Here is a 144,179-nt window from a genome sequence, read left to right on the forward strand (position 1 = left end):
ATACCTGCTTACAAAACATGCTGGATTGCAAATTCACTTTCCCTATACATAGTGAGTTCTTCATCCCAGTGGCGTAACAGGCCCCCTTAGCCCCCGGGTGCGGGGGTCCTAAAGCTCCGAGGGGCATCCTCAGCACAGTACTCTGGCCGGAAATCTCCTGATTGAGTCCGGAGGGGGGTTTCGTTACGCCAGTGCTCCCCCCCCCCCCCCCCTTAAAATAAATTCCCCTTACTCTCTTAATCACATTTCCAAACTTTTCCAGTGTTGAAAGGTGTTGGAGTAATACCCTTTAACATGTAATTTCATGTGTGTATTTGGTGGAAATTTTAACTGTGGAACTACTTCCTCCAGACCCTGATGAAGTGTATTTTTGTGATAGCATTATGACAAAAATTTGAGCTAGGCTTAATCCCAATCTGAACATGACTGACCGTGTATTTGACGCTAACTAAATATTCCAGAATTTGGATGGACTTCTAAATGGCAAGAAATAGTGACCTTTAGTTGGCGGGGAAAAAATTTAAAGCACGTAACACTGCACTATTTTTTTTTTTTAAAGTCAAAACTTTGTCCTTTTTAAACTTCATGGCCTTCAGAATAACCTACAGCTGTTAGCTTTTTGAAAAAAATTGTATTTTGGGTACCTTTAACACAGTGCTATTAAGAATTTAAGTTGTTTATTCAAGTTTCTTCAGACTGATCTGTGTTATTTTTATTATTGAAATAGGGCTGGCGTGAGGTATTTCTGTAGTGATTTCTTTTTGCTAAACAGCAACACAGTTTACAGATAAATATGTACTTATGCTGTTCTTGGCTAAAGGGTGAACTTAAGGCAGACTCCTAAAAGATTTTAATTTTATATTTGAAAAGGATTTTCCATTTTACTATAGCCCAAAAATATTTCCGCCAGAAAAATAAAATTTTCATTTGTGTGAATTAGAAGGGAGATGACATATAATCTAATTTTGCTGCATCTCAATATTCATTTTGGTCTAGTAAGTTTAGAGAAAACAAACTGTAATCCAGGATTTCTATTTGCAATTTTTATCTCCATTAAACTTTGCCATGCTTGCAAACCATTCTTTTTATTTTTGTTTTGGACAGATTTCATACGAGGTGTTGTGGACTCGGAGGATCTTCCTCTTAATATTTCTCGTGAGATGTTGCAGCAGAGCAAAATTCTTAAAGTTATTAGAAAGAACATAGTCAAAAAGTGCTTGGAACTTTTCACTGAATTGACAGAGGATAAAGATAACTATAAAAAGTTCTATGAACAGTTTTCCAAAAACCTTAAGGTAAGACATTTTGCCAGTTTCAAACCAGTTAGATGTAGTAGATTTCATGTTAAAACTTAATTATTTTGGGATTGACTCGGGGGCAGCTAACTTATCAGTTGACTGTTGGTTGATGCAGACTGGCAAGGGACTATCCTACCCTTTTAAAAGCATGTGGTCTACTTGAGTTTTCACTAATTAAAAAGGTGCACACACTAAGGATGGCTTATTACCTTATGGCATCCCTTTTCCATGCATGCTTGTTTTGAAATGGTATATTTCAACGTGATGGGAATTCATCAAAACAGAAATGTTGACAACACATTTAGAAACTGACTTAAGTCCAGACAAAGGGCTTTCGAATTTATTTTCTTGAACTTTTTTGTTGATTTTTGTAAGTACTGAATCTTCATTTGGGGTGCAGGGCGTGGGTGGGTGAAATATCTAGCACTATTTTCCCGTTGTCTCACACAAATTGCATCTTGCAATTGACTTAAGTTGACGTTGCGATTGCTAATCTTGTTGGCATATGTAAATGCATATTTCTTTATTTTTTAGTTAACCTCACCTGGCCTCCAAAGTACAGGGGTTGAGATAGGTGTTAAATATTATTGGAATTAAAATGTGAACATCGGCCATGATTCTATCCCCGCACAGTGCAGCCAGTCTGACCATCCATTTTTCTTTTGTCATGCCTGGCAAATATAAGGTGTCCTTCCCATATGCTTCCTCTATTAACATTAAAATTCGTCCTTATTTCTTTGAGATGCGAGAATCGCATAATATGCATCCATGGGGATCCATTTTATCTCACCTTTTCGTACCACTGCATTATGGTCCTGGTTTTCTTACATCTGTCTTTAGCTCTATCCCCTCACTTTTCATCCTTAAAAGCATTTTCATTGCACGTCCTGATTCAGAAAGCCATATGCATGATAAAAAATGTACAAGTTTGAGTATCTGCTGCTGTGTTTGAGTCTAGGGAGACAGCTTCAGTTCACAAGTAAACAGGGCACTCTTTTTTCTTTTGGTCCCCTCTAGAGCATTTAAAGTTGTGCATTAATTGCATCATAAGAATGTTGTGACTACCACTCTAGCTAAAGTGGGGATCACCTTGCCAACGTCTCTTTAATGGACTATGAAAGACTTGTGTGAGTGTTGCATGGACCCTGGAATACTATTGAGTTCCTGATTGCCTTACAGAGCAAGCTTACTCAATGGTGTCATTAAGTCTGCATCATGCTGTTCTTTAATTTACATTGCAGCTTGGCATTCATGAAGATTCACAGAATCGTAAAAAACTTTCAGAGTTGCTCAGGTTTCATACCTCAGCCTCTGGTGATGAAATGGTGTCTCTTGCAGATTATGCGTCACGTGTGAAAGAAAACCAGAAGCACATTTACTACATCACTGGTAAGAGACAATTGTGCATGGTGTTTTGACAAGTTAATTAGTTTCCAAATTCCTGTATGGAAAATGTTATTTTCTTACTCTACAGGTGAAACCCGTGATCAGGTATCGCACTCTGCTTTTGTGGAGAGACTACGCAAGCATGGTTTGGAGGTTATTTACATGACTGAACCCATTGATGAATACTGTGTTCAGCAGCTTAAGGAGTTTGAAGGGAAGACATTGGTCTCTGTGACTAAAGAGGGTTTGGAACTTCCTGAAGACGAAGAAGAAAAGAAAAAGCAAGAGGAGAAAAAAGCAAAATATGAAAGTCTCTGTAAAGTAATGAAGGATATTCTTGAAAAGAAAGTTGAAAAGGTATGTGTACTTGCTAAAGACATTTAAGGCTGCATCCAAGTGTTACCTTCAAACAATGATTAGCATGAAGAAACCTATGTCAGATTCTACTTGCTCGTTACATGGGGAGTCAATTAAACCATGTCAATTAAATGTAATGTTAAGTTAATGTTATTACAATATTCATCTTTAAATTGTTAATGCATTTCTTTTATTTATGTAAATTTAACAGCCCTTCCTGCCCAACAAAATTTCCTTACTACCACTATACATTACTGATCCCTGCTTCCTAGAAGCTCAGTGCTACCAACCCATACACTACCCTTCCCTGAACTCTTAAAAATTCTTACTATCCTTAACCCCTTCGGTGCCCGCCCCTTTCCCCGCCCTGTGCCGGCCGTTACATTAGCGGGCGGGGTTTGTGACGAGCTGGACTCGTCATGGGCACAGCGCCACCGCGGCCCATGACGAGTCCAGCTCGTCACGGGCACCGAAGAGGTTAAGACTACGTGCTCTGAAAGCTTTACTTCCATCTTGGAGCCCTAAATACTTAACTACCATCACTGAACCTTAAAATCCGATTGGCAACCCATACCTTAAACCCCAACAAAATTAATCTTAATATTTATTAATCCCTTTTCCATTTATATTCCAATCACATTTTAATATTAAATAACTATTTAAAATATTGTTTTAAACTAAAGTTCTTCTACAAATTAAAAACATTTGATATGTATGTATTGGGGCATGTTGGAAAACCACACTCCCACTCTGACAGGGTGGTGGTGGTCTCCCGGACACACTGTGGTAGCTTGGCTCGAGTGGTCAGGAATCAGGCTCCGTGCTAAGCATACAACATACCCAAACAATAACCATGCGTGCATCCGTTCCAAAAACGACTCTACACCGTAAAAATTATGAAAATATCTTTCTTTATCTGCTTTTTCTCTTAGTTGCTGATTGGATGAATAAATAACAATCACAATATACAAACTTTTTAGATAGTGCAGGTCAAATAAATACTGGCTTAATGATTCAATAAATAGGGGTGATCATAAATAAAGAAGGCATAAATATAAGTGCAATACATACAGGCAATTAAATATTCTGAGGCAATAAATACTGTAACCCAATAAATATTGTGCATCAATAAATACTGTGGACCAATAAATACAGTGGAACAATAAATAGGTTAAATACAATAAATACAGTGCCCCCAATAAATACTTGAAAGCTGACAGTGACACTCATGGAATCAGATCACTTTTGAATTCCTAAGGGCTGATTTGGCCCAGGCACAGCTTGTGGGGATGTGGAAGGCTTGGGGGTGTCTACTCCCTGGCTTGGACAAGGCTGAGGCCTAAACTGAGGTAGATCAAGGGGGGAATACCAGAGACCTGGCTCTCTCTCTCCACACAACCTCTCTAGATTAGTCCCAGCTCACCCCTGGCACAGTCAGGTTGGTTCCAGCACCTCCCTAGCCCCTTAGAGCAGTCTCTCAGGTCTCCACAGGGCCTTAGGCGCCCTCTACTCCACTTACTGCCCTTTTTCTGATGCTCCGACGCCGCTGGAGTCGTGTCGATGCCGTGAGGCGGTTCCGGTTCGATGTCGGCGGCCTCGGCACAATGTCAGTTCTTGACGACGCCGGTAGGCGGCTCCGGTTCGGTGTCGGCGGCCTCGGCTCGATCTCGACCTCCGATTCGATGGCGTCGGGCAGTCTTTACTCGATGTCGACTTCGGGCGGCTCCGGTCCGATGGCGACCTCGGATTCGATGACGTCGGCCGGTCTGGCCTCGCTGTCGATTTCCGGCGGCTCCGGAGTGCGATCCTCACTCCCGACCTCCGGTGCTCCTCTCCTTAGGTTTCCGGCGACTCCGGAGTGCGACCTCCACTCCCGACCTCCGGCACGATTCTCTCAGGTTCCGGCGACTCCGGAGTGCGATCCTCACTCCTGACCTCTGGTACACTTCACCTCGGTCTCCGACGACTCCGGAGGGCGGACTTCACTCCTCCGATGACGCCGCTCACTCGACCTCGGGTGACTTCCTCCTCGACCTCTGGTATTCCTCACGACCTCTGACGGCGCCCTCTCTCGACCTCTGGCAGCTCCGGGTACGACGTCCGCTTTCCAGTCGGCGCCGCTTCTCCACCTCGGGCTCCGGGTCTCAGGCTACTCGACGTCGGACTCCAGGGAAACCAGTTTCCAGGTCAGGATCTTGCTGTTCTCTTGTTTCTAAGGCCTGTTCCTGCTGTCCAGGTCCTTAGGATGGTTTTTCTAACTTCTTCCCACACAGGGCTCCAGGCTGGGCTCAGTCAGTAGGGACTAGTATCAAGGGTGGGTTTATGGACCCCACTCCAGGCACAAGTTTCCACCCCTGCTGCTTCACTCCTTCCTCCTTCAAGTTTCTGCTGCTCACTCTTCACCAGTCAGGTGCCAACTGCCAGCTCCAACTGCCAACTCTCTCTCTTAGCTTCCCAACATTCTAAACCGCCTCCAACTGTCACAGGGTTCTGGAATGTTCTGGAAGGTGCTAGCAGGTTCCAGTGGATGCTGGTGATGTCACAGGTGGCCACCATTTTGTGCTCCAGGCCCTCAGACAGAAGTTTCAGGGGTAGGTAAAATGGCTCCCTGAATCTGCAGCAACACTAAAAAGTCTGGTGGTTCCCAAAAAGGAAAAATTCAAACAGGGTTTGAGGTAAAAGTGGGACAAAATAAATAATGATGAGGAGGGACCACCCAAAGGGCTGACAGGTCTAACAGGGCAAATATGTACATAACTAAATAAACAAGTGTGTATACCCACGAAGTCAAACATAGAAAACCTACCTGCAATATATGCGCTGCAATCCCAGTGTACTTACTAATGTAATATTAATGCAACTAAAGAACTGATTTCTCCAGTGTCGATGATATTGGCATGCAACATGGTTTCCTTTGTGGCACATTATATAAACCTTTGGGCTAATTTCGAGAGTTTTAGTAACTGGACATGCAGTCATGTATGTTATTGGTGCATTTTAGTGGTGGAACAGCTTCGGTTATTTTGGAGTGGGGCTTCCAATGCTCTTTAATCCTGCCCAAGGCCACTATCCATCCCTGACAGGAACAAAAAAGACCCCACCCCAGTTGTGTCAACAGTAGGTGGTCGACACTAGGCATTTTTCAGTGGTCCGTGGTAGTGAAACATCTCTGCCGACCTATCATTTAATTAAAGGCAATGCTTCTTTTAGTCCAACAGTTATATCCTACAAAAACCTCTTGGTTTATGAATTTGGTAAGAATTTCGAAGATAGGTGCCCTATTTTTCATATTTTCCAAATCGCTTAAATTGGTTGCTTACAAGATGTCCCAATAAAAAAAAGTAATAGTTTCTACCTTTTGGTGTAGTTTAAACCTTTTTTCATTAACGAGAATCTCACAAGCACTGTTATGAATTGGGGGGGGGGGGGTGTACTCCTGATTATTTCCTATTGCATAAATTGAACTTGTCCTCCATTATCATGCTATTCTTCAATAATGTACCCGAGGAAAGTCTTGCATAGCCCATTAAAATGGGTTTAACATGATTCCTTTTGTGGCCTGTTTCTAGGTAGTTGTATCAAACCGTTTGGTTGAATCCCCATGTTGCATCGTGACGAGCACTTACGGATGGACAGCTAACATGGAAAGAATCATGAAGGCACAGGCGCTGAGAGACAACTCTACAATGGGTTATATGGCAGCAAAAAAACACCTGGAGATCAACCCTGAGCATTCGATCATTGAGACTCTACGACAGAAAGCAGAGGCAGATAAAAATGATAAATCAGTCAAGGATCTTGTTATTCTGCTGTATGAGACTGCACTGTTGTCTTCTGGATTTTCACTTGAAGATCCACAAACGCATGCTAACCGAATCTACAGGATGATTAAACTTGGTTTAGGTAAAGTACCATTCATAAAGAATGTACCATCTTTATTGTATTTGAGGACGTTGATAAGTACTCCCTGAGCACCTCTGTTGCAGATACATATGTAGTTAAAAGTGGTTGACCTGTATCTGGCCTTGGAAGTAGGATCAATTAAATTGTTCATCACTCCCAAACCTTGTTTGCCTTTAATAAAGCTAGTAAATTATTTTTGGTCTGCGTATCAACTCAAATAGGAAAAATAACCAATACAGCTGGTGCTGGAAATTTAAGGGTTTAGAAGGTGATTCTGGAACCCACTTCATTATTTACAGTTGAGTAAAAAACCATTGTAGTTAGAAAAAAAGGTTTTGGTAGTTTCACTCGTTATTAACCTGATCATTACATCTCTGCAGGTATTGATGAAGAGGATGTTCCTATGGATGACACCACACAAGTAACGGAGGACATGCCTCCTCTAGAAGGTGATGATGAGGACTCTTCTCGAATGGAAGAAGTGGACTAAAACTTAATATAAATTTAGTTTATTGTTAAAACTAAATTCAAAGACATTTTTTATTTCAGATGTCGTTTTTTAAGTTTCTCCTTCAATATTCAGTGCCATTGATGGAAAATGCCACTTCTATGAAGGATGGACTGTTTCAAAGGTCATAAAAATTGTTTCTCAGTTTAAAGGCTGAAAAGTTTAAAGTTCACAGGAATTCTGTTAATGGGGTGTGGAGCGAATGTACAGCGTTGTTGTAATATCTTCTTACTATATTTGCACCCAAGACTCTTATGTTTATTGTACAGAGGTGTGTTTAATTGAAGTTAAAAATAAATTTGAGTGATTTTTGTGTGATCTTGTTTTCCATTTTCATATAACCATATTGCGTAAAATTTCAGACCCACTTCATTCTAGGTGTCATGCCTTTTGATTTAATAACAACTTGATGATTTCCTTATTCGTGCTTTAGAATTCCTGAATTGCAAAAAATACTTGAGTTCTGCAGTTACCCAAAGAGGTTAATTGTGGGTAGGGACAAGTAGCTCACAGTCCTTGACAGTCTTCTAGTAGTTGAAGACCTCATTGTCAAACGCTATGATGTGGTGCAAAGGAGCATCCCCATGGTGGTAAGTTCTTTTCCAAATATAGGCAAGCAATATAGATATGCTTTAGGTCTGCTTAACAAATATATGTGTTCTGGTGAAATATATATATATATATATATATATATATATATATATATATATATATATATATATATATATATATATATATATATAGATTATACTTGTGTATATAGGTCACTGAATAACTTTCATATGATTAGAGATATGGGTCTGTTTTATCAATCGTAATATGTACGTCATCGTAATTGCATCCATAGGCACTTCACTATTGAGAGATTAGAAAAGATAAAGCTAAAATAAATTCAAAAAAATATAAAAATACACAAATGAGCTTCATATACAGTATTGAAAGTCTGAGTTTCTAACTATCCGCAAATGCAGGACTTGATACAAATTTAGATGTCAATATATTTTCATTATACATGTGGACCTTTTCTATGTATCTGTATATTACTTTATTCCTAATGTAAGGGTGGGGGAAAACCAACTCTCAAGTACACTGTCTCATCCTATACCTTTCTCAATACATCATTTACCTCCACTCTCAGACTCACCCCAAACCTCCTTTTACTACCATGATCTCCCTAATAACCCTTTCTAGACTTTTCCCTCTTCTGTCCTTCTTTGGCTCTTCACCCCCCACCTCATGTTACTACTATAATCTTGTCAGAGTATCTATGGACTCAGATGCACAGGAACACAACGACGTCATATTCCCAATGCCCCACTACAGCTTCCCAGCAGCATGTTCACAAGCACGTGACTTGCCAAGAAATCCACAGGGGGGAAAGGGGATGGGGATAGAGAAGAGACTGCCACACTTTGAATTCTGGTTCCTTTCTTGGGTTTGCTCTTCGCCTGCTATCTTCTAGTTTTTGCCCGGCGTTGTATTTAATTTGAACTGCAAACTTTTAGTTAATGCCCAACACCTTTTTTCTCATTACATTGTTAAACAAATGTCTCATTACATATTTTAGTTGCACCAACCCAATTCTCTGGTGACATGTGCCCCCCTTCTTTCTTCTTGGATTTGTATTGAAGGCCTTGGCTGTAACTATTAATGAAAGTGTTGTTAACAATAGTTCTGCCCTTACCCTTGTTAAATTCTACGCTCTCCTTCCAGACTCTTACCTACGATATGTACAGAAGGCTCCTATAGATTTTCAACTATCGATAGCAGGTAAGTACTTGTTCCTATTTCTTATTAGGATTCTTTCGTTTTGAGTTAACAATAGTTTATTAGCTACTCACTAAATACGGACTGCGCAAGCTAGCTCCTTGTGGACCCCATAGCTAGTATTCTTATGAGAAACTAAGTGTAATATACCTCTCCCTAACTTCCTATTGGGGCTAAAGAGGGTGTAGTGTCTGGGTATACTGCAAAGTATAATTCTAGCATGTGGAAACAAAATCCTTGCCACTAAGGTTACTCAAAACCAACTAAAAAGAAACTCCACTACAATGTTTCTTCCTTGCAAACACTGAGCGGTATGACAAAGTGTCTCCTAAATGAACCCAATGCGAACTTGCAACAAAATTACACTTGTCTAATATTCTCGTACTCTAAATTCAGAGAAAAACCAGACTGTGCGCAAACCGCGCCTGACAAATACTCAGAAACTATTCTCTCCCAATTTTACTTGGCTTACTGACTTGCGCTCCTCTAGCGCAACTATGCGGGTCTGGAAACAGCTTCCTGAACCGGAGACTCGTCGAGTGGTAGCGCGACGGAAGGTCCCTGACTGTCTTTCGCACCGCTAAGAACTGACAATCCTCCTTCCGCGATGTCTTCAGGTGAAGTGCGCACTTCAGCGGGCGCTTCACCTGGACATTCCCGATTGCCCTCAAGCTCTGGCACACTAGACTGCTGGCTCAATGGTTGCTCCAGGGCGGCCATCTTAGATCTCCTCCGCTTTAGCAATCTCGATAGGTAATGACCACGCACTCTACTTCGTTTACCCTTCACAACCATTGAACAGATGGAAAGGGCCTGGACAGGAGGATTCTGAATGGTTCTGACAAATCTCCCCAAAAACATTTTCTAGACTCTTCCCTCAAGTAGTCCTCCTTTGACTCATTCCTAACTTCATTTTTCTACTATGATCTCCATAATCACTTGCCTCATCTTACTCAGCCCAAACCTCCTCCTCCTACTATCTTCCAAATAACACTTTATAGACCGTTTCTCCTTTATCCCATTCAATCAAAAAGACTTGCATGTCCACCACTCAAATTAACAATGTATATTTATACTAATCCACCATGAAGTGGCACAGGCAAGACTATGCTCATATTTTTCCTACTTCAGGAATAAGATCCCAAGAAGAGTGTTATACCATCGAAATGCTTGGGAGACCATCACAACAGCCTGTTAAGTCTGTAAATCAGCAGAATGGTTAATGCACTTCAAACTAACCCCCCTGTGTGTTCTGCCCAGTCAGAAGAGCACATTTGCATTCTTCACTAAGAAGTCTTGGTAAGAGACAAAAGGTAAATATACAAAAAAAAAGTGGGCCATTGGAAATATTCCTAGAGCGTTGGATTGGGAAGACATTTTACTCCTTTGACTCCCTTGGGACTTAAATACTCTACTCGGCAACAAGAAATTCAAGCAGGTTTTACTTGCAACTTTTCCACTGGCTCTAGAATTAGGATTCTAGCTAGTCTCTACATTTGCAGGTAGCGCACCTTTTAATGTGCTTATCTGTAGTTGCAAAGGTACCTGCACTTTGTAGTAGTTTCCACCCACTACAAATTTGTGGCCTCCACTTCAGATTGAAATCGGCACCTTGGGTTTTCACTAAGGTGATCCCAGTAGTTATGGCACACCTGTATAAGACTGGGACCTCTCTATTCTCCTATCTAGAGGATTTGGCTGCTCAAGGTGGGCTAGCTACAGTCGGTGTAGAACCAACTAAACTTCACGGCAACTGTGGATTTTGCCCCTAATCTGTTCAAGTCTCACTTGGATCCCTTACAGCGCTGCCCGGTTTATAGGGGTGTGCTGGACACTTTTCTTAGAGCATGTCCTTCCTCTCAGGATTCGGGATACAACTTTGATGTTTTTTGGGGGAGTTCTGATTCCAGTCTTTACAGTGCTTCACTTGCTTGGTATTCCGGCATCCTGCTGATCAATCGGCACACTAGCTCAGGCGGGGCCTGCAGTGCGGTCTCCAACTGCAATAACAGAAACGATCTAAAAGCCTTCCTGCCCTAAAAGAAGCACAACCGTGTCATATGTGAACTACTTGAGTTGGGAAGCACTGACACTCAAACTTTGTGGGCACTGGAGGTAGTGGTGGGGCCTGCACAAATGGCTATTTTCAGTTGTGCAGGTTGGTGGATCAATTCAGATGAAACTCTATTTTCACGGGCGTCCTGGTGTGTTTGTGATTAACAGGACGCCCGTGAAATTTTCGAACTAGTAGGAACATCTTCCTTTCCACAACATAAGAACACACCAAGTCCTGACGAAAACCCCTGACTGCTGACAGAGTTGGAAACGCGTTGACAACAGCGTCTGGGAAAAGCAAACCCTATTGGCTCAGGAGAAGGCTTAATTAATTCCCTCCATAAGCCACTGTCAACCAAATTCATGGGATACCCAGAGCTCTGCATATAGGCAGGAGTATGAATAGTGGTAGTAAGCTGCGACTAGTTACTCCGCCTTGATGCTGTTTTTCATTTATGGACTGGTGCTTTATTTACCCCTTTGTGTTTGGTAATTGTCCTTTTGATTATACACAACTTATATTATACACATTTGCAAATACTGTTTCCTATTTAATTGTGTTTCCTATGTTGAAAAATGTCATCAGTTTGTGTTGTCCATAATGTTTGACATGAATTGAATGTTGTCGCATTTACGGAATAACCCAAAAATTGTGAAATAAATCACAAAAACCTATGAATTTATTCCATTGGCTCTTCTCTTGATTAAACTTTAAATAGTAGCTACTGGATACATCCAGAGATGGCAGAGTCCATTCTCGTCCTCTGGGCCTTTTTTTGACACTTATTGAGTATTGTCCGCCATTCTGTCCTCCAGTAATGCGGGAAGTATTCCCCCCCCCGTTCAGTTCCCACTGCAGGTACCATTGGGGCAGGTGTTTAGTCTGACCTGTGACATTCCCCTGCACTACGCATTACCTCCTGCACCCCAGATTCCTTGAGTCATGAAATTGCCTCAGGACCAGGCACTGGTGATGTTGATTGCCCCAGACTAACCGAATTTGTACGCAGACCTGCATTGCTTGTCTTTTCGTACTTCCTTTCTCTTCTGCCCAGGATGGACTTCCTCGTGCTGTTCAGAGCTTCCACATTCAATCTTTGAGATTGAGCAGGGACATCTAAGATCTTTAGCTTTCTACCAGTAGAGGTAGGTGTTATTCTGTCAACCAGCTGCCTCTCCCCAAAGGCAGCCTATGTGGGGCAGTTCATCTGTTTTGTTTCTTAGTATGTAGGGAAAGCAGTGATCCTCTGACGATGCCTCTTTCTGACGGTTGCACGTTTGTTAGACCAGCAAGGGTGTAAAGTGCGCACAGTTAAAGGTTATATTTCAGCTTTCATTTGTTTACTGGACTAGCCTTCTTTATCATGAATTATCTGAAGAGGCTGTTCTACAGGACCAACCACCTTGTTAACTCTTCTTCAGTGTGACCTGAGTTCTCATGATTCTCCGGTTTCTGATGTCAGTCAAATATCTTTATTCGGCTGACTTCCAGCCATAAAAGAATACATCATACAAATATTTAAAAACAAATAAAAATGTGATACAGACAATGTACAGTACACTTCAAGACAGTGGTAATTCATGAACAAAGTGTAATAGAGATAATTAAATTCATGTTTCTACGAAATAGCAACATGATCTAGAAACAGCATATAATAAACTTTGTGATAAACGCCCTGTCCCATGGACCATAAAATCCAGAAATAATTCATTAAAAAACGAACAAAAGAAATCATTTCACAACAATATTATGTAGACAGACAGCTGTAGCTATAGTAGACCTATATCTGTAGACCATTAATTAAATAAATTCATCATTTAAAAGCTGGAGATGATATAAAGCTGGCCAACACTTCCTGATTTTTGAATTTTTTAAAAAGGGGAATAATAAAATCGTGCCTTGGCTTGATATAAAGTTAACAGAAAAACAGGAAGTGAAGCGTGCTCTTAGTAGATTTGGAGTCACAAGGGCAAAGATCCAGTTTAGCATCACAATATGCTTTACGGGAATGAGATGCCAAACCTGAAACTAGTAAGATACAAACATTTAGTGAGACAGAAATAAAAGGAGAGATAAGGCTCGACAATCTAAGATCATTGCGTGATTAAGGCCTGGCTCCTCTTTTACAAAAATAGAATGCCACAGTAAAACGGGTGCAGTTTGGATATGAAAAGACAAAGGAGTCAAACCAAGTTTACTATGACAGGTGGTGGCAGGAAGACTACTGGGGACTGTTAGCAAACGTCTCATAAAGTTGTTCTCGGGTGCTTGAAGACCAGCCGGGTTACAGAAGCCCCGTACAAGGTGACAGAACACAAGTGGGCCTTATAAATATTAAGAATTGAATTGATCGGTCTTGAGCCTAGCTTCTTCGTGAACCTGAATACCGTCTCCAGGTTTTGATTAAAACTACTGACACTTGTTTCAACAAGATGGTGCCAAGTGCTTTTCTGGTCAAACGGGATTCCCAAGTACAAAAAAGTTAGGACATAGTACAGCCTTTCATTGTCAATAAAACATGATTTTAAAATGGGGGGAGATTTACCTGCCACCATAGTGTAGAACTTTGCTATGTTAGTCCTTAAACGAAATTCATTCATAAAGTTGTTAAACCTAGTCACAAGCTTCTGTAGGCCCACACTGGTTCTAGACATTAGAACACAGTCATCAGCATAAAGTAATGCCGGAAGATTTCTGGTACCTCTCATAGGGACATCCACATTTACTTGATTAATATATCTTTGTAGGTCATTTATGTAAAAACAAAATAAAAAAGGGACAAGGACACAGACTTGACGAATCCAACGGTTCATTTCAATGGGAGTTGTTAGTTCCCCACCCACTCCGTACCTGACCCTCCCAGTCACACCCTGATGCATCTGGGCTAAAAAATGGACTAAAGATGGGTCAATGCTCAAATCCAGCATTTTTTCCCCATAATTTCCCTCTCTGCACCCAGTCAAAAGCTGATGTCGGATCCATGAACCCGAGATAGAGAGATACGGCCTTGGCTATTATGTACTTGCTTATGACCAGGTGCAGATTTCGACAGTTCCCAGGCCCCTCCTAAACCCATATTGTACATCCGAAAACTTCCCACTTTCGGCTACCCAGGTCTCCAAACGTTCTAGTATGACCCTGCCCATCAGTTTACAAGTGCAAGCAATTAATGAGATATGCCGATAGCATTTTGGATCCGACCTGTTCCCTTCTTTAAAAATGGGGACTATAATCTCCGAGCCCCATGATTTGGGTGGGCCTTGGGGAGTTATATAGCTTAAAATGTTGGTCAACAGGGGGAGCCATAGGACTGGAGTGACCAATAACAAATCGGCAGGGACACCATTAGGGCCAGATGCCTTTCAAGATAAAGATACTTGTTCTCATAAATGAAGCTGGAGTGGTGTCTCTTTATTGTGAGTGCTTTACTGTGTCAGTGTGAGAGAGTGCTGCTCAACTACTTCACACATAGCCTCGGGCGTGCCTACCTGCCTCGCGCCAAGCTCCCCTGGAACTACTACCGGTCGTTAGTACACCCTTTGAGCGGGGAGGCATCAACATTGTCGGGGCCTATGGATCCGCCGACCTCTTCTGGACACCGGTTCATCCTCATTCTGGTGGACCACGCCACCTGGTACCCAGAGGCTATCCCTCTGAGGACCATCACTGCACCTGCGGTGGCGCAGGCCCTGATGGGGATTTTTACCTGAGTGGGTTTCCCCAAGGTCGTGGTGTCGGACAGGGGCACCAACTTTATGTCCGCCTATATGCAGGCCATGTGGAAGGAGTGTGGGGTGACTTACAAGTTCTCCACCCCTTACCATCCGCAGACCAACGGGCTTGTCGTGCGTTTTAATAAGACCCTGAAAGGAATGATCACAAGTCTGCCTGAAGACGTAAGGAAGAAGTGGGGCGTCCTCTTGCCCTGCCTGTTGTTTTCTTACCGAGAGGTGCCACAGAAGGGGGGTGGGCTTCAGCCCCTTCGACCTGCTGTACGGGCACCCGGTCAGAGGACCTCTCAGCCTGGTGAAGGAGGGGTGGGAGAAGTCTCCTAGGAGGCTTCCCCAAAATGTGGTGAGCTACATGTTGGCATTCCGCAACCAGACGGCGAAGCTGTGGAAGGAGGCATCTGACAACTTGGAGACCAGCGAGGCGGTCATGAAAGAGTGGTATGACCAGAATGCCCATCCGGTGGAACTGGATACTGGACAGAAGGTGTGAGTCATGGAGCCCAGAGAGCTTAGCGCCCTCCATGACCGGTGGACTGGCCCGTACGAGATACTGGAAAAGAAGGGCCAGACCACTTACTTGGTGGATCTTAGGACCCCAAGGCAACCCCACCGGGTGTTGTATGTCAACCGCCTCAAGCCGCACCATGAGAGGTCTGAGCTTACCCTCCTGATGGTGACTGATGGAAGCGAGGAGGAGGAGAGCGAGCCTCTTCCGGCATCCCAAGAGAACGATGGATCGGTGGAGGGAGTGGTTCTCTCCCAGTCCTTGACCCTATAGCAACAGAGGGACTGCCGCCAGGTATTGGAGCAGTACTCTTCCTTGTTCTCCCTCATTCCTGGGATCATCCACCTGTGTACCCATGACGTGGACACAGGAGACAGCCCCCCTGTCAAGACCAAGTCGTATAGGCTGTCAGATAAGGTGAAGACCAGCCTCCAGTGCGAGGTCACGAAGATGCTGGAGCTGGGAGTGATCGAACCGTCCAGCAGCCCCATGGCCAGTCCGGTGGTTTTGGTACCGAAAGCGACCCCACCGGGCACCACACCTGAACTTCGGTTCTGTGTGGACTATCGAGGACTTGACTCCGTGACCAAGACGGATGCTAATCCCATCCCCAGGGCAGATGAGTTCATTGACCTGCTGGAGGCCGCCCGATACTTAAGTACCTTTGACCTCACGTCAGGATACTGGCAGATCGCCCTGACGGAGGGAGCCAAGGAGAAGACTGCGTTCTCCACCCCCGAGGGCCACTTCCAATTTAGAGTGATGCCCTTTAGATTGAAAAACGCTCCTTTCAGCGGTTGGTAAACCAGGTGCTCTCTGGCCTAGAGACCTCCTCCGCTGCCTACCTGGATGACATAGCTGTCTTCAGCAGCAGCTGGGAGGACCATCTGGAGCATCTCCAGCCTGGGATCCCCCCAAAACCCAGACGGAGGTCAGGGCTTTCCTGGGCCTCACGGGTTACTACTGCCGATTTGTCAAGGGCTATGGCACCATTGTGGGCCCCTTGACGGAACTAACTTCCAAGAAACAACCAAGGAAAGTGATTTGGACTGAAGCTTGCCAGAAAGCTTTCGATTCCCTCAAGCAAGCTGTGTGCACTGTCCGGTGCTTAAGGCTCCAGACTTCAGTAAGGAATTTATTGTTCAAACGGACGCCTCCGAACATGATATTGGGGCAGTACTCTCGCAACTCAACGAGGAGGGCCTAGACCAGCCTGTGGCCTTCATATCTAGGAAGCTACTTCCCTGGGAATAACGGTGGAGTACTATCGAAAGAGAAGCTTCTGCGGTGATCTGGGCGGTCTGGGCCTTGAAGAAGCTGAGGCCATACCTCCTTGGCTCTCACTTCTGATTCAGACCGACCACCGGCCCCTTCGTTGGCTCATGCAAATGAGGGGCGAAAACCCTAAATTGTTGAGGTGGTCCATTTCCTCCAGGGTATGGACTTCAGGGTGGAATACCGACCTGGAGTAGACCACGCCAATGCTGACGGTCTCTCTAGGTTCTTCCGCCTTAGTGACGAGAACTCTCTAGAGGTTGGGTAGCTCTCCCCACTTTTGGCTGGGGGGGGACGCGTGTTAGACCTGTCAGTCCTAGGGTGGTCTTCCCCTACATTGTTTTCCTTTTTTGCCTCGCTATTGACTGTCATTTTTTGCTGGACATAGAACTCTGGGCTCCTTACCGCTGCTAATCAGCGCTGAGGTGCAGGTGCTCTCTCCTAACATGGTTGCCTTAGGCCCCTGCTACGGCGGTCAGGCCACTGTCCTATCTGCGCACTAGTAGTTGGAATAAGGCTGGGACTTAATGCTACTGTAACCTTGACCGTCCCGCCTCTTGTCACCATAGACAGCCACCCCAGAGTCCCCAGATTCTTCTAGAACCTTCCAAACCCCCCAACTTGCTGCCTTTTTGAAGGGTCACCTGACCTAGGGGTATAAAAGTAAAGGAGGCAACCTGATAAGTCAGTTACACCACTGGACCCGGGGATTCTCCGCTGGAGTGAAGGCTGCTGGGCTAGGGAGAGAGCTACACTTCTGAGGCTGACTGATCCCAGGAGCTGCTGCCCCAAGTTAACTGAGTTACCCTACCACCTACCTGCCTGATGACCTTGCCATGCGCGAGGGGAACCAGGGTCCCCATCTCCAGTGAAGTCTCTACACTAATTTGCACTCCTGTGACCAGACCCCTGCCTCGGGAGTTGCAAATATCCTTCAGGACTGTCATCACCTATGCCACTGTCATCTGACCTGGCAAGCGCCGTGTGGAAGAAGCGCTGTGAGGCTGGAAGCATAGCTGCTGCTGGGGGACCCCCCTGAGGTACTGTAAGGCGCTGTACAGGGGTGGGCGCGCTCTGTCCACGGAGCGCTAGGTGCCCCTGTTCGGCGCACTGCGGAAGGAAGGCACATGACGCCCAGATCGCCATCGCGGCCCCGCGCTGAGATCCCGAAGCGCTGCTGTGCCCAGAACCTCACCTTGAGCTTAGGCGCAGTGCTTAGGATCACAGACTCGGCCCCCTGAAGGGGAGAAGAGAAGCGCTGTGGCCGAAATCACCGCCGTGGCCCCAGCGGAGCTGGAGGAAGACGCGCTGTGGCCAAAATCACCGCCGCGGCCCCAGCGCTACTTGGAGAAGAACCATGGAGGCTGAGATCACCGCCGCGGCCCCCTGCATTGGAGCGAGGGCCACGGTTGCCGCCGAGGCTGCGCTGGAGCGCACGAAGGAGGGCGTCGCCTAGCAACCCCAGGAAGCCACGCCCAGATTGGCTGCCGAACGAGAAACCAACCCGGAGGCCCTGGTTCGCTTTAGGCACTCGCAAGAGGGGCTCCGAGGAGTGAGGGAGCCCCGGGATTCCTCCGACCAACTTCCTGGAGACAGAGAAGCAATCCGCCATCCCCCCGTCGTATGCCCGAGTGAAGGCAGAAGCGGGCTGACTGGGGTAGGGGCATCCTGTGCCTGCCAGAGCCGGCGCTGCTGCAGAGACTGAGTACCCCCCCCCGCAGTGACAGAGCGGTGAGTCGGGGAGCTTGGGGGCCTACGCCAACTCGGAGGCCCCGCCCTGGTTGCTGCAGGGATAGCCTCGGGGGCTCTTGGGGCCTGAATGCCTGGTAAAAGACACTCCGACACCAGTAATATCTGTCTAGGACATGCCCCCCTGCTGAAATGCCCTCTCTGAACCTGCATTGAATCTTTGCCTAGGAATAATCACTGGTATTGAGTATCCGCATAAGAAATGTTACCTGAATTTTATACCTGAATGAGCATTGTTACCTGTATTGCCTATCTAAATGAGCCTGATTACCTGTAGTGAATAGATGCTTAAGAATGTTCACCCGTGTTACATAGATGTGGAAGGGTGATCACCTGCATTGAGTCGTTGCTTAGGAATGGTGACCTGTATTGAATATTTGCAACAGAATTGTGCCTGCATTGACCTGAGGTTACCACAAGAAGAAGATAAAGATACTTGTTCTCATAAATGAAGCTGGAGTGGTGTCTCCTTATTGTGAGTGCTTTACTGTGTCAGTGTCGGAGTGTGCTGCACAAATAATTCACACATAGCCTCGGGCGTGCCTACCTGCCTCGCGCCAAGCTACCGTGTCGGAGTCAGTGGTCCCTGGGACCCCGGTTCTAACTATGTCCTTTCAACTTTATCTAGCGTAGGATAGGCTGGCTCTGAATTCCAATAATTTATAATGGGACAGCACTCACCATTGGCACTATATAATCTGGAGAAGTGTTGTACCCACGCATCAGGCTTAATTGTGGCGTAAATACTACTATTGTAGGAACTATGGAAAAAATTAGAGTTAACAGTTTTCCAGAAGGGGTCTTTATTTTGACATGCTTCATGCAGTTGTTCCCAGGCCTCTTATCTTATGTCCAGTTTACATTTCTCCACAGCCGTTAATATTTGTTTCGGAGATATTTTACCACTAAGTTATCCTGCGTTTTCCTTTCTCAGTGCCTTCACAAGGTTATTATGAGATTGTTAACAGTCACTGTTTAACCATTTACATTGCTTCCGGGGTCTTGGTCTGTTATTACTTCGTAAAGCAGCATTAATGGTCTGTTATCGCGGCAAAAACCTTTAACATGGCTGGTGGATTTATACTACACTCCAGACACATGAGAAGTTGTCTCGTATTGGTAGTCAGAATCCGTTGTAAAACAGAGTCTGAATCAACAGTAGCCCATTTGTGCAATAGGCCTTTATTTTTATTATGAGGCTGTAGATTGGTTTTCCCTGAAAAAGAGCCAGTTTGGGTCTCTAATAAGTGTTCAGTGGAAAGTGGTCACTAAAGCAAACCTTGAAGATAGAAAGAGCCACAGATTGGGGTTTAAAGTATTCGGAAACGGCAATGAAGTCGATAAGGGTACCTTGACCTCTGCCCGTAAAGGAAACATGATCTGGGCCTAGTGGTTAAATGAAATCTATTGTAAGAAAAAGAGAAAAGCTTGAGAGCAGCAAATTAAATATATTCTCACATGAGTTATGATAAAAGTGGCAGCCACCATCCTTGATCCCATCTAGTAAACTATATATAGACTGCTTTGATAGGGGACATAATTGACTATTTCTCTAAATCTTCAGCAATGGCGGTATTGTTGGGAACAACGTTATTATGATACAAATTGACAATGACCAACGTTAGATTAGATTCGGTTTAAAAAGAATATTAATAATTTGGAAATTGGTGAGTGAAGCTGGGTCTTTCCTATTCTGTCTGATAATGTTGTCGCTACCAAAGTTAAAAGGCCACCCTTAATATGGCCACGCAGAGCTGCACTAGCCAGAGTGTGTATGGAAGCATAACCGTTATATAAACTGTCTCTATCGTCCAGGTTTCTTGGAGACATATGAAGCTATAATCTTTAATGAAATCATGCTATGATTCAGACTTCAACTTGTTTGACAAGCATGCAATATAACAGAACAAGCCTCCATGAACTATTGTAAACAAGAGGAGCTCCCTCGTTACTTGTGTGAGCAGTTATCTTGCAATCATCCTGGGTCTTCTGGGCTATGTTTAGAGACCACATATATTGGGCCTTCTCATCTGGTAAGATATTATTAGATTCCACCAATGACTGATTTACCAAATCGGAGAGGACAGGGCTGCCTACATGTGCCGGACTATTAGTCACTGACAGGACAGCTCCGCCGGTGCCACCCTCCGCGTCTATCATGCCTAAGTCACAATCCACAATCGTTACAGTTCCCCAAGCCCTATAATGCAGTCAGTCCACGTAATCCGAAGGAGGAAAACAATTAACAGTTGGTATAACAAAATTATGCGGAGCATTGCAAGTTATATGATGTGACCTCAGCTCTACAAGTGAAATTGTTAAAAAAAATATCCAAGGGGAACTGCCACAATAGGGCCACTGGCATTTCTGATCCAAGAGAGCTTATCCATAATGTAGTGAACCAATGACATGTTTTTAAAGTTAACAACACAATCACCTAGATCCGTTTTAGCTTATGTGCCCACCCATGATACTCGTTCAACATTATTTATGTTCCTGAATAAATCTTCACTGTTTGACCAGCCCTTGGCTTTTGCTAGCCAGTGTTCAGTTTTATTTCTTAACTGAAGCAAGTCTTCCACCTTATTAGGTGACAGAGGTGGAACATTCTTAAGGGCTATTACTAGCAGAGTTGCTTCCGGGGGAAGGTGAAGGATTTTATCATGATTTTTCATTGATGTAACATGGCGATTGACAACTGATTCAGAGGCTCCGTCATCGTTTACCTCAGTTAGAGTTGTTGATTGGCCTCCACCAGCCACTGGTACAGCATGTGCTTGAGTTTGAGAAGAGCAATGTAAAGTATTTGTGTTAGTGGATAAAGTGTTAGTACGGTGGCCAGGTGCCGGGTCCAAATCAGGGAAAACTGACCTCCGGGGGGACAAAGCGGTGCGACGCATGGGCAAAGAGTCAAAGTCTGTTGCATTGTTGGTCCCAGTGGTTAAATTAGAGAGACTAGAACCGATCAATTTTTCCAATGAGGTGTCAATACTATTAAGGATACTTAAAAAAGGGTCAAGAAGGGATTTCACCTCTGTTTCTAGAGAACTAATAAACTGTGCATGCGACTGCGTCCCCATTGTCCTTAGAACCCGAGACAGCGTCCAAATTAGAATCCCTTGCAAAGTTTTTTCCGTGTTACAGATGGCAATATCTCTCACTTTGACTTGCTGCATGCCTTTGCCTTTTTGGGAGGGGGGGGGGGGGGGCATAAGATGTCCAGAGAGCAACCTTGATGAGTAGTGTTAGAAACTTTAGGGCCATTAGGTTTTATGGCAGCCGTGGGTGAGTTAGAGCCCCTGGGATGCTGACTGTGATGGGCTAACTGATTCTGCCAGTGAACTTGTATGTAGAGCCCGCTTTGTAGCCCCCAGTCTCTCCTCCACACATTCGATCTTACTATTAATAGCCCCCATGGCAGAAGGGAGAAAGCTAGTGATGGTGGAAGTTAGTGGATGGTCCTTAGCAGGTGGCAGAGTTAATTTTCGTTTCCCCATCCTCTTACCTGTAGTAGCAAGTATCCCACCAGGGGACGAGGCTTTATCACCAAGCCAAGAGACAGGACCCAGCCTCGGATGGGCCGCGCACGACCCCGAGCTGCCTTAAATGCGCCTCCTGGTGCAGTGACAGTGGCGGCTCCGGCCCCTGGGAATTGTGGGGAATGGAGTCCCAGGGTGTCTCCAACAGTAAAGAGCCTCTGTGCGGTGCATTATTATTATTATTAAAGAATGAGGGGCTCCTTATCACAGATATTACTGTACTGACTAAATCCTAAATGATATTGCAATTAAACACATGTAAAACAACAACAGATAAAGCAGCCGGTGCGTAACACGGTTCAGCCAAACCGAGTTTTATTTAACCAAATAAAAGGCAATTAGCAAAACTTTTACAACACTGTGTTGAGTGAATATAGTAGCAGAAGACCCCAGATGTGTAAACAAACCAAAAGATGAGAAACCGTGACATAAATCAGAAGCAAAAACAGGTAGTTGGTTGACACAATTATGAGACAGCAGTTTCTCTTGGGGACAACTCGTGGATACAAAAAAACATTAATTGTATCTGCAAATAGTGTAAACGTTGTCTGTATATATTCTCTCATATTCTAATATTTCTCATTCTAGTGGCTTCAGACTGGCATGGAGAGTTTGGTATTCGAGCTTCTGCAGCTGAGAATCCATCCTCCGATCAGGCTGCCCCTTCGGGAGGATCTTGTGTTGCAGTGAGTTGGGGAGGGCCCTACACCTGAACCCGTCAACCCTCTGCTTTCTTGGGTGGAGATTGAGCGGCGGTAGTTGATAGCATTTGACCTTCTTCCCAAAGTATGTGTAGTTATTCTGGCAGTCAGGTGTCTCTACTAAGTCGATATACGCCTGCTTATGGCAAACATTTTGTAAATATTGTACAGAATGGTCTATTGACCCTCTGCCTCCCTTTTAGACATCCTCCTTTTCACCCTAACTGTTGCCCAGCAGGGCTCTGCTCTGGGCACTCTAATGGGTTACCTTATGGCCCTTTCTGCAATTCTACAGTTACCAGACCAACCGTCACTAACCAAGTCTCCTATTGTAAATACATTTCTGAAGGGGCTTACACATTTGTTTACCCTCTCACCTTTTGCATTTCCCCACTTGGAACCATAACGTGGTCCTCACTTATCTAATGTGTGTACCTTTTGAGCTACTGCACACTTGCCCCCCTCTGGCTATTCACCATCAAGACATCCTTTTTAGTGGCAATAACTTCTGCCAGGAGGGTGAGACAGTGGCAGGCATTGTCGTCTAAGCCTCCTTACCTGACCATCTTCCCATACAACGTAGGCCTCAGACTTCACACTACCAGAGGTAAGGCAGCCATCACGGCTCTCCAGCATGGTGTCCCAGTCCTTGATGTCTGCAAAGAGCTAAGTGGGCACCCCTGCACACGTTTGCCAAGCATTATTGCCTGGACAGTCGGGTTCATAGGTCAGGCCTTTTTGGCCGTTTGGTCCTACAAGACTTTCTAGTTTAAACTTTTCCGCAGTCTCTCCTCCGGAGATGGTATTACATGGGTATCTGTTCACAGGTAAGGAATCTGTACCTTGATGTCTCTATCAGATGGACAAGTTAGTTACCTTTAGTAATGCCTTATCTGGTAAAGACATTATCTAGCCGCAGATTCCTTAGCGGCCTACCCATCCTCCCGGCACTGCGGATCAGTTCTTCATGTCAGGGTTTCCCCCTCAGGGCCCTAGATGTCTAAACACACAATTTTCAGTCAACTTCATGGCTCCATGCTTCTGGCGTGAAACATTGTGAAAAGTACTGACGTCAGCGCGCTGAGGTGGCGCCTAAATAGACAATAATGACGTCACGACGACTGAGATGATGACATCACGCGGAATTGACCGACACCACCAGGGGTACTGCTAAAGAAAAATCTTCCGGATCCAGTCTGACACCTAGGAAGTTCACAGGTAAAGAATCTGCATCTAGATCACGTCTCTATCAGATAAGGCATTACCGAAGGTAAGTAACTTGTCCAGTAACACCCCTGGTAGCTTAACAAGCAGATCTACAAGATGGCAAAAGAACCTACATTGGCATTTATGGTTGATGAAATCTATTGTAGCAGTACTCTCAAAGTTGGAGGAGCATCCAAACACCAGCAGTAATTCCTATTTAGAAGAAAGCCAAGTTTTATACTTTCTTAAGAAAATCCAGAATAAGACAGTTCTCTTCCAGCGGATCCTCATCAATAGCGCCAAGTCCCGCACATGCTTGGGGATCCAATAGCACTTCTTAAAAAGATGTGTGTATACATATATGTATATATAACCTAGTGGTTGACACCACTAGGTAGTTATTGTTAGGCCTGCTCTTCCATAGACAGAGCGTTTTTTTGGTTTCCTAATAACTTTGGCCCGTTTTGATGAATCTTCATGAAACTTTCCAAAATAAAAGTTCATGCAACTCAGCTCCTTACTGGAAAGTTTCAGGGTGACATGTCAAGCAGGGGCGGAGTAAAAAAAAGTTGGAGGGGGTTGTAGGAAAGTGCCTCTTTTTGCATGGTTACCCACCACTTTTTGCCTAACATCAGATGCAACCTGACTTGATGTGCCCTGGGTCCCTGCCAATCGGGCACCCAGGGTATGTGTTTGTTCCCCCAAAACTGTACCTTTGTACCCACAATTGGCACATCCCTGGCCACAGGTAAGCCCCTTGTAAAAGGCACCATGGCTACAAAGGGCACTGTGACCAGGGAAGGCCTCAGTGAGCTGCAGCTTCTATTGTGCCACCCATAGAGGCTCTGTACCACAACACCCACACACTGCCCTTGCAGGCTAAGAAAGTGAAGAGTTGACTTGGCACACATTCCTGTGTGCCATGCCTGCAATCCACTGCCTGTGGCCTAGGTAAGTCACCCTTTTGGCAGGGTGCACTAAACCACAGGTGAGGGTGCAGTTGCACAAACCCTGTATTCCTATACTGTCTTAAGTCCATTCTTAGACATTGTAAGTTTAGTAAAGCCATAAAGAGTATATGGTCTGGGAGTTGGTCATTACAAACTCCACAGCTCCATAATGGCTTTACTAAAACTTGAGAAGTTTGGTAGCGAACTTCTCAGCACATTAAACGCACACTGATGCCACTGTGGGATTTAATGTAAAATGCACTGCTATGTTGTGGTTCCTGAAAGGCTGCCCACCATTTGCCACAACCAGACAGGTTTTCAGACCCCTGGGAAAAGAGCCTCCGCTCTCTGGGTCCAGAAAGAAAGCCCATCCTGGACAGAGGTGTCATGCCTGCTCTCCCAGGACAGGCTGGGTATACGAGAGGGGATGCTTCACAGACCTGCCGCCTTTTAGAGCTGTCCCTGCCTTTTGCTGTCCTAAGCAACTGGCTCCCACCGGTTCTGCCTCCTACTTTGGGTGAGAGAATTGGCGGGAAACCCAAGCTAGGAGGAGAGGTGTGGCCACCTTAGCCAACCCCACCCCTCAGGCGAGATGAAGCACACATCTCAGTCCCCTCCATCTTGAAGATGAGGAGACCCAACCAATCGGGAAGCGGCTCATGCCCACCTCCCACTGGAGGGTGGCAATATAGGCTCTGTACCCATCCCAAGGAAGGGACCCATTGGTCCCGACCTGAACACCCTTTCTAATGCTCCTAAATCTAGCGTTTAGGGGCCACCCTGAACCTTGCCTCCTCAGATTCGAAGAAGAAAGACCGAAAAGCTGTGCTGACCCAGGAAGAAGAGGACACCTGCTTTGGCCCCAGCCCTACCGGCCTGTGCCGCCTCCAACCTGCCAACAGTAAATAACCCAGCGTGTCCAGCAGCCCCCCAGAGCCTGGAGGACCTGCCCTGCACTGACCTTACAGACTCTGTCTCCTGTGAGCAGCGGATGTGCTCAACAAAGACTCCAAGACCAGATTCCGGCGACTTCCCTCAAGACGACACCTGCATCCTCAACTTGAATGGTCCCCGCAATATGAGCTGGTAAGAAAGCCAGAAGACACCCCTGCACCCAACACCCCATGGGCTTGGGTGGCCCAACTGACAGTGTCCAGGCATCCCCCAAGAGTTCAACTTACCTCTCAGCACTCCTCCCTGCTCCAGCCTGCAGCAACTTTACCAAATCAAAGGTCTCCATTGAGAATCACAGGGTCCCCGATGACTCCTTGGCACCTTGCTGCCCCTATGCTGTTGGTGGTGAAGTTACTGTGCTGATTGTTGACCCCTGCAGTGCTGACCTTAACCCCAGGAGTTTTGCTCCCACACCTGAGTGGCCTGTTCTTGAGCAGTCTCCAATCGAAGGCCCCCTTAGCCCCATTGGCTAACATTGGGCCCCTGCACTCTGTTGCCACAGTGCCGCTGTTGGTGCAACTCAAGTGCCTATCTAGACATTGGGAAACCTTGGTCTTCACCCCCAAAACTCCCACTTGTAAGATAACCTTTTTACTCCAATAAGAACTCATGTTATAAGGTTGAACTGTTGTTTTGTATGGGAAAAACAGTAAATATAACTCAAGCAAAGAAAAGCCGTACCTTATATTGTGAGATCCTTATGTGTGGTATCTAGGTATACCACCCCCGTACTCAAAGTAATCTAAAAGTAACTGAAATATTTTCCAAAAGTAATTATTGTGTAATTTAACCTGCTTTTTGAATCAATACAAACCTGTAACTTGCAAATTCAACCACAACTGCATTTCCTTGTAAATTTCTGCATTTGAGAGTATATCTTACTTAACCTGTGCCAAGTCCTGCTTGGTTGGACAAGTAAAACATACCTTTTTTTTATACTTACCCGATTGGTATGGATTCAGTGTGTGCCATCAGTCTTGATTGCGTGAATACAATAAATGCTTAACACCCCCTCTGGATAAGCCTAACTGCTCACTCACACTACCACAAAGAGAGCTGTTAGTACTTACCTAATTTAGCCTCTGTTATACAGCTGGGGACTCCCTGTACTCTGTGCACACTACACCTTACTTTGGTATAGTATCCTGCTTCCTACAAGGGGTCTTAAAACCATTTTTCATAAACTTTTTTAAAACAGGTTGGAGCAAAAAACGCAGAGCGAAATTACACCAAACTTGGCAGAAAGCTACACCTTGGTCTGCAGACTGCTTATTGTGTGATTTGGTGTAAATCCGTTCAGTAGTTTGAGATATTAAGGGTAAAAAATAATCATATTTTTTAGCAGTTGGCTCGCGATAGTCCCACTGGCATCCTCCTGTGAGAGCGTAAAATCAAAAATGGATGCCTGTGATTGGTCTAGAGGCCAAATTTTCCCCACAAGTGCTCTCATTGGCCGTTGGAATGCTAAAAAAAATGAAACGGCTGCCATTACTGTTTACTCTGAAAAATTTGAGGTGTTGTTGAAATATGGTACAAAAGCTATAAGGGGCAAGCAGAAAGGCATGTTGTCCCCCTAGATTTAGAGAGAAGGTGTCTAAGGGATAACTACTGTGAAGATAATAAATGTATATTGCTTTTGAACTAATTTTTACGATCTCTCAGGACTCACAGGATCATGAATAGTAAAAAGGAGTAGATAAGCTTTCAATACACTCCATTAGCAATGTATAATGTGCTCCTTTTTTAGAGGAAATGTGTAAGAGAAGTACTGTGATGATTAGAAGGTTAAATGTTACGATCTCACTGTATTGCGAAAAGTATGAAACCGTAGGTGATGTTTGAATATACTCTGCTATGTATACTTGTTACTGTATGAAGCAATCATACTGGAGATGTTTATCAGACTCTACTATTTAAGCTCATTGGTTGGAGTTGGAGAAGACTTGAGTAGAGGTAAGGCTCAACCACAAACCCTACTATAAACACCTGTCATCAGAGCGAGGTCTGAAAGGAGAGGCCAGTCTCTCTATACAACCCGCTATGCATGCCCATTAGGGCGTGGCCAAGCAACCAAGATGGCAGACACGTTTTGATCTGGCTCCGCGCCCGATCCCCCCATTATCGTGCCCATCATCACGCCAAATCCATTGGGGCAGACCTGCAGGCGCAGATGGCGCAGCTGAATATCTGCTGAGCCCAGCGGTGAACTCTCGAGATTGTGGGCCCTTCTGACAGCCGAGATTGCAGAGATTCGGTGTTCCCCACATGAGGACCTGAGACCAGGCCAGCACCTTTTACATGCTCCGGCCCGCTTGGCAGGCATTGAGACCAGATCGTGTCCCTGGGTGAGCCATCTGCAGGAGCAGAGACGGAGGTTTGCGCCCTGTCTGAGAAACGGGGGTGCCTGAGAGACGGTGGGCACCCCCTACACCCAAGCGCATTTGAGGACATGCTACGAACCTCGGTGAACCGCCCTGCGCTGAGGAGCGGATCTAGAGTGGACACGAGAAGACAGTCGAAGAGTGACGTGGTTTCAGGCTTAAGTCTTGTCCCACGATGAATCTGAGGACACACCCACAGGTAAGCCCTTTTATATCCTAAGAAAGGGGTTAGGACGACTCAGGGTTCCCTCCCAGAGGAGGGGCTGGACAGAGGGGAAAATAGAATCCCAAGTCCTTTGTCCAGTTTGGTTCCCAGGACTGGTTCTAACTGGAGTATGCAAGGAGGGCACCAAATGTGCCCTGCAAAGCAGTCTGGTGGTGCTAGCAAGCGCCCCCACCCCAGACCAATCTACTACGTTCTGTCTGGGAGGTGGTCACAGCTCCCTATGACAGGAAACCTATTGTTCTACTTCCCCTACTCAAGCTCAGCTCAGCAGCAGGAGGGCAGAATCGTGTCTGTGGTTTGTAGCAGAACTAGCTAGCTGTTAGACCCTGGAAGGCTGGTACCAGGAATACAGGGGAGCCGCAGGACATGTGATCCTACATCCAACACTGGAATCTGTTGGGGTATGATTTCAACATATTTGATAGGCTGGTACCAGGAATGCAGGGTGGTCCCAAGACATGTGATCCTACATCCAACACTGGAATCTTTTGGGGTATGATTTCAACATATTTGATACCAAACATGACTGGGTTTGCTGCAGTCACTATGTAGTTAGACATCTTGTAATGACTGATATCCACTATATGTATTAAAATAGCTGACTACACTTACAAAGCCTGGAGAAATGACTCCAGGGTTGTTTGTAGGGGTGTCTTGCTCATGCAGGGGCACCCTCACACTTATAACCAAGCACCCTGCCCTCAGGACTGAAGATTCTGCCATAGGGGTAAATGATAGGTTTTAAGTATAGTTACCCTAGATATAAGGAAACATATCTGTCATGAGAGGTGCAAGCACTAACACACACAGGGCGTAATGATAGGCCTGTAGTCACAGTTTAAGTGGACTCCTGTGGGTGGCACAATACATGCTGCAGCTCACAAGAGACCCCTTGTGGACCTATGCCCTGGGTACCTTAGCACCATATACTAGGGACTTACAAGGGTACACCAGTAGCCAATAACGTATGTACACAAGTACTTACCACAGTCAATTTAGTGAGAAAGCAGTGACCGGGGTCCGGAAAAACAGGATCCCAATCAAACTAGTAAAAAACATACTGACACCAAGCAAAAGGTGGGGGTAACCATGAAAGCAGATCCTACTTTGCTACATGGTGTATGCACAGTTAGAGTTGCAAAATGTTGTAGTTCTATGTTTTTGTCATGGGTGAAAAGCATTTCTAGAAACTGTAAGAATAAAGATTTTTGAGTTTGTATTAATCATTTTAACACCCTGTTGCTTATTTACATCCTTGTTAAATTCGCTATTGCATCCTTATCAAAACATACTAGGTGCAAGGGTATGCCCCAACTCCCCCATTGAAATATTAGGCGATGATGTTAATAAATATGAAGATTGGAAACCTAGCTATGGTACTCTAGAAGTACATGAAAATGTATGGACCAGGAAGTGAATAGTTTGATGAGCATTGAAATGTCTTAGGTTGTGTTAATAAAATAAAGGACTCGTGAGGGATGGACTGTGGATGGAAAATGTATATCTGAATTAGTGTAACTGCAATGGCTGCAATCCTGTTTTCTCCCACGCACTAACTGTCAATGATGTTTTGAGCCTTTCTTTCACTTCTTGGCTCCGAAGACAAGAAAGTACTGATTAACTTGTTCAGCCGAAAGACTTTAAATTCTGATTACATTTAGGAAGGTTGTCTTCTTCCTTTATCATGATCTCAAACCCCGGCACCTGGGTAATCCCTTTGGTTTAGGATTCCTCCAAAAAGTCTGTACTTGAAATCTTATATTTGTGTCTAGCCTCTGTCTACGGAGTTTGCTTATTCTGTTATTAATAAACCTTTTCAGACCTTTATTGGTATGTGTGCAGCCTTTCTTTAACAGCTTTTTTGTTATTTTCATTCTTTAGAAAAGTGTCCTTTCTCATCCAGGGGATACTCATCATTAGTCATAATCTATGAATAATCCCGGCCCATGTGCGAGATCCCGGAGCATATAGAAAATACATATATATACAATGAACTTTTTCAAACAGAGTAAAAAACAAATGGACTACATTAAATATAAAATGTGTTATAAATATATCTTTTTCTCAATGTTAGTACAGATCGAGAAATAATGTGAAGTCTCTTTACTCTGTTTATGATTAAGTGAACCGGAACTAGAATTCATGAACCGGATATAGTACTGCTCGAACAAGCTGCACTTTGTAACTCAGTCGAAAAAGGAGCCAACGCCGAAACGCGTCCTGGTGTTACTGCTGTTTTTCTCGAATTATGGAATAAATTAATTGCATCGAGAAACCTTGCTGTGTGCGATCCCCTTCATTCACAGAGTGGAGTTTTTTGGAGCTGAATATATACATATATATGCATATGTGAGAACATATACATGCAGCCTAAAACGTTTCAAACATGGCAAAAATGCTGAAATTACATAGGTTTGCATTGTAGTACCCCTAACCCATAAGGAAAAAAGGAAGCACTAAACCAATTGTCTTACAACAATGCTTTATTGCCATAAAGCAAACTTGAAATTGCAGGCATTTGCCTGTAGGCTGCAGCAGAGTACTAAAAAACAAAGAAAACTGACACCTTGCCTTTAAGGCGTTAAGAGTAGGGGGACCGTGCCTTTAAGACCTGTAGGAGACCCCCTGCTCCCATGATGCACCACAGGTGACAGTTAGGTCAGTTCTTTTTTCCGGCTCCTTCTATGAGGATCCTGGAGCTTGAGCTCTTCAGTTTTTTGACTGAAAGTGATTTTCTTCAGATTTTCTCAGAAAACTCGACATTTTCTGACTCCTTAAGGCTTATTCTGCTGGTTTTTTGGTTTACCACTAATTTTTTCCAGTCAGAATGCCTGCTTTATTCAGGAACTGCCCTTCCTGTGGCAATAAGATGGCACTGGCAGATCCACACTCTGTGTGTATTGTGTGTCTTCCAACCTCACACAATCCTGACCAGTGCCCCCACTGCCAGAAATTTTCCAGGCGGACTCTGCGTGACAGAGAGCGCATAAAGCTTCATGCACAGCTGGAGAAGGAAAGAAGCCGTCATGGAGGCGACCATGGAGTTTTCTTCAGCCAAACAACACCGAAAACGGCGACATACCACCTCTCCTGAGTCCAGGAAGAAGAAGGTTCCAGGAGATTCGCCGTCCACGTCAAAGTCGCCGTCGAAAAGACCCAGACATTCTTCGGCGTCAAGAGACGAATCACCATCTCGACGTCGAGATTCTCCGCCGCATGCAAGTAAGTCGGCGCCGAGGCACAGCACTTCGGGCTCGAAGGCTGTTGGTCCTATGAGACCTGGAAAGTCTCCGTCGAGGCTTCCGTTGACGTCGAGACACTCTCCGCCATCCTCAAGGGGGTCGGCGCAGAGAGTTACGATGGTGAACATCTCGCCACAAGTGGGCTTGTCGGCGTCGAGAGCTTCGTCGAAGTCCCGTTGATGAATACAGGCCCCAGCTAGGCCCGCAGGACACAAGGGTTCGCTCTCCTGCAATGGAATCTATAAGGAAGTTGGCACGGAAACTGCAAAGTACAAAGACAGCATTTATTAACCCTTAAGGGTGGTCCTACAATCCACACAACACTCTTCAGTATTGCATAGAGTAGCACAAAGAACTTACGTACATGGTCCCCTTTTATACACAATAGAGGGGTTCATAAGTGGGTGGATACAACATGAGGCCGAAGAACATTACCATTTATGGTCATTTTTGGTACTGAATCAATATGTGGGCGGAGCTAACACACTCCTTGAGCCCGCGAAAACATGGTCAAGCAGGGTTAAGTGATAACAGATGTGGTCAAGTCTGGGCATGTGCCAGATGGACAAAGGAGCTATTTATAGACTGTTACTAGGCAGATTACAAGAGCAACTAACACAGAGGTTGGACTCTTCTCGTGGGGAACACGTGGAAGCATGACAATACAAAATGGAGTCCGAACTCCGGTCAACATAACAGAGAAAACATGACCTAAAGTAAGGGAATTAATGTCTTTAGTAAATGCTTAATCACATCGTTGTTTCAATTTACGACAGACGACCCTTTCAGCATTTACTGAAGACATCCGGTTTGTTAGGATAATCATCATATATGTCAATTGTCATCATTTCTTCGACCTCTTTAGCTAAACGTTTCTGATGAGCCACATTGGCAATAGCTTTCTTATCGGGGATACAAAATGATACACATACAGAACAGAGAAAGGGACCACACTGAACACAGATACAGCACGAGAACAGAACTGCTACAATAATACAGAGACCAGTTAAAACCTTCCATCCCCAGGCAGTAATTAACGCCCAAAACCATCCAGAAAAGGACCAAGTGCCGTTTTCTGTATGGATTTCAGCTGCAATTTTATGCAGTTTATTGATGGCATTATAAACTGATGGCGTATGATCAGGGATAAACACACAACAGCTACTTCCAATAATTTTACATGCTCCTCCTCTGTCAGCTAGCATAACGTCTAATACCATACGATTCTGCAATGCAACAATTCTAGTAATTTGCAATTCCTCCATAAGATTCCCAAGAGCAGCAGCAGTCTGATTTGTCACAGCCTCTACCACTCTTGTTAATCTTCGGATCTTCCTACTGTTCAGGGCAGCTCCAACAAAGAAAAACAGTCCTAAATTAAAATCAATATACTGTTGCAGACTGGTATCAGTCTGATCTACATCATCAATTGATAAAGTACGTTTATACCTATTTACAGTCACATTATTCAATAATTTCAGATCCTTATGATAAGATGCGGGTGCTAGGAATACAGGAGGTAATAGGAATGATACATAGCATACCCCAGACCACCCAGCCGGCAGACGGTAATAACCTTTATTTCCACACACAAAGTACGTATTATGGGAGGCTAAAAAGGTACTATTGTTCAACCCATCAATGTTCAGAACAGTAATACAATCACTAACACCAACAGGAATAAAACCCACACTCTGGACACACAGGTCCGCTTGAGCTTGTGCTACTTGAATCACAAATTTGTCCTTTCCCACAGTGTCTCTTGTGTTCGTGAAGATGTAGGGAATGGATTCATTGTCTGGTCGGTACTCTTCCCACTCCCAAATTGTCCCATTCGCTTGCGGATACCCATTCTTATCTTGGTGACATTCTTTATTGAGTCTGAAGAGCAATCGTCCCACTGTCGGTTTCCGAGTGGCAAAAAGCAAAGTATACCATGCTCTACAAGAGCCATTATGAGAGAAAGGAAGTGGTATAAATGGCGTTCCTCCTTTCTTCTGATGGGCTGGCATCATCCCACATATCCAACAGTTCGTAGCGTTCGTAGCAACGTGGGTATGATGCAGCATCTGGATGAAAGTGTTGTTCAAGTAAGACTGTCGATGCTTTAACTCTTGATACGGTAATGTATAAAAGTAGTGCTCCTCAGGCACCGGAGTTGTCAACACAAGTATTTTCCGAGCGGGAGTTACATCCTCCACAAACCATGTGGTTATCCCAACAATGGCTACTGTCACCATGAACCCTAATGCACAAAGGATTTTCTTTTTCTCCATGTCAAAAATAAAACCCAATATCTTCCTGAAACTAAAAGTCTGTCAGAACTCTTCCCCTTGGGCAGCCGTCGATTTCTTCACCAGCGGGCCAAGACGGGTGTCGCTACACTAATGCAGGGCTGATCCCCCCCCCTTGCCTCATCGGCTCTCCGTTTCACTAACCCAAGGGCCGTTCTGACAGTATGTCCCGGTACTGGAGAACTCACTTCCTTGGCCGGAGATGATATCGCCTTCCTCCAGGAGTTGCGTGGTCCGGAAAGAGCTCCTCAGTGGCGTTTGGCTCCGCAGCACGGCCTGTCTCTGCAGCCAAGATTTCTCGTTGATCGGTCAGCACGGCAGGTTCCACCAATCCGGGCGGCACCTTCCTACAGTGCAGGGAATGGATCCAATTCTTTCTGTTGGAGACTCGCACAGCCGTCCTCGTTGCGAGGAGGACCTGCTCAGGACCCACCCATCTCGGTTCCAAGCTGTTTGTTCTGTCAAAGGTTTTCACCATCACATGGTCACCAGGTCGGAGACCATGTCCTTCACCGGTGGACCGATCAGGGAGCGCCTCTCGGACCTGTTGATGAATAGAAACCAAGTTGTCCGTTAACTGTGCCAGATAATCGTTCATCATTACACAAGGTACATCATACACAGCTTTAGGTTTTGGTGGACCCCAAATATTCATTGGGCGTCCAAAGACAATCTCATACGGTGTAAGGCCAGTTCGAGAGTGTGGTACCGATCTAATTGACAATAACGCCAGCGGTAGAGCATCTGGCCAAGTCAAAGACGTTGAAGCTTGAATTTTAGCGATCTTGAGCTTCAGTGTACCATTATACTTCTCGACTAGTCCCGCAGACTGAGGGTGGAATACCGCGTGAAACTTCTGGGTGATGCCCAGGCCCTTCAAGACATACTTTATAACATCCGCTACAAAGTGAGGCCCATTATCACTCCACAGAAGTCTACAGACGCCATATCGAGGGAAGAACTCTTTCAGCAGCAGCTTCGCAGTAGTCATTGCAGTATTGTCTTTCGTAGGGTAGGCCTCAACCCATTTGCTAAAGGCACACACCACTACTAGGACATACTTCAAATTGTTACAACGCTCGAGCTGGATGTAATCCATCTGCAAAACCTCAAAGGGTGCAGTAGGCGTTACGAATCCTCCTGCTGGGGTCCGAGTCCCCTTTCCTGGGTTGTACCGCAGGCAAATCATACAGGTCTGTACCACCCTCTTTGCCGTGCTAGCAATCTCTGGATGCTCCCAAACTTGGGTAAGCAATTTTACAATTGCGGAAGCTCCAACATGTGCTAGCCCATGTGCCATCTGAACCATAGGTTGTACAAAAGCTGTGGGTAATTTCCATCGATCCATCTGCTTATTTCTCCAGCAACCCTCATCATCCAATTCTCCCTCACTGGACCATTGCTCCCGTTCTTTGTCAGAAGCGGTCCTCTGTATTTCTCGCACTTCTTCCTTCGCATCATGCCATCTTTCTACTTGTGACTTCACTACATACATGGCAGTAGTACCGGGCTGCATCGCAGTCTCCCGCGCCACTCGGTCTGCTAACGCATTCCCTTCTCCAATTCTATCAACTACTTTCCTATGGGCGCTACATTCAACAATGGCAATTTTCTTCGGATATGTCAATGCAGTTAAAAGGTTATGAACTAACTCCCCATGCATTATTTGTACTCCATGCGACGTTAAAAACCCTCTCTCCTTCCAGAGTAGGCCGAAGTCATGCGCTACTCCGAAGGCATAGCGGCTATCTGTATAAACATTCACACATAATCCTGTACTGAGCTCACATGCTCGTGTTAATGCTATCAGTTCCGCTGCTTGAGCTGATTTCTGTGGTATGCGTGCAGTCTCCACTATCGTTTGCAACGTGGTAATTGCATACGCTGCTGAAGTCGTACCATCTGGTAACTTCAGACATGATCCGTCCACCCACAGTTCTCCATCTACATCTGGAAAGGGCGTATCCTGGAGATCAATACGACCCTTTGTTTGTTCCTCAGTCACGAGAATACAATCATGTGCTCTCCGCGCCTCAGGCTGGGTTTCGGGGTATGGCAACAATGTTGCCGGGTTTAACGTTACGCACCTTTTCAACGTAATATGAGGAGCCAAAAGCGTCAACTCATATCCCGTTAAGCGGGCACTGGTCAAATGCTGCGTCTTTGTTTGATTAAGCAGGGCATCGACAGCATGGGGGACTAATACCAACAACTTATGAGATAACACAATTCCCTCACTTTGGCGTATTGACACAGCTGTCGCCGCAACCGAGCGAAAACACCCTGGTAATGCTCGGGCGACAGGATCAAGTACAGCCGAAAAGTATGCACAAGGGCGCTGCTTGTCGCCGTGCATCTGCACTAAAACTGACAATGCGCATCCATCTTTCTCATGCACATACAACGAAAAGGGTTTTGCATAATCAGGGGTCCCTAACACTGGTGCTGAACAAAGGGCCTGTCGTAGTTGCTGAAAAGCAGTATCACACTCATCTGACCAAGGGATTGGGATAGGCGTGTCCTTTGTCAAGAGGGCTAACAATGGCTTAGCTATATGTGAAAACCCCAATATCCACTGTCTACAAAAAGAAACAAGACCCAAAAATGCACGCACGTCCTTCTGCGTGGACGGTCTCGGTGTGTCCAAAATTACTTGGATACGATCCGGTGTGAGTGCACGCCCCTCCTTAGACAAAAGGTGACCCAAATAAGTCACCTTTGGTCTACAGAATTGCAATTTCTTCCTAGATACCTTATGATTGTGGGATGCTAAAAAGGAAAGTAAGGATAACGTACTTTTTTCACACAACTCCAGGGTGTCAGCCGCCAGCAAGATGTCATCGACATATTGAATGAGGGCGACCCCCTCGAGCAGAACAAAGGAATCCAATTGTCTTTTCAAAGCCTGACTGTAAATGCTAGGGCTTTCTGTGTAGCCCTGGGGGATCCTACAAAAACGATAAGATCTATTATTTAATGTAAACCCAAAAAGATATCGGCTATCAGGGTGAATGGGAATGGAAAAGAAGGCATTCTTCAAATCGATCACTGAGAACATAGTCGCCGTAGGCGGGACCAAAGTAAGCAACGTCGTGATATCGGAAACCACTGGGTACTGCGGTATCACGATCTTGTTTACTTCTCTCAAATCAATTATAAACCGATAAACTCTGGCATCCGTATCCTTTTTCAGTATTGGAAGAATCGGACTGTTACAGATGTTGTAGGGAACTTCCTCCACTACCCCTACCGCAATCAAATCCTGCACTATCTGTATGAGAGCCTCCTCGCCCTCCTGGGAAATACGGTACTGTGGGAGGCGTGGTAACACCGCCCCCTCCTGGACACTAATGTGGACCGGTGGAATCACCATTTGTACCACATCAGTATCCGACGTTGCCCACAAAGCACAAGGGAGGGTAGCTAACAGCGCATCCTCTGACATCGCACACATCCGTTCAGACCGGGGGTAATTGTCATTCAATATTACCCGCACACCAGCAGGGGAGCAGCGGATCGTAGCCCTAAAATGCTTTAACATATCAAGGCCCATAATGTTGTCCGGTGTGTACGGGGCAAGCAGAAACGGACAGGGCGCAGAAAAAGAATCAACCTTAAACATGAGGGGCTGCGAAAGAGGGCTTCGGGAGAGTGTACCGTCAAACCCTACCGATGTGACCATTAAGCCGGATGGGGGAGCCCCCGGAACCAATTGCTTAGACAGCGCACTACGTGTCGCTCCTGTATCCACTAGGAACTGATCAGTAGAGCCCAAAACCTCAGCCGATACATAAGGACCCTTATGATCGACCGGCACCTCAACTGATTCTAACCCCCATCCAACGCATTCCTATGCATGCTGAGAGTCATGGTACCCCGATCGGTCAATCCCCGACACTTGATACTGATGCTGGCGATCGAAAACATTTGATCTATCTCGGTGCTGCCCAGCAGAGTCAAAACGAGCCTGTTCGTTAGAATTCCCTCTAAAGTTCGAGAAACCCCCTCTACCTCGCGGGCCACCCTGAGTATGCCCCTGACACGATGCATGCAACACCGGGCAGTCCCTAGCCCAATGACCCGATTGCTTACAATACGCACATTGGTTCCTATTCAAATCAGATCGGCCCGAGGGAGGACCGTAAGATCCTCCCCTACCTCTATTACTACCCCGTCGGGGCGGGCCATATACTTGTGCCAACATCACCTTTGTTTTTAATTCTTTCGATTTCTTTTCCTCCTGGCCCTTTGCTTCTTGCTCCTGACGCTCATAATACTGAGCGATAGTCAGGAGGGCCGTCGGTGTTGCGGAAGACCAAGAACTTTCACTCGCCTTCAAAGGGGTCGCAACTGCCGGCAGCAGATTAGCCACATATTTATCCGCAAAGAGGTGGCGACCCGTATCATCAGTAAGCGACTGGCCACTAAAATCATGAAATGTCTCCTCAAAACGCGTAAAGAAGTCCGCAACTGACTCGTCAACTTTCTGTTTACATGAAGCTAACATATTCCAATCAATCTTTTTAGGGGGGATAATTGTCTTCAGCTTAGTCAGAATAGCAGCAGGGAGGTCTAAGATACTCTGGGGTGGTTTCTGCGCGGGCTTCCGTTCCCTATCCTCATCCTCAAGGTCAGACCACCGAGCCTTAAAGGCAACGATATCATCTACCTTGCGAACAGATCGCCACATATCCGGTGGTAGAATAAGGCCAAAGAACAGGTCTATATCTGCTAAGGTCATAACGCAAGAATTCAAGGCCCCCTCGACTTCTTCGTAGAAGGCCGCTGGATTCTTGCGGGGATCAGGCAACGCATTCTTTAATGCCATGACGTCAGCCCTGTGCCAGGGAGTATAAACCCAATTATACACAAAATATCCCTTAGCATCGGCGGAGGTAATATCCGAGCTAGTCCCCGCTCCTTTAGGAGGAACATACAAAGGCGCCGCCTCGCGCATTGGTTTAGCATGCACTGGATCGCTCTTATCTGATTGCGAGGTGGATGAATGGCCGCCTCCAGTACGCGAATCCGACCGCTTTTCCTCCTCAAGATGTTGGCGCGCTTTCTCTTTAAGGTCTGCTGCCTCATCCCGCAACGCAAACAGTCGTCGAACCGCCTCAGGCGCCTTAGAGGGAGAGAAAACACCATTACGCAATGCTTTAGAATCTGATACCACATCAGCAGGTTCAAAGACACTGGAATATTTCCGAAAGGCAGTAATCACTTCATCAGAAAAGTGTCCCAAGAAATACAACCTTTCCCTATCCTGCCACGACTCTCAAGAAGCCAACAGTTCATCAAGGGATAACTTGCCCTTACATGCACGATAGGAAAACTGTCAAAGCTCACCCATTCGCTCGGCCGATAACATTTCTACCTTACTCGAACCCGATCCAGAATCTTGTGGCCTCGGGGCAGACGCGCCGACATAAGGAGGCGGAGAACGATCTAATAAATAAAAATCATCGTCATGATTATTAAGGACAGGATAGAGTGGCTGACGAACAGCATATTGACCCGAGACTTGTAACCTATGTTCTTTCTCTTGCTTCTCCGTCTGTTCTCTTTCCTCCCGACGCTTTGCTTCCTGTGCTCTCACATGATCATTCTTTCGTTGCTCTTTATCAACCAGCGCTTTCTCGCGTTTCTCTCGCTCACGCACTTCCTTCACCCATAGTCGCACACATTCAAACATATCTTGCCGCGCACGCCGTTTACACATACACTGTTCCACATACTCAATCTTACGTATATCAAACGACCCATACAAAGGCCATCGCAACTCAGGATCTTTTTTTTGTATATTTCCTCCATACTGTGCTGTACATTATGGAAGAAAGACCATGCTTCACATACATATCCCTATTAGGAGTCCCCTCTGGGGGAGCCGGAGCAGATTCCTCGAGGTTCAACCGGTTTCCAAAGCAGCAACACCACTTACGGAGTGCGCTAAAAGCAGGCATGCTCAGAAATAATGCAAAATATGCAATATTATAAAGAAAATGGCACTTAATCGTTGCGCCGTTCAAGGTTACACAGCTCCGGAGAAATCTCTCCACATTACCTGCCTATATGTGTTGCAACGCATATATTTTCACAAAGACAAATACAAAATATGACTAGTCATCACAAATCAAACTCAAATAGCCAGACCAGGCTTCAAAAACTCGGAGCAAGTACCGTACAACGGTTCTTACCAATCAAGAGTCCAGATTCCAACTGCCAAGCTCCAAAATCGCCCAAACGGCTTTCACGGCAGGACCGACAGAAAAGGTCTCAGTCGAGGACCGGCGCCACCCAGACGGTCAGCTCGGAAGGGAAGGAAGAAAAACCTCGGGATGCCAGGGCTAAGACGCCGCTGGCAGTGATCACGTCCCTGGCCAAATTCCTCACCTCCGTCGCGACCAGTCCTTTGAGCATCCGAGTCGCCGATGAGCCCCACGTGACGGGCGCCAATTGATGAATACAGGCCCCAGCTAGGCCCGCAGGACACAAGGGTTCGCTCTCCTGCAATGGAATCTATAAGGAAGTTGGCACGGAAACTGCAAAGTACAAAGACAGCATTTATTAACCCTTAAGGGTGGTCCTACAATCCACACAACACTCTTCAGTATTGCATAGAGTAGCACAAAGAACTTACGTACATGGTCCCCTTTTATACACAATAGAGGGGTTCATAAGTGGGTGGATACAACATGAGGCCGAAGAACATTACCATTTATGGTCATTTTTGGTACTGAATCAATATGTGGGCGGAGCTAACACACTCCTTGAGCCCGCGAAAACATGGTCAAGCAGGGTTAAGTGATAACAGATGTGGTCAAGTCTGGGCATGCGCCAGATGGACAAAGGAGCTATTTATAGACTGTTACTAGGCAGATTACAAGAGCAACTAACACAGAGGTTGGACTCTTCTCGTGGGGAACACGTGGAAGCATGACAATACAAAATGGAGTCCGAACTCCGGTCAACATAACAGAGAAAACATGACCTAAAGTAAGGGAATTAATGTCTTTAGTAAATGCTTAATCACATCGTTGTTTCAATTTACGACACCGTCACTCGGCGTCAAGAAGATCATCACCGACTCGACGTCATGGGAGGTCGCCGTCGAGATCACCAGCCCGACGGCGAAGGTCGACGTCGAGATCGCCAGGCCGACGGCGAAGGTCGACGTCGAGGTCTTCGCATCGCCATAGGCGATCAACGTCGAGACCACCATCGAGAGCAGAACGGCGTTCCCAGAGCAGATCCCTTCGATCGACGCGGATGGTGACGCAGACTTCATCGACGTCGAGGCATTCGACGTCGAGGGATAAAACTGCAGCGGCCACAGAGGAGACCCAGCGTAAAGTGATGTCTAGTTCCAGATCGTCATCTGGGAACCAGTCATCATCCCCAGGACTGCATATCGTGCAAATCTCTCCAGAGAAATCTTCTAAAGCTGCAGAAATGTATGGTCTCTCGCCTTGCTGGCTGGAAGATGTGGGTACAGGTGACTGCAGAAGTCCGCTCGGACTACTCTTGCACTTATTCGCGCTCTAGGATCTCCCCGCGGAGAAGCAAGTCTCCTCCCAGTAGACCAAGATCGCCTTCCACACGCCGATCACGGCCCAGAGATCGTCCGTCTCCTCCCAGAAGACCAAGATCACCTTCTAGACACCGATCAAGGTCCAGGGTTCATCACAGTTCTCATCACGACCGTCCCCACAAGAGACGACGCACAAGATCGCCCACATGGTCTTCCTCCACGAGGTCCTAGGTCCGGGACTATTCTCCGACCTTTTCCTCGACTCCTCCATCGCGAGTGTCTCCCATCGATGACATCACAACCTTCTCCGATGTCCTGGGTAAGGGTGCGCAGAAACTGAACATCACGTTGCACACCTCTGTGGTTCCCACATCGATCATCTTTGACACCTTACACCATTGCACAGCTCCCAGACCACTGCTTCCTTTGGTGCCAGGACTCTTGGAACCAGCTATGGCCACATTCCTCACCCCTGCTACAGGGGGCTCCGTACCTTCCAGGATCGCCAAAAAGTATAAGGCCCCAGCCGAGGATCCCTTATTCCTCAGAGCTGATCCACCAGTGGACTCTCATTGGGGCGGCTGCCATGAGGTCTCACTCAGCGTCTGTGTCATCTTCTGTCACCCCAGTGAAGGACAGTAAGCAGATGGACTCCTATGGCAGGAAAATGTGCAATACGTCGGCTTCATACATGAAACTTGCAAGTGCCTCAGCGCCTTCTCGGGCGATATGACCGATCTCTTTGGGACTCCCTCTCAAGGTTCACTGAAAAGCTCCCTAAAGAAGACCGGCAGCACTTCAACGAAATTCTTCTTAAAGGTGGTCTGGTAGCCAATCAAATCATAAGTGCGGCAGCAGATGCTTCAGATCTTGCCGCTCATGGTTACTCCCATGGCATCTGTTCTCGGCACTCAGCCTGGCTGCGACTAACAGGCCTTAAGCTTGATGCACAGAAGAAGATTTTAAACCTACCATTTAACAGCTCTTCCTTGTTCGGGGCTTACGCCGATGACGAAATTAATAAAATGAAGACAGAACTGGATACTGTCAAGGCTGTTGGGCTGGAGAAGCGCAAAGAATATATGAAGTGCTTTCGTCAGGGCGACAAACGTTCCTTTCAGCAGAGGGTTCAAACCTCTCAATGGTCCTCCCAGAACCAGCAGAGGCCCCAATTCCAGCAGGGGGTCGTGGCAGAGGAAGACGGAACACCAAGCAGCAGCAGTCCACCACGAAGCAGCCTCCCAAACAGTGAGGCTTTACTTCCTCCGCGCCTGTTCGCCACTCCGGTAGGAAGGAGTATAATTTTTCACCTGGAAGAGTGGGAAACCATAACAAGAGACAAATGGGTGCTGAATATTGTGCAGCATGGTTACTTGCTAAGGTTCAAGTCTCCCCCTCCCCAATTCCCCTCGCAATTGAAGTACCTTCCTCAACTTCAAAATCGGCTTTTACAGGACGAAATATCTATTCTCCTCTCCAAGAGGGCCATAGAGGAAGTCCCACCTCTCCAAAGAAAGCAGAGGGTATTCTCCCGCTACTTTCTAGTTCAAAAGCGAGGAGTAACCAAAGAGTACAGACCTATCCTCAACCTGCGCCTGCTGAACAGGTTTATCAGAAAGGAAAAATTCAGAATGCTAGCCTTGCATCAAATCTTTCCGCACCTTCACCAGGGAGACTAGATGTGTGCCATCGACCTGCAGGATGCCTACTTCCACATTCCTGTCTCAGTGAAACATCGCAAATTCCTCAGGTTTCAGGTCTCTCGTCACCACTACTAGTATCGAGTGCTTCCGTTCGGCCTCAAATCCGCCCCACGGACATTCTCCAAGTGCATGGCGGTGGTGGCTGCCTTCCTCTGCAGGCGGAAGATCTTCGTCTATCCTTATCTAGACGACTGGCTCCTGAAAAGTTCCACACCTGTGCTACTCCAGAGCCATCTCTCGTACTGCCTCAACCTGCTGCATTCCTTGGGGTTGCAAGTCAACTACAAGAAGTCGGTCCTCAACCCCACTCAACAGATACACTATCTGGGCGCCTCCCTGGACTCCGCAGAGGCAAGCGTGTGTCCTTCGGAGGAGAGGTAATCATCAATGTTTCTCAAGTGCCAAACTACTGGGATCAATGGCCTTGTGCATCTACATTGTACCCAATGCACATCTTCACATGCGGCCTTTACAACAGGCGCTCGAGGATCAATGGTCTCAGAGGTCAGGTCGCTGGGAAGATCGTACCTCTCTCCACCAAAGTGCCAGGGACTCCATCAAATGGTGGATGAAACGTTCTCACCTGCTGTAAGGAGTCCTTTTTCATCAGGTGCCTCCAATACGGACAGTGGTCACAGATGCCTCAATGCAAGGCTGGGGGGCTCCTATGGATCAGGTTCAGGTACAAGGTCTCTGGTCCGAGACAGAAAGAAGTTATCACATCAACTTCTTGGAACTACGGGCGGTCCATCTGGCACTCAAATCCCTGTACCCATCTCTTCAATCCAGCCACATTCAGATTCAGACACACAATACAACAACTATGTTCTATCTGAACAAACAAGGAGGCACCAGGTCATGAGTCCTGTCTCTGGAAGCCCAATCCATTTGGCATTGGCTGCTGGCGAGAGGCCTCTCAATCATCGCAGTCCACCTGCCAGGAACTCTGAACGTGCAGGCAGACGGCCTCAGCAGAGACTTCGTAGTAGCGCACGGCTGGGTGCTCAACGAAGAGCAGAGCACCAAGTCAGCAATAATGTGGCCCGGCCCAAAGGTCGCAGACCGGGCCGGCAGAAACCTCCAGGGGGCTCCCGCACTCGACTAGGCCTCAAGCTGGGGCTTCAATTTAGACTCGGGTCCAGTGGGGAGGGACGCGCGCCGTTCTCCGCTCACGCGCGCCACTCCCAGCTGTTCAGACGGCACAAACGCAGCTACCGGCAGACTCCGGTCCCGAGAGGGGTCCCATCCATGCTCTCCGGATGCCTCACCACGCCAGTGTTCCATTCCACCGCTGTGTTAATCAGAGTCCCGGGAGCAGGCCGCCATGATATTGCCGGCGGGGCTCCAAGGACGCCACAGGGCCGCTTCTATTTTGCGCTAACAGGTTCCTTATGCCACCCGATAAAGTCAGCGCCGATCTCTCCGGAATCTTGCCCCTCACTTCAAGGGGATAGCAGACGATTTCGAACCGGATAATCTACAGAAAGACGGCGAGGATAGCGGAGCCGCCTCAGAACACAGCCATTCTGCTCCGACAGTCTGACCTCCCGGTTTTGACTCTGTTTTTGCTGGTTTAGTGCCCCTGCGCACTTTCTCACTGCTGTTCAGTGTTAAGGTGCAAGTGCTCCTATTGTAAATTGGATTACGGATTGGTGTTTCCATGATTGGCATATTTGATGTACTGGTATGTCCCTAGTAAAGTGCACTGAGAGTGCCAGTGTCTGTAAATCAAATGCTGCTAGGGGGCCTGCAGCACTGATTGTGCCACCCACACGAGCAGCCTTTCAAAGGGTTCTAAGACCTACTACCCACTTGCCAAGCCCTAGCCTTCCCTTTTATTACATGGTTGGGCCAAGGTACCCCTATGGGCAAGGTTCAGTGTATTTGAAAGGTAGGACATGTAGTGGTGTGTATGACATGTCCTGATAGTGAAATACAGTGTATTTTGTTCACTGTTGAAAGGCTATCTGTCTCATAGGATACTATGGGGAATACATGGTAACATTTTACAAGTATATCTTCCGATTGGGGCAAGATGGAGAAATGAAGGTTAATATGCCTGAACTCAGAAAGCAGAAATGCATCTCTTAGTAAAGATGATTTTTATGTTCTGTGTTTGAAAATACCAGTTTTACAAAGTAGGTATTTTCTTGCTTAACCATCCTTTGTGCCTCTGCTAGGTTGTGGATTGACTGTCTGGCTTTGGAGTGACAGGGGCTGGGGATGTGCAGTCTCTTCAGACAGCCACTGGGGGTGTTCAGCTGTGTCCTGTCTTTCCTGGATGAGTCAGGGCTGGGCTGAATAGACCTGGGCTGCATTTAGAGTAGTGGGGGGAGATTTCCTTGCACCTGAATTGGCCGGGTCTGCTTTGGACAATGCCGTCTCCACCTCCTGCTGGAAAGCTGGGCCTGAGAGTACCAAACTGGTTTGGACTGAGCACAGACGCTCTCTGCTCAAAAGAACAAAGAGTAACTGAGTATAAATATTGGGGCCCGACCCCAGAAATTTAGAAATCACTTGGATCAAGGAACCTGCCAAGAAGAAGAGCAGGAAGAACTGCCAGGAGGAGTACTGCCCCTTTTCCGTGTTGTTGCTTTGCTGGGTTGACCTGCAGTTGCTGATTATCCCTTGGGAAGTGAAAGGACTGGACTCAACTTTCTTCACTTGTTGCTGAGTATCTCCAAGGGCTTGATATAGAGCTTGCCTCCTGTTCTCGAAGTCTCGGGGATAGCAAAGACTTCACTTACCTCTGGGTACTGCCTCTGGAACTGTGGGTTTCAGTTGCCACAGGGGGGAAAGCAGCCAACACCGTCACTGGCTCCGTGTCCTGAAGGTACCGCAGAGGGCACCGCCGCACTTCGCACTGCATGCAACCCTGGTCTCACCAACTACGACCGCCGACGCCACCAAGCTGCTTCTTGCATCGTGACCTGTGGGCACCGCACACCGCACCGGCTTGCTTCACTCCGCCGCCCTGGTCTCACTGACGACGACGCTGCCTGCTGACCTCGACACCCGTAACCACGCCGTGGTTTGAGGGCACTGCTCATAAGTAAGTCACACAACGCACCACCCCGTCCCACACCGCAGGGTGGGCCGACCAAGGCCTGCTCCCATCAACCACCACTGTTGCTTGCACCGTGACCTGTCAGCACCGCCACAAGCTCCATCTCAATCCGCACTGCAGCACTGTTCTTACCGAAGCCACTGGACGACCGTCACCAAGCCGTTCTTGCAAAGTGCATATTTATGATTACTGTATGTTGGTCTTTTATTGTTTTGGTCTTGTTTGCACAGATAATATTGATTCTTTTTCTAAAACTGGTGTGGTGTCCTTTTGTAGTGTGTTCACTGTATTACTGTTGGTTATGTGCAAATGCTTTACACACTGCCTCTGAGTTAAGCCTGACTGCTCATGCCAAGCTACCAAGGGGGTGAGCAGGGGTTATTTAAATAGTGTATCCCCCTTATCCTGACTAGAAGGGAGGGTCCCTATTTGGAAAAAGGTGCAAACCATTGCAAACTAGAGACCCCCATTTCTAACAACAACAATTTGTGGTTTTTACTCTTAATACAATTAAAAATATATCTCCTGCTTTTTAATATACTGCACCCTGCCTTAGGGCTTGATATGCCTACCTTAGAGGTGAATTATATATTGGATTTGAATGGCAAAGTTGATTTAGCAACTTAAAGCTGCTCTTCCAGGCTGCAGAAAGAAACGATGGTGGGAGACCGCTAGGTGGCGCTAACCAAGATGGCCGCACTGATGTGAGGCTCCTGGATGCATGACCCCTCGCATCCGACCTGAATCCGCCACGACTGTCCTAGGTGCGAACCGGCGGCCCCCGCATATAGTAGAGCTGCTGCCCTACCCTCGGAGAGATTTCCGGCCGATTCTGAGCCACCGGAGCCGAGATGGGAGGCCCGTAAGCCGCACCGGGGAGAAAGGACGCACCCGGACGGTTCCACGGCCGGAACTGCGAGCTACGAGAGCCCGCGCGCACCACGAGGGGCGAAGGCCGCGCGACCAGCGGCGGCTGGCCGCCAGCCGTGGGAGCTTGCGGAGTGGAACCCGCGCCTTCACCGGATCTCCAGTGAGTTGGGGGGAGCGACGGCTGGTGAGTGCCCCCAGAGCTACCGGGGGGTGGTAGCCCACGACTAGTAGCGGGGAGGCCCTGTCCGACGGGCGGATCGGCCCGAGCTGTGTGGGCCTGCCCGAGAGACCAGACCCGGCATTGCTGTCGCTGCCGCCCATCCTCCGCCTACGCTGCAGGCCGCGGATCGGAGCCGACCCCTGGCCCCTCATCAGCCTACCCTGGGCGCCTGATGGGGGAACTCTTGCCTAGCGATCCCCGAGGCGGTGACGTCCCCGCCGGACCCTGAGGGCGGCTGCCGGACACGGAGCTGTGACATTTCCCTGGCGCCCACGGCGGCGGCCGGGTGGGGACGCTGGGACGGGCCTGGCGGCCACTGGAGACCATGTGTGCCCTGCACCATTGACCGGGAGGCACTGCCGGTAGGAGCGCCCCCCTTGCCCGTCTTGACCGGGCAGGGATCCGGCTGTCGGCCCGGGGCCGAGGGTGGATGCGGAATTGCCCCGCTGACTGGGACGGCCCTATAGACTGGGGCGGACGACAGTGGCTCGACGGCCCGTGCGCTGTCCCTCGACTGGTGACCCCCACGGGCACAGACTACAACGGGGTGCCTGTGGCGAGGTGAGTGAGGCCCAGTCCGGACCTCCCTGGGGAGGTGGCGTGCCCGTTGGATTCTGGGCCCTCCCTCACCCTTTCCTCGATTTCTCCGTCCCCGGCCCGGCGCTGGGGGCCGCTTTGCATGGCGGGTGAGGACCGTCTGACGGTCCACCGCGCCCGACCTCGGGCCCGGCGCCTGTTCCCCGGGGACCACCATGGGCAAAGAAAGAGGACCCAGACCGCCGTCAGCGTCCCACCAAACGAAGATTGACCAATTTGCGAGCTCGGACCCGCCGGGCGCGAGCGGGGGGACGGCCCCGGCACCGAACAAAGACTTGGCCATCATCCTCCAGGCCATTGATGCCTTCCGCACCTCCTTGGAGGGGATGGTTGGGGAAGTGAAGGTAGATGTTACACTCCTGGGCAGGACCTCCGCAACGCCACGGCCCGCATTACGGAAACGGAATCCCGGATCTCAACGGCGGAGGACGACATTCGCCAGCTACAGGACCAGGTCCGGGAGCTCACGACCCACTCCAAGGAACTGCATAGACGGGCAGAGGATGCCGAAAACCGCGCCCGCCGCAACAACCTTCGCCTGGTGGGCTTTCCGGAGGGGGTCGAGTCTGGCCGAGCTGACGACTTCCTGGACGCCTGGTTCAAGTTCTGGATGCCGGCGGCAAGTTTGTCAACTTGGTTCGTGGTGGAGAGGGCGCACCGGTCGCTGGCGGCCAGGCCTCCAGTGGGGGCCCCCCCGCGCCCCTTTATTCTTAGGATACTCAACTTCAGGGACAGAGACGTTATCCTACAGGAGGCACGGGTGAGCGGCCCCTTGACTTTTAATAACCACACCATTATGATCTTCCCGGACTACACCCGGGAGGTCCAAGAACAACGCCGCTCCTACACGGAGGTGAAGCAAAAGCTGCGCTCCCTGGGCCTCCAATACCAGCTCCAGTTCCCAGCTCGCCTAGCGTCATTTTCCAGGGCAAGGCACTGTTCTTTGACACTCCTAGGGCAGCATGGAACTGGCTCACCGAGAAAAAACCTATACGCCGGCCCAGAGTGGTGTCGCCCAGTACTGTGCCCCGGGGCCCTGTTGCAGTTGGGTCCCAACGATCACGGCGCAAGAAGCGCACGCCCTCCTGGCAACGCCGTGGTGCGACAGGGGCCAGGACCCAGTCCGCGAGCCTTATTGGAAGCAAAATGAGAGACTCCTCTGCCTCGTCTGGGACATCATCTCTTGCGGTTGGGGGGTCTCGGCGCCGTCTGTCGCCTCAGCCTCCGACCCCCCTCCAAGCGCCAATCGACCTGTCAGACCTTTCCCGTAGCCCTGCTATATGACTTTCTCTTTGTTTTCTATATCCACAGGGGGAGGCGGCGACCCTGCCCGGTAGTGGGGGTGGGGGGCTCTGCAACCGCACTTTTTCTGTAGCAACCTAGGACAAGACATTGGAATCCGTACTTCTGGAGGGGTCCACCACGCTCTTTACACCCGAGCGCCCAAGCTTGGGGCCTTGTAAATGTTGGTTCAGTTAGGGCGACAGATGCTTCCTTTCTTGAAGTGTAGGGTGGGGGGTGGGGGGTTGGGGTTGGGTATTCGTTGGTTGTTCCTCCTTGGGAGGGTGTTTTGTTTGGTTTGGGTTTGTTCTCCAATGAGCCTCTCCTGCAGCACCACACCACAAGTGTCGTCACGCTACTCCACGCAGACACTGGCACGCACTCCGCCTTCGTCCGTTTTCCACCGCCATCCACTGGCTCTCCCTAGCGTGCGATCCGTTGTAGGGTGTCTTCCTGGCGTCCCTTGGCCGCGTCGCTCCTAGCGCGTTCCGCTCCCGCCGCTGTCATGGAAGACCTAATTCCTAAGGCCCAGGTGCGCATCCTGTCCTGGAACGTGAACGGCTTGCTGGATAGGCTCAAGCGCGCCGCCGTACTTAAATATGCCCAGCGTGCAGAGGTAGACGTGCTCCTGCTTCAGGAAACCCACCTGCTTGGCGAGAAATGTCCCTTTCTGGCGCGCTATGGGTATGACCGGGTGTGGCACTCCGGGTTCTCGCGCGGCTCGCGGGGGGGGGGGGGGGTTGCCGTCCTGCTGCGCCGCTCCCTCTCTTTTGTCTTTACCCGGGTGATCCATGACCCCCACGGAACGGGGATTACCGTTTGCGGCACGCTTGAGGGTCGACCGCTCAGCTTCTTATCGCTTTACGCGCCGCCCTCTGGGTTGTGTCAGGCTTTAGCTCAGGTTGCCTTTCGGCTGGCAACTCTTCCTCCGGGCACTATTGTTCTGGGGGGGGACTTCAATGCTGTCTCGGCCCGCAGCTCGACTCCGGTTTCAGACTCCCGAGCCGCGCGGGCGAAGCAGCTGGCGGGTTGGGCGGAGGCTCAGGGCTTGTGCGACGCATGGCGGACCTGGCACCCGCACACACGGCAATATACTCATACTTCGGCCGCCCATCACACCCATGCACGCATTGACGCGATCTTTGTCCCCCCGCCGACTGTGTAGGCATCCAGGACATCCGCATCCTCCCCAGGGGGATATCCGATCACTCTCCGGTCCTCCTAAGCCTGGGCCCCCCGCCTCGCGGGGCCTGCCAGATGTGGCATTTTAACGCTTGGTTCCTCCAGGATAAGACGTTCCATAAGGAGGTGGGGTCCGCATTGACGCATTACTATGGTGACAACGACGGGTCGGTCTCCTCGGCGGGCACCCTTTGGGAGGCCTGTAAGGCCACCATTAGGGGGGCTGCCAAGACACACGTGGTACGGCACCGCCAGACGCAACTGCAGCAGCTCACCGCCTGTGAGGCCCGTGCGCTGAGACTGGAGCAGTCTCTCTCTGACTCCGATGATCCGGCCGGGACTCGGCAACTGCGACTTCTGCGTGAGGAGATTCGTCAACGGTCGCTTGACGCGGCTAAGCTCCTCTGGCAATCCTCGCTGGCGAGGGTGTATGGGTGGGGCGATAAGAACGGTGCACTGCTGCACCAGCTGGCCACTTACCCCAGGGCATCACGCATCATCCCGGCGGTGGCCGACTCTGAGGGCGTGCTCCAATCTTCCTCCGTGGCGATAGCGGAAGCCTTCGCTCAGTACTACTCGCAGCTATATCGGGCCCGGGCGCCGGACCTTTTCCTGGCCTCTCTGCTCGCCGCTAGTAACCTACGCCTTCCCCCAACTTCGGTCAGGAGACTGGGAGAGTCTGGAGGCGCCCATTTCTCTTGATGAGATTGGAGATGCGATAGGGCGCACGTCCTCGGGGAAGACCCCGGGACCGGATGGCTTCCCCCAAGAGTTTTATGCCACCTATAAAGATCACCTGGTCCCGCGGCTGAGTGCTCTCTTTGACGAAGCGGTCAAAAAAGGCTCCTTCCCTCCAGAGGCCGACATTGCCACGATTGTGGTTCTGCCCAAGTCTACGCCGCCACCTTGTGGCAGGTCGGCCTACCGGCCGATCTCTCTTATTAACACTGATATCAAACTTTACGCAGCAGTCCTGACCCAGCGGCTCCGACCCTTTTTGTCGTGCTTGGTACACCCGGACCAATGGGGCTTTATGCCGGACCGGGGCACTCGCCACTGCCTCCGTCGCCTTCACGTGGCCTTGGCTCACCGCCATCGCTTACCTCCATATCTCACCCTCCTGCTCGCTGATTTCGAGAAAGCTTTCGACTCGGTTGGGTGGGCCTACTTGTTTGATGTCCTGACCCACATGGGTTTCGGCCCCAAGTTTGTCGGAATGCTACGGGTCCTCTATGCGCGCCCCCGCACCAGAGTGTTGGTTAACGAGGCGCTGTCGAGGCCATTTCGGATCGGCCGGGGAACGCGGCAGAGGTGCCCGCTGTCGCCCCTTCTTTTTGCGCTTGCGATGGAGCCCCTGGCTGCCCTGATCCTCTCCTTCAGGGCTGGAAGTGGCCGGGCTTGGAGGCGGACAAAATCGCCCTCTATGCAGACGACGTCCTGTTGTACCTTGATGATCCGGCGCGCTCGGGCCCACGCGCACTCCACATCTTGGGCCGCTTTGGCCGCGCATCTGGCCTCTACCTCAACCCGCGGAAATCGGTCCTTGTGCCTCTGCACCCCTCCCGGGACTGCTTTGACTGGCAGGACACTATTCCCCTTCGCCGGCTGTCCTTCAAATACCTGGGCATCGGGGTCTCCCTTCTCCCGGAATTGAGCTGGGCACTTAACGTGACCCCCCAGGTCAAGAAAGCCAAGGTGGACCTGGCAAGATGGCAATCACTCCCGCTCAATCCGCTGGGGAGGGTGGCCCTATACAAAATGATGATTCTCCCCCGGTTCCTTTACGTGTTGCAGAACACTCCCGTGTCTTTCCCGAGGCTGTGGTTTCGCGAGCTGGACGGGATGGCGACCAGATTTCTCTGGGGTGGTGGGAGACCGCGGTTGGCCCTGTCGACATGTCGCATGCCCACCTTTGATGGAGGGCTAGGCATGACTGATCTCTACCTCTACTACCTGGCTACCCGCCTTCTGGTCGTCCATGATTGGTTTGCGGGGAGATGGTCCGACCCGGCCTATAGAGTGGAATTAGAGGACCTGGGGTTCTCCTGTATTCAGGACCGCCTGTACGGCGCCCCCGTCCCCGCCTCCTGCCCAGACATCACCAAAGCGATCTTCCTGGCCTGGCGGGCGGCGCTTCGCCACACCCGGTGGACCGGGAAGTTGACTCGCGCCACCCCCCTCTGGCACGGGACTTGGCTGCGGGAGGTTGCGGAACTGGAGGGCTTTAGATCATGGGATCTACTCGGCATCTCCCAGTTGGGAGATGTCTGGCGGGGGGGACGCATGTGCTCGTACTCAGAACTGCAGGCGCGCTTCTCCCTCCACTCATCCCAATTTTATAGATACCTCCAACTGCGCCATGCCATACGCACTTACACCCCACTAGACATTAGGCTGCCGGATCACAGCCCCCCGGAGGCTCAGGTTATGCTGGGCAACCTAGGGAGGGGGGGTATTTCCAGGATATACCGTTCTCTTGTTAACCCCTTCGCTGCCGCGGACATTCCGCTGCAGCGCTGGGGGGGGCAGGGGGGCAGCGCGGTGGGCATGTGCTCATGACGGAGCCGCTCCGTCATGAGCCACAGTTGAGCTGTGCTCATGACGGAACGGTTCCGTCATGACTCCGCCCATTTGCGTTGTCGCCCCGCACAGGCGGGGAAACAGCGCCGCGCAGGCGGAGCGGCCGCCAACAGGATTGTCATGACGGAACCGTTCCGTCATGAGCACACGGCAACCGTGGCTCATGACGGAACGGTTCCGTCATGAGCGGGGAAGGGGTTAATAATACCCCCGTGTCCCAGGAAGGCCTGAAGGAACGGTGGGAGGTGTGGGTGGGTCCCCTGGACGAGGCCGACTGGCGGGACGCCCTTATGGCCCCCAGGCTGGTGACGGCCTCCGCCAGACTGAGGCTTATTCAAATTTATTACCTCCACACAGCCTACCTCACACCGGCTCGCCTGCACCGCGCGGGCCTCTCCTTTGACGCAGCATGCCCCCGCTGTGGCTTTGAGCCGGCTGACTTTATACACATGGTGTGGTCTTGTCCGGATCTGGGGGGGTACTGGAGAGGCATAGTGTTAGACCTGTCAGCCCTTTGGGTGGTCCCTCCTCATCATTATTTATTTTGTCCCACTTTTGCCTCAAACCCTATTTGAATTTTTCCTTTTTGGGAACCACCAGACTTTTTCGTGTTGCTGCAGATTCAGGGAGCCATTTTAGCTACCCCTGAAACTTCTGTCTGAGGGCCTGGAGCACACAATGGTGGCCACCTGTGACATCACCAGCATCCACTGGAACCTACTAGCACCTTCCAGAACATTCCAGAACCCTGTGACCGTTGGAGGCGGTTTAGAATGTTGGGAAGCTAAGACAGAGAGTTGGCAGTTGGAGCTGGCAGTTGGCACCTGACTGGTGAAGAGTGAGCAGCAGAAACCTGAAGGAGGAAGGAGTGAGGCAGCAGGGGTGGAAACTTGTGCCTGGAGTGGGGTCCATAAACCCACCCGTGATACTAGTCCCTACTGACTGAGCCCAGCCTGGAGCCCTGTGTGGGAAGAAGCAAGAAAAACCATCTTAAGGACCTGGACAGCAGGAACAGGCCTTAGAAGTCAAGAAAGCAAGATCCTGACCTGGATACTGGTTTCCCTGGAGCCGGACGTCGAGTAGTCTGGAGACCTGGAGCCTGAGGTGGAGAAGCGGCGCTGACTGGAGAAGCAGACGTCGTGCCCAGAGCCGCCAGAGATCGTGAGAGGGCGCCGACGGAGGACGTGAGGTGTACCAGAGGTCGAGGTGGAAGTTAACCAAGGTCGAGTGAGCGGTGTCAACGGGGGAGTGAAGTCCGCCCTCCGGAGTCGCCGGAGACCGAGGTGAAGTGTACCGGAGGTCGGGAGTGAGGATCGCACTCCGGAGTCGCCGGAACCTGAGAGAATCGTGCCGGAGGTCGGGAGTGGAGGTCGCACTCCGGAGTCGCCGGAAACCTGAGGAGAGGAGCACCGGAGGTCGGGAGTGAGAATCGCACTCCGGAGTCGCCGGAAGTCGACATCGAGCCAAGGCCGGCCGACGTCATCGAAGCTGAGGTCGCCATCGGACCGGAGCCGCCCGAGGTCGACATCGAGTAAAGACTGCCCGACGCCATCGAATCGGAGGTCGAGATCGAGCCGAGGCCGCCGACATCGAACCGGAGCCGCCTACCGGCGTCGTCAGGAACTGACATTGTGCCGAGGCCGCCGACGTCGAACCGGATCCGCCTCACGGCGTCGACACGACTCCAGCGGCGTCGGAACATCAGAAAAAGGGCAGTAAGTGGAATAGAGGGCGCCAAAGGCCCTGTGGAATCCTAAGAGACTACTCTAGGGGTTAGAGAGGTGCTGGAACCAGCTGGACTGTGCCAGGGGTGAGCTGAGACTAATTTAGAGGGGTTGTGTAGAGTGAGAGAGCCAGGTCTCTGGTATTCCCCCCTTGATCTACCTCAGTTTAGGCCTCAGCCTTGTCCAAGCCAGGGAGTAGACACCCTCAAGCCTTCCACATCCCCACAAGCTGTGCCTGGGCCAAATCAGCCCTTAGGAATTCAAATGTAATCTGATTCTATGAGTGTCACTGTCAGCTTTTAATTATTTATTAGGGGCACTGTATTTATTGTATTTAACCTATTTATTGCTTCACTGTATTTATTGGTCCACAGTATTTATTGATGCACAATATTTATTGGTTTACAGTATTTATTGCCTCAGAATATTTAATTGCCTGTATGTATTGCACTTATATTTATGCCTTCATTATTTATGATCACCCCTATTTATTGAATCATTAAGCCAGTATTTATTTGACCTGCACTATTTAAAAAGTTTGTATATTGTGATTGTTATTTATTTATCTAATCAGCAACTAAGAGAAAAAGAAGATAAAGAAAGATATTTTCATAATTTTTACGGTGTAGAGTCGTTTTTGGAACGGATGCACGCATGGTTATTGTATGGGTATGTCGTATGCTTAGCACGGAGCCTGATTCCTGACCACTCGAGCCAAGCTACCACAGTGTATGTCTGGGAGAACACCACCACCCTTCCAGTGTGGGAGTGTTTTTCTAACATAATTGGTGTTCAGTGGTGGGATTGAGTTGTGCCTACGTATACTCAACAATAACTGTGGGTAGTCCATAGGCCTACACCGGGAGTTTTCTCAAAGCGGCCTTCCTAATTGTGGGTTTTTGTTTTTTCCAAATTTACTCTGGTGGTGGGAGGAGGTATTATTAAAGGTACCCCCCTGCATTGTTACTGCAAATAACTGTCCTCTGACCTGAGTGGGCAAGATGGAGTTTGTACTAGAAAATTTAGAAACGTACACTGTGGCCCAACTCAGGGAGTTCTGTCAGCGGGAGGGGGTGTATTGTCCCCCAGGAGCAAAGAAGGGTGCACTCCAAACCAGCTTAAGGGCTTGGGGGGAGGCACGACGAGAAAGCAAGGCTGAGGAGGAGGACAGGGATAGAGAGCCCGACAGTGAGGGAGCTGGTTTGTACCAACCGGAGGTGGGGAACCTGTCAGCGGGGCCCAGGACACTTTCCAGGAAGGGCAGCAGTGCCTCTAGCGGTGGCTTGTCTGAAGTGGAGTTAACAGACCGGAGGGAGAAAAGACAGCTCACATGGGACTTAGCAAGGCTGGAGAAGGAGAAGGAGGAACAGAGGATGGCTCATGAGATAAGGCTGAAAGAAATAGATCTTCAGATCCTGATAATCGGGGCACACCCTGTACCTAACGGTGGCAGCGAAGAACGAGAGTACACCAGGGAACCCAAACCCTACCTGCCAAAGGACATAGTAGCTAGCTATGGGGTGGGTGATGATATCGCCAAGTGGCTAGCGGCCTATGAGGTCTCGTTAAGGGCCCATGGGGTTCCAGAGAAGTACTGGGGAGGGGATTGTACAAGTACATGCCTCCAGCTGGTAGGGATGCTTTATTGGCCCTCGAAGAGGATGAGCAGACCCACTACCCCACCATGAAACTGGCGCTCATAAGAAAGTTTGGACTAACACCCGAAAAGTACAGACAGAAGTTCAGGGGTAGTCACAAACTGGGCACACAGAATTGGGTGGACTTCCTGGACTATGCAAAGAAGGCACTAGAGGGTTGGATTCAGGGCAGTGAAGTGAGGAACTACGAGGGGTTGTTTGACCTTGTACTGAAGGAACACCTGCTTGAGAAATGTTTCCCTGAACTGCGGCAACACCTGGTGGATAGCAAGCTGACCAATCCCCGGAAGCTTGCTGAGGAGGCGGACATTTGGGCTAGTACCCGGGTGTCCACAAGGGGGACTGGAGGGGATACTCAAAAGGCCGGACAGGGCGCCCCCCAGAAGAAAGAGGGAGGGGAAAAGAAAAAGGAGTTCTCCAAAGGCCCCCAAAATAACTTCCAAGGAAAGGGAACAGGATTCACCCCTAGGGCTAACCCACCCAGAAACCCTAATCCTGGCCAGAGTCAGCAGCCAAGGGTTGTCCATTGCTACGAGTGCGGTGGCGTTGGACACTATAAAGGAGATCCGAAGTGCCTGAAACGACCACCCCCTCCCATTGGAGGAAAGACCCCCGGAGTAGCTAGTGTAGTGCTCGGGGAGGAGATGCCCTTAACTAAGGGAAGGGAGTGGGCGGGTGTCACTTTAGTGTCCCTGGGAGAACGGGAGATGGTTCCTAAGATCCAGGTGCCCGCAAATACCGCAAAGTATGGGCAGTGGGTCACCATCAACGGCCAAAGAGGGGAGGCTCTGAGAGACACAGGAGCCAGTATGACTATGGTGCGTAGCCAACTGGTGTCTCCAGAGCAGGTAATTCCCGATGTACTCCACCCAGCCGCGATGGCTGACGGCAGAACAGGCCACTATCCAGTGGCCGAGGTTCCCTTTGAATGGGGGGGGGTTGCAGGTTCACTTCGAGTTGCCGTAAGCCCTGCCGTGCCAGTCGATTGTCTGCTGGGGAATGACATGGAGCACAACGCTTGGAAGGAGGTGGAATACCGGACTCACACTGAGATGCTGGGTACACCTGACTGGGCCTGTGTTAGCACAAGGTCCGCGACTACCCGAAGAGGGAGTTCATTTCGGCTGGAGCCTGGAACAAAGGCCCAGCCAGCTGCCAGTCAAGGGAAGAACCGAGGACAGGAGGAGCCTGCCTCGGCGTCCCCACCCCGTAGGACGGATAGGCCACCGGAGGTGGTGGACCAGGAGTCTGCGGTGGGGGACGTTACCAAACTGGAGGACCTACCCATCCCGGCCGAGTGGCACGTGGAGGGAGGCCCGTCCAGGGAGGAATTCTGCCAGGGCCAGAGGGAGTGCCCTACCCTTGAGGGGCCGAGGCGACAGGCCGAAGCCCAGGCAGCAGGGAACGTTGAAGGGAACTACAGTGTTTACTGGGAGGATGGCCTCCTCTACAGTGAACCCAAGGCACCCCTACACGGATCGTCACGAGCCTTGGTAGTCCCTCAACGTTATCGAGCCTTCCTTCTGGAGTTGGCTCACGAGATACCATTGGCAGGACACCTGGGGCAAGACAAGACCTTCGCCCGTCTTGTCCCACACTTTTATTGGCCTCAGATGAAAGTGTCGTCCGATACCTACTGCCGGACATGTGTGTCTTGCCAAGCCAGTGGGAAAACAGGGGTGAAACTGAAAGCTCCCCTGGAACCACTTCCTGTCGTTAGCACCCCCTTTGAAAGGGTGGGCATCGACATTGTGGGTCCGTTAGATCCACCGACTACAGCTGGTCACAGGTTTATCCTGGTTCTGGTGGATCATGCCACACGGTACCCAGAGGCAATACCTCTGAGGACCATAACAGCACCTGTTGTGGCTAGGGCCCTGATGGGAATCTTTACCCGAGTGGGTTTTCCCAAGGAAGTTGTGTCCGACAGGGGGACCAACTTCATGTCAGCGTACATGCGGGCAATGTGGAAGGAGTGTGGAGTGACATACCGGTTCACCACTCCTTACCACCCCCAGACCAATGGTCTGGTGGAGAGGTTTAACAAAACCTTGAAAGGCATGATCAGAAGTCTGCCTGAAAGCCTGCGGAGGAAATGGGACGTCCTCCTACCCTGTTTACTTTTTTCCTACAGGGAAGTGCCACAGAAGGGAGTGGGCTTCAGCCCCTTCGAGCTTCTGTATGGGCACCCTGTACGTGGACCTCTCAACCTGGTGAGAGACGGATGGGAAAGAACTCCCAGAAAGCTTCCCCAGGATGTGGTGAGCTACATGCTGGCCTTCCGGAGCCAAATGGCTAAGTTGTGGAAGCAAGCTTCTGACAACTTGGAAGCCAGCCAAGCAGTGATGAAGGCGTGGTATGACCACAATGCTCACCCGGTGGAGTTGGAGCCTGGCCAGAAGGTGTGGGTGATCGAACCAGGAGAGCTTAGTGCCCTCCAGGATCGCTGGTCAGGACCCTTTGAGGTGTTGGAGAAGAAGGGTAAAGCTACCTACTTGGTGGACCTGAAGACCCCTCGTCAGCCCCTGCGGGTGCTGCATGCCAACCGCCTCAAACCCCACCACGAGAGGCCCGAAGTCATCTTGATGATGGTGACTGACGGAGGAGAGGACGTGGAAAGCGAGCCTCTCCCTGATTTGTTTGCGTCTCAAGAGAAGGATGGGTCGGTGGAGGGAGTGAATCTCTCCCCATCTCTAACTCCTGAACAGCAGGAGGACTGTCGCCAGGTCCTGGGGCAGTACTCTTCGTTGTTCTCCCTTGTCCCGGGTAGGACTCACCTGTGCGTCCATGACGTGGACACAGGAGACAGCCCACCTGTGAAGTCCAAGATCTACCGGATGTCAGACAAGGTGAAGGCCAGCATTCATAGTGAAGTCACTAAGATGCTGGAGCTAGGAGTGATCGAACCTTCTAGCAGCCCCTGGTCCAGTCCGGTGGTGTTAGTACCAAAAGCTGCACCACCGGGTGCCCAACCAGAACTGAGGTTCTGTGTGGACTATCGGGGACTGAATTCAGTGACCAAAACTGATGCTCATCCGATCCCTAGGGCGGATGAATTGATTGACCGGCTGGGAGCTGCCCAATATCTAAGTACCTTTGACCTTACTTCAGGGTACTGGCAGATCTCTTTGACTGATGGAGCAAGGGAAAGGTCAGCCTTCTCCACGCCCAATGGCCACTACCAGTTCTGTGTGATGCCCTTTGGGCTCAAGAACGCACCTGCCACGTTTCAGCGCCTGGTAAACCAGATCCTCACCGGAATGGAGAGTTTCTCTGCTGCTTATCTGGATGACATAGCCGTCTTCAGTAACAGCTGGGAGGATCACTTGCGTCACCTGCAAGCTGTTCTCCAGGCCCTGAGACAAGCTGGATTGACGATCAAGGCCAGCAAGTGCCAGATCGGGCAGGGGTCGGTAGTGTACCTTGGACACTTGGTGGGTAGGGGAGCGGTGCAACCCCTCCAGGCGAAGATCGAGGCCATCATGGCCTGGGAACCCCCCAAGACACAGACTGAGGTCCGAGCATTTTTGGGCCTCACGGGATACTACCGCCGCTTCGTGAAGGGGTACGGTACCATCGTAGCCCCCCTCACGGAGCTCACGTCCAAGAAACAACCTCGACGGGTAGTCTGGACGGAGGCTTGTCAGCAAGCCTTTGTGAGATTGAAGAAAGCCATGTGCGAGGCCCCGGTCTTAAGGGCCCCAGACTTTTCCAAGGAGTTCATTGTCCAGACAGATGCATCAGAACATGGCATTGGGGCAGTGTTATCGCAACTCAACGAAGAGGGTCTGGATCAACCCGTGGTCTTCCTATCCCGGAGACTACTTCCCAGGGAACAGAAGTGGAGTGCAATAGAGCGTGAAGCCTTTGCAGTGGTATGGGCTCTGAAGAAGTTGCGGCCATACCTGTTTGGCTCGCACTTCCTGGTTCAGACCGACCACAGACCCCTTCGTTGGCTGATGCAAATGAAGGGGGAGAATCCCAAGTTGTTGAGGTGGTCTATTTCCCTACAGGGAATGGACTTTCAGGTGGAACATCGGCCTGGAGTGGACCACGCCAATGCAGACGGTCTCTCAAGGTATTTCCGCCTTAGTGATGAGAACTCCCAAGGGGTTGGGTAGCTCTCCCCACTTTCAGCTGGGGGGGGACGCGTGTTAGACCTGTCAGCCCTTTGGGTGGTCCCTCCTCATCATTATTTATTTTGTCCCACTTTTGCCTCAAACCCTATTTGAATTTTTCCTTTTTGGGAACCACCAGACTTTTTCGTGTTGCTGCAGATTCAGGGAGCCATTTTAGCTACCCCTGAAACTTCTGTCTGAGGGCCTGGAGCACAAAATGGTGGCCACCTGTGACATCACCAGCATCCACTGGAACCTACTAGCACCTTCCAGAACATTCCAGAACCCTGTGACCGTTGGAGGCGGTTTAGAATGTTGGGAAGCTAAGACAGAGAGTTGGCAGTTGGAGCTGGCAGTTGGCACCTGACTGGTGAAGAGTGAGCAGCAGAAACCTGAAGGAGGAAGGAGTGAGGCAGCAGGGGTGGAAACTTGTGCCTGGAGTGGGGTCCATAAACCCACCCGTGATACTAGTCCCTACTGACTGAGCCCAGCCTGGAGCCCTGTGTGGGAAGAAGCAAGAAAAACCATCTTAAGGACCTGGACAGCAGGAACCGGCCTTAGAAGTCAAGAAAGCAAGAGCCTGACCTGGATACTGGTTTCCCTGGAGCCGGACGTCGAGTAGCCTGGAGACCTGGAGCCTGAGGTGGAGAAGCGGCGCTGACTGGAGAAGCAGACGTCGTGCCCAGAGCCGCCAGAGATCGTGAGAGGGCGCCGACGGAGGACGTGAGGTGTACCAGAGGTCGAGGTGGAAGTTAACCAAGGTCGAGTGAGCGGTTTCAACGGGGGAGTGAAGTCCGCCCTCCGGAGTCGCCGGAGACCGAGGTGAAGTGTACCGGAGGTCGGGAGTGAGGATCGCACTCCGGAGTCGCCGGAACCTGAGAGAATCGTGCCGGAGGTCGGGAGTGGAGGTCGCACTCCGGAGTCGCCGGAAACCTGAGGAGAGGAGCACCGGAGGTCGGGAGTGAGAATCGCACTCCGGAGTCGCCGGAAATCGACATCGAGCCAAGGCCGGCCGACGTCATCGAAGCTGAGGTCGCCATCGGACCGGAGCCGCCCGAGGTCGACATCGAGTAAAGACTGCCCGACGCCATCGAATCGGAGGTCGAGATCGAGCCGAGGCCGCCGACATCGAACCAGAGCCGCCTACCGGCGTCGTCAGGAACTGACATTGTGCCGAGGCCGCCGACGTCGAACCGGATCCGCCTCACGGCGTCGACACGACTCCAGCGGCGTCGGAACATCAGAAAAAGGGCAGTAAGTGGAATAGAGGGCGCCAAAGGCCCTGTGGAATCCTAAGAGACTACTCTAGGGGTTAGAGAGGTGCTGGAACCAGCTGGACTGTGCCAGGGGTGAGCTGAGACTAATTTAGAGGGGTTGTGTAGAGTGAGAGAGCCAGGTCTCTGGTATTCCCCCCTTGATCTACCTCAGTTTAGGCCTCAGCCTTGTCCAAGCCAGGGAGTAGACACCCTCAAGTCTTCCACATCCCCACAAGCTGTGCCTGGGCCAAATCAGCCCTTAGGAATTCAAATGTAATCTGATTCTATGAGTGTCACTGTCAGCTTTTAATTATTTATTAGGGGCACTGTATTTATTGTATTTAACCTATTTATTGCTTCACTGTATTTATTGGTCCACAGTATTTATTGATGCACAATATTTATTGGTTTACAGTATTTATTGCCTCAGAATATTTAATTGCCTGTATGTATTGCACTTATATTTATGCCTTCATTATTTATGATCACCCCTATTTATTGAATCATTAAGCCAGTATTTATTTGACCTGCACTATTTAAAAAGTTTGTATATTGTGATTGTTATTTATTTATCTAATCAGCAACTAAGAGAAAAAGAAGATAAAGAAAGATATTTTCATAATTTTTACGGTGTAGAGTCGTTTTTGGAACGGATGCACGCATGGTTATTGTATGGGTATGTCGTATGCTTAGCACGGAGCCTGATTCCTGACCACTCGAGCCAAGCTACCACAGTGTATGTCTGGGAGAACACCACCACCCTTCCAGTGTGGGAGTGTTTTTCTAACACATAGAAACCGAGCTCACGGAGGTCTTGGGGTGGGAGGTGCCACATGACCCTAGACACACCCTACTGGGCATCACTGACGGCCTAGATGGCACACGCGCAGAGAAGTTATTCCTCACGACAGCGTTAATGGTAGCGAAGCAAGACATTGCAGCGGCCTGGAAACAACCGCTGCCGCCTAGCTTGGCCAAATGGAGCACCGGAGTGGACTGGTGTGCGGCACAGGAACGGACTCTCTACCTGGCAAGGGGTTGCCACAAGAAATACCGTAAGGTCTGGGGGAAATGGTTGGGCAATGTATTATGAGCGGGCGGTTCGGGAGGGAGGGGGCGGGAGGAGGGGTTCGGGGGGGGCAGGGATGTGGCGTGTTGTCATGCTGTGTTGTTGTAAGCTGCTGGATCGACTGGCTCAAGGTTTTCATGTTGTATCAAAAAAAAGAAACGATGGTGGACAGAATGCTGAACAAATAAAACATTCACCCCCAGTCACAAATCTGGTTTAAATCCATCATTTGTTTGCTCGCCATGCCATTCCAGATTGGACCCAGCCATATGCAAATCAGTCTTCACCCTGCTCCCCATGAGAACAGTCCAGCCTGAACTGCTAGGCCAGGTCCCCCCTGGACCGGAAAACAAGCATCCTGGGACCAATTTCAGGGTATCACCCCTCATCAGTCAGGCTAACTTGAAACCAGTGGCGTAATGAACACGGGGCCCATATCTGGGCATACCCTTCTCACTTAGGGCGACAAATGCAAACATAACAGACGATGGACAGAATGCTGAAGAAATCAAACATTCACCCCCAGTCACAGATCTGGATGCAATCCATTGGTTTTTTTGCACGCCGCCCTGCCTTAGGGCTTGACATGCCTACCTTAGTGGTGAATTATATTTTGAAAAGGAAGGTGGGATTTTGTCATTGGGTTAAATGGCAAAGTTGGCAGGCTGGAAGACATGTTTTACTTTTGTCACACTTAGGAAGGCACAATAAGTGCTGCAGTTCCTAGGGATCACTTTAAACTACGGTGCCCTGGGTACCCCAGTACAATACACTAGGGACTTAGAAGTACGTTAACTTATGGCAATTGGGTATAAGCCAATATTTGCAAGGGTCGAAGCACTGGCACTGAGGGTTGATTAGCAGGCCTCAGTGCACTCTTGGAGTTGAAAAAGAAAGCAGCAGCATCAGCCCAAAACTTTGGGGGTGATCATGCAAAAGAGGCATTTCCTTACATTTCATCTTAAACATTAAACTTATCTTCTTTTTTTTTTGGCCCTTTATGATGCATGTCTTCATGTTATCTAACTGAAACAATCCTTCTAAGAGCACTAGTCTATGATTTATTGTGAATACCAATTATACATAGGTACCCAAATTCTTTTGAACTGTTACTATCCTTTATATCCTTTTGCATAGTAAAAAGCTTTTTCTGTTTCATAAACCTGAAAGAATTTATTCAACCACTGTTCTACTCTTGGTGGTTCCTAACCTTTCCAGTATTTAGCTATGGTTGGAATTTTCAGGGTGGTTTAAATCATTTATTCCCGACAGTATTTGTAATAGAGATGGAGGTAAGAATGGTGCTGACAGTGTTGTTGTTTCCATTGTCTGGTGACTATTTATACAATTTGCTGCCATGTTCATTTGTGGTATAAGGAGGCCGGCAGAGGACTGGACAATATTAATTTTGTGCACAATGTCACTTTTAGTGGGGCGTGGCTTGGACGCCGATGAGGACGGTCGCGCGAGCTGAGAGCTCCGCGCCGACCCTACTGGTTATCCTGCAATAAGCGCCGGATTGCCGCACCGGTGACCCTGGGGTGGGGTCCCCTGGAGGTGGGGGTCTACGCTGAGAGACATAGAGGGTTCTGCTGCCCCCGGATGCCGTATGCGCACTCCAAGAAGAAGGAGGTTTGATCGGCGTAATGATAAATTGGCGGCCATCTCCCTAAGCCGATCAGTAGGGTGCGACCTGGAAACGATGAGAGCCTGAGACTGGAAGGAGCGTGCGCTACCCCTTGCGGGCGGCGTAGACCGGACTCCTGCAGTGAGCCCCTGTTCTCCCCCCCCCGCATGCCGAAAAGTGGGTGTAGCTGATTGCACGGATGCGGCTCGCAAATGCTCCTGGATGCACCCGGCTGTAGCAGTGAGAAGAACTGTGGCGGGGGTGCCTCGGGGACGGCCGTACAGCCCTGACATTGGACCGAGGAGGACAAACGGCTGCCCTGGCACCTGTAGCGGTACCGCGCTGTGCTGCCGTCGGACGCCGCCCTGGGTGAGGTGCGAGCCGGAGTCGTCGAGAGAGGCGCGCCTCCCCCCCCAAAAGCGGTGAAAGCTGAACGACTGCGGAGAGGCCCGGTGGCGGAGGCACAGAGGGCTGACGTGTGAGTAAATGAGGGCAGCCGCATAACATTGTGATGCTGTGGTGTTGCACTACCATCAGGGTTAAGATCGGCCCCTAAACGACTGCGGGTGGCTGGAGGTGCCGCTGTCTGCTGACTGGGGAGGTTGAGCTGCCTGCAGAGTGGCTCTGCATTGAGTCACACCCGGGAGGAGCGGGGAGAACCCAGCAAAGCGCTAAGAAACCCTGGTTGCGGGACTGCGGGGAACTGCTCGGGCCAATGGAGGTGTGGCCGCTGATTTACAGTGGGGTTTAGCCGAGTGCCCCAGCTGGGAGACCCTGTGACGGCGAGGCTGCTTTGAGCCCGGAGATCATCCTTTAGGGCCAGTGGTGAGTACCGGAGGCGGCGCAGTTGCCCAGCGGCCGACTGAGGTCCTAGGCCTGAGGACGTGGACAGCTGAACGCCCTGCGGAGCAGCGTGGAGTGGTGCCATTGATGTGCTCTTGAACTGGGCTTGCCGTGGTTGCTGGATGACTGTGTGCTGGAGCCTGTTGCATGCAGGCTGGCTTTCAAAGATAACGGCATGGAGTGCCCCATTGGATCATTTAGGGCTTGAGCACTGAGATCCAGGCCATAGGGGCGCTGGTGGGACTTGAGCATCTGCGCTTGGGGACTGGATGACTTACTGGAAAGCAGCCTACTCCGTGGAGGCCCCCTGAAGGAAATGAGAGCGTAGACGGTACCCCCAGAAGTGTGATGGCCAACAGGGGCTAGAGACTTGTCGTGTCTGCATTTTGGACAGCTGAGAAGACCCGCGTTGTTGAAACGCAGGAGGTGTGGGATGATGTGACTAGGACTGGGGTCTCAAAAGATTCGCAATCATGGGGAAACCGCGCGGCTTTTAGAGTGACTCTCTGGTAGCTACCAGAGGGACTACAAGGACTGTTTGGATGGGTACTAGCTGTTTAGAGCCTGTTCTGGGGAGGGGTGTTGGGGGGATTTGGGGTGTTGTTGTTTTGGGGTAGCTAATACCACCGGTGTGCCAATACAGAGAGTGCAGTTGAGGTACGATGACAGGTTGCATAATCGGACCATTACCTGAGTTAAAATGTATTACGTGGAATGTACGGGGGATGCATACGACGATGAGACGCCACAGGATTCATGCTTATCTGGTGCGTAGAGGGGTGCAGATAGCTTTTCTCCAAGAAACCCATATGGACCGAGTTGAAGGCCAGGCACTACAGCATATAGGAGAACAGGACTGTAGGAGAGTAGGGTCTGCTTCCTATGGTCACCCCCACTTTTTGCTTTTGCTTCACTGGTTTTCGACTTAGATGTGGCTGTGGGCCTGCTAATCAGACCCACAGCCCAGCTGTTCTCTCTCTAAATTCATACTATGTACTTTAGGTACATAACCCAATTGGTAAGGATCACCTTATAGGGCCCTGTACAGTGTACCTTATGTACCCAGGGCATGGGTGTACCCTAGGCCTACCAGGGGCTGCAGCATGCATTATGCCACCCCTGGCTGGCCTCCCATCATGACACAACTGGCTGATCACTCAGCTGGGGCAAGGTCGTGTAATCACCCCTTGCTTAGGTATAGTATCCCTATACCTACCTTATATATAGACACATGGGTAACCTTTCAGCCACTCCTATGGTAGGCCTTAACAATCCTGAAGGCAGAGTGCTTGGTAACATGTGAGATGGTGCTCTAGCATGAACTGAGCCTGTCTGCAACTTTCGGACCCATGTCCTTATAGCTGTTCTATGATATCGCCTACCATATACTCTTAAAGTGCCTTATAATCCTCGCGGTTATGGTAACTATGGTTTGGCTTCATCAAAACATGTCGTGTAAGGTGTCTAACACTTTGGAATACTACCCCCACACCATTTCTGGCGATGAGGATAGTATTCCCCCCTTCTAGAGGGAGAAGACATGTTGAAGACCTACTACCCGGTTAAAGTTAACCAGAGCCCCAGCATCACAAAATGGATGCTGCTGCCACAGACACAAGTCTGACATCCTGCTGCTGGGAGTCCTTCCAGCGAGGGAGGCTTGGACAATAGGTTTCCTGCCTTGGGAGGTGCTAGCACCACCCTAGACAGGGCTTAGTGTATTGGGGCAGGGAGGGATGAAAGAAACGAGACACTGCCTGGGGCACACAAGGTGTCCCATGCATAGTCCGGTTCAAACCGGTGCTGGGGCACTCCAGCCCCAGTCCTGGCGCGAAACTGGACAAAGGGAAGGGGGTGTAACCCATAGGAGGGACATAGCAAGTAACCCAGCCCCCCAGATTAGTATAAGAGTGGGAGCTGAGTCCCTGGGACTTTGGATTATCCTGAACTGAAACTAGACACGAAACTCTGGACCTTTGACATTCGACAACAAGAAGACTGAAGAATCTCCCTTGTGGCCAAGGAGTGGCCACCCTGTGCAAACAGGCACCAACAAGCGACCTACTGTTTGCTTAGCCTAAGTTCTACGAGGAACCGACTGCAGAGCCCGACCAGCGCCTTGACCTCCGGACTTCTCTGACCCTGATCCACATCCACAGCCAAGCTGAGATCCATGGAGGCGACGAGAGACGTGGGACCGGCTACCTGGGAAAATTGGCGAGTAGCTTCCAGCACAGCTTCTGAGGCATCCTCGAAGTTGTGCTCTGGGGATTGAGAAGCCCCAACCCCGAGCACCATCTGCACCGAAGATCAGCCCTCCACACTCCACGAGTTCTGCGTGGGGCCCTTCTGCATTTTTCTGCTCGACGCGTCTGTCCGGTTGCTTGCCCGTTGGCTAGTAGCCTCAGTGACGACGAACCCTTAACTTTTCACCGCTGGTTTGGCTCCACCAGACTGGCCCTTGCTTCCCTGTGAAAGAGAAGCACATCAGACCTTCCTGGTCTGCACCTGAAGTGAATTTCCATTTCCGCGTGGGTTGCCTTTGCGAAGGCTTGTTGACTCCAATCGGGACGTCGACTCCGCCAGCAGCAGGATCCTTCGTGGGACAGCTCGTACCCTGGTTCTGGTCGTCCTCGACACCTCCTGGTCCACGCAGCAGCAGAGACAAGCTTCAAGACATCACCTGTGTTCTGCACGACATCGCCTGGTTCCTTCCTGGTTCCACACGGTCACTGGCTAGTGACCCAGACTTTGTCCCCTCTGCTTGCAGGTGTTCTTACTTCAAGATCCACCCTTGGATCCACCAGACATCTCCCTCCTGGCCGCCTGCCAGCATCTGTTCTTCAGGCATCCATAGGATCCAGCGACGACACCCGACACATCTTCACACTATGCACCCGTCTCCTGTGGGTGAGGTAACGCGAGTACTCCGGTGCTCCAGTGGATATTGACTATCCAAGTGTCTAAGTCTTTAGTTGCTTCCTCCTAGTTACTTCGGAAGTGTCCTTATTCTTCCTATTTCTAACTGTTACATTCCCATTGACTTTAATGTAACCCGCGTGTGTGTTTCCACACTGCACACGTTTCCCGTGGGCCTTCCACTTCCTAACTATTGGTAGGGTAGTGTAGCCCCAGCGATTCCCTACGCCCTAGGCCTACTCCCTTTTCGTGACGTGGTACTTGTACCACTTTCTTAGTATATGGTTTGCGTGGCCCCTGGGCCTAACTGTATTTTCCTGTGTAACTTAACGTATGCTACTTAGGAAATTGTTGTGCTTAGACCTCTGAACTCATAAAGAGTGCTGAGGGTATATGTTAGAATAAATACATTCTAATTTTATATATATCTGGTGTGGTGTCCTTTCATTTGGTATTCAAGGGATTATAATGGTATAACAGCTGGCTTCACATGCCATACGGAGTTTAGCCTAAGACTGCTCTTGTCCATGCTACCACTAGGATAGCTGGTCTATAAGGTTGACTTTACAACCAATCACCATAAGGGTATTTGGACTGATATAAGGTGTACACTAGAACTAGTGACATCATACATCAGGCCAACTTCTCACATTGGTGAGCAGCGGTTGGGATCTGAGCTTGCTGTTGTGATACCATTATAGTCTTGAGATATCAAATTGAAAGACCACATTAGGTACTATAAGGTACATATAAAACAAAATCTTAGAATACTTAAGTTCTACTGAACTTAGTTGTTGTAGGTTGAAGGGCCTAGCACACCCGGACTACAACTACTAGAGAGGTTTTAGTAGATACAACTAGTGTGTGTAGGTGCACACACCACACCCTCACTAGATCATGTCTCTAAGAGGAGATCAAGATGATTCTCTCTCAGGAGGGGGATATCCTAGAAAGATACCCTCTAGATATGATACCCTAACTTTTCAGGAGATGAGACAATTGTGTACCTCCAGAAAGTTAAAACAGGGTTCCAACCCTACCCTCATTTATCTAGTGGAGATCTTAGAAGAGTATGATGCTCAGAGAGCCTTCCAGCATGGTACCTTAGGTACAAATGAGGGTCTGCCCTCTACAGAAGACTCCCCTCACAATACTGATCAAGATGAGTCAGAAGGGACTTCAGGAGATGAGGTAGACAGCCAGGTCCAAGTTGGAAGACTTAGTCAGGCTAACTTGAGCCTATGTCTATGTCTATGTATTGGTATTTGTAAGGCGCATATATCACCCGAAGGTCTCATAGCGCCAGCAGTTACTCAGATGTTAAGGATAAGTCACGCCGGTTTAGAAAAGCCATGTTTTCAGGAGTTTGCGGAATTTCTGATGGCTGGGTTCCAGTCTAATGTGAAGTGGAAGAGAATTCCAACTTTCGGGAGCGATTTTGGAGAAGGATCTGTCTCCGTTTCTGACAGTTCGCACTTTGGGAACCGCTAAAAGGTGCACGCTGGAGGATCGGAGTATTCTGGCCGGACGGTATTCTGTCAGTTTGTTAGCTAGATAGGCTGGGCCATTGCCGTTCAGAGATTTATTGACTAGACAGCACATTTTAAACGTAATGCGTTTTTTAATGGGGAGCCAATGGAGCGCCTTCAAACAGGGGGCAGAAGAGGTGCGAGTAGGTAAATCTAGAGCCATTCTGGCTGCAGTATTTTGAAGGACCTGGAGTTTGTTAAGGAGGTTCTCGTTTATAGAGGCGAAAAGGGCATTGCCGTAATCCAGGCGACTAATAATTAGTCCCTGGATTAAAGGCAAACGGGAGGAAAGAGGGATCCACTTGAAAATTTTCTTTAGGTTGCGCATGAGTCCAAAGCTGGTGTGAGAGATGTTATTGATATGATCTGCCAAGGTAAGTTTATTGTCAAGCGTTATCCCTAAATTGCGGGCTGCTGTCTTGGGAGAAGGACAGGCACCCAACGGAGGTGGCCACCATTCGTCAGACCAATGCTTATGAGCATTTCCGAAAAGCACAATCTCCGTCTTTGCCGCATTGAGTAAAAGATAGTTGTTTGACATCCAATCTTTTACTGCTAGCATGCATTTTTGGAACCTATGTTTGATATTGATGGAATTAGGTCCCAAGGTGATAAGGATTTGAGTGTCGTCTGCATAAGACACGGTCTCAAATCCAAAAGCTTTAATTAATCTTGCAAGAGGGGAGACATAAAGATTAAAAAGCGTGGGGCTCAAGATAGAGCCTTGGGGTACACCTTTATCAACTTCCTGATTGGCTGATGAAAATTTGCCAATCTGGACCTTAGAGCTCCGGCCAGTCAGGTAGCTTTTGATCCATGCCAGGGCTGAGCCTTCGACACCAACCTCTGTCAGCCGTTCAATCAAAATGCTGTGTGAGATGGTGTCGAAGGCAGCAGATAGATCGAGTAATATTGAAATGGCTGATTGTTTAGCATCTAAAGCTAGCCTAATGTTATCGACCATTTCAAGTAGGGCTGTTTCGGTGCTGTGGAACGCCCTAAATCCTGACTGGGACGGGTTTAATAATTTATTAGACTCAAGGTGTTTGGTGAGTTGGATGTTGATTAAGGATTCCATGATCTTACCAAACATCGGGAGAAGGGAAATAGGCCTATAATTTAGAGGTTGAGATGGATCGGCAGAGGGCTTCTTCAGGATCGGTCTGACGATGGCTTCTTTCCAGTGTGAAGGTACCGTTGCGTGAGCGAGTGAAAGATTAAAAATTTTGGTCAGGTGAGGGATCAAAATAGGCGCAATTTTAGATAAAATTGGAGAGGAAGCTGGATCAATAGGGGAGCCAGACTTGATTCTATTCATGGTTAGAGTAACTTCATCATCTGTAAATGGGCGAAATAGATTTAGGGTAGTAATGGGGGCGGGCATGGCTATGTTGATGGACGACTCAGGAGATAGGGTAGGGACAGAAAAATTGATAAATGATTTGTAAATATCATTTATTTTGTTGTGAAAAAAAGACGAAAGGGTGTCAGCCCATTCCCTAGACGCGTTTGTGACAGGTTGGCAAGTTAAAGGATTAGAGAACTCTTTGACTATTTTATAGAGTTCTTTGTGCGAATTTGAAGCCTGATCTATCCTATTCTCCAGGTAGACTTTTTTGGCTAGAGCTATGTCGCACATATATTGGCGATGAAGTTTTTTGTAATGCAATCTGTCACTGAGATCTTTGGTGTACCGCCATTTGCGTTCACGAGCTCTTACAGCAAGTTTCATGGTCTTAAGTTCCATAGTGAACCACGGGGACAGTTTATTGGGACATCTGTTTGATTTACTGGGGGCAATTATATCGAGAGTTGTCGTGATGGCTAGGTCTAAGTTGATGGCTGCCAGGTTAGGATCATTGATAGGTTCAATGGGAGGAGGGAGAAAGTGAGAAAAAAATGCTTCAGGGCTGATCTTATTCCAAGGTCTACTCATGATAGGATCTTTACTAGGTTGTGGTGTGAGTGAGGTACGTTGAATATGGAAATAGATCTTGAAATGGTCCGACCAAAGAACAGGTACAGAACAGTCAATCATTATTTTATTGGAATTAGTGAATAAAAGATCCAGGGTATGGCCGGCAGAATGAGTGGGGCCGGTCACTAACTGATTTAGACCTAACGCATTCATACTGGTAATAAGTTCAGCAGTATAAGGGTCTTGTACAAGTTCAATATGATGGTTAAAATCGCCTAATAAGAAGAAATTAGGCGAGGATAAAACATGCGATGCAATAGTTTCAGTAAGTTTATTTACAAAATTAGTTTTGGTTACTGGAGGTCTATATAGAAGTGCTCCTTTCCAGGATTCTTTGTTCCCCAGTGATAGCGTGAAAGTACAGATTTCACCCCAGTCTGCAGCGAGTGAGTTAACAAGGTGAAGCTTAAAGTTGGCTCTATACACAATAGCAATTCCTCCACCTCTTTTATCTGTCCTATCCAGTCTTGCAATTTTAAAGTCCTGGGGAATAGCAGTTGCGATATCTGGCAGTGAGGACTTCGATAGCCAAGTTTCGGTAATAAAGAGGAGATCAGGTTTGTCAAAATCTAAGAGTGACCAGATTTCTAGAGCGTGTTTAGGAAGGGATCGGACATTGCAGTATATACAGGAAAGGTGCCTCGGTGTGATAGGCAAGGACTCACTGTTGGTGGATACACTTGGAAGGAATCTTCTCAGGGACGGTGAGCCGATAGGTACGTTGTTATTAAGGAAGGAGGAGGAGGAGATGTGATTTAGTAAGTTGGTGGCAGGGCTATTAGTGTTCATAGCGAGGAGTTCCTCGCGGGAATATTTAATAAGAGCCATGGGGCGGATACGGAAAGGGTGAAATCTCGATACAAACGGGCAACAGTCCTGGCGTCTGGCGGCGGTCAGGCGCGGACGGGCGCAGATGGGCTTCCCTTCGGCGCACCGCTGGCGCGCCGCTGCGCGCGTCCGCGCCCTAGCCGGAACTAAATAGGATGAAGGGGTGCAGGCTGGAGCGCTAACCTTCAGGTTCCGGTGACTACCGGAAGTGAGTACCAGCCCCGATGACCCTCCGCTCAATCGGCACCAGCCATGACGGAACGGGGTCAGGGGTAACTAGGCAGGGCGGAGCAACAATTTACGTGAGTACAAGAGTTTTAATAGTTTCAGAACAAATGTGCAAATATGGCATGTATCGAAATGTGCAAAGTATGCAAAGTGCATGAAACGAACTATTTTAAAATTAGAATCTCTCAATGAGCAGGTAGAAAGTTTAAAACAATTTTGTTACACAGCTACAAACTAGAAATAGATATCGCCAAAGTTCGTGAAAACACCTAGCAGCGGCCTCGAGACTTGAGCAGCCTACATGGGAGTCAGAATGAGGTCCCCCCATTCAGACCCTCAAGTGGACTTAACCAGAGAAATAGGAGAGGAAGATCCCCTTCCAGGGAATCTATCCACTCCCATATCTCTAATGGCTCCAATGCCTCTTCTCACAGGGGAATGACATATCCACAGAGAAAAGAGCATAAGGCCAGAATGAGGGAAGTCAATCTGAGGATTGAAAGGGAAGAACTTGCCCTTGCCAAAGAGAGACTTGCTCTGGCCAGAGAGCAAAAGTTAAGTGGGTTAGAACCCACTGGTGGCAGCACTATCCCTAAGGAGAGAGACAGGACCTATGACAATAGAAACCTGAGCAAGATTGTCCCCCCCTACAAGTGTGGGGATGACATCCACAAATGGATAACTGCTTTGGAGAGGGCTTGCAAAGTACAGCAGGTACCCCAAAGTCAGTGGGCAGCTATCTTGTGGCTCTCCTTCTCTGAGAAAGGTAGAGACAAGCTCCTCACAGTTAGTGATGAGGATGCTGACAATTACACTGTCCTGAAGAGTGCTCTGATTGATGGCTTTGGCCTAACCACTGAACAATACAGGTTGTTGTTCAGGGATACCCAGAAGACACAGACTCAGGACTGGACTGACTTTGTAGATTGTGCCACTAAGGCTTTGGAAGGCTGGTTATTGGATAGTAAGGTTAAGGACTATACAGGATTGTATAATTTGATCATGAGAGAACAAATCCTTAACAACTGTCAAAACCAGCTGCTGCATCAACACTTGATTGACTCTGACCTAACTCCTCCCCAAGAATTGGGAAAGAAGGCAGATAGGTGTGTCAAGACTAGAGTTAAGCAGAAAAAACAGAACCAGGGCGGTGATCAGAAAAAGGCAGACCAGAAGGGTAATGAGCAGAAAGCAAAAGACCAGAAGTCTTCACCAGGCCCCCAAAAGGCTCAGGGGGAGGGTGGTCCCAAAAAGGATAAAAAGAAAGATGGCCAAAAGAAACCTTGGTGTAACTATTGTAAGTCCAATTCCCATTGGTATAGTGAATGCACCAAAAAGGACAAGCCCCCAGCCACCATTGTCCATTGTCCCTAAGGCAACTGTACCCCCTAGTCCAGCTGTAAGTGATGGTTCCCAGCAAAAGGGTGTAATAGGGTTAACCCTGGGAACTGAAGTGGATTCTGGCCTAGTCAGAATACCAACTCAGGCTGTTCTGATCTGTGATGGGGACATAGCTTTGTCCTCTACTGTGAGCCCCAGTAACCTGGGCAAGTACAGACAGACTCCTTTAATCAACCATAGGATGGCTCAGGCCTACAGGGACACAGGTGCTAGTGTCACAATGGTGGCTCCTGCCTTCGTGGACCCTGGACAGATCATGCTAGGTGAGAATTACCTAGTGACCAACGCTAGCAATGCCACTACCTCCCATAGTGTGGCAATTGTTAACTTCTCCTGGGGAGGGGTAACTGGCCTCAAGAAAGTTGTAGTAAATTCAGACCTTCCTGTAGAGTGTCTGTTGGGAAATGACCTTGAAACTTCAGTTTGGGCTGAAGTGGAGTATAGGACCCATGCAGAAATGCTGGGTATAGATGCACATGCCCTTGCTGTGACTAGGTCACAGGCAAAAAAATGCAACACTGAACAAGTGCTGGATCCTGGGACAATGGACCAGACACAACCCAAGAGAAAGAGCAGTAGGGTTAAGGCTGTGCCTTCCCCCCTGCCTCAGGTAGAGAATCAGCCCTCACAGGAGGATGATTCTGAGAGCCCCGAGGGAACTGTCCTAGAAGAACTGGAACCTGACCAGGTTGAGTTTCTTGGGACAGGGGGACCTTCAAGGGCAGATCTGAGGCAGGCACAATTAGACTGTCCTTCTCTTGAACCCCTCAGACAGCAGGCTGCTGCTGAGGCTGCAGGGAATGCTCAAGGTACCCATAAAGTGTATTGGGATGAAGGGCTAGAGACCCCAAGCCTGGTGCGTCCAGGAGGTTGGTCATACCATTAAGTTTCAGAGGCTTCCTTCTTACCTTGGCCCATGATATTCCCCTTGCAGGACACGTAGGCCAAAATAAGACTTGGGACAGGCTTGTCCCTCACTTTCACTGGCCTCACATGTCAGAAGATACCAAGGAGTTTTGTCGCTCCTGTGTCACCTGCCAAGCCAGTGGCAAATCAGGTGGCACCACAAAGGCCCCCCTGATACCACTACCAGTGGTGGGGGTTTCCTTTGAGAGAGTGGGGATAGACATTGTAGGACCAATGGACCCCCAAACAGCATCTGGGCACAGATTCATACTGGCGATAGTGGACCATGCCACCAGGTACCCAGAAGCTATACCCCTAAGGACCACAACAGCTCCTGTTGTGGCAAGGGCCCTACTTGGAGTGTTCTCCAGAGTGGGGTTTCCAAAGGAGGTTGTCTCTGACAGAGGTGCCAACTTCATGTCAGGATATTTAACTGCAATGTGGAAGGAGTGTGGTGTTAACTACAAATTCACTACCCCCTATCACCCACAATGCAATGGGCTTGTGGAAAGGTTCAACAAGACCCTAAAAGGGATGATAAAGGGTTTACCGGACAAGCTTAGGCGAAGATGGGACATCCTTTTACCCTGCCTTCTGTTTGCTTACAGAGAGGTCCCACAAAAGGGGGTTGGCTACAGCCCTTTTGAACTTTTGTTTGGGCATCCTGTGAGGGGACCCCTATGTCTAGTAAGGGAAGGATGGGAGAGACCTCTCAGACAACCCAAGCTTGATATAGTGGATTATGTGATTGGCCTCCGCTCAAGGATGGCAGAGTACATGAAGAAGACTTCCAAAAACCTTGAGGCAAGCCAAGAACTCCAAAAAGCTTGGCATGACCAAAAGGCTGTGCTAACTGTGTACCAGCCAGGACAGAAAGTGTGGGTGTTGAAGCCAGTGGCCCCAGCAGCACTCCAAGACAAATGGTCTGGACTCCACATTATTGTTGAGCAAAAGGGAGAAGTCACCTACTTGGTAGACCTTGGGACTCCCAGAAGCCCCCACAGGGTGCTTCATGTCAACAGGTTAAAGGCATATGTTGACAGGGCAGACATGGGCTTGCTCATGGCTACAGATGAGGGGCAGGAGGAAGAGAGTGACCCTCTCCCAGACCTGCTGACTCAGAACCCTGATGATGGTTCAGTTGATGGTGTGGTCTTTTCTGACAGCCTCACTAACCATCAGCAACAGGACTGCAGACAAGTTCTACAGGCCTATAGACATATGTTCTCTCTGACCCCAAGTCAGACAAACTGGTGCACCCATGAGGTGGACACTGGTGACAGTCTGCCTGTGAAGAGTAAAATCTACAGGCAACAGGGACTGCATAAAGATTGAGGTACAAAAGATGTTGGAGCTGGGAGTCATTGAACCTTCAGACAGCCCTTGGGCTAGTCCTGTAGTTCTTGTGCCAAAACCTCACACCCAAGATGGTAAGAGAGAGATGAGGTGATGCGTGGATTACAGAGGTCTCAATGGTGTCACTAGGATAGATGCCCACCCAATACCTAGGGCAGATGAGCTCATTGACAGATTGGCAGCTGCCAAGTTTTTGAGTACATTTGACCTGACAGCAGGCTACTGGCAACTCAGACTAGCTGAGAGTGCAAAGGCCAAAACTGCTTTCTCAACCCCAGGAGGACATTATCAATTTGTGGTAATGCCCTTTGGCTTGAAGAATGCACCTGCCACTTTCCAAAAGTTGGTGAATCAAGTCCTTACAGGCCTGGATGACTACTGTGCAGCGTATCTTGATGATATTGCTGTCTTTAGCTCCACCTGGGAGGATCACCTGGTCCACATGAGGAATGTTTTAGAGGCCCTGCAAAAGGCAGGCCTCACTATCAAGGCCACCAAGTGCCAGATAGGGCAGAGCAAGGTTGTGCACCTGGGCCACCTAGTAGGTGGGGGTCAGTTCAACCACTGGAGAGCAAGATCCAGACCATAAAGGACTGGACTCCTCCAATTACCCAGGCACAGGTCAGAGCTTTCTTGGGCCTGTCTGGGTACTACAGAAAGTTTGTTAAGAACTATGGGTTCATTGTGACACCACTTAATAACTTGACCTCCAAGAAAATGCCAAAGAAAGTTCAGTGGACAGTAAGCTGTCAGAAGGCATTTGATGACCTGAAGCAGGCCATGTGCACTGCACCTATTCTGAAAAGTCCAGATTACTCCAAATAATTCATTGTCCAAACAGATGCTTCTCAGTTGGGTGTGGGAGCTGTTCGTTCACAACTGAATATAGATGGTCAAGACCAGCCCATTGCTTTTATTAGTAGAAGGCTGACCCCTAAAGAGAAACGTTGGTCAGCTATTGAGAGGGAGGCCTCTGCTGTGGTTTGGGCCCTGAAGAAGCTGAGGCCATACCTGTTTGGCACTCACTTCAAGATTCAGACAGACCATAAGCCCCTCTTGTGGCTTAATCAGATGAAGGGTGAAAATCCCAAACTTCTTAGGTGGTCCATTTCCCTACAGGGGATGGACTTCACAGTGGAACATAGACCTGGGACTGACCATGCCAATGCAGATGGACTCTCCAGATATTTCCACTTAGAACATGAAGACTCAACTGGTCAAGGTTAGTTTAATGTCCCTAAGTTTGGGGGGGGGGTGTTGTGTAGGAGAGTAGGGTCTGCTTCCTATGGTCACCCCCACTTTTTGCTTTTACTTCACTGGTTTTCGAATTAGATGTGGCTGTGGGCCTGCTAATCAGACCCACAGCCCAGCTGTTCTCTCTCTAAATTCATACTATGTACTTTAGGTACATAACCCAACTGGTAAGGATCACCTTATAGGGCCCTGTACAGTGTACCTTGGGTACCCAGGGCATGGGTGTAACCTAGGCCTACCAGGGGCTGCAGCATGTATTATGCCACCCCTGGCTGGCCTCCCATCATGACACAACTGGCTGATCACTCAGCTGGAGCAAGGTCGTGTAATCACCCCTTGCTTAGGTATAGTATCCCTATACCTACCTTATATATAGACACATGGGTAACCTTTCAGCCACTCCTATGGCAGGCCTTAACAATCCTGAAGGCAGAGTGCTTGTTAACATGTGAGATGGTGCTCTAGCATGAGCTGAGCCTGTCTGCAGCTTTCGGACCCATGTCCTTATAGCTGTTCTATGATATCGCCTACCATATACTCTTAACGCGCCTTATAATCCTCACGGTTATGGTAACTATGGGTTGGCTTTATCAAAACATATCGTGTAAGGTGTCTAACACTTTGGAATACTACCCCCACACCATTTCTGGCGATGAGGATAGTATTCCCCCCTTCTAGAGGGAGAAGACATGTTGAAGACCTACTACCCGGTTAAAGTTAACCAGAGCCCCAGCATCACAAAATGGATGCTGCTGCCAAAGACAGAAGTCTGACCTCCTGCTGCTGGGAGTCCTTCCAGCGAGGGAGGCTTGGAAAATAGGTTTCCTGCCTTGGGAGGTGCTAGCACCACCCTAGACAGGGCTTAGTGTATTGGGGCAGGGAGGGATGAAAGAAACGAGACACTGCCTGGGGCACACATGTTATCCCATGCATAGTCCGGTTCAAACCGGTGCTGGGGCACTCCAGCCCCAGTCCTGGCATGAAACTGGACAAAGGTAAGGGGGTGTAACCACCCCCCTCCCTGGTCCCACCCATAGGAGGGACCTAGCAGGTAACCCAACCCCCAGATTAGTATAAGAGTGGGAGCTGAGTCCCTGGGACTTTGGATTATCCTGAACTGAAACTAGACACGAAACTCTGGACCTTCGAGATTCGACTACAAGAAGACTGAAGAATCTCCCTTGTGGCCAAGGAGTGGCCACCCTGTGCGTGGGGCCCTTCTGCATTTTCCTGCTCGACGCGTCTGTCCGGTTGCTTGCCCGTTGGCTAGTAGCCTCAGTGACGACGAACCCTTAACTTTTCACTGTTGGTTTGGCTCCTCCAGACTGGCCCTTGCTTCCCTGTGAAAGAGAAGCACCTCAGACCTTCCTGGTCTGCACCTGAAGCGAATTTCCATTTCCGCGTGGGTTGCCTTTGCCAAGGCTTGTTGACTCCAATCGGGACGTCGACTCCGCCAGCAGCAAGATCCTTCGTGGGACAGCTCGTACCCTGGTTCTGGTCATCCTCGACGCCTCCTGATCCACGCAGCTACAGAGACAAGCTTCAAGACATCACCTGTGTTCTGCACGACATCGCCTGGTTCCTTCCTGGTTCCACACGGTCACTGGCTAGTGACCCAGACTTTGTCCCCTCTGCTTGCAGGTGTTCTTCCTTCAAGATCCACCCTTGGATCCACCGGACATCTTCCTCCTGGCCGCCTGCCAGCATCTGTTCTTCAGGCATCCATAGGATCCAGCGACGACACCCGACACATCTTCACACCTATGCTCCAGTGGATATTGACTATCCAAGTGTCTAAGTCTTTAGTTGCTTCCTCCTAGTTACTTCGGAAGTGTCCTTATTCTTCCTATTTCTAACTGTTACATTCCCATTGACTTTAATGTAACCTGCGTGTGTGTTTCCACACTGCACACGCTTCCCGTGGGCCTCCCACTTCCTAACTATTGGTAGGGTAGTGTAGCTCCAGCGATTCCCTAGGCCCTAGGCCTACTCCCTGTTCGTGACGTGGTACCACTTTCTTAGTATATCAAAGTCAAAGTCAAAGGCTTTATTTCGATAAATCAAATCATAAAAGCATCACATTAACACAAAAAGACATTTATACAAAACAGATTTAAATTAACCGTTAGTTTTAGAAATTTTTTCCAAAACATATCAAAGAGGGCAGAGAGAGGAACATGGCGGCAGCAGGCTAGCTGCCGCGGTACTCCGCCCCTAAACCTCCAGAGTAAGGAATGCTGCATCGGCGTTTTCTTATGGTTCCTCCGTACTAAACAGTGTGGAAAGAATAGTTCTACCCGATTCTTTTCTTTTCCAGTCACGCTCTTTCTTTTCCTCCATGTGTCTGCTGCTTGTGGGCGCCGAGGAATCTGAGCTGGCGTTCTCGAGTTGGCAGAGGCGGAGCATTGCGCCTGGAGTCCGGCGCTGGAGTGAAGCGGCTCTGGAGCTACGGCGTGGAAAGCGAAGTCAGTGGCGGGGAAGGCGAAATCAGTTGCCGTTAGCTTCTCCGGCCGGTTCCAGTGGTGGATTGATTCTCTCCAGCGCGGAGGTGGCGGCTCCCGTAGCCCTCACAGCATCAGTGGAGACGGCGCCTGACGGCGAAGTCAGTTCATCGGCTTCGGGAGTTGCTACGAGATCAAAATCCGCATTAGAGAAGCGAAGACCCCAGGTGAAGGGGTGCAAGTCGGGGGGAGGCTCGAACAATTTGCCTGAGGGAGAGGAGCTGGGTGGTCTGTCGGGGTGTCAGCCTGGAGCCTTGGAGGTTTTGTCTTCAGAGAGTAGTCGCACAGCCGGGAATAGTGCCCTGCAGTCTCATTTTAGAGCGAGCACCTCCAAGTGTCAAGGAAAGGAAGGTTGGGAGGACAAGTGTGCAAAGGGCTACCCGCTTCTTGAAAGTAACGTGGCTAGTAGGGGTGCGAAGATACAAAAGACCCCAATGCCTTATCAGTCTACAAAAAACTTGCATCTAAGGTCACATTCCACAGTTAAAGCTTCTTCTTTTTTAGCTAATGAGATGAAGGGTAAAAGAGCTTATAAGGCTGATAGGGTGGTACGGTCAGGAAAGTCAGGAAAGTCTGTTCTAGATTCGAATTCAAAGATTACACCCTCATTGCGCTCTTACTTCAAAGCGGTCCCCCAACTGCTTAACATTGGGAAAAGCCCTGATACACTATTAGCCACTACCCTCCTACCTGAAGGTGAGGACATCCATGTGGGTAGTCAGGATTACTCTTCAGCACCGTCACCGTCACTAGAGCCCATTCCCGTTTCAGTCTCCGACCTCTCTTCTCCGCCCCCTAATAACCAGACAAATTCTACTCCCGTCTCTCCTCCAATTCTCCTGCAATTTTCCTCCCCCCAGCCTATAATGGGTGATTTGGTCTATACTCCCTGCCCTGGTCCCTTGCCTTCTGTTCCTGTACATGCCCCTACACTTTCCCCTGAGCTTGTGAGGACCTTCATCTCTGAATCGCAGATTCCGTCTGTTGATTCGACCAGCTTGGGAGCTCCCCCATTATCCTGTGTCACCTCATCTGGTAACATTGGATCTGCCTTAGTTCCCGTCCCTCCCTTATTGTCAGAGCACGGGGGGTCAGGCGGCGAGCTCCAAGTACCCCCTGGAGTAGTGGGTGATGGGCAGCCCCCGCATCAAACACATACAGTCCTGCCGGCTCAGGTGCAGAGCCCATCTCGGGGGGGGGGGGGGGGGGGGGGCTAGAAGTAACACTGATTGGCAGCCATCAACAGGCCTCGCATGTTTTGGGAGCCGGACCACCTCAAGAGTCCCCAGTTGTCCTTGCCTCATCTTTACCTTTTTTATCTGCTCCCTCTTTGGAGCAAATGTTTCGGTCTCTCTCAGCCGATATTAAACGTGGCTTTGAAGAATCAGCTGCAATTCAGAGAGAGATCAAAAGCTATTGTGAGGCATTGGCTAGTAAAGTTGATGGGCTCGCCACGAGAACTATTGCGCTAGAAGAAGCGGTTGGCGGCTTATCTTTGCATCTAGATATTGCGAGGGATGAGATAGTGAGTCTCAAGAAGGAAGACGTTTCAATTGCTGAGAGGATGGAGACCTTGGAAAACCATGCCAGGCGTAACAACATCCGGCTTTTGAATATTCTTGAGGGAATTGAAGGTTCTGATGTCAAAGGTTTCATTGTTCCCCTGTTAGCTTCTTCTTTATCGTTGGGGCTATCCGAAGAAGAAATAGCTAATGATATTCAACGGGTCCATAGGGATCCTTTTAGACGAAATGCCCAAAGATCAAAACCGAGGTGGATCCTTGTGAATTTTCACACATACACCATAATGGAGCATATTCTTAGTGCAGCTTTAAAGCTGAAGTCCCTGGTCTATAAAGGTTTCACATTTCAGGTACGGTCTGACTTATCTAGAGTGACACTTGAAAGGCAGTGGGAGTTGGGCAAAAGGATGGATGCATTTCGGAAAAATGGTGCCACCGTTCAGCTAAGTTTTCCTGCGCTATTGAAGGTCATGTTGAATAACAAAATGTACAATATCCGCACTACGCAGGCTGCTGATGATTTGTTATCTACCCTCCAAAGTGACAGGGGCGCAACGGGTGGCCCTTCCTGAGCGCATATCTATAGTTGATCTCCTTCTCAATTTACTCTCTTTCATTTGGTAATCTCAATTTATATATATCTTTGTATATGTATAGGCTAGGTACATGAGTACATGAGTAAAAGGGAGTTACAAGCAAGGTGGTGGTGAATGTAAAAAGTAATTCGTAATATAATATAACCCAGCATCAGGAAAATAATTAAAAGAGATAAATGGAAGGTTAAAAAAAAAAAAATAACAAAAGGGAGGTGAGAGAAAAAAGAAAAAAGGGAGAGGGAAGGAATGAGAGAAGAAGAGATAAATTAAAAAAAAGAAGAGCGGGTAAATAAAGGGTTTAAACTTATGGAGGGGGGAAAGAAAAGAAAAAAAAAAAAAAAAGTTTCTTCTCTATTAAAGATATATCACAAGTTGTACGTATGGAACCACTTGTTGTGCACTCACTCCGGGGGGTGGGGTTGGGCAAGGGGTACCACAAACCGGTCTCCGGTTGGTCCTTACAAGGGTTCCTCAGGGGGCGGGGGGGTGAGGTTAGGCCACAGGGGTGTAGGGGATAGGTTAGGGGTGTGGGTTGGTGTTATTGGAAAAATTTCCTCATTTTCAGTCTGGTCTCAGATTCAGTGGTGTAAATTTATATGTAGTCACGTTTTTTCTTTTTGTGTTAGGCAGGACGATTACTTTAGGAGCATGTTTAGGTTCCTGGTTTTTGAACTTAAATTTCACCTTACTCTCTCTAATGTGACCTATGAGCAATCTTAGGATTCTCTCTTGGAATGTCAATGGTCTGCGCACCAAACCAAGGGCTAATAGAATTTTACAGTATCTTCGTGATATTGATGCGCAGATCATTGTACTCCAGGAGACTCATCTCATTGAGGAGGAGATGCTCGATTTGGTGAAAATGAATAGGTGGATCGATCTTTCGGTATCCACCTCCCAGTCGCTCAATACGAGGGGTGTTTCTATCTTGTTCAAAAAATCCATCAATACAAGAATTTTAACTCAGCAGGTCGACAAGGGAGGTAGGTGGGCGATCACCTTGGTGGTTATTGGTGGGGTAAAACTAACATTGGCAGGTTTTTATGGCCCTAACCTGGACGATTCATCTCCCTTAGAGTCTCTCTTTTCAAGTCTGTTGCACTTTCCAGATCCCATAATCCTTACAGGGGATTTTAATATAGTGCTGGATCCAATATTAGATAAGACCCCCCGTAGTAGACAGTTGACCCCGTCTAAAGCTAGAGCTTTTTTATTCAGTTCCATGAAGCAATATGGGTTCACCGACATTTGGCGGGCAAGAGCAGGTACAAAACCAGGTTTTTCATTTCACAATTATAAGTACCATCATCAATCTAGAATTGATTACTTCCTGATAAGTCACGCCTTGGTTGATTCTGTTAAAGATATTTCTTACTATCCATCACACCTTTCAGATCACTCTGCTGTTCTTCTTGAGATAGTCGGGGTTATTAAACCTCTTACTACTTCCTGGTCTTTTGACAGATCTCTACTCTCTTGTCCCCAAGATGTCCTGTCTATTAGAGCTGACACTCTTGAGTTTATGCGTATCAATTTTGGATCCTCAGACCCTCCGGTCGTTTGGGACGCATTCAAGTGTTGTCTTCGAGGAGTAATTAAAAATAAGGTAGTATATCGAAGGAGGCAATACACGCAGGAGATATCATCCATTGAAGCTGCACTTCTTCAAGTGCAAGCGGAAATCAATCTTACTAGTCAAGACTCCACAGATAGATGTCTTGCTCTCCATGAGAAACTTGCTTCCCTTAAAGCTGATCTGGCATCTGTATTAAACGAACGTATTTTGCAAAAATTGGAAGCGAGTAAATTATCGCATTTTGAATATGGAGAAGGGGCAGGCAAGCTGTTGGCCTGGAAGACCAAATCTGATAGGGCGCGTAATATAATAACCGCTGTAACATCTCCCCAGGGCACTGTCTTCTCGGATTTGGAGATTAGAACCACTTTTAAAAACTTCTTCCAGAACATCTATCAGGAGGATAACAACATAGACTCATCAGCTATTGAGAGTTGGTTAGCGGGTGTCTCTCTTCCGAGATTATCGGATCTGCAATCTGAAATACTGGAAAGGGAGGTAACCAGGGAAGAGGTAGAGGAGGCTGTGCGAGCTTCCAAGGCAGGGAAAGCTGCTGGTCCGGATGGTTTACCGGTAGAGCTATACAAGATCCTAGTTGAAGAAATTTCTCCTTCTCTTACATCATTGTTTAATCAAATCTTAGTAGGAGGGGTTACACCACCAGCAACTTGGAATGACGCTTCCATTACCCTTATATTAAAACCTGGCAAACCCCCTACCGATTGTGGCTCTTACCGCCCTATATCTATATTAAATGCTGATTATAAAATTTTTGCCTCTCTGCTGGCAAGAAGGCTGGGTCGAGTCATCCCAACATTAGTACATCCCAACCAAAAGGGTTTCATTGCAGGCCGTCAGCTCTTCGAGCTAACATACGACCTAATAGGGGCTATCGACATGGCCACTTTGAGTGCAGCTCCACTGGCCATTTTAACACTCGACGCGACCAAGGCCTTCGACAGGGTCAATTGGTTGTACCTGTCGGGGGCCTTGACCAAGTTTGGTCTGGGAGGAAATTTTCGAAGGGCTGTACGTTTGCTATATAATCGCCCAACAGCTCGGGTACTTGTTAACGGAGGTCTTTCTGATGCATTTGTTATCTCCAGAGGGACCCGTCAGGGTTGTCCTCTTTCCCCCCTCCTATTTGATCTCTATATTGAGCCTCTCGCTCAAAAAATACGCGAAAAACACTCCATCATACCTTTTGCATGTAGGGGATGGGAGAAGAAGGTTGCGTTATATGCGGATGATCTCATGGTTATGACCTCTGACATCGATTCTGCCTTCCCGGCTGTCATTGGGCTGGCTGTGGAATTTGGAAATGTTTCTGGTTATGAGGTAAACGCAGCCAAAACAGAAACATTGGTGTGGAACGATGTCGGCAGCAGCTTTGGTAATGGCTCAAATAAGACTCTTCGTTATTTGGGCTTAAACATTACTAAGGATATCTCTCTGATCGCCCCTACCAACCTTGCTAGAATTGCAAAAGAATGTCGCAAATTGATGAGAGCTTGGCTACACCTTCCCCTTACTGTAATTGGTAGAGTTAACCTGGTGAAGATGTCTATTCTCCCTAGGGTTTCTTTCTGGTTCAATACAATTCCTCTTTACTTTGAACCCGTTTTGTTGGCTAAACTCCAGAGCGAGATAAGCTCTTTTATTTGGTGTAATAAAAACCCAAGGATAGCCTGGAAAAAGATAAGGCGTCGGAGAGAGAAGGGGGGCTTGGCCGGGCCTGACCTACAGGTTTATCTCTGGGCATTCCAGCTTTCCCACTCACGTATGCTCTTAAAAACACCTTCTGGCGTCGGGACCGGCACTCCAGCCCCAGTCCTGGCATGAAACTGGACAAAGGTAAGGGGGTGTAACCACCCCCCTCCCTGGTCCCACCCATAGGAGGGACCTAGCAGGTAACCCAACCCCCAGATTAGTATAAGAGTGGGAGCTGAGTACCTGGGACTTTGGATTATCCTGAACTGAAACTAGACACGAAACTCTGGACCTTCGAGATTCGACTACAAGAAGACTGAAGAATCTCCCTTGTGGCCAAGGAGTGGCCACCCTGTGCGTGGGGCCCTTCTGCATTTTCCTGCTCGACGCGTCTGTCCGGTTGCTTGCCCGTTGGCTAGTAGCCTCAGTGACGACGAACCCTTAACTTTTCACTGCTGGTTTGGCTCCTCCAGACTGGCCCTTGCTTCCCTGTGAAAGAGAAGCACCTCAGACCTTCCTGGTCTGCACCTGAAGCGAATTTCCATTTCCGCGTGGGTTGCCTTTGCCAAGGCTTGTTGACTCCAATCGGGACGTCGACTCCGCCAGCAGTAAGATCCTTCGTGGGACAGCTCGTACCCTGGTTCTGGTCATCCTCGACGCCTCCTGATCCACGCAGCTGCAGAGACAAGCTTCAAGACATCACCTGTGTTCTGCACGACATCGCCTGGTTCCTTCCTGGTTCCACACGGTCACTGGCTAGTGACCCAGACTTTGTCCCCTCTGCTTGCAGGTGTTCTTCCTTCAAGATCCACCCTTGGATCCACCGGACATCTTCCTCCTGGCCGCCTGCCAGCATCTGTTCTTCAGGCATCCATAGGATCCAGCGACGACACCCGACACATCTTCACACCTATGCTCCAGTGGATATTGACTATCCAAGTGTCTAAGTCTTTAGTTGCTTCCTCCTAGTTACTTCGGAAGTGTCCTTATTCTTCCTATTTCTAACTGTTACATTCCCATTGACTTTAATGTAACCTGCGTGTGTGTTTCCACACTGCACACGCTTCCCGTGGGCCTCCCACTTCCTAACTATTGGTAGGGTAGTGTAGCTCCAGCGATGCCCTAGGCCTACTCCCTGTTCGTGACGTGGTACCACTTTCTTAGTATATCAAAGTCAAAGTCAAAGGCTTTATTTCGATAAATCAAATCATAAAAGCATCACATTAACACAAAAAGACATTTATACAAAACAGATTTAAATTAACCGTTAGTTTTAGACATTTTTTCCAAAACATATCAAAGAGGGCAGAGAGAGGAACATGGCGGCAGCAGGCTAGCTGCCGCGGTACTCCGCCCCTAAACCTCCAGAGTAAGGAATGTTGCATCGGCGTTTTCTTATGGTTCCTCCGTACTAAACAGTGTGGAAAGAATAGTTCTACCTGATTCTTTTCTTTTCCAGTCACGCTCTTTCTTTTCCTCCATGTGTCTGCTGCTTGTGGGCGCCGAGGAATCCGAGGAATCTGAGCTGGCGTTCTCGAGTTGGCAGAGGCGGAGCATTGCGCCTGGAGTCCGGCGCTGGAGTGAAGCGGCTCTGGAGCTACGGCGTGGAAAGCGAAGTCAGTGGCGGGGAAGGCGAAATCAGTTGCCGTTAGCTTCTCCGGCCGGTTCCAGTGGTGGATTGATTCTCTCCAGCGCGGAGGTGGCGGCTCCCGTAGCCCTCACAGCATCAGTGGAGACGGCGCCTGACGGCGAAGTCAGTTCATCGGCTTCGGGAGTTGCTACGAGATCAAAATCCGCATTAGAGAAGCGAGGACCCCAGGTGAAGGGGTGCAAGTCGGGGGGAGGCTCGAACAATTTGCCTGAGGGAGAGGAGCTGGATGGTCTGTCGGGGTGTCAGCCTGGAGCCTTGGAGGTTTTGTCTTCAGAGAGTAGTCGCACAGCCGGGAATAGTGCCCTGCAGTCTCATTTTAGAGCGAGCACCTCCAAGTGTCAAGGAAAGGAAGGTTGGGAGGACAAGTGTGCAAAGGGCTACCCGCTTCTTGAAGGTAACGTGGCTAGTAGGGGTGCGAAGATACAAAAGACCCCAAAGCCTTATCAGTCTACAAAAAACTTGCCACTAAGGTCACAATCCACAGTTAAAGCTTCTTCCTTTCTAGCTAATGAGGTGAAGGGTAAGAGAGCTTATAAGGCTGATAGGGTGGTAAGGTCAGGAAAGTCAGGAAAGTCTGTTCTAGATTCGAATTCAAAGATTACACCCTCATTGCGCTCTTACTTCAAAGCGGTCCCCCAACTGCTTAACATTGGGAAAAGCCCTGATACACTATTAGCCACTACCCTCCTACCTGAAGGTGAGGACATCCATGTGGGTAGTCAGGATTACTCTTCAGCACCGTCACCGTCACTAGAGCCCATTCCCGTTTCAGTCTCCGACCTCTCTTCTCCGCCCCCTAATAACCAGACAAATTCTACTCCCGTCTCTCCTCCAATTCTCCTGCAATTTTCCTCCCCCCAGCCTATAATGGGTGATTTGGTCTATACTCCCTGCCCTGGTCCCTTGCCTTCTGTTCCTGTACATGCCCCTACACTTTCCCCTGAGCTTGTGAGGACCTTCATCTCTGAATCGCAGATTCCGTCTGTTGATTCGACCAGCTTGGGAGCTCCCCCATTATCCTGTGTCACCTCATCTGGTAACATTGGATCTGCCTTAGTTCCCGTCCCTCCCTTATTGTCAGAGCACGGGGGGTCAGGCGGCGAGCTCCAAGTACCCCCTGGAGTAGTGGGTGATGGGCAGCCCCCGCATCAAACACATACAGTCCTGCCGGCTCAGGTGCAGAGCCCATCTCGGGGGGGGGGGGGGGGGGGGGCTAGAAGTAACACTGATTGGCAGCCATCAACAGGCCTCGCATGTTTTGGGAGCCGGACCACCTCAAGAGTCCCCAGTTGTCCTTGCCTCATCTTTACCTTTTTTATCTGCTCCCTCTTTGGAGCAAATGTTTCGGTCTCTCTCAGCCGATATTAAACGTGGCTTTGAAGAATCAGCTGCAATTCAGAGAGAGATCAAAAGCTATTGTGAGGCATTGGCTAGTAAAGTTGATGGGCTCGCCACGAGAACTATTGCGCTAGAAGAAGCGGTTGGCGGCTTATCTTTGCATCTAGATATTGCGAGGGATGAGATAGTGAGTCTCAAGAAGGAAGACGTTTCAATTGCTGAGAGGATGGAGACCTTGGAAAACCATGCCAGGCGTAACAACATCCGGCTTTTGAATATTCTTGAGGGAATTGAAGGTTCTGATGTCAAAGGTTTCATTGTTCCCCTGTTAGCTTCTTCTTTATCGTTGGGGCTATCCGAAGAAGAAATAGCTAATGATATTCAACGGGTCCATAGGGATCCTTTTAGACGAAATGCCCAAAGATCAAAACCGAGGTGGATCCTTGTGAATTTTCACACATACACCATAATGGAGCATATTCTTAGTGCAGCTTTAAAGCTGAAGTCCCTGGTCTATAAAGGTTTCACATTTCAGGTACGGTCTGACTTATCTAGAGTGACACTTGAAAGGCAGTGGGAGTTGGGCAAAAGGATGGATGCATTTCGGAAAAATGGTGCCACCGTTCAGCTAAGTTTTCATGCGCTATTGAAGGTCATGTTGAATAACAAAATGTACAATATCCGCACTGCGCAGGCTGCTGATGATTTGTTATCTACCCTCCAAAGTGACAGGGGCGCAACGGGTGGCCCTTCCTGAGCGCATATCTATAGTTGATCTCCTTCTCAATTTACTCTCTTTCATTTGGTAATCTCAATTTATATATATCTTTGTATATGTATAGGCTAGGTACATGCGTACATGAGTAAAAGGGAGTTACAAGCAAGGTGGTGGTGAATGTAAAAAGTAATTCGTAATATAATATAACCCAGCATCAGGAAAATAATTAAAAGAGATAAATGGAAGGTTAAAAAAAAAAAAATAACAAAAGGGAGGTGAGAGAAAAAAGAAAAAAGGGAGAGGGAAGGAATGAGAGAAGAAGAGATAAATTAAAAAAAAGAAGAGCGGGTAAATAAAGGGTTTAAACTTATGGAGGGGGGAAAGAAAAGAAAAAAAAAAAAAAAAGTTTCTTCTCTATTAAAGATATATCACAAGTTGTACGTATGGAACCACTTGTTGTGCACTCACTCCGGGGGGTGGGGTTGGGCAAGGGGTACCACAAACCGGTCTCCGGTTGGTCCTTACAAGGGTTCCTCAGGGGGCGGGGGGGGGGTGAGGTTAGGCCACAGGGGTGTAGGGGATAGGTTAGGGGTGTGGGTTGGTGTTATTGGAAAAATTTCCTCATTTTCAGTCTGGTCTCAGATTCAGTGGTGTAAATTTATATGTAGTCACGTTTTTTCTTTTTGTGTTAGGCAGGACGATTACTTTAGGAGCATGTTTAGGTTCCTGGTTTTTGAGCTTAAATTTCACCTTACTCTCTCTAATGTGAATTTGACCTATGAGCAATCTTAGGATTCTCTCTTGGAATGTCAATGGTCTGCGCACCAAACCAAGGGCTAATAGAATTTTACAGTATCTTCGTGATATTGATGCGCAGATCATTGTACTCCAGGAGACTCATCTCATTGAGGAGGAGATGCTCGATTTGGTGAAAAGGAATAGGTGGATCGATCTTTCGGTATCCACCTCCCAGTCGCTCAATACGAGGGGTGTTTCTATCTTGTTCAAAAAATCCATCAATACAAGAATTTTAACTCAGCAGGTCAACAAGGGAGGTAGGTGGGCGATCACCTTGGTGGTTATTGGTGGGGTAAAACTAACATTGGCAGGTTTTTATGGCCCTAACCTGGACGATTCATCTCCCTTAGAGTCTCTCTTTTCAAGTCTGTTGCACTTTCCAGATCCCATAATCCTTACAGGGGATTTTAATATAGTGCTGGATCCAATATTAGATAAGACCCCCCGTAGTAGACAGTTGACCCCGTCTAAAGCTAGAGCTTTTTTATTCAGTTCCATGAAGCAATATGGGTTCACCGACATTTGGCGGGCAAGAGCAGGTACAAAACCAGGTTTTTCATTTCACAATTATAAGTACCATCATCAATCTAGAATTGATTACTTCCTGATAAGTCACGCCTTGGTTGATTCTGTTAAAGATATTTCTTACTATCCATCACACCTTTCAGATCACTCTGCTGTTCTTCTTGAGATAGTCGGGGTTATTAAACCTCTTACTACTTCCTGGTCTTTTGACAGATCTCTACTCTCTTGTCCCCAAGATGTCCTGTCTATTAGAGCTGACACTCTTGAGTTTATGCGTATCAATTTTGGATCCTCAGACCCTCCGGTCGTTTGGGACGCATTCAAGTGTTGTCTTCGAGGATTAATTAAAAATAAGGTAGTATATCGAAGGAGGCAATACACGCAGGAGATATCATCCATTGAAGCTGCACTTCTTCAAGTGCAAGCGGAAATCAATCTTACTAGTCAAGACTCCACAGATAGATGTCTTGCTCTCCATGAGAAACTTGCTTCCCTTAAAGCTGATCTGGCATCTGTATTAAACGAACGTATTTTGCAAAAATTGGAAGCGAGTAAATTATCGCATTTTGAATATGGAGAAGGGGCAGGCAAGCTGTTGGCCTGGAAGACCAAATCTGATAGGGCGCGTAATATAATAACCGCTGTAACATCTCCCCAGGGCACTGTCTTCTCGGATTTGGAGATTAGAACCACTTTTAAAAACTTCTTCCAGAACATCTATCAGGAGGATAACAACATAGACTCATCAGCTATTGAGAGTTGGTTAGCGGGTGTCTCTCTTCCGAGATTATCGGATCTGCAATCTGAAATACTGGAAAGGGAGGTAACCAGGGAAGAGGTAGAGGAGGCTGTGCGAGCTTCCAAGGCAGGGAAAGCTGCTGGTCCGGATGGTTTACCGGTAGAGCTATACAAGATCCTAGTTGAAGAAATTTCTCCTTCTCTTACATCATTGTTTAATCAAATCTTAGTAGGAGGGGTTACACCACCAGCAACTTGGAATGACGCTTCCATTACCCTTATATTAAAACCTGGCAAACCCCCTACCGATTGTGGCTCTTACCGCCCTATATCTATATTAAATGCTGATTATAAAATTTTTGCCTCTCTGCTGGCAAGAAGGCTGGGTCGAGTCATCCCAACATTAGTACATCCCAACCAAAAGGGTTTCATTGCAGGCCGTCAGCTCTTCGAGCTAACATACGACCTAATAGGGGCTATCGACATGGCCACTTTGAGTGCAGCTCCACTGGCCATTTTAACACTCGACGCGACCAAGGCCTTCGACAGGGTCAATTGGTTGTACCTGTCGGGGGCCTTGACCAAGTTTGGTCTGGGAGGAAATTTTCGAAGGGCTGTACGTTTGCTATATAATCGCCCAACAGCTCGGGTACTTGTTAACGGAGGTCTTTCTGATGCATTTGTTATCTCCAGAGGGACCCGTCAGGGTTGTCCTCTTTCCCCCCTCCTATTTGATCTCTATATTGAGCCTCTCGCTCAAAAAATACGCGAAGAACACTCCATCATACCTTTCGCATGTAGGGGATGGGAGAAGAAGGTTGCGTTATATGCGGATGATCTCATGGTTATGACCTCTGACATCGATTCTGCCTTCCCGGCTGTCATTGGGCTGGCTGTGGAATTTGGAAATGTTTCTGGTTATGAGGTAAACGCAGCCAAAACAGAAACATTGGTGTGGAACGATGTCGGCAGCAGCTTTGGTAATGGCTCAAATAAGACTCTTCGTTATTTGGGCTTAAACATTACTAAGGATATCTCTCTGATCGCCCCTACCAACCTTGCTAGAATTGCAAAAGAATGTCGCAAATTGATGAGAGCTTGGCTACACCTTCCCCTTACTGTAATTGGTAGAGTTAACCTGGTGAAGATGTCTATTCTCCCTAGGGTTTCTTTCTGGTTTAATACAATTCCTCTTTACTTTGAACCCGTTTTGTTGGCTAAACTCCAGAGCGAGATAAGCTCTTTTATTTGGTGTAATAAAAACCCAAGGATAGCCTGGAAAAAGATAAGGCGTCGGAGAGAGAAGGGGGGCTTGGCCGGGCCTGACCTACAGGTTTATCTCTGGGCATTCCAGCTTTCCCACTCACGTATGCTCTTAAAAACACCTTCTGGCGTCGGGACCGGCAATTTGTTTGCCACTCTGTTGAAGTGCGAAGGAGTTGGGCAGTCTGGTTTTCTGTTTAAATTCGGAGACCCCAAATTCTTCAAAAAGGTCAAGTTGGAGATCCTACAGGGTCTGGCAAGAACTTGGGCAAAAATAAAATCCTGTATTAACTTGGGGTATTATTCTAGCAGAGCTCCTCTATGGGACCTCCCTGAGGCGCCAACCTGGCTAAATGACGCACTGGCTTTACCACTCAGGGAATCTGGGTTGGGTGTTTGGGGGGATCTCTTTGTGGAAGGGACTTTGCTCCCCTGGGAGGACCTAGTTCGAAAAGTTGGGCCCAATCTTTCGAGATTTAAATATGTACAAATAGTAAGTTGGGCCCAAGCAGTAAGAATGCGACCTACACGTTCTATTAAGTTCATTCTAGGGGGAGGAAGTCAGTTGGAAACCCTCTTAGTTGATCAGCCTGCTGTAAAAAAAGAGGTCTCGCTATGGTACTCCTTAATAATGGATGAAATGGACGGCGATTTTCTTCTCCCGGAACAGCTGTGGAGTTCCCTGGTACCGACCCCCAATCTCGTAGATCTTTGGTTGTTTTCCTGTAAACTGCTGTGGGAATTAGTGAAACCAGCTAGGCTACGCAGGAATCACTTGTTTACACTACATAGGGCTTACTACTCTCCACATAGACTTTCGAAATTCGTGGCTGGTGGTCTGGTGGCTTGTCCGAGATGTGGACTTATGGAGGCTACTGATGCTCACATGTTTTTCGAATGCCCTCACTTAACTCCATTTTGGGACGCAATTAGTAGCAAACTCTCGGCCTGGCTGGGTCGCCCGCTATTAATAGATCTGAAGCTAGTAATTTTTGGAACAGCAGATTGCACACGATCAACGGCTGGTAACCTTCTATTCTACGCAATGTTGGTGGCTCGTAGAGAAATCTGTAAACGCTGGAAAGAGCCCACTGTACCATCTTTCTTCGAGTGGCGTAGATCCCTGCTACAGTTCTCTATATTAGATATCGCCAGAGCTGGTAATCGTGACAGGAGAAACTTTTGGAGGTTGCTGGATGGCCTGGTTTGAATTTGTTGTGCTGGCTGGGGTATTTTTTTTTTTTTTTTTTTTTTTTCTTTCCCCAGCTCCGATGATTATCCTGCCTTGGTACTATCTTGCTGTTCTTTTCTTTTTCCGATGGTCCGGGCTCGCAGGTCTTTACGGCAACGGCACATATAACCTTAAAGTTGGTTAACTTCTGTCGGTTGACTAGTAAGGGTTGGGCTGCTGGGGTGACCATGGCAGCTGTAGGGCTCCTGTATTTGACTTGTCACCTACTGCCCTTCCAGCATCGGCTGTGACAGCGCATTGGTTCACTCGCAACTTTCGCCACCCATACAGTTGGCTCTCAGTAGTCTGGAACCATGGCAGTAAATGAGGAACAAAAAAAAAAAAAAAAAACATATCAAAGAGAATAAAAACAAAGTAAAAAATTTAAGATTTGAAGTTGATCCTTCAATTAAAAAGCAAATTAAACATTAGATGCTAGCCTTTTGGCTCTAATGGACCATGTCCACGATAACATTTTTGAAAGACCACAAACGTACAATGTCTGGGTGTCCGATGTTAGAATACAGAGTGCCTCACTTGAGTGCCTAGTGCCCATACACCGACATATAGGTTTGAGCCACGCTTCCCTTGGGCACACATAGGCCGGACAGACAAACAGAATATGCGGTACAGTCTCTACACTAATTTGACAAAAGGGACAAAAAGGACTTGTCTGGGACGGGGGCTTCCAATGGGCAGTTAAGGCGCGCACTGGAAGAGACCCTACCCTAAATCTAAAATATAGGGCCCTATCTTGAGATTTCCATACCAGATCTAGGTAGAGTTCCCGAGATGTAACATCCTTATGTCTTAGGAACTCTTCGTTAGCCTGCCAAGAGTTGGGTCAGTACTAACTCTATTGGTAACCCAGTTCCAATAGAGGGTCTTTATAGTCGCTTTCGGGGGAGAGGACCGACTATCCCAGGCTTCACTAAGACTTAGCTTACCAAGGAGATGTTTAACATCTTTAAGCCATTTTATTTTATGCCATCCCACCATTGACATTACTTCCGCTAGGCCCTTCGCATACTTGGCAAGTTCTGAGACTCGTCACAGTCTAGCCCATAGAAGCAACAGCCGGAGTTTTGCCAAATCATTGATGGGTTGGCAACCTAGGTCAAGCAACAGAGGTATCATTGGGGTACTCTGCGGAAGTGACATAATGCCCCTCAAAAATTTATTCTCAGACCTTGTCAGTAGATCTATGTTAGATGTGACCCAAAGCTCTGCACCGTAGAGGGCAGAACTAACACCCTTTGCCTTATAAATGTCAATAACAGGTGCAATAGGTCGGGTCGTGGCAGATTGCTGCTCCTTGTACAGCGCCCCTGTAACCCTTTTATGTTTTAGCAGCATTTTATGGAGATGAGGGGTCCACTGCATGGTATCTGAGATACGGATACCTAAATAATCGAATACAGTGACCCTCTCCAGGGATACATTGTTAAGTACGGGGGATCGCCCAAGTTTTTTCGGGGGATTTAGCACTAGAAACTTGGTCTTGTCAGTATTTATAACAAGGCCAAGTTGGTCACAAAAGGCCTGAAAATTATCTAGGAGGCCTTGGAGGCCTACCAGAGTCTTTGATATTAGGAGCGTGTCATCGGCGAATAAGAGGGTGGGGATTCGCTAACCCTGCCAGGGATGGTGTATCTGATGGTTTTTTGAGTAGATGCTCAACAACCCCATTCACATATAGTGAGAAAAGGGTTGGAGCAAGAACACATCCCTGGCGGACCCCTCTCCCCACCGGTATCCTATTCGTTTTCTGCCCCTCGGTGCCCCACCTCACTTGCGCGAAGTTACCTTCATGTAGCCTCATTAGAATAGACAAGATATTAGGTGGAATCCCCATATCTGCCAGCACACTCCATAGTTGTCCTCTGGGCACAAGGTCAAAAGCAGTCTTTAAGTCGATGAATGCAAGATAAAGACTGCCTTTGACTATGACAACCACTTTCCAATAAATCAAAAATAACCTGAAAGCCTGCTCTATAGTGCAGGTGCCAGCCCTAAAACCCGCTTGATAATCAGAGAGAACCTCATTATCATTAGCCCATTGAAGGATTCTCTCAAGCAGCACCTTCCCCACAACCTTCTGGGTCGAGTCTAATAAGCTTATAGGGCGATAATTGGCTGGGTCCTCCCTCTGGCCCTTTTTAAAAATGGGGACGACCTCAGCCCCCTTCCAGGATTCGGGGATAGCGGCACCTTTATCAATTGCAGTGAGTAGGGTATGAATAAGCTTCCCCCATTCCGGCAGATTAGATCGAAGCAGATTCCCAGGGATGCCATCAGGGCCAGCTGCCTTTTGGGGGACAATGCAACTAATCGCGTATTCAACCTCCTTAATTGTAAATGGAAATAAGGTGTTTTCTACAGGTAGTATTAGGGAGCTGCAAGGAGCAGAAGTAATAGCAGTTCCTAGCTGACAAGAATACAGGCTTGAAAAATGATCAAACCAGCTCTGCCCAGTAATATTACAGGAAATAAGTTCACTATCGGGCCTGTTCCTTGCCCTTATAGCGCTCCAAAAGCGACCAGCATCCCGCCCAGCACTGGCCTCTCTAAGTGTATGCCAATATGCATCCTCCCACTCTTTTTTGGCTTTTGCAACCACCCAATTATATTCTTTCCTGGCTTGCTGGATCAGGTTGTGACTTCGCCTTGACAGCCTCAATTAGGGCAGATTTCTTCTGTCTACATTTGAATGTATACCATCCCTGCTTCACATTGGGCCTCTGGCGCCCTGTTGCCCCACCCCCATGTATATGCACCACGAATTGATTACCTACTGATTTTAGGGTTTCCTGAAACAGTGACGTAACTCTAGAGGGATCAGAATGTTCTAAAGAGTACATCTCCATCTCACTTAGCGAGGCATCCACAAGTTGTCCTATAACCCGAACTTTTGCCTCATCTAAGGCAACTTTGTGCCATTTAAGGCACCTTCCACAATTAGATGGAATAATTACAGATGTGGACTTTAGGTTGTATGGTGAAGCTAAGCTATTTTGTTTTACCCAAAGATGCTTTAGGGTTAAAGACAAGAAGTTGTGATCGCTGTCTACAGTGGGTATTACTACCATATCTATGACAAATCGCCAAAGAGATAAGTCAAGGAGAATGTAATCAATCCTAGACGTATGATTCGCCCTATTGTATGTGTGGGCGCCCAAAGGATCTGAAGTGGTTCTGCCATTTAGTGCTTGTAAGCCATACTCCAGGGTCATAGCGTTCAACTGAATCGCCCTCTGTGTCCATCTTTTGATTGGTTGGATCGCTAGTATAGGTATACCCCTCTTGGAATCATCCTCAGTGACATCTAGGATGTCTTCAGCCGCAAGGGGCTCAATCGTACAGTTAAAGTCCCCCGCGATCAATACTTGTGTACCATCACAGGTATCACCAAGAGCTTTTTCCAGCAGTGCTACTGTGGGGGATAAAGAGCTACCTTTGGTGCCCCTGGCATATACATTAAATATGTCAAGAGACCTCCCTTTGCCTAATCCTCTCAGTGAAATCCTAAGGATATCAGGTGAGATACTATGTTTTTGGGTGATGCTGCAGCCCAAGGAGATGCTCACCCATATGAGGAGGCCCCCCGAAGGCCGGCCCCTCCCCGATGGTGGCAAAACTGCAGGTAAAAAATACGTTGAACAGCCGACCTTATAGTTAGGTTCAAGGCTCCATGTCTCCTGAAAAATGCATATAGTGTAGGACTCCACCAGGGTATTCCAGTCTGGAAGAGCTGTTTTCCTGGCAATTCCTGCTATGTTCCAGCTCATAATCCTCAGATCGGGCCCAACAGCCTCCACCTTGTCCTGCAGACAGATAAAGTGATCACTAAGTGGTGTTGGTGATTCACCTCCAGAATCAGTATATGGTTTGCGTGGCCCCTGGGCCTAACTGTATTTTCCTGTGTAACTTAACGTATGCTACTTAAGAAATTGTTGTGCTTAGACCTCTGAACTCATAAAGAGTGCTGAGGGTATATGTTAGAATAAATACATTCTAATTTTATATATATCTGGTGTGGTGTCCTTTCATTTGGTATTCAAGGGATTATAATGGTATAACAGCTGGCTTCACATGCCATACAGAGTTTAGCCTAAGACTGCTCTTGTCCATGCTACCACTAGGATAGCTGGTCTATAAGGTTGACTTTACAACCAATCACCATAAGGGTTGTTTGGACTGATACAAGGTGTACACTAGGACTAGTGACATCATATATCAGGCCAACTTCTCACAGGGACTACTCTTATTATTCTTCTCTGCATGATTTACATGTGCGGCTGGATGCGGTGTTGTGCTCCCCGGATGTTCATGAGAGCTCCGCGCCAACCCTACTGGTTATCCTGCAATAAGCGCCGGATTGCTGCACCGGTTACCCTGGGGGGCGTCCCCTGGAGATGGGGGTCTACGCTGAGAGACATTGAGGGTTCCGCTGCCCCCGGACACCGTATGCGCACTCCAAGAAGAAGGAGGTTTGATCGGCGTAATGATAAATTGGCGGCCATCTCCCTAAGCCGATCAGTAGGGTGCGACCTGGAATCGATGAGAGCCCGAGACTGGAAGGAGCGTGCGCTTCCCCTTGCGGGCAGCGTAGACCGGACTCCTGCAGTGAGCCACTGTTCTCCCCCCCCGCATGCCGAAAAGAGGGTGTAGCGGATTGCACGGATGCGGCTCGCAAATGCTCCTGGATGCACCCAGCTGTAGTGGCGAGAAGAACTGTGGCGGGGGTGCCTTGGGGACGGCCGTACAGCCCTGACATTGGACCGAGGAGGACAAACGGCTGCCCCGGCACCTGTAGCGGTACCGCGCTGTGCTGCCGTCGGACGCCGCCCTGGGTGAGGTGCGAGCCGGAGTCGTCGAGAGAGGCACGCCTCCCCCCCCAAAAGCGGTGAAAGCTGAACGACTGCGGAGAGGGCCGGTGGCGGAGGCGCAGAGAGCTGACGTGTGAGTAAATGAGGGCAGCCGCATAACATTGTGACGCTGAGGTGCTGCACTACCATCAGGGTTAAGATCGGCCCCTAAACGACTGCGGGTGGCTGGAGGTGCCGCTGCCTGCTGACTGGGGCGTTCGAGCTGCCTGCAGAGTGGCTCTGCATTGAGTCACACCCGGGAGGAGACGGGGAGAACCCAGCAAAGCGATAAGAAACCCTGGCTGCGGGACTGCGGGGAACTGCTCGGGCCAATGGAGGTGTGGCCGCTGATTTACAGTGGGGTTTAGCCGAGTGCCCCAGCTGGGAGACCCTGTGACGGCGAGGCCGCTTTGAGCCCGGAGATCATCCTTTAGGGCCAGTGGTGAGTACTGGAGGCGGCGCAGTTGCCCAGCGGCCGACTCTGAGGTCCTAGGTCTGAGGACGTGGACGGCTGAACGCCCTGTGGTGCAGCGTGGAGTGGTGCCATTGATGTGCTCTTAAACTGGGCTTGCCGTGGTTGCTGGATGACTGTGTCCAGGAACCTGTTGCATGCAGGCTGGCTTTCAAAGATAACGGCATGGAGTGCCCCATTGGATCATTTAGGGCTTGAGCACTGAGATCCAGGCCATAGGGGCGCTGGTGGGACTTGAGCATCTGCGCTTGGGGACTGGATGACTTACTGGAAAGCAGCCTACTCCGTGGAGGCCCCCTGAAGGAAATGAGAGCATAGACGGTACCTCCAGAAGTGTGATGGCCAACAGGGGCTAGAGACTTGTTGTGTCTGCATTTTGGACAGCTGAGAAGACCCGCTTTGTTGAAACGCAGGAGGTGTGGGATGATGTGACTAGGACTGGGGTCTCAAAAGATTCGCAATCATGGGGAAACCGCGCGGCCGACAGAGGGGAGCGCACCCGGAACCAGAAAACGAATCGGCGGAGCAGAGAACGCAAGTCGTGGCTGACTCGCATCCTGAGGGACTGATGCAGCAGCAGGTGGACCTGATCCTCTGAGCTATCACGGACATGAAAGAAGCGCTTCAACAGGACATTGCTCAGGTGTCTTTGGGACTGGGGCTCCTGCGGGCTGACCATGCAAAGCTCGTAGACCGGGTGAAGCAGGCAGAGACTACGTTGGAGGTCTTAGAACCATCTCAGAAAGCATTGGATGTTCAAATGGGTGATGTCACTCGCAGGCTTCAAGCGTTGGAGAAGAGGGCCGAAGGACGTAATAGGTGGAACAACGTACGAGTGGTGGGCCTACCAGAAGGAGTCAAAGGAGACAGTATGATTGACTATCTGGAACAGTGGCTGCGCACTGAGGTTGCTCCAGAGGGCCTGACGCAGTTCTTCACTCTGGAGCAAGCACACAGACGAGCGGCACAACGCTGCTGAGACTGACGGATTCTGAAAAGGGATCTGCAGGGACAGATTCTGATGGAACAGATGCGGGGAGTGTTGTTCTGCCGCACATCACTCCGGGGACAGCGGATGAGATCGTAGATGCCTGAACTTATGCAGTGACTAGTAAGAGGGGTCAGCTGATCCTGGTGGTGTTGTCCTTGGGGGAAGGTGTGGGGAGACACTAACTGATTTATTAGGCTAGATGAGGGATCGCTCAAGATGTGTGGGCGCCCGCTTTCCAGGGGGGCCCTCCCGGGGGGGGTTGGACGTTCCTTTATAGTGGGGTTTAGCGCCAGAGTGCGGTGAGGCAGCGGACCAGATCTTCTTGGCGTTGGGCTTCCCCCGTTAGTTTCGCTTTTAGAGTGACTCTCTGGTAGCTACCAGAGGGACTACAAGGACTGTTTGGATGGGTACTAGCTGTTTAGAGCCTGTTCTGGGGAAGGGTGTTGGGGGTATTTGGGGTGTTGTTGTTTTGGGGTAGTTAATACCACCGGTGTGCCAATACAGAGAGTGCAGTTGAGGTACGAGGACAGGTTGCATAATGGGACCATTACCCGAGTTAAAATGTATTACGTGGAATGCACGGGGTATGCATACGATGATGAGACGCCACAGGGTTAATGCTTATCTGGTGCGTAGAGGGGTGCAGATAGCTTTTCTCCAAGAAACCCCTATAGACTGAGTTGAAGGCCAGGCACTACAGCGCCATTGGAGAGGGCAGCTTTTTTATACACCGTATTCTGCTTTTGCCAGGGGTGCCCTGAGTGGGGTGAGAGCGGGGATTCCTTTTCAGCCGACCCAGCAACTAGTCGATCCCAAAGGGAGGTATGTAGCTGTCATGGGAAAATTGGACGGGAGGGATGTGACGTTGTGCAGTGTGTATGCCCCTAATGTAGAACAGAAATCCTATTTTGCTAAACTGTCAGGGAAACTGGCTTCCTTCCTGACCGGTTCAGTGCTATTGGGGGGTGATTTTAACTCTGTCACGGATACTGAGCTGGATAGGTCGCACCCGCCACTGCCCCAGGCGCCTGCACACAAGCTTTCGAAAATCAGGAGGGATTGGCAGGCTGAGTGGGGTCTGATAGACACATGGTGCGTGTAGCATATAGGAGAACGGGACTACTCTTATTATTCTTCTCTGCATGATTTACATGTGCGGCTGGATGCGGTGTTGTGCTCCCCGGATGTTCATGCGTTTTGCAGGATATAGAAAGGGAGGAACAGCGGTTGCATCGAGCGGAGAGGGCCCACCCTGGGAATCCGAGAATGCAGGATGAGGTTGTAGCTGCAAGAGAGGAAGTGGCGACACAAGTGGAGCGGTTACGCTGCTTTGATCATAAGGAGTATTTGGTACGGGCGCACGCGGAGAGAGATAAGGTGGGCTCTCTCCTGGCATGGCTGGCGAGTCCGGCTCCGAGGTGCACACCCATCCTGGCTTTGACAACCTCGGCAGGGGTACCAGAATATACCCAGCGAGGGATTAATGGGATGTTTCTGGCATATTATGCTGAACTATATGAATGTAAGTTGCAGGATACGAAAGATGGATTGAGTGAGTTTCTAGCTGGGGTATGACTGCCATGCCTCGAGGAGGACCAGGGGGAACTGCTGGGACAGGAGATCACGGAGGGAGAAATACGCAGTGCGATAAAACTTATGGCGCACAAAAAAAACCCGGGGCAGATGCATTGCTGATAGAATTTTACTCGACATATGTTGATACCCTGGCCCCCAAGCTTCGGGCGGTATACCGAGAAGGCAAGGAATTAGGGAGATTGCTGGTTTCTACTCGAGAGGCTATCATTATCCCGCTGCTGAAACCAGGGAGGGACTCACTGTCTAGATCGTCATATCGCCCGTTGTCAATGTTGACAGATTAAAAGATTTTAAGTAGGATTCTTGCAATCCGGCTTCTTCCCTATACAACGCACCTGGTCCATAGTGACCAGGTGGGCTTCATCCCGAAGCGAACCACTGCGACCAACGTGCAACGCTTCTTACGGATTTTAGGAGAGGACCATAGCGATACACCTGATGCAGCAGTTCTCTCTGTTGATACTGAGAAGGCGTTTGACAGCTTAGAATGGCCGTATTTGTACCGAGTCCTTCATCCGTTTGGACTTGGAGAATCTTTCGTAGGGTGGACGGAGCTTCTATATAGATTGGCGACGGCACGTGTGTGGACGGGTGTGACGTTCTCTTCGACTTTCCAGATTGGGCGGTGTACACAACAGGAATGCCCGCTCTCTCCATTATTGTTTGCCTTGGCCATTGAGCCTCTGGCCTCCCTTGCTCGGTTGGGGAGACATTACACTGGCTTATATCTTCGAGGGGACCTGCAATTTATCTCCCTCTACGCGGATGATTTATTAAGGTTTCTCGCGAACACATCGGCGGCTCTAGAGGGCGCGAGGCACTTGCTCCATATGTTTGGACAATATTCAGGGTTGAGGGTGAACTGGGTAAAGGCTTGCTTATTTCCGGTGGTGGTGCCGACTGCGAGGAACCCTCCCAAGTCGGCGGGTATTCACTGGGAGCCCCATTGTTTGCCTTATTTAGGCACTAACATTTACCACGCCCCGAGGATATATTGGAGAGTAATCTGGGCCGGGTCATACGCGGACTTAAGGGCAGTATAGCGTTCTGGAGTACGTTGCCTTTATCAGTAGTAGGGCGGGTGGCACTCCTGAAGATGGTGGCGCTACAGCGGTTATTGTATTACTTTCAAACATTGCCGATTTGAGTGCCGGGCTCTGTCTTTCGACAGCTCCGCTCTATGGCTGGTGGGTTTCTTTGGGGGCTGGGCAGGAGACGGGTTGCAATGGCTACAATGATACGACCAAGAGTGGATGGGGGTATGGCAGTGCCAGATTTTGAGTGGTACTATTTGGCGGCCCAGTTGCAGTGGCTCACGCAGGCCGTGGCGAGGGAGTTCCGGGGTCAGGATGGCCCAGAGGGTCGTTGGGTCCCGCGTTATATCTTATCCTTCATAGTGCTCCAGCAGAAGATGTGGCTCGAACTGCTCACGGCTGAGGAACGGACGATGCGGATGTGCTGGAACCGGAGCCAGCGTCGGGCTGGATTCGCTCGCCCATATGCCCCGGAGATACCGTTGGGTATGTGTATGGTCTTTCCACATGGAGGGGACTGGATGGCACTGGCAAATTGGGTGGACCTGGGGATACAAGTGTTAGGAGACCTCTATGAAAACGAAACCCTGTTGTCTTTCCAGGCCCTGCAGCATAGATATGACCTCCCGCGAGGGGATTATTTGCTGCACTCAGCGCTGATTGCCGCAATCCAACGCTATGGGAGGACGGGATTGTCGGAACCATGAACCTCAATGGCGTGCCAGTACGTAGTAATGGCTGCGTGGACTTTTAAGGCCATAACATGCCTATACCTGCGAATGTTGACGGAGAACTTGGAACCGTTGCGAGCATTGCAAGGGAAGTGGGAAGTGGACCTTGGCTGGGAAATTCCTGGACAGTTCTCAAAGTTGTGAAATTACCCCAAAGAGGTGGCAACCTAGCCCATTTACTCAACAGAGAAGAACTAAAATCAATTATCCTCTTTGATTCTATACGCAACGGGCTCAATAGAACAGAGGATTGGACAACCCTACTCTAGTGTTGTTTGCATTTGAAGAATCAGACATAAACTATCCCATTATTCACTTTTTTTAAAAATATTGTCCAAATGTTACTCACTTTCATGGCATAACTTTGTTGTTTGTATTATTAAAAATGTTAATTATCTACAAATAAGAGCATAAGATCAGTTAGCTGTATAACCCCTTTTTCTAGCACCTAACCCTGCATTATTACAAATATTGCACTTAAGGTTAAGTTAGTTTCTACTGATACTGAGACTGTCAAAATATGTATGAATTGTAATTGTACTTATTAATTCTACTGTATGAACTGCTCTTGCATAATCCAATTTCAAATATGTATAATTAAGATTATATATTGAATTGTTGCCTTAACAACTAGAAGAATCTAGCATACAGACATCACTACACTCGTTTTGATCTTCCTTTCAATTTAGCACTGGGCTTTCTTCCTCCCACTCCATTATGTCGGCTTAAGCAAGCACCCCACTCCAAAATGGCCACCATACCGGCGTCGACACAGTAATTGCTCGTGCAGTCCTTCCTCCATTTCCATACAAGCTGTAGGCTGTGGCGCCTACTTATACCATATGCACTTTTCCCAAACCCGTTCCAGCTATCATGCTTTAAGGTACTACCGGACGCCTCCTCCCGTCCTGTTGAGACTCCATTGAGGTAAGGCCTCTAGACCTTAACTAAATACCAGGCACTATTCTTGCCACCGGTATCACTTAACTAAATGTCCCCTTTTGATTTCCACAGCTCCGTAGGCACTGGCAGCCATAGCCTGCTGCTTAGTATCCCGTTTCACTCCAACAGACGGCCGGCCCATCTGGGCCTCTGAACATGAATTCCACCTCCTAGACCATGTTCAATTAATTCTTCATTAAAGGTAATCCACACGTCGCCCCCGCAATCCTTCACCCGACACGAATCGGTATGTCATTGCGCTCGGTGAGCTTATCTCTCCGTTGTTTTTTCCGTTTTTCTCAGGTGGGACCTTACATCACTTTTGGATATTAGTCCCGTGGTTGGCACACCATAAGCCATTTCGTAAGGTCAGCCTTTACCTACTACTATCACGCTGACGGCCCTTTTCCTGTGTTGCCCTTAAATAATTGCTCCATATTCCACCACATATTCACGTTGACTCCAATTTGGTCAATTCCCACACCTGCGCCGATCATTACTTTCACTCGGCCGTTCGCATCCTTCAATCATATCACATCGATCTGTTCATACCCCACACTTGTACGATCACTTTGCTGGTTCTATCTTTCAATCACTTCACATCGTTCTGATCTTACCGCATACTAGCGCCACCATCACTTGCTTTAAACTCTGCGTCTGCCTCTTAAGCCACAGTCGACTAATTTTCACGTGGCTTGGCGACTAAACTTAACGTTGTTTATTCTTCACCTGACAGGTCCTCAAATTGCACACGACTCTTGGCAACCACAATTACGCATGCCTCCGATGAGAATTTTCTCTTATAGCCCTATGGACATAATGTCGTCCATGCGTTTTTTTAGCTTGCCCGACAACTGTTACAATCTTTGCACTTGTCTGCTCGTGCATGTGTCCAATGTGCCCACGGATTGCCATTTATTCTTTGAATTCTCTCTTAGTCACAGATCATATAGACTCTATTACGTGTATTAATGCCGATATGCTACTTTAGAATTAATTGTTGGACCTTACTATGTGTTTTTCTCTCTCCCCCTTTTTTCACCCCTGTTTCAATCCCACAGGCGTCGAAACTAAATCAGGCAATTTATGTATTGTTCTGTCCTGAGGATGATCCCATTGCATTAGGAGCTAGGGATCGAAACGTCGACTTTTCTAACAGTACCGCAATCTATCCATTGTGTAAATTACATTGTGGTCACTGTTGGCTTGAGCTTACTTTAGATTGTAACATATTGTAAGCCACCATTTGCTCCTGAAGTCTTTGCCTGCTATTTTGTTTCCTTCTCAATTTTTCCCTTTTGCCAAGCTCGATACAGGATTGTGCCCTTGTTTCACCTGTTTCGTTGTCTTTACCTTGTTTAAATCTTTTCGCACTGTTTTAAATAAATGTTCCTCTGTCCGGCTGGACATTGGAAGATTGTCCATAGTTCTCATTGTAGTCTATGTTGAAATGTTTTTCATTATATACACCTAAGCTAAGGACCGTTGTTCGCTCTAAATAAGTAATTACCCGAGGTCCTAAGCTACCCGATCGGGTCCCCTTGTTATTTACACTGGGTACTTGTCTACTGCATTGGTTCCCACACACTGCTAAAACGAAAGTGACCAGCAAATTCCTTGACTTGGGCCTTGTATTAGCCAAACGGGAGCTCATTATGCATTGGAAGTCATGTAGGGGACCTAGCGTGGGGAGATGGCGGGCGGAATTACTTAAATGGGCGCGGAGTGAAGGCATACTTAGATTACAGTAAGCCTTACGCACAAATAACGAAAAAGCACCCGATGCGGCGAGGGCGTGAGAGGTCCTAGTTGCAGCAATCCAGGCTCCAGACACAGACTCGGAGGAGGGCTCAATTTTAGAGGGTCGGGGGCTCCAACTACCGCAATGAAGCAAGATGTATGAACCACTACAGGCAAATGGTAGTGAAGGTAACTTCTGTGGATTAAATACCCCCAGTACTGTATTAATAATGCTTAATACTGTTATCGTACTAACCTTGAAAGCATCTTATTGGTAATAATGTAAGAATTTTGTAGGCGGTGGGGGAAGAGGGTAAGGGGTGGAGGGTATCGAGGGAAGCGGCTTGAAATATAATGCATCGGAGACAAGTTGTTGTTAAACTGATGCTGCTTCTGTCACTGTTGGTTGAAAATCAATAAAATACATTTAAAATAAATGAAGAAAAGAAATTGCACTTTTATTCTTGAATTATAAGGGGTTTAAACAATAGCTGGTGATTATCTTTTGTGTGTTGGAGTATAGAACTACACACAATGTGGAGTTATATCTGGATGTTTGAGTAGTGCGTTAGAGGAGTTATCTATTTATTAATATATAGATGAGGGTATAGCTTTTTTTATTTATTGGCAAATGTAATATTGCTGAGTTTTTGGGCCATTAGGAGAGCAACCAGATCTGGAATGAGAGCACTGAATGATAGATCGGGAATGAGAGCACTGAATGATAGATAAGACTACATACGGTGTGGGAATGTACTGTTGAGATAATTGTAATTTCGAGACAAAGGGCTACTCATACATTGAATTGTAACATATTCCAATTGCAAAGGGTGATGCTGTTGAAACCTAACACAGGATTTTATCAGTTAGGTGCAATCTGATTATAGAGCAATTGGTATACCGAATTTGACAATGCAATGATATGTTGAAAATAGCGTGAAACAAAAGGTAAGAAAGGATACCATGTTACCTTGGGGTTATTGGATATCATAATTTAGATTTAATAGTATAACCGAATACTGACATATTGGGGCTGATTATGATGGCAGATGGTCTCACGCCCGCCCGCCACCCTAATGGAGATGGGGACCGCCTGACATAGTGTCGGGGGTCCTACAGGCCAAATTACAATGCGGCCGCCATGGTGGGGGTCGCATTGTACAGATTTTCCATTGCGGCAGGTGCGCTGGCTGCAGCACCGCCACATTGGAAAAAAGGGATGTGTAACACATCCCTGTACTACGTAACAGGCACCAGTGCCTGCCACTTGATACAGGGATCGGTTGGGGGGCCTGATAGGTGCCCCCCCACACCCACAGAAAAGGTCCCGGGGTGAAAGGAGCCCGCTAGGGGCCCCCAATGTCCATCCCCGCCAGCCTATCCATGGCGGGTGAACGGCCATAGAAAGGCTGGCGGGGAGGGACCATCCTCATCCCTACTGCGGTGCCTGGTAGGCATCGCCACCATTGTAGGGATTGGGAGGCCCTCCACAACACCGGCAGGGTCAAGGAGCCCGTCGGATGCGTGGTGGTCGGGTTTTCCGACCGCCATCATGGTCTGGCGGGCGTAAAAGCTGCTTAGGATGGCGGGGAGACCGCCTTCGACAGGCTGTCGGTGGTGGTCTCCCCGCCATTCTAATCATCCCCATTGTTATTTATTTTCCATAGGTATTGGACTGTTTCTACGAGGTGTTGTCACTGTGGAGTCAGTGTTTCCTTTTAATTACTGAATGAATTTTAAGCATTATTCTGTGACTTATCAGGAAATATGAGGAATAGGATTGGTCGAATAACTTTATTAGGTGAGTTGGTAATATTTTAGTAATATTTGAGTTTCTTTATTATGTTCTCCTTTTCCTTCTTGTAACATCTTCTTCTGTCTAGCGGTATACACAGCGAATTGTGGTGCTACACAAGAAAGTAGGTCTGCTCTCGACTGTTGCTAATTAGTGTTGTGACCAGCGAGATCTCTAAACATTGTTAGAACATTTGCTCCCATTATCACCCATTGGCAGTTTTTATTTTAATTTCATGAAGATCTGGTTATCTGAAATATGTAACGATGTTAGGTGGAAGGGTACCCTAAAAAATATTATGAATTTTTGTGCAATATATATTGTTCATAAATTAGAGTTGATGAATGTGTGGAATATTCTTGAATCTCTGGTGGCAGATCTAATTTTGGGTATATATATTTTTGTTGATGTCTTGATCAAGTATACTACACTATATTGGAGATAATTTTCTGCTACTGCTTAATTTGTACAGTAGCATAATACAACAGTGAAGAAATGTAGACTGTATAGCTTATATTGCAGAACTGTAGTTGTATTTACATTTTATGGTCCATTGATGAACTATGCAATCCGATGCTAGGGCTAATTCCCTCCTATTTCTCAATGCGTACAACACAATGTAGTACCGATGAGATATAAATATATCATGGAACTCATATTGTAACCTGTTGTTTTTACGGTTCTGAAGAAGTGGCGATGCAATCACCTTTCTGTAGGCATTGGACTTTCTCAATGTTCTTTGTTCAGGAGAGCTGTTCTGTTCTTTTTCGTTGGAATTGAACTTTCTCAATATTCTTAGTTCAGGAGCATATTGCTTTTACTGTACAAAGTGTAAACAGTTTTGAAGAGTGAAAATTATGACGTATACACATGAAAGAAAATATTATTTTGATCATTAATTGAATAAAATGTAAATAGGATTCTATTTACTGTATAGTATTTCCTGTTAAAAATATTGCTATTCCCTACCTCTGCTCATTGTATCGAGCAATGGCTATTGCATGAAACAAAAGCCCTTGAGCCTCCTCCTCTACCTGTTCAGAGAAATCACACATCACAGGTAAAGTATAGCATTAAAAGTCAATTCCCATCCAATTATTTGATCCAGCTTATGTGATAAAGAATCCCAGAACATCTTCCGTTTTTGACAATTAAAAAACATATGTATATTCCCATCATCTTCCATGTCTCACCGGGGACAGTTCACATTCAATATAATTTTCCATTTATACAGTTTGCAAATGTGTAGAATATAACTTATTAACAGTTCTAGAGTCATGGATTTTCAAGTTTGTGGATTTCAGTTTATGATGACAGATTTATAGTCCTTAAAATCTCCTCTTGGGTAACTTGAACACCCAAATCCCGACTCCACTCATTTAATGTATTATTAAATACCCTATACTTCTTTCGAATGTGATTTCTGTTTGTCTTTTGTGCAATAATTCCATTAATGCATTGTTGACTGCATCATTTTGTTGTCCAGGTAAAAACCTTATTTAGATGTGCCCAAATCTGAAGAGGAACCTGTTCGAGGGAGGCCATCCATGTTTTGTAGTTTTTGGTAACTTTAAAGATTATCATTATTCTATAGGTCACTCATAACTTTAATCCCCTTGCTACTCAATTCTTACTGTAGTTGGGGTGTGGCCAGCAACATGGCCGACTAAGATGTGGCTCGGCAGAGCTCCAGCCGTAGCGACAAATCCGCCTTAAATTCTGCAACCTGACATCTCCCACTGAGATATGGAGACTTAAAAACAATTAAATAAAGCACACTCGACAAAAGAGGATCCTTTTGGCCCAACTCCCGGTGAAGTAACACTTAAGGTCATGAGAGGGGCTGGGTGGTGGCAGAGCCCGCGGCCTAGGCGAGGCAGCGACGTGGTTGGTGGACCCCCCCAAAAAGAACAAAAAAGCCCTGCCTGCAGCACCCGGATACCTACACAGAGGCGGCGGAGCCCTGGGAGGCAAGAGACTCCTTCTGGGTGAGTGGAGGTGAGTGGACGAACGTGCGTTGCGGCAGGGAACCTAGGCGGCAGCTGTCCGGGGGCTGAACTCATACGTCCCGACCGCAGAATTAGGTAAGGATGGACGAGCCGCCACTGCGGACTACCAAAAGACCCTTGGGCTGGCCCTCTCCACCACCGGATCCCGAGCCACGGAGGGGAGCGACCTGGGCCCTGGGACATAGGGGCGGGACGGAAAAAACCAGAAGAGGCACACAAGCTGGGCCGCATAGCCAGAGAGCCAGGTAGAGACCAGACCGCAACTAGAGACGGATCAGCGCGAAGTCCCTGCTAGACCCGAGCCACTGTGGCCCCCCGTGGCTCGGGGTAAGTGAAAGAGACCACCCCGAAGAGGCTACCTAACTTGCAGGAGGAGAAGAAAGGATCGTACACAGGGCCTGACCCAGAGTGGCGTGAATCCGACCAGATGTCGGCAGCGGCAGGCCGTGGCCCACCAGGCAGGAAGGAAACCCCAAGTACCTGCGGGAAAAGTAGCTGAAAGGAGCCGGATGCGCACTATGCTAGGAGACAGCCCAGTGGCCACCAGATTATCCAGAAGGTAGGGGAGAGCCCGGGAAAGAGGAGGCTGACGGCTCATGTTTCTCAGGAGAAGGATGTACCATAGTACCCCTTGCAACATGCGGCCTAGAAAGCCAACAGGAGGCAGATGACTACTGACACAATGGCCAGTACAGACACAAAGGGCCAGACCCAGACCATTTAGGTTCCTAACAATCCCCAGAGGGCACACAACCGGAACATGGAAGAGGAAAAGGCACTCCGTAATTTTAAGACAACATTAAACCGTACAAGGAGAAAAGACAAACAGGAACCCCCCCCATGCATTCAGCGATGGAGAGAGACAAAGAACCTAAACCTCCATGACCGGGAAAAATGGTTCGCTATTCTAAACCAGTCACTCCCCTGAGACGGCGCAACCCCATTGTCAGGCACGGCCACGCTGCTCCAGCCCATACAGGCCTCAAGAGAGAGACTGGAAAACAAAATAGGGGAGGTAGGATCGGAAGTAACACTGCTGTGCCAAGACCTGAGAAATGTCTCTGAATGAGTGGCCACAGCTGAGAGAAACATCACAGAACTCGAAGAAGCAAAAGGGATACAAACAGGAATGGAGGAACTTCGGGAGGCCAGCCCGAGTGCTCTCGGGCGTATCGAAGATGCAGAAAATAGGGCCCGAAGGAACAATCTTCGATTTGTGGGCTTTCCTGAAGGGGTTGAGGAAGCAAATGTACCAAACATATTGGCCACATGGCTGAAAACCATCATCACAGCAGAAAGATTCTCTACTTGTTTCATGATTGTAAGGGTGCACAGGGCATCGAGTGCTCGACCTCCTCCAGGCACACCACCCCGCCCAATAATCGGGAAGTTCCATAACTTCCTAGATAGGGATATGATCCTGAGAGAAGCCAGAAGAATGGGAGAAGTAGGGCATGATAATTCAAAAATAATTATCTTTCTGGACTGTGGAAATATACCTTTTTAGGGGTACACTGGTGCAAGGTCACCCTTTTGTCCACGGGTTCAAAACACCAGCAAAGTAGAGATCAGCACTGGAGTTGGGAATAAATAACAAGTTTATTAATGACTCATGAGTGGGACCACGTCCACACAGCACTCTCAAGTGCTGCCTGAGGTAGTACACTGGCTTCACAAACCAGTGCCCTTTAAATACAGGTTTTGTGAAGTGTAAGCACATGAACAGAAATGGAAAGAACAGTTTTAGAAATAGTTATCAGCAAACAAGGGCAGATGAAAACTACATGGTCAGCAAAATGGGAGGGGGAGCAGGAGTGGCAGCAGAAATTATTGACAGTTAACAGATGGGCTGGCAGCTACAACTCTCAGCACGTACATTGCTTTTAGCTGAGTCAGGAAGTCAACTAAAATAGATAGCACATGCAGAGTGAAAAGACAAAAGAATTACGAAGGAAACTTAAATGGACACCACAGCCAAAATGGCTGTCGCTTATGCCAAGTAAAATATTACACGTTTTCCACAGGACTATAGTCGGGAGGTGTACTGTCAAAGATGGACTTTTGACACAGTAAAGGCCAAACTTAGAGCCCACAACATACAGTATATGCTAATATTCCCAGCAAAGCTTGAAGTCATCTTCATGGGCAGGACGTATTACTTTCAATCTCCGGAAGAGACTTGGGCGTGGGTGGAAGAAAAACCAGTCCTCCACCCCTCTGGAGAAAAACAAACTGGATCGTGCCCACCTAACACAGCATATGCCGGATCCTCTGGAAAGACACAATGCAAATGTAAATTCAAATGCCGGATAAGCCAGAATACAGGGGCACCCCATATCCTCTGAGAGGAGCAATACGATCTGGTAAAGAACACAGGAAAAGTGGGAAATCCCACACATTAAGGACATTCAAAGTAACTGATGACTTTAGCATACGAGACTCAGTTTCTGAATCAGAGATCCGTGACATATCCTCAGATAACGAGTCCACACACCCGCTGGTCACTGAAATAAGAAATATGGAGCACAACTCAGACTCGGAATACCCAGTACCGCTGGAGGAAATCACAAGTCCACCACAGTCAGGAGAACGAATGGCAAAGTTGCTCCGGCAGAAAAGGCTAGGGAGCTGCACTACAAGACGGCGTACGTACCTGCCCCTACTTGGCACCGACCCCCGAGTTTTAAGATGCCGCAAAGAGACACTATTATAAAAAAAGACTGTTTAACTGCATGCTGTGAAAGTTTGAACTTGTAGCATAAAATTTGTTGTACAGGGGAGGACGACAGACCTCTCCTTCTCCTCTTACATATGGACACGTGATGGTTGGGGGGTCAAGTGATGTGAGAAGGTTGTGGGAGGTGGGGAGGGGGCTAGTTGGGAGGGTTGGGGACTGACTGTCCCGCAAGTTAGAGAGCAGTTTTATTGCACAGTCCCAGTGGGACAATGGTATAGGCATCGGAAGGAATATTCTCAGTACATCACACATATACAGGTAGGGTAAATAGGAGATAAACAACACCCATGTCGACCCCCATAGATAGTCCAACCCTCACGTGATTGATGTGGAATGTGAACGACCTTGGCGATAGAATAAAAAGGGGACTGGTGGTCCGCCATATTAAACGTCTGCATCAGAATGTGGTGATGCTCCAGGAGACTTACCTACTCACCTACAGGGCACCAAGTGTGGATTACTGGAGGGTAACATACAGAGTCCTGGCTTCCCAAAGGCTACACCACTGGATCCCAAGGGGTGGTGATAATGATAAGAAAGTTGCTCCCCTTTGACATGACACGCATATGGATGGACTTAGGTGGAACATGTGTCGGGGTGACGGGTACATGAGGCAGACTGAAATTGACCCTGATTTGTTCTTATGCCCCTCCACGACTGCAGGCACGCACACTACATAAAATCACAAAAATCCTTCTGGAGGCCCCAGCCTCCCTACATATGATCAGAGGGGACTTCAATGAAGTGATGGACGTGTCCCTGGACCGCACTTGATGTAAGACACCGACAGCCCCACCCACACCATTTGCACAGTTTACAGACACAATGGGATTGGTGGATGTATGGTAAGCACAGAAACCACAGGCCAAACAATACTCATACTTCTTCGGGGCCAACAAGGTCTACTCGAGGCTAGACTTTATATTTATTCCAAAAGGTGAAGTAGGTGAGGTCTGAGAAAAAGGCTACCTAGCCAGAGGACTGTCTGATCCCTCACCACTATGGATTAAGCTAAGGGGTAGGGATCAGAAAACACAACCCCAGTGGAGACTCATGTCATGGGACCTCAAAAACAGTACTATTATTCGTGGCCTATGGGCTGACACCGATATATTCTTTAAAGAAAACAAGGAAATGCTTGAGTCAAGGGTCACACTCTGGGAGACATATAAAGCAGTGCTGAGAGACAGGGCGCAAAACCGCATCACGAGGGAAAGGAAAAAAGAAGTGGAACAGATAGAGACACTAGAGCACCAGTTTCCGATGTTAGAAGAGTAGATAAACACAAGACAAGACACGCAGCTTACCCAGCAACTGGAGACACGTAGACAGGAGTACAGAGACTCGGCGTGTAATGCGGCCAGAGACCAACACGTAGCCACCCTCAATTGACTATACGACATGGGGGATAAAGCCCGGGAACTCTTAGCCTGGCTCAGCAAAAAAGAAATAGAAAACAGGTGGGTTCAATCCATAGTAGATGGTCAAGGACAGGAACACAAACTGACGAGCAGGTCGGGACAGCGTTCGCCACACATTATAAGGACTTCTACAAGGCTAAACCCTTATCTGACACCCCGGAGATAGTGGACTGTCAGGAGTAGAGACCCTGTCCTTAGCGGGGGCAGATAGAGAGGCGATAGACAAGGACCTGTCTCTAAACGAGGTGAAGGGGGCAATAATGAAACTCCACACAGGATAAACCCCGGGACCAAATGGTTTGCCTGCTGAACTTTACAGAAGATGCACAAATCTTCTGAGCACCCACCTGCTCAACCTCTTCCAGGATGCCTACGAGCAAGGGATACTTCCACCAGACCTCCGACTGGCCACAATAGCGACTATCTATAAGGAGGGCAAGGAGAGGGACAGGTGTGAGTCTTATCGCCCAATCTCCCTCCTAAATGTGGAAGTGAAGGTCCTTGCGACCATCCTGGCCACAAGACTGAGAATCCACTGGGATCAATCGGGCTTCATGCACGGTAGGGCAACTAGATGGAATCTCAGAAGAACACATAACTGGATAATGGCAGCTAGTAAACGAGACACCCCACACATATTCCTATCAGACACTGAGAAGGCGTTTGACGCGGTACACTGGCCCTTCCTGGAGTCTACCCTGGTCAAATTTGGTTTTAGACCTTAATTCAGGAACTGGGTGGCCCTGCTATAGAATTCCCCTAGGGCGACGGTAAGAGTGAACGGTAAAACATGACAGGAATTCCCAATTGGTAGAGGGACCAGGCAGGGGTGCCCCAATCAATCAATCAATCATGGGTTTGTTGAGCGCGACTACTCACCCATGAGGGTCTCAAGGCGCTGGGCAGGGTTGAAGGTGCAGGTTCCTGTCCATCAAGGAGGAGGTCTGTTGAAGAGCCATGTTTTAAGGTTTTTCGTGAAGATGGGGAGTGGTGTCGTCTGTCTGAGGTGGAGCGGTAGGGTGTTTCAAGCTCTGGCAGTGAGGAAGGAGAAGGAGGGGCCTCCCGATCTGGACTTCCTTGTGCGGGGGACCACAGGAGAGCTGGGCTGATTGTAGGGTCCTTTGGGGTGCGTGGAATTCGAGTCGGCTGTTCAGGTATGCAGGTCCGGTGTTGTGGAGGGCTTTGTGTGCACGGGTGAGAATCTTGAAGGTGATTCTAGCCTCGATGGGGAGCCAACGGAGTGTGTGCAGGTGCTGGGAGATGTGGCAGTGTCTTGGCAGGTTGAGGACCAGTTCTGCGGCGGCGTTCTGGATGTTTTGTAGCTTGCAGGGGAGTTTTTTGTTTATTCCGGCGTAGAGTGCGTTGCCGTAGTCAAGTCTGCTGGTGACGAGGGCGTGAGTGGCAGTCTTTCTGTGCTCAAATGGGATCCATTTGAAAGACTTGCGTAGGAGACGGAGGGTGTGGAGGCAGGAGGATGCGACAGATTTGATCTGGCAGTCCATTTTGAGTTCGGAGTCCAGGATGATTCCGAGGTTGCGTGCGTGGTCCGTGGGGGTGGGCGGGTTTACGAGGGCAGGGGCCACCAGGTGTCGTTCCAGGTGTCAGGGTGTGGGCCCATGATGAGTACTTCTGTTTTGTCAGTGTTGAGTTGTAGGCAGCTGCTTTTCATCCATTTGGCAACTGCTTCCATGCCTTCTTGAAAGTTGTGCTTGGCTGCGTTGGGTTTGTTGGATAGGAAGAGGATGAGTTGGGTGTTGTCTGCGTATAAGACAATGTTGAGTCTGTGTGTTCTAACGATGGGTCCGAGCGGAGCCATGTAGACGTTGAACAGCGTGGGGCTGAGTGAGGATCCCTGGGGGACTCCGCAGGTGGTTGGTGTAGGGTCCAAGAGGAAAGGAGGGAGTCTGACCCACTGTGTTCTGCCGGAAAGGAAAGAGTGGATCCAGTCGAGGGCTTTGCCCCGGATCCCTGCGTCGTGAAGTCTGCGTGTTAGGGTGCAGTGAGCGACTGTGTCGAAGGCCGCTGAGAGGTCGAGGAGGATGAGGGCTACTATTTCTCCTCTGTCCAGGAGGGAGTAGATTTCATCTGTAGCGGCAAGGAGGGCGGTTTCTGTGCTGTGTTTTTTTCCTGAAGCTGGATTGGGAGGTTTCGAGGATGATGTGCTCTTCGACGAAGGTAGCGGGGGGCTGTTGATGGCTTTCTCGATGACTTTTGCTAGGAACAGGAGCAGGGAGATGGGTCTGTAGGTTTTGAGGTCGGTGTGGTCCACTGAGGGCTTCTTCAGGAGTGGGTTGATCTCAGCGTGTTTCCAGTCGTCGGGGAAGGAGGCATTCGCGAGGGAGCGGTTGATGGTGTGGCGAAGCATGGGTGCGATGGTGACGGTGGCTCTGTTGAAGATGTGGTGGATGCAGGGGTCCGTGGGGGCCCCGAGAGGATTGACTTCATCGTCTTCAGCATGTCTTTGGTGGTGAGGGCTGTCCAGCTGTCAGGGGTGGATGGTGATGGTTCAGTGTGTTGGCTGTCTTCGTCGAAGTTGTCGTAAATTGATCGTGTAGTTGAAGAAGGTGCGGAGTTTGTCGCAGAGGTCTTGAGAGGGAGGGATGTCTGTAGACTCGCTGGTGGGTTGGGTGAACTCCTTGATGATGCTGAAGAGCTCTTTGCTGTTGTGCGCATGTGTGGAAATTCTGCCTTTGATCGCTGTTTTTCTCATATTTCTGATGAGTTGGTGGTAGGCGAGGGTGGCGCTCTGAAGTTGTTGTAGGCCTCTGTGAATTTGGAGTTCCTCCAGGTCTTTCCAAGGTGGCGGCATGTGCGTCTGGACTCTCGAAGTTCGGTGGTAAACCATCTGGCTTTCTTGGTGGTGTGGCTGAAAGTGATGGAGTTACCTGTTGTGAAGAGGGGGTCGAGGGTGTGTCCTGCTCAGTGCGTTGGTTCGATCATGATCTGTCCCCTGTCCCCACTGCTGTTTGCATCAACGGCGCAGCGGCCGCATGCAGCGGGTGAGCCTAAGGCAGGCCCGTCTGCGCCCATCCACGCTCTGCCCGGGCTCAGGGCCAGTCCCCCTTGACCTTTGATGTCAGACTGCCAGATGTACACCAGTGACACCCTTAAGAGACTGGACCCAGAAGGGGGTAAGGCGCGCTGCCCTAGATTCAAGCCTAGCGCTAAGCCAGAAGCTTTGGCGGAATTTTGTATAAATTGCCATCGGTCACTTCCACATATTTTGGCGCTTCCTAGTAACCTTCCCTCCAAACAAAATGAAGGTTCAGGCAAGCAGGGAACTGTTCCTGAGTTTAAATGACTACTTTTGAATGCCAGATCACTGGTTAGACACAGCTTGGAATGCTCTCTGTTTATAGAGGAACATAACATCATGATGGGGTTCATAACAGAGTACTGGACGGAAAACGCCTCAGGACCAGATATTGTCAAGCCTCACTCCCAGGCTTTCTCTGCCATACGTTGGACAGACCTTTAAGGAGGGGGAGGGCTGGCAGTCATCTATCATAAAAGCCTAGAGCCCTCATTCGTGACAGCCTCTAACCCAGCCTGTGAAGCGCTGTCAGTTAGTGTGCGGTTCTCCCCTCAAAACACTTTCAAAGCTATGCTTATTTACCGTGCCCCTGGCCCTAGAGGTGGATTTCTTTATTCCATTGGGACTCTGTTGGAGGAGGGGTTATGTGCCAAATCATTTACAATTCTGGGGGACTTTAACTTTCATCTTGAGGATTCCACTGATTTAGTTACCTCAAGATTGAAGCAAATTATGATGGGAGGGGATCTAGAGCAGCGGGTAGAAGACCCGACACGCGGCTGGGCACACCCTGGATGGAAATTTTACGAATTACACCAGTCTATCCCTGTTTGAGGTCCTGCTTCTCCCCTGGACAGATCATGCCACTATCATTTTCTCTATCTCTCAGACCCCACTTAATCCATCCAAACCAAAGCCCAGGGAGAAGATAGCTATTTGGGCCCTGGAAAAATATTGATAGTTCCAACTTAGAGAAGGTCCTGATAGATACGGCCCGAGTCTCCCCAGTAATGTAGAGGAGGCCACGGTGGTCTATGTAAATTGGATTTGTATCAAACTGGCCCCGGTCAAATTGTATGCTCCTAGGCGAGGACTCCCCTCAGCGCCCTGGTTCTCCAACAACTTGCAGGAGCATAAAACAGACTGTAAGAGGTTGCAGCAGGTCTGGAGGAAAGGGTATAGCACTGCTAATAAGGAAGCATATACAGCAAGCCTTACAATCTATAAAAAATTACTCCAGGAAGCAAAAAAAACTATATTTTACTGAACAGATCACTGAAGCCAAATCCTCCTCTAGGGTGCTCTTCAGAACAGTGACTAATCTTATGACCCCCCCCCCCCCCAAACCTATTACTCACAATAGCCCAGCACTCTGTGATGCACTAGCCTCTTTTTTTCTGAAAAAGGTGGAAGTCATCTTTTCTTCTTTTAGCAATCAGCAGGGCGAGGTCAGGGAACTGGCAGTTGGGTTAAAGCCTGAGGCAGTCAACAATGCACCCATTTGAGAGAGTTTTAAATCATTGGAGATCAAGGAGGTTACTAACCTGCTGATGGGGTGTCGTTCCGGGTCTCCCCTGGACCCTTGTCCGGCAGCGGTAATTGAAAACTCCCCTGAGGTCATTGCTGCCACCCTGTCGCCTTTGTTGAATCTCATATTGGAATCAGGTCAGTATCCAACAGCATGGAAAATAGTCTCAATTCTGCCATTGATTAAAAAACCAAATCTGGATCCTAGCGATCCGAATAGCTACAGACCTATCTCCCGACTTCCATTACCGGCGAAAATAATGGAGAAGGCTATTAATGTGCAACTTAGTTCATTTTTTAAGAACAACAACGCACTGGATCCCTCTCAGTATGGGTTCCACGCGGGACATAGCACAGAGCTAGCACTGATTAAAGCCACGGAGGAGTTTCGCGAGGCGGTGGACCAGGGAGGCTCAGCGATCCGGATCATGCTGGATCTGTCAGCTGCCTTCGATACGGTCCATCACGATGTGTTTATGGGCCAATTATCGAAGGCGGGGGTCCAGGACAAGGCCTGGAACCTATTGAAATAGTTTTTGGCTGACAGATTACAAACGGTGGACCTGGGGAGGGACAGGTCAGAGCCTTTCTCCCTTCCCTGTGGGGTGCCACAGGGGTCTTTCCTCAGTCCAACGCTTTTTAACATTTATGTGAGCCCACTGGCTGCCCTCATAAGATCTTTTGGGCTGCAATTAACATCTTATGCGGACGACACTCAAATCGTGCTGTCCCTTCAGCGGGGTAAAGAAGCCAAAACTGCCTCAAGATGTCACGACTGTATGAAAGCAGTAACTGGCTGGATGTCTCCGAACTGCCTGAAGCTTAATGCAGGCAACACAGAGGTGGTTATGTATTGGAATAACCCCAATATCTGGTCGCCAGACTGGAGGCCCAATGAAATGGGCATCCCCCCATCCCCTATGCGGAAAGCCAAGAACGTGGGGGTGATTATGGACAATACACTGACATTTGCGGGCCAGGTCAGCGGGGTAGTTCTGACTAGTTGTTTCCTCCTTAGAACTTTGAGTAAAATAAAATTCTTCCTATCAGAGGAACGATTCAGGACAGCTGTCTCAGCCCTCATTCTGTCCCGTCTGGACTATTGCAACAGCCTGTACCTGAATATTCAAAAGAAACATCTCAACAGACTCCAGATGGTGCAAAATGCTGCAGCAAGGCTGCTCACGGGCACACCAAGGTTCGGATCGGTTAAAAATGGCCTGCGACACCTTCATTGGCTCCCTATAAAACAACGGGCTCAATTTAAAGCACTATGTACGTTTTTTAAGTCCCTGATAGGCAGTGTCCAGAAATACCTAAGAAAGCGCCTTCAATTGTATGCCCCTGGGAGAATGCTGCGCTCTATGGAAGCAAAGCGAGTGATTGTTCCAAGAGCAAAGAAGGCCAATTGGGGTGGCAGGAGTTTTATCCTAGGTGCCACTAATGCCTGGAACAAGCTTCCAATGCATCTAAGGAACTCCACGGATCTCCTTTCTTTTAGGAAGGGGCTGAAAACGTGGTTGTTCACAGAATAAGTTCAGGTGCAGAGGGATACCAGTTAGACAGTGCTCAGCGCCAGGACACCCTTGGGTAAAAGCGCGCTTTAAAAGCCTAAATAACATAACATAACTTAACAATAGAGACACTGGCATGTCGAATTCGACAACACCAAAGAATGAATAGCTTTAGGATCATAAGTGGAGGAAACGAGCAAGGAAAAAATATCTTTATATGCAGATGACATCCTCGTATATATAACCAAACCCGAAAGCACGATCACCACTGTCTTTCAAACCATTGAAGAGTATGATAGACACTCAGGCTACAAGGTAAATTGGCACAGTCAATGGCCTACAGCCCCAGATCACTGGAACATTGGCCTCCCCAACCGGAGGATTTAAGGACCGTAGAGGAAGTCTTTAAGTACCTAGGAATTCTTCTCACAACAGACAAGAACCTCTGCCACGAACATAACGTTCTGCGAATAATATCTAAGTTCAAAGAGGATGCTGAAAGATGGAAGACACTACCACTCACGATAATGGGACGGGCCGCAATGTTTAAAATGATCTCACTGCCCCAGTTCCTCTATGCCCTACAGAACACCTACCATCCCCTCCAGCGGGCAACATTCCAAAGTATTGAGGCCGAGATGTGTTCACTGCTTTGGTTGGGGAAGCACCCACGAATAGCGCTTCGCACACTGCAAAGGAACCCGTGTGATGGAGGCCTCGCAGAACCAGACATAGAAGCCTACTACTGGGCTGAGCACTTAATACCAATAAATGACTGGATACTTGTAGCCGGAGATCACCCGACATACAGGTTAGAAAGAGAAACACTGTCACCATGCACGTTCCCCCACTACCTATACGGGGGGCAGGGAAACACAGTCTCCTCCCAACCACACAAACTACCTTGGAAGCGTGGGAACTGGCTGAGGGAAATAGGGAAACTAAAAGGTTTTGGACACTGGGACATAGTGAGATTCTCGACGGTGAGAGACATCAAGGACAAAGGGCCCTAAAAACCTTCACAGCACTCCGCACTGAATACCAACTCCACAACACCCAACTCTTTAAGTATTCACAATTAAGACATGCATGGGCAGCGGAATCCCTGACTGCAGAGAACTTTCCAGGCATATGCACAACTAGAAGGACGCTTAGTGCAAGAGTCACTTACGCACAAAGCAGTAGCCCTCACATATAAAACACTGACCAACAACATGCCCGAGAACCTGGGTAATCTCCGAGATAAATGGGAGGCTGAGGTAGGTGAAATGGAAAACATGAACTGGGAAGCTGCTCTCATGCACCCCAGAGGTGGCGATCAGAGTATAACTACGCCTTATCCAATATAAGATATTACACAGGACCTATTATGATAGGGACAAGCTCCATAAAATAGGGTGTGCTGGAAATCCAAATTGCCTGAGATGCCAGGGGGAGAAAGGAGATTTTTACCACACACTATGGAGCTGCCCTAGCATACAGATATACTGGGAAAAGACTATAAGAGAGCTTTGTGTGGTGCTCCAGGTCTCCCTTCCCCTAGATCCAAAATTCCTCCTACTAGGAATAAATAGCGAAATAGATATAGAGAGACCACAACTATTGTTCTCCAGTATTGAATCTTTCATAGATTCACATGCTTGTATCTTCCCCGTCGTCATGGTGGGAGTCTCACTGTAACAGAATGACCACAGCAGTATAAGAAAAACTGCATAGCAAAATCCCATAGGGAATCATCTTATTTGGTAACCAAATCTCATCATTTGTGGTCCAAGACTCAGCCAATCGGCTGCTAGCCCTGCCCTCTCACTCCCCAGCAGAGCCTTCCTGCCTCAGATTTCCAACCGCCTTCGTGTGAGGAGGAGTCTCCCTGAGCCTTGCTCAGTTTGGTTCCTGTGTGAACTTTTGACCTCTGGTTCAGCTAAAATGTACTTCTCTTTGCTGGTTTAAGGTTCTGTGCTTCATTTTTTCTTGTTCAGTATGGCTGAAAGCTCTAAGAAGAGGCTTTTCAGGCCCTGCAGATCCTGTGGAAAGCCTAGATTGTTTTCTGAGGACCCACATAAGGACTGCTTATATTGCTTGCACCCAAAACATGTGCCTAAAGACTGTAAGCATTGCAGAACCTTTTCTGCTAAAACCCTACGTGACAGGGAGGCACGTCTTCTGCTGTGGCTTCAGAAAAAGAAGGTCACTTCAGAATCTGACTCTGAGGAGGAATCCAAGTCTTCAAAGAAGAGAAAATCTTCAACTTCGGAAGATATTTCAGAGCTGAAGAAGCAGAAGACAAAAGACAAAGGGGCCCCTGCGTCTTCATTACCTCATACTCCTCTTAAAAAATCTAAAGAGTCAAGAGAAGTTTCCTCAGCCCCGTCGCCGAAAATCGGCCCGTCATCGGCTGTTATTGCTTTGAAACCGTCGACGACGACTCCGTCGACGACCACCATATTGACGACGACAGCGGCATCGACGGCGACTAAAACCTCGTCGTCGAAGAAAAGCCCGTTGACGATCCCGCCGACGGCCGCATTACCTTAGTCGACGAAGACTTCGTCGTCGACGACTACGGTGTCGACGATAATACAGTTGTCCCCGTCAACGAGATCTCCGCCGACGGAAGCCCTGTCGACGGGAGCCTTTAAATATCCTAAAGTCAAGAAAATAACATTGAAGTCTATGGCGTCGTCGACGGGCTCGGCGACGAAGCACACTAAGTCTACAGATTTTACATCATGGACAAAAGTTTCTCCGATTCCGCCTTCAAATCTACTAGACTTGCAGTCAGAGGATGAGGAGTCTTCAGGAGTGGCTTATAGTCCCTCCCAGCTTCGCATTAAGAGTCAGGAAACGGATGAGGAAGAGTTTCATGAGGTTCAAGAAGTCTTCTCATTTCAGGATCGCCCTCCGAGAGATTCACGGAGATATGAATCTTTTCAGCAGTCTTATGACTACGAGGAAGAAGAGGAGCCTCCACAAACTTCTAGAGAGGACTCTATTTCCATGCCGGTCTCCTTGGTGACTGACTTGCGGCTGATGATAAACGACTACTATAGGCGTTTCCCGGACGCTAACTCTCAAGCGCCACAGCCGGTGGAGTAGCCGACACAGGTATGACCACCTCATTCTTCTCCCAAAACTTCCACTCAGAAGATACGATCTCCACCGATTATGACAATCAGAGATGACTTGGAAGACAGTGACGCCGATCAACTGGAAGAAGGAGAACTCCTTCAAGATAAGCAGGTTGTCGATGAATGGGACCAATATATTCTCCCAACTACACCGTCGACATCTCCAACACCCGCGCACTCTCCGATATAGGAGGATTCCATGATATCATGGAGAAAGCATCAAAGCGCTTTGACCTTCCGCTTCCAGTTCAGGAAGCCGAATGTTTTCTATATGACTTTAAAGAGGAGTCACGCAAGTCTATGCGATCTATTCCGATAATCGCCCATATTTGGGAGGAAGGCTTGAAGATAATGAGGAACCCGGCTTCAGTTGCTGCTTCCGTTCCTCGAATAGACAAGAAATATAGAGCTCCAGAATCGTCTCCGGCCTGTTTGATTGGTCATCCTCGACCAGACTCTGTGGTGACGCAGGCCGCCCAAAGAAACTCAAAAAATCCGGTTTCAACAACAATGGTTCCACCGCACAAAGACGGAAGACGAATGGATGGCGCAGGGAAGCGCTTTGCGGTGATGGCAGCGTCTTCCATAAAGGCTTCTAATGCATTAGCCCTTATCAGCAGATTCAACAGGCAGATGTGGAGCGATATAGCACCCTTGCTCTCCCATCTTCCAGAGGATAAAAAAGAAGAAGCGGCTGCTATTCTTCAGGATGGAGCTAGGGCTGCATCGGAATCCATAGACATCGCTATGGATTTGTCCTCAGTGGCTTTTCGACAAATGGCAGGTGCAGTAGCTCTGCGAAGACAGGGATGGTTGAAGGCCACCTCGTTCAGACCAGAGGTACAGGCCAAAATAGTGGACATGCCATTTGATGGAGAGAACCTGTTCGGGAAGCATGTCGATGAGGCCCTACAAAGCATCAAAACAGACACAGATACAGCGCGGGCGCTGGGATCTCTTCAACAGGCAGGTTTCAGTCCTTTCGGAGGAGAGGATCCCGAGGACAATTTACACAAAGATCCTCGTTCCAATCGAACAGATATCAGCCATACCAGCAGCAGGGATATCGTCAATACTCGAACAATCAACAGTTTCGATCCTCAAATAACTATCAGCAACAGTCCAGGGGAAGATCATCTGCGAGAGGAAAGTCGCAGCAATCCAATCATCGACAATGACTTCTTCAACACATCCGCCACTTGTCCGAGAAGCAGCACGCATTACCTGACTTCATTTTACCCAGCTTGGCTGTCAATAACAACGGACAGATGGGTTTTAGATGTAATACAACATGGCCATACACTGGAGTTCATAGAAAAGCCTCCAATTCAGCCTCCTATACACAGGAGACAAGAACATCTATCAGCCCTCAAAGCAGAAGTGATAGCGTTATTACAAAAGGAGGCGATAGAAGAAGTTCCACGGCTTCAACGCGGGAAAGGCTATTACTCGCATTTCTTTCTCATAAAAAAGAAAGACACATCAAAATGGAGACAGGTAATGGACCTGAAAGGTCTAAACAAATTCATTAAAAAGAAATCATTTCGAATGTTATCCCTGCAGGAAATTCTTCTCCTGATTAGCAGAGGAGATTATTTGGCATCCCTGGACCTCTTAGATGCTTATTTTCACGTCCCAATCCACGTAAAACACAGAAAATTTCTACGCTTCATGGTGGCGGGGCGTCATTACCAATTCAAAGTCTTACCTTTCGGACTAAAGTCCGCGCCGAGAATCTTTACAAAGTGTATGGCGCAATTACGGCCCACCTAAGACTACAAGGTCACCAGATTTTTCCTTATCTGGACGATTGGCTTATCAAAGGAAGTTAGTTCAGAGACACCCATCGCTCCCTTCACGTTTGCATGGAGCTTTTCGATCAGCTAGGTCTCAGAGTCAACCTAGAGAAGTCCCATCTCAGACCAGCGCAGTCCATTCAATTTCTGGGTGCTCTAATCTGCACGGAGGAGGCCAAGGCTTACCCGTCAGAGGAGCGTATTCGAAAGATCATACGGTTGTCAACACACTTGCAAACAAAAAAGTCAGTTTCAGTAAGGATCTACAAGTCATTGTTGGGAATGATGTCCTCTTGTATTCCCCTACTCCCAAATTGCAGGTTCCGCATGAGGCCTATACAAGAACTGCTAGACGAGCAATGGCTTCAGTCGCAGGGATCTTCGAGGATCGAATAGTAATCACTCCTCAGATCAGAGACGCCCTGTCATGGTGGAAGATCAGGGATCATTTAGCGGAAGGACTGACTTTCGAATCACAGGTCTACAATTTCGTGATGATGACGGATGCTTCTCTTCAAGGTTGGGGAGCGCATCTCCAGAAGCTCGAAATTCAGGGCCACTGGTCAAAGGCCGAAACGCAGCTCCACATCAACTTGCTAGAGCTGAGGGCCGTGTTCTTGGGACTCAAGGCTTTTCTACCCAGAATTTGCGGATCTACGGTTCTGGTGAAAACGGACAGCTCCACGTCTATGTTTTACCTGCTAAAACAAGGGGGCACAAGGTAGAAACTTCTGTCAAAGGAAGCACAAGACATTTGGAAATGGCTTCTAGCTCACAACATCTCGCTTCAGGTGCAACATGTTGCAGGAGTGGACAACACAAGAGCGGATATTCTGAGCAGATCTCCCGAAATCTCTCACGAGTGGGAACTACATCGGAAGCACCTTTCCAGAGTTTTCAAGGTATGGGGCACGCCAAGGCTAGACTTATTCGCGGACCGCCACAATTTGAAATGCAAAAACTTTGCAAGCAGGTTTCCGCAGAAGGGACCGTGGGGCAATGCGCTACAGATGTGCTGGACAGGAATGTTTGCGTATGCCTTTCCCCCCTTTCCTCTAATACTGAAAGTCTTAAGGAAAATGAAATCAGAGCCGTGCCATCTGATTCTGATTGCACCAGCGTGGCCGAGACAAGCGTGGTTCTCCGAACTGATCAGCCTCTCAATGACACCCAGGATACAGTTCCCATTAGTGCAGGATCTGATAACGATGAACAACGGACAGATACTGCATCCAAATTTGAAATCGCTCAGCTTGTCAGCATGGAACCTCACAAGCATGAATTCCACCTGTTAAAGATCCCTCAGGACTGCAGAGAAATTCTATCACGATCCCGGGCAGTCTCCACAAACAAAACATATGCGGCGAAATGGAAAAGGTTCTGTCAGTGGTGTGCATCTAACAACTTGCATCCATTTCGGGTCTCTTCTGATCAGATTCTCCCATATCTACTGACATTGGCAAAATCTGGACTCTCTCATATGTCCATAAAAGTACACCTAGCCGCGATTTCAAGGTACACAAGAGTGCCTGATCAGCCCTCTCTTTGGTCCCAAAGAGTTATTAAGGAATTCCTCAGAGGGCTCTTCAGAATGTTCCCTCCTGTTCAAAGACCAGTTGTTCCTTGACAGCTGAATACAGTTCTTACACAGTTAATGAAACCGCCCTTCGAGCCAATCCATAAGGCGGAATTACAATTTGTCTCATGGAAGACAGCGTTATTGTTAGCGCTCACATCGGCAAGAAGGGTCAGCGAGATTCAAGCGTTCTCGATTGCAGAACCATTCCTTCAATTCAGGCAGGACAGAGTGATTCTCAGGACGAATCCCAAATTTATTCCTAAAGTCCCTTCCAGTTTTCATCTGAATGAACCAGTAGTTTTGCCTACATTTTTTAAAGACCCGTCAACAGCGGCAGAAAGAGCATTGCACTCTTTAGACATTAAACGATGTCTCAAATTCTATATCGACAAGACCCAATCATTCAGAAAGACAAATCAGCTTTTCGTAGCCTTTGCTGGCCCCAAGAAAGGGGTGGCACTTTCTAGATCTAGTATCTCGAGGTGGATATCGTCAGCAATATCCTTGTGTCATGTCAAAGCTGGAAAACCTTTGCAAACCAAAGTACGTGCGCACTCCACGAGGAAGATGGCAACTTCTACGGCCCTATTTGCAGGGGTGCCATTGCCAGACATTTGTAGAGCTGTGACATGGAAGAATGCGCACACCTTTACTAGACATTATTGTCTGGACGCAGCGTGGAGAAAGGATGCAGCAGTGGGACAAGCAGTTCTACGGCACCTATTTCATTAAGGTATTTATCATGGATTATGACGATGTATGTATGTACAGATATATGTATATTTACACAAATTTTTCAAATGCTGCAATGTATGTTAACATTCTATCCAAAAGAGCAGAGCCCACGGTTATTGGGGGTTCTAGCCTGGAAATGCGGTTTGGGATAAGTACTGCTTGCTATTCTGATACAAGCATGTGAATCTATGAAAGATTCAATACTGGAGAAAAAACTAGTTACTTACCTGCACACTATGGTTCTCCAGTATTATCTTTCATAGATTCACATGCGGCCCGCCCACCTCCCCATTTCTCAGGCAGAACCTCATTGTCTCTAGGTGTATTTTAGTCTCGCACTCGGGGCTGGAAATCTGAGGCAGGAAGGCTCTGCTTGGGAGTGTGAGGGCAGGGCTAGCAGCCGATTGGCTGAGTCTTGGACCACATAATGATGAGATTTGGTTACCAAATAAGATGATTCCCTATGGGATTTTGCTATGCAGTTTTTCTTATACTGCTGTGGTCATTCTGTTACCGTGAGACTCCCACCATGACGACGGGGAAGATACAAGCATGTGAATCTATGAAAGATAATACTGGAGAACCATAGTGTACAGGTAAGTAACTCGTTTTTTCGGTGCCCTGGGAATAGTGGTTGCGAAGAGAGATATAACACGACACTGGGGTGCACAGGGCACACCAAAACTAAAGGAAAGGAAAACAGGGATGGATCAATGCCTGACAGCGGAAAGGGTGGCAAATAAGAGTAGAGGATGCCCAGGCAAGTTCCAAAAGTTATGTAGAAACTATGCAACACTATGGATTGGACTGACTTGACGAGTCGACACAAGCTGCAAATGGGAACGTAGTATAGTCACAATGAATGGAAAGGGAAGGAAAGGGGGGACCAACTTAGCATGACGGTGGAAAAAGGAGCAAATGATTGAAGTGAAAACTGCTGAGTGTACATGTACAGGGAATGAACTGAGAGTTTTAATAGACGAATGTCCAAGATTTGTGCAATTGTTGTGTTGTTACCGAATTAAAATCAATACAAAATATTTTATTAAAAAAATATTCTTACAGTAGTGAGTGTGAAACATTTCTGGTAGTGATTTATCCCATAATAGGGTGTATTGCGTGAAACGGGCAATATCAACAGTTTTACATGGCTTTACATATTTCAATCACACACACTCAGAATGAGGGAGAGTCAAAATTCCACTACTCCGACCTCCCAAATCATATAGCTAAAACACACACGGAGGAATAGGTAATTGTAATCCTAAAAATGCTGCCCTCACTCACAGATTTGTGACATTCTTCATCATCGGGCTTGCTTCAATACACCCCTGTGCATACCAACGCCTGGGTGGAGCAAAGGGAGGGGAAGATAATACAAACATAACAAATATTTACGTTGGGATCACTGCATGAAAAGTGCAGTGAAGGTTCATCCCTTGCCGTCTCGGGCGGTTGGCGAGGAGCTACGCCGGGGGGCTAGTAACGAGTGGCCTCCAGATCACACGAGGTGTCCTCCTGCTGTTCTCCTCCTGAGTCCTTTTAGAATCGCCGCGGCCGGATCCGTTGCCCGTGGATTGGGCGAAGCGCCCCCCGGTCTTGCAGGTGCCGCCGCCATGGGTAAGGTCAGGGCTTCCAGGTCGACGCCAGCGGCTACCCAGACTAAGATGGACAAATTCAGGACCTCCGAGAAGCGGCCATGCCCCGCCGGGGAGGGGACCTCGGCCCCAGGCACCGACCTTGCTGCCATCTTGCAGGCCATCACGGCATCCCGCTCCTCCCTGGAGGGCATGGTGGGAGAGGTGAAGGTGGACGTGGCCCTTCTTCGGCAAGACCTGCGTAACGCCACGGCCCGTATATCCGAAGCTGAGTCTCGTATCTCAACGGCCGAAGACGATATCCGCCAGCTGCAGGACCAGGTGCGTGAGCTTACCACCCACTCTAAAGAGTTGCACCGCCGGGTGGAGGACGCTGAAAATCGTGCCCGCCGCTGTAACCTCCGCCTGGTGGGGTTCCCGGAGGGAGCGGAGGCGGGTCGCGCGGACGACTTCTTGGAGCACTGGTTTCAATCCTGGATGCCAGTGGGCAGCCTCTCGGCCTGTTTCGTGGTGGAGAGGGCCCATCGTTCCCTTGCGCCGAGGCCCCCGGGAGCGCCCCCCCGTCCTTTTATCCTGAAGATCCTGAACTTTAGGGACAGAGATGCGATCCTCAGGGAGGCAAGGCGCTCTGCGACTCTCCGCTACCAAAATCACACCATAATGGTGTTCCCGGATTACACCCGAGAGGTCCAGGAGCTCCGACGCTCCTACATGGAGGTGAAGCAGAAGATGCGATCCCTGGGCCTCCAATATCAGCTGCAGTTCCCGGCCCGCCTACGAGTCATTTTCCAGCAAAAGACTCTCTTCTTTGACACGCCGCGGGCGGCCTGGACCTGGCTCGCGGAGGAGTGTCCCCTGCAGCGTGCTGGTCGACGATCACCGGTGGAGGGGCGGGCTGGGCGAGGAGCGCCCCGATCTTCCAGATCCCGAAGGTGACGACGCACGCTGCCCCGGGGGCGCGCCGGGGTTGGGGTGACTGTCGTGCGCTCCGGGGGGCGGCTGCGGCGGGCGTCCGGGGCCTCGTCGGCCTCCTCGGTGGCGCCCACCGGTCCTGACGCCACCGGGCAGCGGTCCATCTCCCCCCGGCGGGCGGACTCTGTGACCCAGCCTGCCCCTCAAATAGACACTTCGGACCTCTCCCGCAGCCCTACCATTTGACTTATACTTGCTGCTTGTAATGTTCTTGCTGAGGAGGGGAGGCGGGTTCTGGACTTTGTAGTCGGGTCTTGGTGCTCCTACACATTTGTTGCTCTCGGCCAGGGCGGGTGATTCAGGTCTGATCTGATTTCTTCTGGGGTCCACTAGCGCTCAGGCCCGAGCGTTTTAGCTTGGATTTGGTTACACACTGTTAGGGCGACAGATGCTTCTGTTTTCAAAGTATAGGGTGGGGGGTGCGGGGTGGGGATTGGTTTGGGGTTGTTTCTTCCTCCTAGGGAGGTTTTTGTTGTTAGAGGGTGCAATCCTCGTTGTTATGGTTCTAAGGCATCAAGTAATGTTTGACCTGCTCTCTTGTCCGAGTTCTTCATGTCCCTCCTTCCGGGGAGCTCTCCTGCCCATGCGCTTATTGGCCCCAGTGTGGGCGCGGAGCCCGCGGGGACTAGGCATCCTGCGCGCTTCCCGACCCACCCACGGCTCCCTTTCGCGGCCGCTGTGTCTATCTCCTGTCCTGCATGCCCCTCCTCGCCCCTATGGCGGACACACCCCTGCCTAGAGCTGCAGTGCGCGTCTTGTCCTGGAATGTCAACGGTCTGCTAGATCGCTTCAAGCGCATGGCGGTCCTCAAATATGCGCAGCGCGCGGAGATTGACATTCTCCTTCTTCAGGAGACCCACCTTATGGGTAATAAATGTCCCTTCCTCGCCCGCTATGGCTACGATAGGGTCTGGCACGTGGGTTTCGCTAGAGGTTCACGGTGGGTGGCTATCCTGCTTAAGCGTTCCTTCCCCTTTGTACTGACCCAGGTGCATTTGGACCCCCAGGGTATGGTCGTTACGGTATGTGGCGCCCTGGAGTGACGGCCGCTTACACTGCTGTCCCTCTACGCAGCGCCATCCCTGCTGCGGTCCGCTCTTGCTTACACGGCGGACCTCCTCCCCAGGCTCCCGACGGGGTCCCTTGTCCTCGGTGGGGACTTCAACGCGGTCTATATACCCCATCTGGACTCGACGGGTCCGATCTCCTCCACCAGGACCGCTCGCGCGAAACAGCTATCGTGTTGGGCTGAGGCCCTGGGCTTATATGACGTTTGGAGGGTTTGGCACCCACGCGATCGCCAGTATACCCACACTTCGGTGGCGCACCACTCCCACGCCCGTATCGATCTAATTTTTGTTCCCTCTACCGACTGTGCAGGGGCTTGTGACGTCCGCATTCTTCCGCGGGGCCTCTCTGACCACTCGCCGGTGCTTCTGGCTCTCGGCCCACCTCCCTTTACTGCCCGTCCGACGTGGCGTTTGAATGCCTGGTTCCTTCAGGACAAGGCCTTTCGGGGGGTGGTGGAAAAAGGGATTGCGGAATACTACTTTCATAACGTGGGCTCCGTCTCTTCTGCGGCTGTCCTCTGGGAGGCCAGCAAGGCGACTATTAGAGGGGTTGCGAAGGGGCATCTGCAGCAGCAGCGCCGGCGCCAACTCCAACAACTTACGGCTTGTGAAGCGCAAGCCCTGGAGCTTGAGCGCGACCAGGACGCGTTGGGAGACACTGCTCGGGCGCGACGGCTGGCCTTTCTCCGCGAGGAGATACGCATGCACTCTCTAGATGCGGCAAAGACTCTTTGGCGCTCCTCGGTGGCCAGGGAATACGAGTGGGGGGACAAGAACGGTACGCTCCTGCACCGACTAGCCACCTACCCTCGTGCAGGCCGGGTGATTCCGGCCATCGCGGACGCTGCGGGGGAGACGCACACGGTTTCGGTGGAAATAGCTCAAACCTTTGCGGACTACTATTACCAGCTAAACCGGGCGCGGCCGCAGGGGCTCTCCCTTGTGGGATTGCTGGGAGGGGATGGAGCGGTCCTGGCGCGGTTGGGGCAGGAGGACAGCGAGACCCTGGACCTACCCATTACCCTGCAGGAAGTCGAGATGGCAATCTCCCATTTGGCGCCTGGGAAGACCCCGGGTCCGGACGGTTTTCCACAGGAGTATTACGCCCATTTCCGTGATACCCTGGCCCCGCGACTTCGGGATCTCTTCGCGGAGGCGGTCGAGAAGGGTTCCTTCCCGCGAGAGACAGATACCGCCACTATAGTCGTCTTGCCGAAGACTCAACCCCCTTCACGGTCCTGCTCCGAGTACCGGCCGATCTCTCTTATCAACACAGAGCTCAAAATCTACGCTACCATCCTTGCGCAACGGCTGCGCCCCTTTCTGGCAGCGCTGGTTCACCCGGACCAATGTAGGTTTATGCCAAACCGAGGAACCAGACACTGCCTGCGGCGCCTGCATCTTGCTCTGGCCCACCGGGAGTGCCTTTCTCCTTATCTGGCCCTTCTACTGGTGGACTTCGAGAAAGTCTTTGATTCGGTGGGGTGGGAATATCTTGGAGACACCTTAGAGCTAATGGGGTTCGGCCCCCAGTTTCGCGCCATGGTTCGGGTGCTTTACGCGGACCCACGAGCTCGGGTGCTGGTCAATGGGACCCTGTCCCGCACGTTTTTGATAGGGCGGGGGACGCGGCAGGGCTGCCCGCTCTCGCCCCTCCTCTTCGCCCTGGTGATGGAGTCCCTGGCCGTGCTCATCCGAGCGGACCCGGTTCTCCGTGGGTGGGACTGGCCAGGTACGGTCCCTGATAGAATTGCGTTGTATGCGGACGATGTTCTTATTTATCTCTCAGATCCGGCTGTCTTGGGTCCTCGGGTGCGCCGAATTCTTCATCGGTTTGGGCAGGCATCTGGTCTCCGTTTGAACTCCGGGAAGTCTGTCCTGGTTCCGCTACACCCCTCACGGGAGTGTTTTGATTGGCAGTCTGACATTCCCCTCCGACGGCTGTCCTTTAAATACCTGGGGATCTGGGTTACCCTTCTCCCGGAACTGTGCTGGGCTCTCAACATGGCCCCCGTGGTTAACAAGGCCAGAGCAGATATCGTGAAGTGGCAATCTCTCCCATTGAATCCGTTGGGAAGGATTGCTCTTTATAAGATGATGATCCTCCCTCGGTTTCTATATATGCTCCAGAACACGCCCTGCTCCTTCCCCTTCTCCTGGTTTCGGGACCTGGACAGGACCGCGACTAACTTTCTTTGGGGCGGATGTAGATCCCGGTTGGCCTTAGACTGCTGTCGCGTTCCTTCCTATGACGGCGGCCTGAGCATGACGAATCTTTACCTATATTACCTCGCTACGCGGCTGCTGGTTGTCCACGACTGGTTCTCGGGTGGGTGGGACGATCCGGCTTACAGACTGGAGGTGCGGCTCATCGGATTCTCCTCTATTCAGAATATGCTCTATGGCGCGACGATCCCTAGATCGCTTCCGGAGGTCGTGCGGGCCCCCTTTCTGGCATGGCGAGCGGCTCTACGGCACACCCGGTGGTCGAGGGTGTTAACCCGGGTGACACCGCTATGGCATGGCACTTGGATGCGGGAGGTGGCGGGACTCGGTGGCTTTCGTAGCTGGGACCTCCTGGGGATCTCCTGCCTGGGCGACGTCTGGCGGGGAAGCCACATGTGCTCCTTTCAAGAGCTCCGGAGTCGGTTTTCTCTGCATCCCTCGCAGTTTTATCGTTATCTCCAGTTGGGCCATGCGCTCCAATCTCACGTCCCCCTAGACTCCAAACTCCCTGATCATAGCCCGCCTGAGGCCCAAGTGATGCTGGGTTATCTTGGGAAGGGGGGCATCTCCCGTATTTATCGATCCTTGGTTAATAATACCCGGATGGACTGGAGTGGGCTGAAGCAGCGGTGGGAGGCCTGGGTGGGCCCTCTGGACGATAATGATTGGAGGGACGCCCTCATGGCGCCCAGGACAATCACCGCATCGGCTCGATTGCGGCTTGTCCAGGTCTATTACCTTCACACCGCATACCTGACCCCAGAGCGTCTGTTTCGCGCCGGCCTGTGCCGGGAGGCTTCGTGCGGGCGGTGCGGGGTGGAACCGGCAGATTTCTTTCATATGGTTTGGTCTTGCCCTCGCTTGGACAGCTTCTGAGGGGAGATTGAAAATGATTTAACTGACGTTCTGGGATGGGAGGTCCCCCATGATCCACGATTAGCGCTGCTGGGCATAACAGATGGGCTGGATGGCTCCCGTAATGAGCACTATTTCTTAACCACGGCCCTGGTGGTGGCCAAGAGGGATATAGCGGCCGCCTGGAAGCGGGTTGACCCACCCACGGGAGGCAAATGGCGGAGGGGGGTGGATTTGTGCGCTGCACAGGAGAAGACACTGTACGCTGCTAGGGGTTGCCCCAAGAAGTTCCGAAAAATATGGGGGAAATGGCTCGGGGGCCTAGTTTAAGGGGCGGTGTGCGTGGGGTGGGAACGGATGGGGGGGCGAATACGTGTGCTGATGTTTTCTAATTACTATATGACGGGTCTGAATGCTAACAAATTGCTCGACTTGCTGTATGTCCTTTTTGATCTTGATGCCTATTTGAAAATAAAAACTTGTTTATCAAAAAAAAAAAACACGAAGGATGTTGGTGATAGGAGAATTTAAAGAGTTCCTTCACCTATGGAGAGACATACCTAAAATATACCAAAGCATCCCCCGACACGAATCGGCCTTAAAACCTATGACACAGTGGTACTTTACCCCCGCCCGTCTTCAGAAGATGACTCCTGGCATCCCTTCAACATGTCGGAAATGTCTGAGTGGAATGGGGGAATTCATTAACATCTTGTGGTCTTGCCCCAACCTGACGCTTTATTGGAAGGAGATCCTTAGTCACATTAAAGATACAGTAGGATTCCTCATACCCAGGTCCCCGACAGTAACTCTGTTGGGCATTAGGCCCTCACAACTAACTGCCATGACACATTCAGACTGGCGCCTTATAGCACAAATGCTGGGGGCGATACGACAGACCATAGCTTTATATTGGAAGAAACCCTGCCCTCCACCTATTGCGACATGGTTTCTTCGGCTGTTGCTTACCGCCTGTCTCAATCACACGGACACCAAATTCACCCGCACTTGGCAACCATTAATTCAACACCTATCCCAGACTGAAAATGCTCACTTTACCCCTCCACATCTTAGAGAGCTGCAGCTATTTGAAGACTCCCTCCTACCTTACTCAAGAGGCACAGACCATTCTCCACCTATCCCACAGAACTCTGTTGGGGCGTCTCCTTCCTCCTAGAAGACTCTGACTATCTGCCCCTTTGACGATCTGATTGCATCTCCTTTCCCTCACCCTTCCTACCCAAGGTTTTTCCCTGCTCCCACTATTTTATTAAGAAAGGAAGTATTTACTAACCCCCTCTTTCCCACTAGCGCATCACAGAACTGCTAACACGTTTTCATGCTACTATGCTGGTATGCACAAAGCTTATTCACATAGCCCGAACATTGGGCCAGCGACCCCAAGCCCCCACCCTTTTGTTCTCCTATACCAGGCGGGGGGGTTTACTAAAATAGGGACCTTAGCCACATTCACATTTGAGTAGATCCCTACCCCTATATGGCTGCTATGCTACACGTTATACCTTAACATAAAGCTATACTAGTGTACTCTGTTAATTGATAAGCATATTGATTTATCTTTGGTACACCTTTACCCTCTATTGTTTCCTTTGGTTGTAACAGGTGAACTTTTGGCAGGGCCCTGCCAACGTACCATACTATCAGTGATGTACTTTGCTTTGTTGCTCCCCCCTTTTTTGTTTGCCTGTTCAATTTATATTCAATAAGCAGATTTGAAACAGAGTTCCTTCACCCCTACATATAATCAAGAGTGAGTTACTTAGGGGCACCCTCCTCTTGAAAGTAACAGATTCCAAGGATACCGTACCCAGGTACAGAGGGTAACAAGTTTTGGGATCTTAAGGGTCCTGAGGAATGCCGGTGTGACCCAATACTGTGGGCACCTAAGACACGGCAGAAACATGTCTACACTTTGGCAGTAAGGAGGGGTGAAGGAGCTCTTTATCTTCTCCTATCACCACCATCCTTCACGTTTTTAGACCAAGTCAGTGGGTCCAGGAATAAATTGTCGAGAAGAGACACCACTGAGCTAGTTTTAACCTTCACAGCACTTTTCTTCCGGTGACCTCAACTTATTTTTTTTTTAATGCTTTATTGTCTTCCCCTCCCTTTGCTCCACCCCAGGTGTTGGTTTGCGCAGGGGTGTATTGAAGCAAGCCCGATGATGAAGCATGTCACAATTCTGTGAGTGAGGGCAGTATTTTTTAACAAAGCACGTGCTACCTTTGGATTACAATTCCCTACTCCTCCATGAGTTCTATATATTTTTTTTGTGAAAACTTTATTTATGATTTTAAACCATTACAGAACAATACATATTCTTATTAAGTACAGCAAAGCGGCAACTGACATTCTTAGTCGTTTTTCAGTGCACATTCCATTTCCAACATCTTATGCGAGTCAGCACAAATATGTGAAGAGCAATACCACATGGTGATCAGAAACAATAACTCAATCTCACGTTTTAGCCATCCTGGAGTACAACATATACACAAGCAGCAACACATCACCTCCTTTTCCTTATGGATACTGAAACCCCTTTTCTGCCAGCTACCCCATCACGCAAGGCATGTCTGTGTTATAAGAAATAAAAAAGAGCAATTGCCCATACTGCCCTTCTATTAATCCTTTGTCAAGTGCGGCATGGTAGGTGGGTCCTCAGGTCCGCGTGAGAGGAGATATCCTTATAATGGTCCCTGTTAGACGGCGACCTCAGAGGAGCCTGGAAGGGGTCCTGACTGCCCTGAGTCCCACCCTCAAGGTATCGTAGCCGGGCACTGGCGGGAGACTCCCCAGGGGGAGGAATCTCGTATCTAGGATCGTACTTCTGGCACCACACGACACAGAGTGACCACACCGGGTATTCTGAGAAAACAATCTTTATCAAGTAGGTTATCACTGCAAATATGTACAAGGTGAGCACGGGCTCAAGAGTCTCGGAAGGGGTAGGGGGTAGCGGGACAGTCTCTGGTAAAGGTTCAAGCAGGGACGTATCCGGCGCACAGCTCACAATCCTCGAGCTGGGGGATACGATGTTGTAGTCGGGGTCCGGCGGGACCGTGAGAGTCGGTTGGAGCCGCGAGTCACTCAGCAGGCTCAGGTACAAGTTCGGAGGTCTTACGATCTTCAGGGAGCCGCGAGTCACTCAGCAGGGCTCAGGTACAAGTTCGGAGGTCTTACGATCTTCAGGGAGCCGCGAGTCACTCAGCAGGGCTCAGGTACAAGTTCGGAGTTCTTACGATCTTCAGGGAGCCGCGAGTCACTCAGCAGGGCTCAGGTACAAGTTCGGAGGTCTGACGATCTTCAGGGAGCCGCGAGTCACTCAGCAGGGCTCAGGTACAAAGTCGGAGGTCTTACGATCTTCAGGGAGCCGCGAGTCACTCAGCAGGGCTCAGGTGGGTTCAAGTTCCAGGAGCCGCGACCACGTCGGCAGGCTCTCGTGGTTCCAGCGTCGAATCTGCCGGACAGACCCAGAGCACCCCTTGTTATAGGTCGACCCCTCTTTGATGTCCGGAGTCTGTGCAGGCAGGGGTCTTGTCACCTGGGGGTCGCTTGTCGGGACTTCCTGCTATAGTCTTTTGATCCTTACAGGGCCGGGTCGGGAGGAGTCCCAGACACCCAGCAGGCGTGGAGCCAGCCCTCAGGGAGGCCGGAGGGCCGATCGAAACCCATCGTCCCGGGGGAGTTCAGAGGTGCGATAGAAACTGCTCCTCCCTCTCTCATCCCCTGGAAGCGTGATGTCCTCCAGCCGGAGTGGCGCCTCTAGGCCCGGGTCGCGCTGGGGCCGGGCGGCCATCTTGGTGCATGAAGTGGGCACGCGGGCCCGGGGTGGCCGAAAGGAGAGAGGCCAGGGACGGGGATGTCCGGGTCGGTGCGTGTGTCCTGGTGGGGAGGTTCGGCTGGGCCGTGTGCTTGGGCTGTAGGTACCAGGTTTCGGTGGTGCGGGGGCACGGCGGGCCATTCTACGAGGCCGGGTCCAACACGCGTCCCCCCCAGCTGAAAGCCGGAGAGAACTGCCCATCAGCTTGGGGGGTTCTCTTCGCTGAGGCGGAAGAACCGGGAGAGGCCGTCAGCATTGGCGTGGTCCGTACCAGGGCGGTGTTCCACGGTGAAATCCATCCCCTGGAGGGAGATTGACCACCGCAGTAGCTTGGGGTTTTCTCCTCGCATCTGCATGAGCCATCGCAAGGGCCGATGGTCAGTTTGGACTCTGAAATGGGTGCCGAACAGGTAGGGTCGTAGCTTTTTGAGTGCCCAGACCACGGCAAAGGCTTCGCGCTCTATGGTGCTCCATCTCTGTTCTCGGGGCAACAGCCGCCGACTGAGGAAGGCGACGGGCTGGTCTAGGCCTTGGTCATTTACTTGGGACAGGACGGCCCCAATGCCATGCTCGGAGGCATCGGTCTGGACTATGAACTCCTTGGCGTAGTCGGGAGCCTGGAGGACGGGGGCAGTACACATGGCCTTTTTCAGGGCATCGAAAGCCTCCTGGCAGGCAGCCGTCCACTGCACTTTCTTTGGCTGTCTTTTAGACGTGAGTTCTGTGAGAGGGCCGACAAGGCTGCCATACCCCCGAATGAATCTTCGGTAGTAGCCCGTGAGTCCCAGGAAGGCTCGGACCTCCGTCTGGGTGATGGGTGGTTCCCAGGCCAGGATGGCGTCGATCTTCGGCTGTAGAGGGGCGACCTGGCCACTCCCGACCTGGTGCCCCAAGTAGACCACGGATCCTTGCCCGATCTGGCACTTGCTGGCTTTTACTGTGAGGCCTGCCTGGCGCAGGGCGGTTAGCACCCTCCGGAGGTGCTGGAGGTGCTCACTCCACTCTGAACTGAAGACAGCGATGTCGTCCAGATATGCCGCGCTGAACTGTTCTAGCCCGGCCAGGACCCTATTCACCAGTCGCTGGAAAGTGGCCGGGGCATTTTTCATCCCGAAGGGCATTACGCGGAAGCGGTAGTGCCCATCGGGGGTGGAGAAAGCGGACCGCTCCTTGGCCCCTTCGGTGAGCGCAATCTGCCAGTATCCGCAGGTGAGGTCGAATGTGCTGAGGAACCGGGCTGCCCCTAGTCGGTCAATGAGTTCGTCGGCTCGTGGAATGGGGTGGGCATCGGCTCGGGTAACGTCATTGAGCCCCCGGTAGTCCACACAGAATCGGAGCTCGGGGGCGACACCGGGGGCCGCTGCCTTCGGGACCAGGACCACGGGGCTGGCCCAGGGACTGTCAGAGGGCTCGATCACCCCCAGGGTCAACATCTTCGAGACTTCCGCTTGAATGCAGGACCGGACCCGGTCAGGAACCCGGTAGGCTCGGTGTCTCACCGGCGGGCTGTCCCCGGTGTCCACGTCATGAACACACCAGTTGGTGACCCGGGGGGTCAGGGAGAAGAGGTCGGAAAATTGTCTTAGGATCTGGCGGCAGTCCGCTTGTTGTTGGGCAGTGAGGGCTGGGGAGAGGTTCACTCCTTCCACGGAGCCATCCTGCTCCTTGACACACAGGAGGTCCGGGAGGGGATCCGACTCATCTTCGGCCCCGTCATCGGTGGCCAGCAGGAGGCACAGTTCTGTCCGCTGGAAGTGAGGCTTGAGGCGGTTCACGTGCAGGACCCGGAGGGGATCCCGAGGTGACTGGACGTCCACCAAGTATGTGACTTCGCTCTTCCGCTCAACCACCTTGTAGGGCCCAGTCCATCGGTCCTGGAGGGCGCCAGGCTTCACGGGGGCCATGACCCACACCTGCTGGCCCGGCTGGAACTCGACCAGAGTGGCATTCTGGTCGTACCAGCGCTTCATCTCCTCTTGACTTGCCTCCAGGTTGGCCTCGGCCAGTTCTCGGAACTTCCTGGTCTGGTTTCGGAGGGCCAGGACGTATTGGAACACATCTCTGGGGGTGGTCTGGGGTGCTGCCTCCCACCCTTCCTTAACCAAACTGAGGGGACCTCGGACGGGGTGTCCATAGAGTAATTCAAACGGGCTGAACCCTAAGGACTTCTGGGGGACCTCCCGGTAAGCGAACAAGAGGCAGGGGAGCAGGACGTCCCACTTACGCCGGAGGGGCTCTTCTAGGCCAGCGATCATCCCTTTCAAATTCCTATTAAACCTTTCTACTAGGCCGTTCCCTTGGGGATGGTACGGGGTGGTGAACTTATAGGATACCCCACATTGTTGCCACAGGGACGTCATATACTTCGAGATAAAATTGGTGCCGCGATCGCTCACGACCTCGCGGGGAAAACCCACCCTGGAAAAGATTCCCATCAGGGCCCGGCCCACCACGGGGGCCGTAATGGTGCGTAGGGGAATAGCCTCAGGATAGCGGGTGGCGTGGTCCACGAGGACCAAGATGAAACGGTGGCCTTGGGAGGTGGGGGGGTCCAGGGGTCCCACGATGTCGATTCCGACTTGTTCAAAAGGGGTACTGACGACCGGGAAGGGTTGGAGGGGAGCCTTGCACTTCCCCCCACTCTTCCCACTAGCCTGGCACGTGGGGCAGGACTTGCAGTGGGCCTCTACCGCTGCTCTCATTCTAGGCCAGTAAAAATGGGTCACTAGCCGGCTGTAGGTCTTGTCCTGACCCAGGTGGCCGGCGAGGGGGACGTCGTGGGCTAAGCCCAGGAGGAAATCTCGGAAGCGGAGGGGTACCACCAGTACCCGTCCGGATCCCAACTCTACCGACTTCTGCTCACTGTACAAGATGCTATTTTCCCAATAGATTCGGTGTGTCCCGGTCTGGTCACCTGCGGCTTGGCCCTCGGCCTGGCGCCGCAGTCCGACCAGGGAAGGACAAGTGGCTTGCTCCCGGCAAAACTCTTCCAGAGTGGGCCCGCCCTCGTGGCGCCAATGGGCCAACTCGGGTAGATCTCCCAACTCGGGGACCGGGGTGGGGTCGGATGGTGCGGGTTCGTCGCGGGCGACGGATCCTTCTGCTGGGGGGACGGGAGGACCCTCGGCGGGGACTGTACTGGTCTCTTCGATCGGGGTGTTCTCGACTTCTCTCCGGGGAGTGAGCCGGGCTGACATAGATCGGGTGGTGGCGCACACCCACTCGGGGAGTCCCATCATTCCTAGGTGGGCCTTGCGCTCGACGTGCTTCCAGGGAGAACTCTCTAGGTCGTTCCCTAAGAGGCAGTCGACCGGCTGGGAGGTTCTTACGGCCACCTTGAGTTTACCTATCACCCCTCCCCACTCAAACGGCACCAGGGCTACCTGACACATACTTTCTCTATTGTCTGCGGATATTACGGGGCAAAAGACGTTGGGGAGGATCTGCTCCTCGGGGACTAGGTGCCTGAGGACACCGGTGATACTGGCCCCGGTGTCCCGCAGGGCCTCTACCTGGTGGCCATTGATCTTGACGAGCTGCCCGTACTTCTGTGTGTTGGAGGGTAGGAGGCTACCAGGGATCATCTCTCTATCTCCCAGGGATACTAGGGCCATTGCTGCGGGTTCCCACTCCTCGGCTTCCTCAACCTCCTCCCCCAGAGCTACGTTGGCTATCTGTCTCGCAGGGGTGGTAGGGGAGACTTGGGTGGCCATGGGGCACTCTGGGTCATTGGCGTAGTGCCCGGGTTTCTGGCAACGGAAACATGTGACGGTCACCCGGTGTCCCCGTCTCCCAGGGGGCCCTGTCACCGGTGGGGGGGGCGCCGGGAAAGGTGGAGGTTGTGTCTTTGGGGGGCTAGGCTGGGACTCTCTCGGCCCTCCCTGGTTCCCTCCCCCTCTCTGGCGGGGTGGTCCCTGACCGGCTCGGGGGTACTCTCCTACCATGCCCCGGGAGACCCGGGTGTTGGTCCAGCGGTCGGCCTCCACAGCCAGCTTCCGGGGATCTGTGAGCTTGCTGTCAAGCAGATGCTGACGTAGTTCTATGAAGCAGTTCGCAGCCAAATGTTCCCACAACATGAGGTCCGTGAGTTCGGCAAGGGTGGTGACTTTGCTGCCCTTGATCCACCCATCGAAGGCCCGACTGAAAAAGTTTACATACTCCACCCAGGTGGTGCCCGGGATCTTCCGGCAGTCCCGGAATCGCTGACGGTACATTTCCGGGGTGAGGCCGTATCTTGTGAGTAGCGCCTCTTTCATGTGGCTGTAAGAGGTCTGCAGGGAGAGGGGTAGGTCGAGCAGGGTGTCCCTTCCTTCGCTCAGAAACCGCCCCCACAACCCCGCCCCCCAATCCTTCTGCGGGATCCGATGGGAGGTCATGGCGACCTCGTAGGCCCTGAACCATTGCTGAATGTCATCGTTTTTATAATATTCCTTGACCACATCCTTGGGGATGTGGACCTTCTGTTCCGCTGGGGAGGCCGTCTCTCGGTTTCCCGGGGGCCTTCCTTCTTCGCTTCTGGCCTTGAGCTCGATTTCTTTCAAGCTGCGTTCGTGCTCTAGTTGGAGCTTCCTTCCTTCGTGCTCCCGTTGGAGCTTCTTTTCTTCTAGTTCGCCTTGTACACGCATTTGCTCTACTGCTAGCTTTTTTCCCGCTAACTTCAACTCGCCCTCGATCTTGAGTTTGGCTAACTCGAGTTCATGATTGCGGCTTCTCTCTCTGTCCGCGAGCTCTTCTGGGGATAGGCCCCCGTCCGGTACGATGCCACGCACCTGATTGCTACTGCTTCCACTTTGGGGGGGTTCGGCTTCATCGGGGCGCTCCCCCGTACCTTCCGGGCGGGAGGCCCCGGTCTCCCCCCAAGTTTTCAGTGCTTTCTGCAAATCCTCTTTAGTGTTGAGACCAGTGGTAGCGATTTTAAGTTCTTTGCAGAATTGCTTTAGCTCCTTGTGTGTGTATTCTTCTAGCTGCTCCACCTGGAACACCCTGTTGGCGCTGGTTTCTGCAGGGCTCACGGCGCTTCCTTCTGCCATCTTTGTCGGTAGTGCTTCCGTTGTTCACGGTACGATCTCTAGGTGATGGGCCCGAATCCCGTCGCTTGCCACCAATGTTAGACGGCGACCTCAGAGGAGCCTGGAAGGGGTCCTGACTGCCCTGAGTCCCACCCTCAAGGTATCGTAGCCGGGCACTGGCGGGAGACTCCCCAGGGGGAGGAATCTCGTATCTAGGATCGTACTTCTGGCACCACACGACACAGAGTGACCACACCGGGTATTCTGAGAAAACAATCTTTATCAAGTAGGTTATCACTGCAAATATGTACAAGGTGAGCACGGGCTCAAGAGTCTCGGAAGGGGTAGGGGGTAGCGGGACAGTCTCTGGTAAAGGTTCAAGCAGGGACGTATCCGGCGCACAGCTCACAATCCTCGAGCTGGGGGATACGATGTTGTAGTCGGGGTCCGGCGGGACCGTGAGAGTCGGTTGGAGCCGCGAGTCACTCAGCAGGCTCAGGTACAAGTTCGGAGGTCTTACGATCTTCAGGGAGCCGCGAGTCACTCAGCAGGGCTCAGGTACAAGTTCGGAGGTCTTACGATCTTCAGGGAGCCGCGAGTCACTCAGCAGGGCTCAGGTACAAGTTCGGAGGTCTTACGATCTTCAGGGAGCCGCGAGTCACTCAGCAGGGCTCAGGTACAAGTTCGGAGGTCTGACGATCTTCAGGGAGCCGCGAGTCACTCAGCAGGGCTCAGGTACAAAGTCGGAGGTCTTACGATCTTCAGGGAGCCGCGAGTCACTCAGCAGGGCTCAGGTGGGTTCAAGTTCCAGGAGCCGCGACCACGTCGGCAGGCTCTCGTGGTTCCAGCGTCGAATCTGCCGGACAGACCCAGAGCACCCCTTGTTATAGGTCGACCCCTCTTTGATGTCCGGAGTCTGTGCAGGCAGGGGTCTTGTCACCTGGGGGTCGCTTGTCGGGACTTAATGCTATAGTCTTTTGATCCTTACAGGGCCGGGTCGGGAGGAGTCCCAGACACCAAGCAGGCGTGGAGCCAGCC

General features: G+C 49.4%; 1 protein-coding gene across 1 annotated transcript in view; it reads left to right on the forward strand.

Moving 5' to 3' along the window:
- The window catches only part of LOC146798973 (heat shock protein HSP 90-alpha), an 18,673-nt gene extending 10,904 nt beyond the window's left edge, over positions 1 to 7,769 (forward strand). Inside the window, exons 7-11 of the mRNA XM_085626345.1 lie at positions 1,105 to 1,295; positions 2,540 to 2,687; positions 2,773 to 3,041; positions 6,611 to 6,944; positions 7,325 to 7,769. Of these exons, the coding sequence (XP_085482471.1) occupies positions 1,105 to 1,295; positions 2,540 to 2,687; positions 2,773 to 3,041; positions 6,611 to 6,944; positions 7,325 to 7,434 (1,052 nt within the window). The 3' untranslated portion in view covers positions 7,435 to 7,769. The remainder of the gene's footprint in view (positions 1 to 1,104; positions 1,296 to 2,539; positions 2,688 to 2,772; positions 3,042 to 6,610; positions 6,945 to 7,324) is intronic.
- Positions 7,770 to 144,179: the final 136,410 nt, after the last annotated feature.

This window comes from Triturus cristatus, chromosome 9, assembly GCF_964204655.1.
Source record: "Triturus cristatus chromosome 9, aTriCri1.1, whole genome shotgun sequence".
NCBI classification, from domain to species: Eukaryota; Metazoa; Chordata; class Amphibia; order Caudata; family Salamandridae; genus Triturus; species Triturus cristatus.